General features: G+C 64.1%; 2 pseudogenes; both read left to right on the forward strand.

The window, feature by feature from the left end:
• Positions 1 to 30,440: 30,440 nt before the first annotated feature.
• LOC137450061 (uncharacterized) lies at positions 30,441 to 31,049 on the forward strand (annotated as a pseudogene).
• Positions 31,050 to 39,951: 8,902 nt separating this feature from the next.
• Positions 39,952 to 113,443, forward strand: LOC137450032 (hydrocephalus-inducing protein homolog; annotated as a pseudogene).
• Positions 113,444 to 121,896: the final 8,453 nt, after the last annotated feature.

Consider the following 121,896-nt stretch of genomic DNA (forward strand, 5'->3'; position numbering starts at 1 on the left):
CCTACCCCAGCCCCTGCCCTGCCCCAGCCCAGCCCCAGCCCCTGCCCCAGTCTGCCCCCAGCCCAGCCCCAGCCCCAGCCCCAGCCCAGCCCCAGCCCGGCCCCAGCCCCAGCCCCAGCCCCGGCCCCAGCTCAGCACTAGCCCAGTCCTGCCACCAGTCCTGCCCCAGCCCAGCCCCAGCCACAGCCCAGCACCAGCCCTGGACCCAGCCCCAGCCCCAGTCCAGCCCCAGACCCAGCCCAGCCCCAGCCCTGTCCGCAGCCCCAGCCCCAGCCTCAGCCCCAACCTCGGCCCCAGCCCCGGCCCCAGCCCTAACCCAGCCCCATGCCTGCCCCCAGCCCAGCCCCAGCCACAACCCCACCCCCAGCCCCACACTCAGCACCAGCCCAGCCCCAACCCCAGCCCCAAACTTGGCCCCAGCCCAGCCCCAGTTCCAGCCCTGCCCCAGCACTGCCCTAACCCCGGCCCCAGCCCCGGCCCCAGACTCGGCCCCAGCCCAGCCCCAGCCCCAGCCGTAGCCCTGCCAAAATCCCTGACCCAGCCCTACCCCAGCCCAGCCCCGCTCCCAGCCCAGCACCAGCCCTACCCCAGCCCCTGCCCTGCCCCAGCCCAAGCCCCAGCCCCATCCTCACCCCCAGCCCAGCCCAGCCCCAGCCCCAGCCCTGCCCCCAGCCCAGCCCCAGTTCCAGCCCAGCCCCAGCCCGGCCCCAGCCCCAGCCCCAGCCCCGGCCTCAGCTCAGCATTAGCCCACTCCTGCCACCTGCCCTGTCGCAGCCCAAGCCCCAGACCCAGCCCAGCACCAGCCCTGCCCCAGCCGCAGCCCCAGCCCAGCCCCAGCCCCAGCCCCAGCCCCAACCCAGCCCCAGCCCCGGCCCCAACCTCAGTCCCAGCCCTGCTCCCAGCCCCGGCCCCAATCTTGGCCCCAGCACTGCCCCAGCCCCAGCCCTAGCCCATCCCTGCCATCAGCCCAGCCCCAGCCTGGCCCAAGCCCTGTCCGCAGCCCCAGCCCCAGCCCCAGCCCCACCCTCGGCCCCAGCCCAGCCCCAGCCCCAGCCCAGCCCCAGCCCTACCCCAGCCCAGCCCCAGCCCCAGCCCTGCCCCAGCCCAGCCACAGCCACAGCCCAGCCCCAGCCCAGGACCCAGCCGCAGCCCCACCCCCAGCCCCATCCCCGGGACCAGCCCAGCCCTAGCCCAGCCCTTCCCCAGCCCCAGCCTTAGCCCAGCCATGCCCTCAGCCCAGCCCCAGGCCTGGACCCAGCCCCAGCCCTGCCCGGAACCCAGCCCTAGCCTGGCCCCAGCCCTGCCCCAGCCCAAGCCCCAGTCCCTGCCCCAGCCCCAGCCCCAGCCCTAGCCCTGCCCCAGCCCTACCCCAGCCCCTGCCCTGCCCCAGCCCAAGCCCCAGCCCCATCCTCACCCCCAGCCCAGCCCAGCCCCAGCCCCAGCCCTGCCCCCAGCCCAGCCCCAGCCCCAGCCCAGCCCCAGCCCGGCCCCAGCCCCAGCCCCAGCCCCAGCCCCGGCCCCAGCTCAGCACTAGCCCACTCCTGCCACCTGCCCTGCCGCAGCCCAAGCCCCAGACCCAGCCCAGCACCAGCCCTGCCCCCAGCCCTAGCCCAGCCATGCCCCAGCCCAGCCCTATCCCAGCCCTGCCCTCTGCCCAGCCCCAGGCCTGGACCCAGCCCCAGCCCAGCCCCAGCCTTTCCCCAGCCCATACCCCAGCCCCAGCCCCACCCCAGGCCTTGCCCTGTCCCAGGCCCAGCCCAGACCGCGGCCCCAGACCTGCCCCAGCCCCAGCCCTGTCCGCAGCCCCAGCCCCAGCCTCAGCCCCAACCTCGGCCCCAGCCCAGCCCCAGCCCCAGCCCTGCCCCAGCCCAGCCCCAGCCGCAGCTCTGCCCCAGCCCTGGCACCAGCCCTAGGCCCAGCCCACCCTCGGCCCCAGCCCCGGCCCCAGCCCTAACCCAGCCCCATCCCTGCCCCCAGCCCAGCCCCAGCCACAACCCCACCACCAGCCCCACACTCAGCACCAGCCCAGCCCCAACCCCAGCCCCAAACTTGGCCCCAGCCCAGCCCCAGTTCCAGCCGTAGCCCTGCCAAAATCCCTGACCCAGCCCTACCCCAGCCCAGCCCCGGTCCCAGCCCAGCACCAGCCCTACCCCAGCCCCTGCCCTGCCCCAGCCCAAGCCCCAGCCCCATCCTCACCCCCAGCCCAGCCCAGCCCCATCCCCATCCCTGCCCCCAGCCCAGCCCCAGTTCCAGCCCAGCCCCAGCCCGGCCCCAGCCCCAGCCCCAGCCCCGGCCCCAGCTCAGCATTAGCCCACTCCTGCCACCTGCCCTGTCGCAGCCCAAGCCCCAGACCCAGCCCAGCACCAGCCCTGCCCCAGCCGCAGCCCCAGCCCAGCCCCAGCCCCAGCCCCAGCCCCAGCCCTGCCCCCAGCCCTAGCCCAGCCATGCCCCAGCCCAGCCCTATCCCAGCCCTGCCCTCTGCCCAGCCCCAGGCCTGGACCCAGCCCCAGCCCAGCCCCAGCCCCAGCCCTTCCCCAGCCCATACCCCAGCCCCAGCCCCACCCCAGGCCTTGCCCTGTCCCAGGCCCAGCCCAGACCGCGGCCCCAGACCTGCCTCAGCCCCAGCCCTAGCCCCAGCCCCAGCCCTGTCCGCAGCCCCAGCCCCAGCCTCAGCCCCAACCTCGGCCCCAGCCCAGCCCCAGCCCCAGCCCTGCCCCAGCCCAGCCCCAGCCGCAGCCCTGCCCCAGCCCTGGCACCAGCCCCAGGCCCAGCCCACCCTCGGCCCCAGCCCCGGCCCCAGCCCTAACCCAGCCCCATGCCTGCCCCCAGCCCAGCCCCAGCCACAACCCCACCCCCAGCCCCACACTCAGCACCAGCCCAGCCCCAACCCCAGCCCCAAACTTGGCCCCAGCCCAGCTCCAGTTCCAGCCCTGCCCCAGCACTGCCCTAACCCCAGCCCCAGCCCCGGCCCCAGACTCGGCCCCAGCCCCGGCCCCAGCCCAGCCCCAGCCCTAGCCCTGCCCCAGTCTGTGCCCCAGCCCAAGCCCCAGCCCCAGCCCTAGCCCAGCCCTGCCATCAGCCCAGCCCCAGCCGGCCCCAGCTCTGACCCCAGCCCAGTCCCAGCCCAGCCCCAGCCCTAGCCCAGCCCAGTCCCAGTCCGAGTCCTGCCCCATCCCAGTCCCCATCCCCAGCCCTGCCCTCAGCCCAGCCCCAGCCCCAGCCCCAGCTCGGCCCCAGTCCAGCCCCAGCCCTAGCCCTGCCCCAGTCCGTGCCCCATCCCAAGCCCCAGCCCCAGCCCTAGCCCAGCCCTACCATCAGCCCAGCCCCAGCCGGCCCCAGCTCTGACCCCAGCCGAGCCCCAGCCCCAGCCCAGCCCAGTCCCTGTCCTAGTCCTGCCCCATCCCAGCCCCCATCCCCAGCCCTGCCCTCAGCCCAGCCCCAGCCCCAGCCCCAGCCCGGTCCCAGCCCTGCCCCAACCCTGTCCCCAGCCACAGCCCAGCCCCAGCCGTGTCCTAGTCCCCGACCCAGCCCCAGCCCCAGCTCCAAGCCCCAGCCCCAGCCCTGCCCAAGCCTTGTCCTGCTTCAGCCCTGGCCCCAATCCACCCCCAGCCCTACCCCTACCTCAGCCCTAGCCCCAGCCCTGTCCGCAGCCCCAGCCCCAGCCGCAGCCCCAGCCCCGCCCTCAACACCAGCCCAGCCCCAGCCACAGCCCCAACCTTGGCCCCAGCCCAGCCCAAGTTCCAGCCCTGCCGAGCCCTGCCCTAGCCCCACACCCAGCCCCGGCCCCAGACTCGGCCCCAGACCAGCCTCAGCCCTAGCCCTGCCCCAGTCCCCGCCCCAGCCCCAGCCCCAGTCCCCGCCCCAGCCCCAGCCCCAGCCCTGCCCCTGCCCTACCCCAGCCCAGCCCAGCCCAGCCCAGCCCAGCCCCAGCCCTGCCCGAGCCCAAGCCACAGCCCCATCCCCGCCCCCAGCCAAGCCCCAGCCCCGTCCCGAGCTCAGCGCTAGCCCAGTCCTGCCCCCAGTCCGTGCCCCAGCCCAAGCCCCAGCCCCAGCCCGGCCCCAGCCGTGCCCCAGCTACAGTCCTGCCCCAGCCCCGGCCTCAACCCTAGCCCCAGCCCAAGCCCCAGCCCCATCCTCACCCCCAGCCCAGCCCAGCCCCAGCCCCAGCCCTGCCCCCAGCCCAGCCCCAGCCCCAGCCCAGCCCCAGCCCGGCCCCAGCCCCAGCCCCAGCCCCAGCTCAGCACTAGCCCCTTCCTGCCACCAGTCCTGCCCCAGACCCAGCCCAGACCCAGCCCTGCCCTAGCCCTACCCCAGCCCCAGCCCAGCCCCAGCCCCTGCCCCAGTCTGCCCCCAGCCCAGCCCCAGCCCCAGCCCCAGCCCAGCCCCAGCCCCGGCCCCAGCCCTAACCCAGCCCCATGCCTGCCCCCAGCCCAGCCCCAGCCACAACCCCACCCCCAGCCCCACACTCAGCACCAGCCCAGCCCCAACCCCAGCCCCAAACTTGGCCCCAGCCCAGCCCCAGTTCCAGCCCTGCCCCAGCACTGCCCTAACCCCGGCCCCAGCCCCGGCCCCAGACTCGGCCCCAGCCCAGCCCCAGCCCCAGCCGTAGCCCTGCCAAAATCCCTGACCCAGCCCTACCCCAGCCCAGCCCCGGTCCCAGCCCAGCACCAGCCCTACCCCAGCCCCTGCCCTGCCCCAGCCCAAGCCCCAGCCCCATCCTCACCCCCAGCCCAGCCCAGCCCCAGCCCCAGCCCTGCCCCCAGCCCAGCCCCAGTTCCAGCCCAGCCCCAGCCCGGCCCCAGCCCCAGCCCCAGCCCCGGCCTCAGCTCAGCATTAGCCCACTCCTGCCACCTGCCCTGTCCCAGCCCCAGCCCCAGACCCAGCCCAGCACCAGCCCTGCCCCAGCCGCAGCCCCAGCCCAGCCCCAGCCCCAGCCCCAGCCCCAACCCAGCCCCAGCCCCGGCCCCAACCTCAGTCCCAGCCCTGCTCCCAGCCCCGGCCCCACTCTTGGCCCCAGCCCTGCCCCAGCCCCAGCCCTAGCCCATCCCTGCCATCAGCCCAGCCCCAGCCCGGCCCAAGCCCTGTCCGCAGCCCCAGCCCCAGCCCCAGCCCCACCCTCGGCCCCAGCCCAGCCCCAGCCCCAGCCCAGCCCCAGCCCTACCCCAGCCCAGCCCCAACCCCAGCCCTGCCCCAGCCCAGCCACAGCCACAGCCCAGCCCCAGCCCAGGACCCAGCCCCAGCCCCACCCCCAGCCCCAGCCCCATCCCCGGGACCAGCCCAGCCCTAGCCCAGCCCTTCCCCAGCCCCAGCCTTAGCCCAGCCATGCCCTCAGCCCAGCCCCCGGCCTGGACCCAGCCCCAGCCCTGCCCGGAACCCAGCCCTAGCCTGGCCCCAGCCCTGCCCCAGCCCAAGCCCCAGTCCCTGCCCCAGCCCCAGCCCCAGCCCTAGCCCTGCCCCAGCCCTACCCCAGCCCCTGCCCTGCCCCAGCCCAAGCCCCAGCCCCATCCTCACCCCCAGCCCAGCCCAGCCCCAGCCCCAGCCCTGCCCCCAGCCCAGCCCCAGCCCCAGCCCAGCCCCAGCCCGGCCCCAGCCCCAGCCCCAGCCCCAGCCCCGGCCCCAGCTCAGCACTAGCCCACTCCTGCCACCTGCCCTGCCGCAGCCCAAGCCCCAGACCCAGCCCAGCACCAGCCCTAGCCCAGCCATGCCCCAGCCCAGCCCTATCCCAGCCCTAGCCCAGCCCCAGGCCTGGACCCAGCCCCAGCCCAGCCCCAGCCTTTCCCCAGCCCATACCCCAGCCCCAGCCCCACCCCAGGCCTTGCCCTGTCCCAGGCCCAGCCCAGACCGCGGCCCCAGACCTGCCCCAGCCCCAGCCCTGTCCGCAGCCCCAGCCCCAGCCTCAGCCCCAACCTCGGCCCCAGCCCAGCCCCAGCCCCAGCCCTGCCCCAGCCCAGCCCCAGCCGCAGCTCTGCCCCAGCCCTGGCACCAGCCCTAGGCCCAGCCCACCCTCGGCCCCAGCCCCGGCCCCAGCCCTAACCTAGCCCCATCCCTGCCCCCAGCCCAGCCCCAGCCACAACCCCACCACCAGCCCCACACTCAGCACCAGCCCAGCCCCAACCCCAGCCCCAAACTTGGCCCCAGCCCAGCCCCAGTTCCAGCCGTAGCCCTGCCAAAATCCCTGACCCAGCCCTACCCCAGCCCAGCCCCGGTCCCAGCCCAGCACCAGCCCTACCCCAGCCCCTGCCCTGCCCCAGCCCAAGCCCCAGCCCCATCCTCACCCCCAGCCCAGCCCAGCCCCATCCCCATCCCTGCCCCCAGCCCAGCCCCAGTTCCAGCCCAGCCCCAGCCCAGCCCCAGCCCCAGCCCCAGCCCCGGCCCCAGCTCAGCATTAGCCCACTCCTGCCACCTGCCCTGTCGCAGCCCAAGCCCCAGACCCAGCCCAGCACCAGCCCTGCCCCAGCCGCAGCCCCAGCCCAGCCCCAGCCCCAGCCCCAGCCCCAGCCCTGCCCCCAGCCCTAGCCCAGCCATGCCCCAGCCCAGCCCTATCCCAGCCCTGCCCTCTGCCCAGCCCCAGGCCTGGACCCAGCCCCAGCCCAGCCCCAGCCCCAGCCCTTCCCCAGCCCATACCCCAGCCCCAGCCCCACCCCAGGCCTTGCCCTGTCCCAGGCCCAGCCCAGACCGCGGCCCCAGACCTGCCTCAGCCCCAGCCCTAGCCCCAGCCCCAGCCCTGTCCGCAGCCCCAGCCCCAGCCTCAGCCCCAACCTCGGCCCCAGCCCAGCCCCAGCCCCAGCCCTGCCCCAGCCCAGCCCCAGCCGCAGCCCTGCCCCAGCCCTGGCACCAGCCCCAGGCCCAGCCCACCCTCAGCCCCAGCCCCGGCCCCAGCCCTAACCCAGCCCCATGCCTGCCCCCAGCCCAGCCCCAGCCACAACCCCACCCCCAGCCCCACACTCAGCACCAGCCCAGCCCCAACCCCAGCCCCAAACTTGGCCCCAGCCCAGCCCCAGTTCCAGCCCTGCCCCAGCACTGCCCTAACCCCAGCCCCAGCCCCGGCCCCAGACTCAGCCCCAGCCCCGGCCCCAGCCCAGCCCCAGCCCTAGCCCTGCCCCAGTCTGTGCCCCAGCCCAAGCCCCAGCCCCAGCCCTAGCCCAGCCCTGCCATCAGCCCAGCCCCAGCCGGCCCCAGCTCTGACCCCAGCCGAGCCCCAGCCCCAGCCCAGCCCAGTCCCTGTCCTAGTCCTGCCCCATCCCAGCCCCCATCCCCAGCCCTGCCCTCAGCCCAGTCCCAGCCCCAGCCCCAGCCCGGTCCCAGCCCTGCCCCAACCCTGTCCCCAGCCACAGCCCAGCCCCAGCCGTGTCCTAGTCCCCGACCCAGCCCCAGCCCCAGCTCCAAGCCCCAGCCCCAGCCCTGCCCAAGCCTTGTCCTGCTTCAGCCCTGGCCCCAATCCACCCCCAGCCCTACCCCTACCTCAGCCCTAGCCCCAGCCCTGTCCGCAGCCCCAGCCCCAGCCGCAGCCCCAGCCCCGCCCTCAACACCAGCCCAGCCCCAGCCACAGCCCCAACCTTGGCCCCAGCCCAGCCCAAGTTCCAGCCCTGCCGAGCCCTGCCCTAGCCCCACACCCAGCCCCGGCCCCAGACTCGGCCCCAGACCAGCCTCAGCCCTAGCCCTGCCCCAGTCCCCGCCCCAGCCCCAGCCCCAGTCCCCGCCCCAGCCCCAGCCCCAGCCCTGCCCCTGCCCTACCCCAGCCCAGCCCAGCCCAGCCCAGCCCAGCCCCAGCCCTGCCCGAGCCCAAGCCACAGCCCCATCCCCGCCCCCAGCCAAGCCCCAGCCCCGTCCCGAGCTCAGCGCTAGCCCAGTCCTGCCCCCAGTTCGTGCCCCAGCCCAAGCCCCAGCCCCAGCCCGGCCCCAGCCGTGCCCCAGCTACAGTCCTGCCCCAGCCCCGGCCTCAACCCTAGCCCCAGCCCAAGCCCCAGCCCCATCCTCACCCCCCAGCCCAGCCCAGCCCCAGCCCCAGCCCTGCCCCCAGCCCAGCCCCAGCCCCAGCCCAGCCCCAGCCCGGCCCCAGCCCCAGCCCCAGCCCCAGCTCAGCACTAGCCCCTTCCTGCCACCAGTCCTGCCCCAGACCCAGCCCAGACCCAGCCCTGCCCTAGCCCTACCCCAGCCCCTGCCCTGCCCCAGCCCAGCCCCAGCCCCTGCCCCAGTCTGCCCCCAGCCCAGCCCCAGCCCCAGCCCCAGCCCAGCCCCAGCCCGGCCCCAGCCCCAGCCCCAGCCCCGGCCCCAGCTCAGCACTAGCCCAGTCCTGCCACCAGTCCTGCCCCAGCCCAGCCCCAGCCACAGCCCAGCACCAGCCCTGGACCCAGCCCCAGCCCCAGCACCAACCTCAGCCCCAGCCCCAGCCACAGACCAGCCCCAGCCGTGTCCTAGTCCCCGACCCAGCCCCAGACCCAGCCCAGCCCCAGCCCTGTCCGCAGCCCCAGCCCCAGCCTCAGCCCCAACCTCGGCCCCAGCCCAGCCCCAGCCGCAGCCCAGCCCCAGCCCTGGCACCAGCCCCAGCCCCAGCACCAACCTCAGCCCCAGCCCCAGCCACAGACCAGCCCCAGCCGTGTCCTAGTCCCCGACCCAGCCCCAGCCCCAGCCCAGCCCCAGCCTGGCCCCAGCCCCAGCCCCAACCTGGCCCCAGGCCCAGCCCCAGGCCCGGCCCCACCCTGCCCCAGCCCTGGCTCCTGCCCCAGCCCCAGCTCCAGCCCCAGCCCCAGCCCTGCCCAAGCCTTGGTTCCAGCCCCGGCCCCAGCCCAAGGCGCAGCCTCAAGCCTAGTCCTGCCCCAGCCCTGGCCCCAATCCAGCCCCAGCCCTACCCCTACCTCAGCCCTAGCCCCAGCCCTGTCCGCAGCCCCAGCCCCAGCTGCAGCCCCAGCCCCGCCCTCAACACCAGCCCAGCCCCAGCCACAGCCCCAACCTTGGCCCCAGCCCAGCCCCAGTTCCAGCCCTGCCGAGCCCTGCCCTAGCCCCACACCCAGCCCCGGCCCCAGACTCGGCCCCAGACCAGCCTCAGCCCTAGCCCTGTCCCAGTCCCCGCCCCAGCCCCAGCCCCAGCCCTGCCCCAGCCCTACCCCAGCCCAGCCCCAGTCCCAGCCCAGCCCCAGCCCTGCCCCCAGCCCTAGCCCAGCCGTGTCCCAGCCCAGCCCTATCCCAGCCCTGCCCTCTGCCCAGCCCCAGGCCTGGACCCATCCCCAACCCTGTCCCGAACACAGCACCAGCCCGGCCCCAACCCTGCCCTCAACCCAGCCCCAGCCCCAGCCCAGCCCCAGCCCCAGTCCGCAGCTCCAGCCCCAGCCTCAGCCCTGCCACAGCACTGCCCTAACCCCGGCCCCAGCCCCGGCCCCAGACTCGGCCCCAGCCCAGCCCCTCCCCCAGCCACAGCCCTGCCCCAGTCTCCGCCCCAGCCTCAGCCCCAGCCCAGCACCAGCCCTACCCCAGCCCAAGCCCTAGCCCCATCCCTGCCCCCAGCCCAGCCCAGCCCCATGCCCATCCATGCCCACAGCCCAGCCCCAGCCCCAGCCCAGCCCCGGCCCTGCCCAGAACCCAGCCTCAGCCCTGCCCCAGCCCAAGCCCCAGCCAGATCCTCACCCTCAGCCCAGCCCGAGCCTCAGCCCTGCCCCAGCCCAAGCCCCAGCCCCATCCTCACCCTCAGCCCAAGCCCCAGCCCCAGCCCCATTCCTGTCCCAGCCCAGCTTCAGCCCGATTCCAGCCCCAGCCAAAGCCCCGGCCCCAGCTCAGCGCTAGCCCAGCCCTGCCGCAGGCCCAGCACCAACCTCAGCCCCAGCCCCAGCCACAGACCAGCCCCAGCCGTGTCCTAGTCCCCGACCCAGCCCCAGCCCCAGCCCAGCCCCAGCCTGGCCCCAGCCCCTGTCCCAGGCCCAGCCCAGACCCCAGCCCAGCGTGAGCCGCGGCCCCAGCCCTGCCATCAGCCCAGCCCCAGCCCGGCCCCAGCCCTGTCAGCAGACCCAGCCCCAGCCCCAGCCACAACCTCAGCCCCAGCCCAGCCCCAGCCGAAGCCCTGCCCCAGCCCTGTCCGCAGCCCCAGCCCCAGCCCCAGCCCCACCCTCAGCCCCAGCCCAGCCCCAGCCACAACCCCACCCCCAGCCCCACACTCAGCACCAGCCCAGCCCCAACCCCAGCCAGAAACTTGGCCCCAGCCCAGCCCCAGTTCCAGCCCTGCCCCAGCACTGCCCTAACCCCGGCCCCAGCCCCGGCCCCAGACTCGGCCCCAGCCCAGCCCCAGCCCCAGCCGTAGCCCTGCCAAAATCCCTGACCCAGCCCTACCCCAGCCCAGCCCCGGTCCCAGCCCAGCACCAGCCCTACCCCAGCCCCTGCCCTGCCCCAGCCCAAGCCCCAGCCCCATCCTCACCCCCAGCCCAGCCCAGCCCCAGCCCCAGCCCTGCCCCCAGCCCAGCCCCAGTTCCAGCCCAGCCCCAGCCCGGCCCCAGCCCCAGCCCCAGCCCCGGCCCCAGCTCAGCACTAGCCCACTCCTGCCACCTGCCCTGTCGCAGCCCAAGCCCCAGACCCAGCCCAGCACCAGCCCTGCCCCAGCCGCAGCCCCAGCCCAGCCCCAGCCCCAGCCCCAGCCCAGCACCAGCCCTGCCCCCAGCCCTAGCCCAGCCATGCCCCAGCCCAGCCCTATCCCAGCCCTGCCCTCTGCCCAGCCCCAGGCCTGGACCCAGCCCCAGCCCAGCCCCAGCCCCAGCCCTTCCCCAGACCATACCCCAGCCCCAGCCCCACCCCAGGCCTTGCCCTGTCCCAGGCCCAGCCCAGACCGCGGCCCTACACCTGCCTCAGGCCCAGCCCCAGCCCCAGCCCCAGCCCTGTCCGCAGCCCCAGCCCCAGCCTCAGCCCCAACCTCGGCCCCAGCCCAGCCCCAGCCCCAGCCCTGCCCCAGCCCAGCCCCAGCCGCAGCCCTGCCCCAGCCCTGGCACCAGCCCCAGGCCCAGCCCACCCTTGGCCCCAGCCCCAGCCCCAGCCCTAACCCAGCCCCATGCCTGCCCCCAGCCCAGCCCCAGCCACAACCCCACCCCCAGCCCCACACTCAGCACCAGCCCAGCCCCAACCCCAGCCCCAAACTTGGCCCCAGCCCAGCCCCAGTTCCAGCCCTGCCCCAGCACTGCCCTAACCCCGGCCCCAGCCCCGGCCCCAGACTCGGCCCCGGCCCCAGCCCAGCCCCAGCCGTAGCCCTGCCAAAATCCCTGACCCAGCCCTACCCCAGCCCAGCCCCGGTCCCAGCCCAGCACCAGCCCTACCCCAGCCCAAGACCTAGCCCCAACCCTGCCCCCAGCCCAGCCCAGCCCCATCCCCATCCCTGCCCACAGCCCAGCCCCAGCCCCAGCCCTGTCCCCAGCCGCAGCCAAAGCCACAGCCCTGCCCCAGCCCTAGCCCCAGCCCCAGCCCTGCCGCAGCCCTACCCCAGCCCAGCCCGGGTCCCAGCCCCGCCCCAGCCCTGCCCTAGCCCCGGCCCCAACCCCGGCCCCAGCCCAGCCCCAGGCCTAGCCCTGCCCCAGTCCGTGCCCCAGCCCCAGCCCCAGCCCCGGCCCCAGCTCAGCACTAGCCCACTCCTGCCACCTGCCCTGCCGCAGCCCAAGCCCCAGCCCCAGCCCTAGCCCAGCCCTGCCATCAGCCCAGCCCCTGCCGGCCCCAGCTCTGGCCCCATCCCAGTCCCAGCCCAGCCCCAGCCCCAGCCCTAGCCCAGCCCAGTCCCAGTCCTAGTCCTGTCCCATCCCAGCCCCCATCCCAGCCCTCATCCCCGGCCCTGCCCCAGCCCCAGCCACAGCTCCAGCCCAGTCCTAGCCCTGCCCCACCCTGCCCCAGCCCTGGCTCCTGCCCCAGCCCCAGCTCCAGCCCCAGCCCCAGCCCTGCCCAAGCCTTGGTTCCAGCCCCGGCCCCAGCCCAAGGCGCAGCCTCAAGCCTAGTCCTGCCCCAGCCCTGGCCCCAATCCAGCCCCAGCCCTACCCCTACCTCAGCCCTAGCCCCAGCCCTGTCCGCAGCCCCAGCCCCAGCTGCAGCCCCAGCCCCGCCCTCAACACCAGCCCAGCCCCAGCCACAGCCCCAACCTTGGCCCCAGCCCAGCCCCAGTTCCAGCCCTGCCGAGCCCTGCCCTAGCCCCACACCCAGCCCCGGCCCCAGACTCGGCCCCAGACCAGCCTCAGCCCTAGCCCTGCCCCAGCCCCACCCCAGCCCAGCCCCGCCCCAGTCCCAGCCCAGCCCCAGCCCTGCCCGAGCCCAAGCCACAGCCCCATCCCCGCCCCTAGCCCAGCCCCAGCCCCGTCCCGAGCTCAGCGCTAGCCCAGTCCAGTCCCCAGCCCTGCCCCAGCCCTGGCCCCAGCCGTGCCCCAGCTCCAGTCCTGCCCCAGCCCCGGCCTCAACCCTAGCTCCAGCCCTGCCCAAGACTTGGATCCAGCCCCAGCCCCAGCCCTGCCCCCAGCCCAGCCCTGCCCCAGCCCAAGGCCCAGCCTCCAGCCTAGTCTTGCCCCAGCCCCAGCCCCAACCCAGCCCCAGCCCCGGCCCCAACCTCAGTCCCAGCCCTGCTCCCAGCCCCGGCTCCACTCTTGGCTCCAGCCCTGCCCCAGCCCAGCCGCAGCCCCGTCCCCAGCCCTGCCCCACCCCCAGCCCTAGCCCATCCCTGCCATCTGCCCAGCCCCAGCCCGGCCCAAGCCCTGTCCGCAGCCCCAGCCCCAGCCCCAGCCCCACCCTTGGCCCCAGCCCAGCTCCAGCCCCAGCCCAGCCCCAGCCCTACCCCAGCCCAGCCCCAGCCCCAGCCCTGCCCCAGCCCAGCCACAGCCACAGCCCAGCCCCAGCCCTAGCCCAGCCCTGTCCCAGCCCCAGCCCTAGCCCAGCCCTGCCCTCAGCCCAGCCCCAGGCCTGGACCCAGCCCCAGCCCTGCCCGGAACCCAGCCCTAGCCTGGCCCCAGCCCTGACCCATCCCAAGCCCCAGTCCCTGCCCCAGCCCCAGCCCCAGCCCCAGCCCTGCCCCAGCCCTACCCCAGCCCCTGCCCTGCCCCAGCCCAAGCCCCAGCCCCATCCTCACCCCCAGCCCAGCCCCAGACCCAGCCCTGCCCCAGCACTACCCCAGCCCAGTCCCGGTCCCAGCCCAGCACCAGCCTGGCCCCAGCCCCAGCCCCAGCCTCATCCCCATCCCTGCACCCAGCCCAGCCCTGCCCCATCCCCATCCTTGCCCCCAGCCCAGCCCCAGCCCCACCCCCAGCCCCATCCCCGGGACCAGCCCAGCCCTAGCCCAGCCCTTCCCCAGCCCCAGCCTTAGCCCAGCCATGCCCTCAGCCCAGCCCCAGGCCTGGACCCAGCCCCAGCCCTGCCCGGAACCCAGCCCTAGCCTGGCCCCAGCCCTGCCCCAGCCCAAGCCCCAGTCCCTGCCCCAGCCCCAGCCCCAGCCCTAGCCCTGCCCCAGCCCTACCCCAGCCCCTGCCCTGCCCCAGCCCAAGCCCCAGCCCCATCCTCACCCCCAGCCCAGCCCAGCCCCAGCCCCAGCCCTGCCCCCAGCCCAGCCCCAGCCCCAGCCCAGCCCCAGCCCCGGCCCCAGCCCCAGCCCCAGCCCCAGCCCCGGCCCCAGCTCAGCACTAGCCCACTCCTGCCACCTGCCCTGCCGCAGCCCAAGCCCCAGACCCAGCCCAGCACCAGCCCTGCCCCCAGCCCTAGCCCAGCCATGCCCCAGCCCAGCCCTATCCCAGCCCTGCCCTCTGCCCAGCCCCAGGCCTGGACCCAGCCCCAGCCCAGCCCCAGCCTTTCCCCAGCCCATACCCCAGCCCCAGCCCCACCCCAGGCCTTGCCCTGTCCCAGGCCCAGCCCAGACCGCGGCCCCAGACCTGCCCCAGCCCCAGCCCTGTCCGCAGCCCCAGCCCCAGCCTCAGCCCCAACCTCGGCCCCAGCCCAGCCCCAGCCCCAGCCCTGCCCCAGCCCAGCCCCAGCCGCAGCTCTGCCCCAGCCCTGGCACCAGCCCTAGGCCCAGCCCACCCTCGGCCCCAGCCCCGGCCCCAGCCCTAACCCAGCCCCATCCCTGCCCCCAGCCCAGCCCCAGCCACAACCCCACCACCAGCCCCACACTCAGCACCAGCCCAGCCCCAACCCCAGCCCCAAACTTGGCCCCAGCCCAGCCCCAGTTCCAGCCGTAGCCCTGCCAAAATCCCTGACCCAGCCCTACCCCAGCCCAGCCCCGGTCCCAGCCCAGCACCAGCCCTACCCCAGCCCCTGCCCTGCCCCAGCCCAAGCCCCAGCCCCATCCTCACCCCCAGCCCAGCCCAGCCCCAGCCCCATCCCTGCCCCCAGCCCAGCCCCAGTTCCAGCCCAGCCCCAGCCCGGCCCCAGCCCCAGCCCCAGCCCCGGCCCCAGCTCAGCATTAGCCCACTCCTGCCACCTGCCCTGTCGCAGCCCAAGCCCCAGACCCAGCCCAGCACCAGCCCTGCCCCAGCCGCAGCCCCAGCCCAGCCCCAGCCCCAGCCCCAGCCCCAGCCCTGCCCCCAGCCCTAGCCCAGCCATGCCCCAGCCCAGCCCTATCCCAGCCCTGCCCTCTGCCCAGCCCCAGGCCTGGACCCAGCCCCAGCCCAGCCCCAGCCCCAGCCCTTCCCCAGCCCATACCCCAGCCCCAGCCCCACCCCAGGCCTTGCCCTGTCCCAGGCCCAGCCCAGACCGCGGCCCCAGACCTGCCTCAGCCCCAGCCCTAGCCCCAGCCCCAGCCCTGTCCGCAGCCCCAGCCCCAGCCTCAGCCCCAACCTCGGCCCCAGCCCAGCCCCAGCCCCAGCCCTGCCCCAGCCCAGCCCCAGCCGCAGCCCTGCCCCAGCCCTGGCACCAGCCCCAGGCCCAGCCCACCCTCGGCCCCAGCCCCGGCCCCAGCCCTAACCCAGCCCCATGCCTGCCCCCAGCCCAGCCCCAGCCACAACCCCACCCCCAGCCCCACACTCAGCACCAGCCCAGCCCCAACCCCAGCCCCAAACTTGGCCCCAGCCCAGCCCCAGTTCCAGCCCTGCCCCAGCACTGCCCTAACCCCAGCCCCAGCCCCGGCCCCAGACTCGGCCCCAGCCCCGGCCCCAGCCCAGCCCCAGCCCTAGCCCTGCCCCAGTCTGTGCCCCAGCCCAAGCCCCAGCCCCAGCCCTAGCCCAGCCCTGCCATCAGCCCAGCCCCAGCCGGCCCCAGCTCTGACCCCAGCCCAGTCCCAGCCCAGCCCCAGCCCTAGCCCAGCCCAGTCCCAGTCCGAGTCCTGCCCCATCCCAGTCCCCATCCCCAGCCCTGCCCTCAGCCCAGCCCCAGCCCCAGCCCCAGCTCGGCCCCAGTCCAGCCCCAGCCCTAGCCCTGCCCCAGTCCGTGCCCCATCCCAAGCCCCAGCCCCAGCCCTAGCCCAGCCCTACCATCAGCCCAGCCCCAGCCGGCCCCAGCTCTGACCCCAGCCGAGCCCCAGCCCCAGCCCAGCCCAGTCCCTGTCCTAGTCCTGCCCCATCCCAGCCCCCATCCCCAGCCCTGCCCTCAGCCCAGCCCCAGCCCCAGCCCCAGCCCGGTCCCAGCCCTGCCCCAACCCTGTCCCCAGCCACAGCCCAGCCCCAGCCGTGTCCTAGTCCCCGACCCAGCCCCAGCCCCAGCTCCAAGCCCCAGCCCCAGCCCTGCCCAAGCCTTGTCCTGCTTCAGCCCTGGCCCCAATCCACCCCCAGCCCTACCCCTACCTCAGCCCTAGCCCCAGCCCTGTCCGCAGCCCCAGCCCCAGCTGCAGCCCCAGCCCCGCCCTCAACACCAGCCCAGCCCCAGCCACAGCCCCAACCTTGGCCCCAGCCCAGCCCAAGTTCCAGCCCTGCCGAGCCCTGCCCTAGCCCCACACCCAGCCCCGGCCCCAGACTCGGCCCCAGACCAGCCTCAGCCCTAGCCCTGTCCCAGTCCCCGCCCCAGCCCCAGCCCCAGTCCCCGCCCCAGCCCCAGCCCCAGCCCTGCCCCTGCCCTACCCCAGCCCAGCCCAGCCCCAGCCCAGCCCAGCCCCAGCCCTGCCCGAGCCCAAGCCACAGCCCCATCCCCGCCCCCAGCCAAGCCCCAGCCCCGTCCCGAGCTCAGCGCTAGCCCAGTCCTGCCCCCAGTCCGTGCCCCAGCCCAAGCCCCAGCCCCAGCCCGGCCCCAGCCGTGCCCCAGCTACAGTCCTGCCCCAGCCCCGGCCTCAACCCTTGCCCCAGCCCAAGCCCCAGCCCCATCCTCACCCCCAGCCCAGCCCAGCCCCAGCCCCAGCCCTGCCCCCAGCCCAGCCCCAGCCCCAGCCCAGCCCCAGCCCGGCCCCAGCCCCAGCCCCAGCCCCAGCTCAGCACTAGCCCCTTCCTGCCACCAGTCCTGCCCCAGACCCAGCCCAGACCCAGCCCTGCCCTAGCCCTACCCCAGCCCCAGCCCAGCCCCAGCCCCAGCCCCAGCCCAGCCCCAGCCCCGGCCCCAGCCCTAACCCAGCCCCATGCCTGCCCCCAGCCCAGCCCCAGCCACAACCCCACCCCCAGCCCCACACTCAGCACCAGCCCAGCCCCAACCCCAGCCCCAAACTTGGCCCCAGCCCAGCCCCAGTTCCAGCCCTGCCCCAGCACTGCCCTAACCCCGGCCCCAGCCCCGGCCCCAGACTCGGCCCCAGCCCAGCCCCAGCCCCAGCCGTAGCCCTGCCAAAATCCCTGACCCAGCCCTACCCCAGCCCAGCCCCGGTCCCAGCCCAGCACCAGCCCTACCCCAGCCCCTGCCCTGCCTCAGCCCAAGCCCCAGCCCCATCCTCACCCCCAGCCCAGCCCAGCCCCAGCCCCATCCCTGCCCCCAGCCCAGCCCCAGTTCCAGCCCAGCCCCAGCCCGGCCCCAGCCCCAGCCCCAGCCCCGGCCTCAGCTCAGCATTAGCCCACTCCTGCCACCTGCCCTGTCCCAGCCCCAGCCCCAGACCCAGCCCAGCACCAGCCCTGCCCCAGCCGCAGCCCCAGCCCAGCCCCAGCCCCAGCCCCAGCCCCAACCCAGCCCCAGCCCCGGCCCCAACCTCAGTCCCAGCCCTGCTCCCAGCCCCGGCCCCACTCTTGGCCCCAGCCCTGCCCCAGCCCCAGCCCTAGCCCATCCCTGCCATCAGCCCAGCCCCAGCCCGGCCCAAGCCCTGTCCGCAGCCCCAGCCCCAGCCCCAGCCCCACCCTCGGCCCCAGCCCAGCCCCAGCCCCAGCCCAGCCCCAGCCCTACCCCAGCCCAGCCCCAGCCCCAGCCCTGCCCCAGCCCAGCCACAGCCACAGCCCAGCCCCAGCCCAGGACCCAGCCCCAGCCCCAGCCCCAGCCCCATCCCCGGGACCAGCCCAGCCCTAGCCCAGCCCTTCCCCAGCCCCAGCCTTAGCCCAGCCATGCCCTCAGCCCAGCCCCAGGCCTGGACCCAGCCCCAGCCCTGCCCGGAACCCAGCCCTAGCCTGGCCCCAGCCCTGCCCCAGCCCAAGCCCCAGTCCCTGCCCCAGCCCCAGCCCCAGCCCTAGCCCTGCCCCAGCCCTACCCCAGCCCCTGCCCTGCCCCAGCCCAAGCCCCAGCCCCATCCTCACCCCCAGCCCAGCCCAGCCCCAGCCCCAGCCCTGCCCCCAGCCCAGCCCCAGCCCCAGCCCAGCCCCAGCCCGGACCCAGCCCCAGCCCCAGCCCCAGCCCCGGCCCCAGCTCAGCACTAGCCCACTCCTGCCACCTGCCCTGCCGCAGCCCAAGCCCCAGACCCAGCCCAGCACCAGCCCTAGCCCAGCCATGCCCCAGCCCAGCCCTATCCCAGCCCTGCCCTCTGCCCAGCCCCAGGCCTGGACCCAGCCCCAGCCCAGCCCCAGCCTTTCCCCAGCCCATACCCCAGCCCCAGCCCCACCCCAGGCCTTGCCCTGTCCCAGGCCCAGCCCAGACCGCGGCCCCAGACCTGCCCCAGCCCCAGCCCTGTCCGCAGCCCCAGCCCCAGCCTCAGCCCCAACCTCGGCCCCAGCCCAGCCCCAGCCCCAGCCCTGCCCCAGCCCAGCCCCAGCCGCAGCTCTGCCCCAGCCCTGGCACCAGCCCTAGGCCCAGCCCACCCTCGGCCCCAGCCCCGGCCCCAGCCCTAACCTAGCCCCATCCCTGCCCCCAGCCCAGCCCCAGCCACAACCCCACCACCAGCCCCACACTCAGCACCAGCCCAGCCCCAACCCCATCCCCAAACTTGGCCCCAGCCCAGCCCCAGTTCCAGCCGTAGCCCTGCCAAAATCCCTGACCCAGCCCTACCCCAGCCCAGCCCCGGTCCCAGCCCAGCACCAGCCCTACCCCAGCCCCTGCCCTGCCCCAGCCCAAGCCCCAGCCCCATCCTCACCCCCAGCCCAGCCCAGCCCCAGCCCCATCCCTGCCCCCAGCCCAGCCCCAGTTCCAGCCCAGCCCCAGCCCGGCCCCAGCCCCAGCCCCAGCCCCGGCCCCAGCTCAGCATTAGCCCACTCCTGCCACCTGCCCTGTCGCAGCCCAAGCCCCAGACCCAGCCCAGCACCAGCCCTGCCCCAGCCGCAGCCCCAGCCCAGCCCCAGCCCCAGCCCCAGCCCCAGCCCTGCCCCCAGCCCTAGCCCAGCCATGCCCCAGCCCAGCCCTATCCCAGCCCTGCCCTCTGCCCAGCCCCAGGCCTGGACCCAGCCCCAGCCCAGCCCCAGCCCCAGCCCTTCCCCAGCCCATACCCCAGCCCCAGCCCCACCCCAGGCCTTGCCCTGTCCCAGGCCCAGCCCAGACCGCGGCCCCAGACCTGCCTCAGCCCTAGCCCTAGCCCCAGCCCCAGCCCTGTCCGCAGCCCCAGCCCCAGCCTCAGCCCCAACCTCGGCCCCAGCCCAGCCCCAGCCCCAGCCCTGCCCCAGCCCAGCCCCAGCCGCAGCCCTGCCCCAGCCCTGGCACCAGCCCCAGGCCCAGCCCACCCTCGGCCCCAGCCCCGGCCCCAGCCCTAACCCAGCCCCATGCCTGCCCCCAGCCCAGCCCCAGCCACAACCCCACCCCCAGCCCCACACTCAACACCAGCCCAGCCCCAACCCCAGCCCCAAACTTGGCCCCAGCCCAGCCCCAGTTCCAGCCCTGCCCCAGCACTGCCCTAACCCCAGCCCCAGCCCCGGCCCCAGACTCGGCCCCAGCCCCGGCCCCAGCCCAGCCCCAGCCCTAGCCCTGCCCCAGTCTGTGCCCCAGCCCAAGCCCCAGCCCCAGCCCTAGCCCAGCCCTGCCATCAGCCCAGCCCCAGCCGGCCCCAGCTCTGACCCCAGCCGAGCCCCAGCCCCAGCCCAGCCCAGTCCCTGTCCTAGTCCTGCCCCATCCCAGCCCCCATCCCCAGCCCTGCCCTCAGCCCAGCCCCAGCCCCAGCCCCAGCCCGGTCCCAGCCCTGCCCCAACCCTGTCCCCAGCCACAGCCCAGCCCCAGCCGTGTCCTAGTCCCCGACCCAGCCCCAGCCCCAGCTCCAAGCCCCAGCCCCAGCCCTGCCCAAGCCTTGTCCTGCTTCAGCCCTGGCCCCAATCCACCCCCAGCCCTACCCCTACCTCAGCCCTAGCCCCAGCCCTGTCCGCAGCCCCAGCCCCAGCCGCAGCCCCAGCCCCGCCCTCAACACCAGCCCAGCCCCAGCCACAGCCCCAACCTTGGCCCCAGCCCAGCCCAAGTTCCAGCCCTGCCGAGCCCTGCCCTAGCCCCACACCCAGCCCCGGCCCCAGACTCGGCCCCAGACCAGCCTCAGCCCTAGCCCTGCCCCAGTCCCCGCCCCAGCCCCAGCCCCAGTCCCCGCCCCAGCCCCAGCCCCAGCCCTGCCCCTGCCCTACCCCAGCCCAGCCCAGCCCAGCCCAGCCCAGCCCCAGCCCTGCCCGAGCCCAAGCCACAGCCCCATCCCCGCCCCCAGCCAAGCCCCAGCCCCGTCCCGAGCTCAGCGCTAGCCCAGTCCTGCCCCCAGTTCGTGCCCCAGCCCAAGCCCCAGCCCCAGCCCGGCCCCAGCCGTGCCCCAGCTACAGTCCTGCCCCAGCCCCGGCCTCAACCCTAGCCCCAGCCCAAGCCCCAGCCCCATCCTCACCCCCAGCCCAGCCCAGCCCCAGCCCCAGCCCTGCCCCCAGCCCAGCCCCAGCCCCAGCCCAGCCCCAGCCCGGCCCCAGCCCCAGCCCCAGCCCCAGCTCAGCACTAGCCCCTTCCTGCCACCAGTCCTGCCCCAGACCCAGCCCAGACCCAGCCCTGCCCTAGCCCTACCCCAGCCCCTGCCCTGCCCCAGCCCAGCCCCAGCCCCTGCCCCAGTCTGCCCCCAGCCCAGCCCCAGCCCCAGCCCCAGCCCAGCCCCAGCCCGGCCCCAGCCCCAGCCCCAGCCCCGGCCCCAGCTCAGCACTAGCCCAGTCCTGCCACCAGTCCTGCCCCAGCCCAGCCCCAGCCACAGCCCAGCACCAGCCCTGGACCCAGCCCCAGCCCCAGCACCAACCTCAGCCCCAGCCCCAGCCACAGACCAGCCCCAGCCGTGTCCTAGTCCCCGACCCAGCCCCAGACCCAGCCCAGCCCCAGCCCTGTCCGCAGCCCCAGCCCCAGCCTCAGCCCCAACCTCGGCCCCAGCCCAGCCCCAGCCGCAGCCCAGCCCCAGCCCTGGCACCAGCCCCAGCCCCAGCACCAACCTCAGCCCCAGCCCCAGCCACAGACCAGCCCCAGCCGTGTCCTAGTCCCCGACCCAGCCCCAGCCCCAGCCCAGCCCCAGCCTGGCCCCAGCCCCAGCCCCAACCTGGCCCCAGGCCCAGCCCCAGGCCCGGCCCCACCCTGCCCCAGCCCTGGCTCCTGCCCCAGCCCCAGCTCCAGCCCCAGCCCCAGCCCTGCCCAAGCCTTGGTTCCAGCCCCGGCCCCAGCCCAAGGCGCAGCCTCAAGCCTAGTCCTGCCCCAGCCCTGGCCCCAATCCAGCCCCAGCCCTACCCCTACCTCAGCCCTAGCCCCAGCCCTGTCCGCAGCCCCAGCCCCAGCTGCAGCCCCAGCCCCGCCCTCAACACCAGCCCAGCCCCAGCCACAGCCCCAACCTTGGCCCCAGCCCAGCCCCAGTTCCAGCCCTGCCGAGCCCTGCCCTAGCCCCACACCCAGCCCCGGCCCCAGACTCGGCCCCAGACCAGCCTCAGCCCTAGCCCTGTCCCAGTCCCCGCCCCAGCCCCAGCCCCAGCCCTGCCCCAGCCCTACCCCAGCCCAGCCCCAGTCCCAGCCCAGCCCCAGCCCTGCCCCCAGCCCTAGCCCAGCCGTGTCCCAGCCCAGCCCTATCCCAGCCCTGCCCTCTGCCCAGCCCCAGGCCTGGACCCATCCCCAACCCTGTCCCGAACACAGCACCAGCCCGGCCCCAACCCTGCCCTCAACCCAGCCCCAGCCCCAGCCCAGCCCCAGCCCCAGTCCGCAGCTCCAGCCCCAGCCTCAGCCCTGCCACAGCACTGCCCTAACCCCGGCCCCAGCCCCGGCCCCAGACTCGGCCCCAGCCCAGCCCCTCCCCCAGCCGCAGCCCTGCCCCAGTCTCCGCCCCAGCCTCAGCCCCAGCCCAGCACCAGCCCTACCCCAGCCCAAGCCCTAGCCCCATCCCTGCCCCCAGCCCAGCCCAGCCCCATGCCCATCCATGCCCACAGCCCAGCCCCAGCCCCAGCCCAGCCCCGGCCCTGCCCAGAACCCAGCCTCAGCCCTGCCCCAGCCCAAGCCCCAGCCAGATCCTCACCCTCAGCCCAGCCCGAGCCTCAGCCCTGCCCCAGCCCCAGCCCCAGCCCCATTCCTGTCCCAGCCCAGCTTCAGCCCGATTCCAGCCCCAGCCAAAGCCCCGGCCCCAGCTCAGCGCTAGCCCAGCCCTGCCGCAGGCCCAGCACCAACCTCAGCCCCAGCCCCAGCCACAGACCAGCCCCAGCCGTGTCCTAGTCCCCGACCCAGCCCCAGCCCCAGCCCAGCCCCAGCCTGGCCCCAGCCCCTGTCCCAGGCCCAGCCCAGACCCCAGCCCAGCGTGAGCCGCGGCCCCAGCCCTGCCATCAGCCCAGCCCCAGCCCGGCCCCAGCCCTGTCAGCAGACCCAGCCCCAGCCCCAGCCACAACCTCAGCCCCAGCCCAGCCCCAGCCGAAGCCCTGCCCCAGCCCTGGCACCAGCCCCAGCCCCAGCCCCAGCCCCACCCTCAGCCCCAGCCCAGCCCCAGCCACAACCCCACCCCCAGCCCCACACTCAGCACCAGCCCAGCCCCAACCCCAGCCAGAAACTTGGCCCCAGCCCAGCCCCAGTTCCAGCCCTGCCCCAGCACTGCCCTAACCCCGGCCCCAGCCCCGGCCCCAGACTCGGCCCCAGCCCAGCCCCAGCCCCAGCCGTAGCCCTGCCAAAATCCCTGACCCAGCCCTACCCCAGCCCAGCCCCGGTCCCAGCCCAGCACCAGCCCTACCCCAGCCCCTGCCCTGCCCCAGCCCAAGCCCCAGCCCCATCCTCACCCCCAGCCCAGCCCAGCCCCAGCCCCATCCCTGCCCCCAGCCCAGCCCCAGTTCCAGCCCAGCCCCAGCCCGGCCCCAGCCCCAGCCCCAGCCCCGGCCCCAGCTCAGCATTAGCCCACTCCTGCCACCTGCCCTGTCGCAGCCCAAGCCCCAGACCCAGCCCAGCACCAGCCCTGCCCCAGCCGCAGCCCCAGCCCAGCCCCAGCCCCAGCCCCAGCCCAGCACCAGCCCTGCCCCCAGCCCTAGCCCAGCCATGCCCCAGCCCAGCCCTATCCCAGCCCTGCCCTCTGCCCAGCCCCAGGCCTGGACCCAGCCCCAGCCCAGCCCCAGCCCCAGCCCTTCCCCAGCCCATACCCCAGCCCCAGCCCCACCCCAGGCCTTGCCCTGTCCCAGGCCCAGCCCAGACCGCGGCCCTACACCTGCCTCAGCCCCAGCCCCAGCCCCAGCCCCAGCCCTGTCCGCAGCCCCAGCCCCAGCCTCAGCCCCAACCTCGGCCCCAGCCCAGCCCCAGCCCCAGCCCTGCCCCAGCCCAGCCCCAGCCGCAGCCCTGCCCCAGCCCTGGCACCAGCCCCAGGCCCAGCCCACCCTTGGCCCCAGCCCCAGCCCCAGCCCTAACCCAGCCCCATGCCTGCCCCCAGCCCAGCCCCAGCCACAACCCCACCCCCAGCCCCACACTCAGCACCAGCCCAGCCCCAACCCCAGCCCCAAACTTGGCCCCAGCCCAGCCCCAGTTCCAGCCCTGCCCCAGCACTGCCCTAACCCCGGCCCCAGCCCCGGCCCCAGACTCGGCCCCGGCCCCAGCCCAGCCCCAGCCGTAGCCCTGCCAAAATCCCTGACCCAGCCCTACCCCAGCCCAGCCCCGGTCCCAGCCCAGCACCAGCCCTACCCCAGCCCAAGACCTAGCCCCAACCCTGCCCCCAGCCCAGCCCAGCCCCATCCCCATCCCTGCCCACAGCCCAGCCCCAGCCCCAGCCCTGTCCCCAGCCGCAGCCAAAGCCACAGCCCTGCCCCAGCCCTAGCCCCAGCCCCAGCCCTGCCGCAGCCCTACCCCAGCCCAGCCCGGGTCCCAGCCCCGCCCCAGCCCTGCCCTAGCCCCGGCCCCAGCCCCGGCCCCAGCCCAGCCCCAGGCCTAGCCCTGCCCCAGTCCGTGCCCCAGCCCCAGCCCCAGCCCCAGCCCCGGCCCCAGCTCAGCACTAGCCCACTCCTGCCACCTGCCCTGCCGCAGCCCAAGCCCCAGCCCCAGCCCTAGCCCAGCCCTGCCATCAGCCCAGCCCCAGCCGGCCCCAGCTCTGGCCCCATCCCAGTCCCAGCCCAGCCCCAGCCCCAGCCCTAGCCCAGCCCAGTCCCAGTCCTAGTCCTGTCCCATCCCAGCCCCCATCCCAGCCCTCATCCCCGGCCCTGCCCCAGCCCCAGCCACAGCTCCAGCCCAGTCCTAGCCCTGCCCCACCCTGCCCCAGCCCTGGCTCCTGCCCCAGCCCCAGCTCCAGCCCCAGCCCCAGCCCTGCCCAAGCCTTGGTTCCAGCCCCGGCCCCAGCCCAAGGCGCAGCCTCAAGCCTAGTCCTGCCCCAGCCCTGGCCCCAATCCAGCCCCAGCCCTACCCCTACCTCAGCCCTAGCCCCAGCCCTGTCCGCAGCCCCAGCCCCAGCTGCAGCCCCAGCCCCGCCCTCAACACCAGCCCAGCCCCAGCCACAGCCCCAACCTTGGCCCCAGCCCAGCCCCAGTTCCAGCCCTGCCGAGCCCTGCCCTAGCCCCACACCCAGCCCCGGCCCCAGACTCGGCCCCAGACCAGCCTCAGCCCTAGCCCTGTCCCAGTCCCCGCCCCAGCCCCAGCCCCAGCCCTGCCCCAGCCCCACCCCAGCCCAGCCCCGCCCCAGTCCCAGCCCAGCCCCAGCCCTGCCCGAGCCCAAGCCACAGCCCCATCCCTGCCCCTAGCCCAGCCCCAGCCCCGTCCCGAGCTCAGCGCTAGCCCAGTCCAGTCCCCAGCCCTGCCCCAGCCCTGGCCCCAGCCGTGCCCCAGCTCCAGTCCTGCCCCAGCCCCGGCCTCAACCCTAGCTCCAGCCCTGCCCAAGACTTGGATCCAGCCCCAGCCCCAGCCCTGCCCCCAGCCCAGCCCTGCCCCAGCCCAAGGCCCAGCCTCCAGCCTAGTCTTGCCCCAGCCCCAGCCCCAACCCAGCCCCAGCCCCGGCCCCAACCTCAGTCCCAGCCCTGCTCCCAGCCCCGGCTCCACTCTTGGCTCCAGCCCTGCCCCAGCCCAGCCACAGCCCCGTCCCCAGCCCTGCCCCACCCCCAGCCCTAGCCCATCCCTGCCATCTGCCCAGCCCCAGCCCGGCCCAAGCCCTGTCCGCAGACCCAGCCCCAGCCCCAGCCCCACCCTTGGCCCCAGCCCAGCTCCAGCCCCAGCCCAGCCCCAGCCCTACCCCAGCCCAGCCCCAGCCCCAGCCCTGCCCCAGCCCAGCCACAGCCACAGCCCAGCCCCAGCCCTAGCCCAGCCCTGTCCCAGCCCCAGCCCTAGCCCAGCCCTGCCCTCAGCCCAGCCCCAGGCCTGGACCCAGCCCCAGCCCTGCCCGGAACCCAGCCCTAGCCTGGCCCCAGCCCTGACCCATCCCAAGCCCCAGTCCCTGCCCCAGCCCCAGCCCCAGCCCTGCCCCAGCCCTACCCCAGCCCCTGCCCTGCCCCAGCCCAAGCCCCAGCCCCATCCTCACCCCCAGCCCAGCCCCAGACCCAGCCCTGCCCCAGCACTACCCCAGCCCAGTCCCGGTCCCAGCCCAGCACCAGCCTGGCCCCAGCCCCAGCCCCAGCCTCATCCCCATCCCTGCACCCAGCCCAGCCCTGCCCCATCCCCATCCTTGCCCCCAGCCCAGCCCCAGCCCCAGCCCAGCACCAGCCCTGGACCCAGCCCCAGTCCCAGCCCTGCCCTCAGCCCAGCCCCAGCCTTGCCCCAGCCGCAGTCCTGCCCCAGCCCTGGCCCCAGCCCCAGCCCAAGCCCTGCCCCCAGCCCAGCCCCAGCCCAAGGCCCAGCCCTGCCCCAGCCCAGCCCCAGCCACCACCCAACCCCAGCCCATCCCCAGACCAATCTCAGCCCAAGCCCTGCCCCAGTCCCAGCCTCAGTCGCAGCCCCCGCCCCGGCCCCAGGCCAGCCCTAACCTAGCCCTGCCACAGCCCCAGGCCTAGCCCAGCCCTGCCCTCAGCCCAGCCCCAGCCCTGGATCCAGCCCCAGCTCTGCCCCAGCTCCAGCCCTAGCCGCGTCCCCAGCCCCAGTCCTGCCCTCAGCCCCAGTCCTGCCCCATCCCAGCCCCCATCCCCAGCCCTGCCCCAGCCCAGCCCCAGCCCCGTCCCAAGCTCAGCGCTAGCCCAGTCCAGTCCCCAGCCCTGCCCCAGCCCTGGCCCCAGCCGTGCCCCAGCTCCAGTCCTGCCCCAGCCCCGGCCTCAACCCTAGCTCCAGCCCTGCCCAAGACTTGGATCCAGCCCCAGCCCCAGCCCTGCCCCCAGCCCAGCCCTGCCCCAGCCCAAGCCCCAGCCTCCAGCCTAGTCTTGCCCCAGCCCTAGCCCCAACCCTGCCGCCAGCCCAGCCCCAGCCACAGCCCCACCCCCAGCCCCACACTCAGCACCATCCCAGACCCAGCCCCAGCCCCAGCCAGAAACTTGGCCCCAGCCCAGCCCCAGTTCCAGCCCTGCCACAGCACTGCCCTAACCCCGGCCCCAGCCCCGGCCCCAGACTCGGCCCCCGCCCAGCCCCTCCCCCAGCCGCAGCCCTGCCCCAGTCTCCGCCCCAGCCTCAGCCCCAGCCCAGCACCAGCCCTACCCCAGCCCAAGCCCTAGCCCCATCCCTGCCCCCAGCCCAGCCCCATGCCCATCCCTGCCCACAGCCCAGCCCTAGCCCCAGCCCAGCCCCAGCCCTGCCCGGAACCCAGCCCTAGCCTGGCCCCAGCCCTGACCCAGCCCCAACCTCCGCCCTGCCCCAGCCCTACCCCAGCCCCTGCCCTGCCCCAGCCCAAGCCCCAGCCCCATCCTCACCCTCAGCCCTGCCCCAGCCCCAGCCCTGCCCCAGCACTACCCCAACGCAGTCCCGGTCCCAGCCCAGCACCAGCCCTGCCCCAGCCCAAGCCCCAGCCCCAGCCCCATTCCTGTCCCAGCCCAGCTTCAGCCCGATTCCAGCCCCAGCCACAGCCCCGGCCCCAGCTCAGCGCTAGCCCTGCCCTGCCGCAGGCCCAGCACCAACCTCAGCCCCAGCCCCAGCCACAGACCAGCCCCAGCCCAGCCCCAGCCGCAGCCCTGCCCCAGCCCTGGCACCAGCCCCAGGCCCAGCCCACCCTCGGCCCCAGCCCCAGCCCCAGCCCTAACCCAGCCCCATGCCTGCCCCCAGCCCAGCCCCAGCCACAACCCCACCCCCAGCCCCACACTCAGCACCAGCCCAGCCCCAACCCCAGCCCCAAACTTGGCCCCAGCCCAGCCCCAGTTCCAGCCCTGCCCCAGCACTGCCCTAACCCCGGCCCCAGCCCCGGCCCCAGACTCGGCCCCGGCCCCAGCCCAGCCCCAGCCGTAGCCCTGCCAAAATCCCTGACCCAGCCCTACCCCAGCCCAGCCCCGGTCCCAGCCCAGCACCAGCCCTACCCCAGCCCAAGACCTAGCCCCAACCCTGCCCCCAGCCCAGCCCAGCCCCATCCCCATCCCTGCCCACAGCCCAGCCCCAGCCCCAGCCCTGTCCCCAGCCGCAGCCAAAGCCACAGCCCTGCCCCAGCCCTAGCCCCAGCCCCAGCCCTGCCGCAGCCCTACCCCAGCCCAGCCCGGGTCCCAGCCCCGCCCCAGCCCTGCCCTAGCCCCGGCCCCAACCCCGGCCCCAGCCCAGCCCCAGGCCTAGCCCTGCCCCAGTCCGTGCCCCAGCCCCAGCCCCAGCCCCGGCCCCAGCTCAGCACTAGCCCACTCCTGCCACCTGCCCTGCCGCAGCCCAAGCCCCAGCCCCAGCCCTAGCCCAGCCCTGCCATCAGCCCAGCCCCAGCCGGCCCCAGCTCTGGCCCCATCCCAGTCCCAGCCCAGCCCCAGCCCCAGCCCTAGCCCAGCCCAGTCCCAGTCCTAGTCCTGTCCCATCCCAGCCCCCATCCCAGCCCTCATCCCCGGCCCTGCCCCAGCCCCAGCCACAGCTCCAGCCCAGTCCTAGCCCTGCCCCACCCTGCCCCAGCCCTGGCTCCTGCCCCAGCCCCAGCTCCAGCCCCAGCCCCAGCCCTGCCCAAGCCTTGGTTCCAGCCCCGGCCCCAGCCCAAGGCGCAGCCTCAAGCCTAGTCCTGCCCCAGCCCTGGCCCCAATCCAGCCCCAGCCCTACCCCTACCTCAGCCCTAGCCCCAGCCCTGTCCGCAGCCCCAGCCCCAGCTGCAGCCCCAGCCCCGCCCTCAACACCAGCCCAGCCCCAGCCACAGCCCCAACCTTGGCCCCAGCCCAGCCCCAGTTCCAGCCCTGCCGAGCCCTGCCCTAGCCCCACACCCAGCCCCGGCCCCAGACTCGGCCCCAGACCAGCCTCAGCCCTAGCCCTGTCCCAGTCCCCGCCCCAGCCCCAGCCCCAGCCCTGCCCCAGCCCCACCCCAGCCCAGCCCCGCCCCAGTCCCAGCCCAGCCCCAGCCCTGCCCGAGCCCAAGCCACAGCCCCATCCCCGCCCCTAGCCCAGCCCCAGCCCCGTCCCGAGCTCAGCGCTAGCCCAGTCCAGTCCCCAGCCCTGCCCCAGCCCTGGCCCCAGCCGTGCCCCAGCTCCAGTCCTGCCCCAGCCCCGGCCTCAACCCTAGCTCCAGCCCTGCCCAAGACTTGGATCCAGCCCCAGCCCCAGCCCTGCCCCCAGCCCAGCCCTGCCCCAGCCCCAACCCAGCCCCAGCCCCGGCCCCAACCTCAGTCCCAGCCCTGCTCCCAGCCCCGGCTCCACTCTTGGCTCCAGCCCTGCCCCAGCCCAGCCGCAGCCCCGTCCCCAGCCCTGCCCCACCCCCAGCCCTAGCCCATCCCTGCCATCAGCCCAGCCCCAGCCCGGCCCAAGCCCTGTCCGCAGCCCCAGCCTCAGCCCCAGCCCCACCCTCGGCCCCAGCCCAGCTCCAGCCCCAGCCCAGCCCCAGCCCTACCCCAGCCCAGCCCCAGCCCCAGCCCTGCCCCAGCCCAGCCACAGCCACAGCCCAGCCCTAGCCCTAGCCCAGCCCTGTCCCAGCCCCAGCCCTAGCCCAGCCCTGCCCTCAGCCCAGCCCCAGGCCTGGACCCAGCCCCAGCCCTGCCCGGAACCCAGCCCTAGCCTGGCCCCAGCCCTGACCCATCCCAAGCCCCAGTCCCTGCCCCAGCCCCAGCCCCAGCCCCAGCCCTGCCCCAGCCCTACCCCAGCCCCTGCCCTGCCCCAGCCCAAGCCCCAGCCCCATCCTCACCCCCAGCCCAGCCCCAGACCCAGCCCTGCCCCAGCACTACCCCAGCCCAGTCCCGGTCCCAGCCCAGCACCAGCCTGGCCCCAGCCCCAGCCCCAGCCTCATCCCCATCCCTGCACCCAGCCCAGCCCTGCCCCATCCCCATCCTTGCCCCCAGCCCAGCCCCAGCCCCAGCCCAGCACCAGCCCTGGACCCAGCCCCAGTCCCAGCCCTGCCCTCAGCCCAGCCCCAGCCTTGCCCCAGCCGCAGTCCTGCCCCAGCCCTGGCCCCAGCCCCAGCCCAAGCCCTGCCCCCAGCCCAGCCCCAGCCCAAGGCCCAGCCCTGCCCCAGCCCAGCCCCAGCCACCACCCAACCCCAGCCCATCCCCAGACCAATCTCAGCCCAAGCCCTGCCCCAGTCCCAGCCTCAGTCGCAGCCCCCGCCCCGGCCCCAGGCCAGCCCTAACCTAGCCCTGCCACAGCCCCAGGCCTAGCCCAGCCCTGCCCTCAGCCCAGCCCCAGCCCTGGATCCAGCCCCAGCTCTGCCCCAGCTCCAGCCCTAGCCGCGTCCCCAGCCCCAGTCCTGCCCTCAGCCCCAGTCCTGCCCCATCCCAGCCCCCATCCCCAGCCCTGCCCCAGCCCAGCCCCAGCCCCGTCCCAAGCTCAGCGCTAGCCCAGTCCAGTCCCCAGCCCTGCCCCAGCCCTGGCCCCAGCCGTGCCCCAGCTCCAGTCCTGCCCCAGCCCTGGCCTCAACCCTAGCTCCAGCCCTGCCCAAGACTTGGATCCAGCCCCAGCCCCAGCCCTGCCCCCAGCCCAGCCCTGCCCCAGCCCAAGCCCCAGCCTCAAGCCTAGTCCTGCCCCAGCCCTGGCCCCAATCCAGCCCCAGCCCTACCCCTACCTCAGCCCTAGCCCCAGCCCTGTCCGCAGCCCCAGCCCCAGCTGCAGCCCCAGCCCCGCCCTCAACACCAGCCCAGCCCCAGCCACAGACACAACCTTGGCACCAGCCCAGCCCCAGTTCCAGCCCTGCCGAGCCCTGCCCTAGCCCCACACCCAGCCCCGGCCTCAGACTCGGCTCCAGACCAGCCTCAGCCCTAGCCCTGCCCCAGTCCCCGCCCCAGCCCCAGCCCCAGCCCTGCCCCAGCCCTACCCCAGCCCAGCCCCAGTCCCAGCCCAGCCCCAGCCCTGCCCGAGCCCAAGCCACAGCCCTATCCCCGCCCCCAGCCCAGCCCAGCCCCGTCCCGAGCTCAGCGCTAGCCCAGTCCGGCCCCCAGCCCTGCCCCAGCCCTGGCCCCAGCCCCGGCCCCCGCTCCAGTCCTGCCCCAGCCCCGGCCTCAACCCTAGCTCCAGCCCTGCCCAAGACTTGGATCCAGCCCCAGCCCCAGCCCTGCCCCCAGCCCAGCCCCAGCCCAAGGCCCAGCCTCCAGCCTAGTCTTGCCCCAGCCCCAGCCCCAACCCAGCCCCAGCCCCGGCCCCAACCTCAGTCCCAGCCCTGCTCCCAGCCCCGGCCCCACTTTTGGCTCCAGCCCTGCCCCAGCCCAGCCGCAGCCCCGGCCCCAGCCGTGCCCCACCCCCAGCCCTAGCCCATCCCTGCCATCAGCCCAGCCCCAGCCCGGCCCAAGACCTGTCCGCAGCCCCAGCCCCACCCTCGGCCCCAGCCCAGCCCCAGCCCCAGCCCTGGCCCAGCCCAGCCCCAGCCACAGCCCAGCCCCAGCCCTACCCCAGCCCAGCCCCAGCCCTAGCCCCATCCCCGGCCCCATCCCCGGCCCCTGCCCAGCCCTAGCCCAGCCCTGCCCCAGCCCCAGCCCTAGCCCAGCCCTGCCCTCAGCCCAGCCCCAGGCCTGGAGCCAGCCCCAGCCCTGCCCGGAACCCAGCCCTAGCCTGGCCCCAGCCCTGACCCATCCCAAGCCCCAGTCCCTGCCCCAGCCCCAGCCCCAGCCCCAGCCCTGCCCCAGCCCTGCCCCAGCCCTACCCCAGCCCCTGCCCTGCCCCAGCCCAAGCCCCAGCCCCATCCTCACCCCCAGCCCAGCCCCAGACCCAGCCCTGCCCCAGCACTACCCCAGCCCAGTCCCGGTCCCAGCCCAGCACCAGCCCGGCCCCAGCCCCAGCCCCAGCCTCATCCCCATCCCTGCACCCAGCCCAGCCCTGCCCCATCCCCATCCTTGCCCCCAGCCCAGCCCCAGCCCCAGCCCAGCACCAGCCCTGGACCCAGCCCCAGTCCCAGCCCAGCCCCAGCCCTGCCCCAGCCGCAGTCCTGCCCCAGCCCTGGCCCCAGCCCCAGCCCAAGCCCTGCCCCCAGCCCAGCCCCAGCCCAAGGCCCAGCCCTGCCCCAGCCCAGCCCCAGCCACCACCCAGCCCCAGCCCATCCCCAGACCAATCTCAGCCCAAGCCCTGCCCCAGTCCCAGCCCCAGTCGCAGCCCCCACCCCGGCCCCAGGCCAGCCCTAACCTAGCCCTGCCACAGCCCCAGGCCTAGCCCAGCCCTGCCCTCAGCCCAGCCCCAGCCCTGGATCCAGCCCCAGCTCTGCCCCAGCTCCAGCCCTAGCCGCATCCCCAGCCCCAGTCCTGCCCTCAGCCCCAGTCCTGCCCCATCCCAGCCCCCATCCCCAGCCCTGCCCCAGCCCAGCCCTAGCCACAGCCCAGCACCAGCCCTGGACCCAGCCCCAGCCCCAGTCCAGCCCCAGACACAGGCTAGCCCCAGCCCTGCCCCACCCCTGGCCCCATCCCTGTTCCCAGCCCAGCCCTAGCCCAGCCCCAGCCCTATCCTACTGCAAGAAGGGGGCCGCTTATTCGACCAATGTGATCAGCGGATTCCAACTTTATTGAGCATCAGACACATCTTCTATACCGTTTGCTATAATTATGCCCACTTGGCAACATACTATTGGTTGCTCTCTAAATGGTTACATCATTGTTTTCACAACTCTGTGGAATTCTTCTATCCGGCCTAATTGCTCTCTTTCCCAGATCTCGCCTCCTCCTTATCTTGCTTGCCTCCCATCTCAGGGGCAGCTGGACTTCAGCATACCAAGCAATCAGCACTTTCTCACATCTCCTACTCTGCCACTATATTATCAACAGAGAATTCTTCAAGGCCTGAATTGCACAGGTGTTCCTGGGACCCATGTCCCCTCTTGCTCAAGACAAACCCCAACAACAATTCCCCCGTTTTTCTTTTGTGCAAGTAAGGCCTTGGAGGTTGTCCTTTGAACACTTTGCATAATACAATTATAAACAAGTTTAACAATAATCAAAATGAGTACAATAATGCCTAAGGACCTTAAAACTTACTACTATAATTAACAAACATATTTACATTAAGTCTGGGTGTCCCTATCAGACACGTCTGAAAAAGTTCAATCAATTCATTATTACCTGTTATGTTGCACCTTTATTTTCTCTAGGATGGTCAAAAATCATAATTTGTTTAATGGTAGCAAGATTTCTTTAATCTGTAAAGGTAGATCTGGCCAGGCTCTAGCTTCACAGACAGAAAACTTGCAGGCAATCAGCAAGAGCAAAAGAGCTTCATTGCTTTGCCCAATATAAAATTACCCATAATAATGTGTTTTTGCTCATCCTAGTAATACTGATCTCTTATTGGTACCATTTGTTGATGTTTTCAATCGAAAATGAAAATGCATGTTGTGTTGTTATGAATTTTGATTTTCCCTCTAGGTGTGTAAAATTATAGCGAACTGGTGAGATAACATATAAATCCCTTCTCCCTACATTCAGTGTGGTAAGGGTCAAAGCATCCACTTTCACACATGCCCAATTGTGCAGGCTTCTTATCTGAAGAAAACAAATTCCTAGTTCTGAATGTTTATCTTTAAGACAGCTCCTTCTCAGCCGTGGTGTCTCCAATTAACCAGACAGTGTCCTTGCAAGTCTGCAAGATAGGTTTCTTTCCCTTTACCCTCTAAACAGGCCTCACATGATCCCGACCCCCAATCCCAGTGCACTCTAAGTCTTACAATTTTGACACAAATCACCAGTATATTCATCACAATCCCCCCCCCTTTTTTTTTTTTGTCACCAATGATTTGTGTTAAAATTTCCAGATATTTCAGAACCTTCTTAATTGGATCATAATTAAGTTCATCTGTTCTGATCACATTCTGATCATAATTCTCTACTTGTAACTCATTGACATGAGCAATCTTACTTAAAGGTCTTAGTATTTTGCAACAACAATTGCAGAGTATTATGCATAGCAATATTACAGTTATTCCAACAATATTACAAACAAATGTTTAAGCCAATTTAGATCTGGTAACCAGAAAGTTAATTTATCCCATATTTCTTTAAATCCACAAGAAGTATCATCTAAAGAAATCTGATGTAATATCTGATTGTGGTTTACAATCGCCTGTAAATCTGTTTCCACTCGTTTATCTAGATTAACATAACTACAACAACTTACATTTATGACTACACATACACCCCCTTCCTTAACATATAAAAAATCCAAAGCTAATCTATTCTGAGTAGACATTTTCGAGAGACTATTGATTTCAATTTGCTGCACTTTTATTGCATCTATGCTTGCATTTATTATGATTTCAACTGTAGCAGAAAAATTTACCATTGCTTTTTCAAGTTCAAGTCTTTTCTCTCCGGTCTGATCAAGATTCCACACATGGGAACGTGGTTTTTGATTTCGATTGGACTCCTTATGTGCAAATAGGGTTAGGATCAAAATTAGGCTCCACCAATATATGTGAACTCTGCCTCCTCGGCCTGCTGGGGTGCAACCAGCAGCCGGGTGTATTTTCTTCTCGGCAGCAGTTACATTCTTCAGGAGCCCTACAGATTTTTTAACTCCTTAACCCACTTCAAAATTCCATTTGGAGTCTCTTCTCTACTTCCTTGGTTAGTTTGTTTACCATTTCCCATTGTGCTTTTGTTATTTCAATTCCTCTTCCTTCAAAATCTTATGTCTCTTACTTTTCCTTTTACTAATCCTTTTAATTATTCCTGAGATTTCCCAACTAAAATTTCTCTAGTCTTTATTTCCCACTTATGCCAATCCCTTTCAATAATTTTCCATGGGGATTTAAATCCTTTTTCTCACCACAAAATAGGTTTTCTGTATTTACCAGCCCAAACTGCCTATTTTCAAATTCATCATTCAGGACAAAATATTTTTTTGATTGATGCTTTTGACCCCAGATTATCATAACAGTTATTGTGATCGATGTTCGACTTCATGGGAAATGCTGTTTCCTCTTAGTCTTGATTCTTCTGCACATTTGTGAAGGAATAGTTGTTAAAATTAATACCTATTTACTACAAACCTTAACTTATGCTAATACCAAAAAATCCTTAAAACCTTAAAAAACTATGTTAAAATTAATCCATCAAATCAGTGTCTAAAAAAAAAAAAATTGTTACATTAACTAAAAAACACTTTCCAAAATTAAAAGCTGTTTATACATTCCTTAACTATATTACATGGAGCTCCTTTGAAATGCCTAGGCAGACAACTAAGAAGGTTCGAACCAAAAGAAAATCTTACAATTTGAACTCTTAACTAAGTGCATACACCTTACTGCAATTACTATGTACTAAGTACTTATAAATACCAAATGCTTACTTATTCATTATGCTTATTAGAAAAACTTAACAAAACTCTAAATAACAAATCTCTGAAAGACGTTACAATCAGAAATGACAAAATGAGTACTGTTGCTTTAAATCAAAAGAGAGTAGTGCGGCTAAAGCCGCTGCGGGGGAAAGGGGTGGGGGCTGCTGCCGTGGCAGCTGCTCCGCTGCTACTGTCGGTGCTGTCGGTGTGGGTGGTGCGTCAGCCGGTACCCGCCTTGGTCGGAGCCGTCGGTATCCGCGGGGGCCGGCAGGGCTCGCGGGAGGAGTGCGGTGGCAGGAACGCTGTAACCGCGAGCCTCCAAGCGCTCCATTTTTTCTAAGAGGGGCCGTAAAGCAAAGTTGGCGCTGTTTGAATTCCTCGCTGCCGGTGTTATCTTCCGAATCCGAGCCGTCGCTGGCGATGTCAGAGGAAGGTGTTGATAAAAAGGGGTCGAACACACTGAACTGCCTTTTTCCGGCTTTTTCCCCCGCTGTGTGCAAACGGCAGTGGTGACGGCTGGTAAACGCGGTGTGGTCGCCGCAAGATGTATCGGGGGAGGCCCCGGTCGATCGGTCGACAGTTCTCAGACACATCTTTCAGCTGCAACTCAGATACACCTGGCGCTGCATCTCGTCCTGACAAAGTTGCTCTAACTGCAGCAGCCATTCGCTGTTTCAGTTCGTAGGTTTTAACACAGTTCATGCATTCTCGCCACGACTCTTGCAGCTTTATAGCAGTTTTATCACCATCTATAACCAAGTCCCACAACTTGTTCCTGTATTCCCTCCAACAAGCTTCATCAAAATAACTATCTCCACTAGGGAAATGCCCTAAAGCGGATCTATGGGCCAAAAGTCCGGGCATTACTTTAGACGATATCTCCGCCTTACGCTTTTCGATGACACTGTATTTCGTCTGATGACTGCTTATAGGGTCGGCCTTGCCCTTTCGAGTTTGTGCGCAAAGGTACTAAGGCTGCCATAACCTGTTGACTATGCTCAAGCTGTTTTGTCATTGTCATTGACAACACCTCAGCCTGTTGTTGTAATCCCTTATCAATCACCTCCGTCAACATGGCCATCGGATTGCTTGGCAAGTCCTAAGCCCTCTGCAACAATTTGGCTACCGTCCATCTAGGATCTGCTGATGTAATAAGCTGTTGCGTCTGCTGGTTGCCATTCTGCATTAAACACTGCCTTAAAATTGCCTCTCGGATACCTTCTCCTATGCTTGCTGCTCTAAGTGCGGCAAGCAACTTATCTACAAATTCACCAAGAGGTTCCTGTCTACCTTGCTTAATTCCCATATAGTGAGGATTTGCATTTCCATCCTTCTGCTTTTCAAAAGCCATCCTTACTATCTGGGCTGATGCTTGCAAAACAGGTGGCTGTAAAAGTGCCTGTAACTCTGGTCTCTCATACTGTCCCGTTCCACACAACTGATCTACTGTTACACCAAATAATGGATTGTTTTGCTGTCTTTGTACTCCAGCTGATTGTCTAGCTAGGTGTTCCCACTCATTCAAAAATGTCATAAATTGAGATGCTGTTAGGATCAGCTTCATAACATTATAAGAATCTCTAGGTAACATATTATAGTTCATGTAAATAAAATCAATCATCTGTCTAGCTGGTTCAGATTGAACCCCAAATTGACTCGCAGTCTGTCTTAATTGAGATAACAATTTCCATGGCAATTGGGTTACATCAGCCTGAACAACATTTTGCTCCCCAGGGACCTGTGTATACATCACTGGAAAAGCTTGATGTGAAGCAGCCAGCCGGCTAAGCCCTTCCTGATCTCCTTCGGCATTTAAGTGTTCTGCAACCTTTCGCCAATACTCTGTGTGCTTTCTTACATGATCTTTAACGCCACCTCCAGGATCTACCGCCCTGTTTGTCTCCTCTCCCTCACCTACTTTCTTCTCCTGTACAATTTGCTCAGCTAAAAGAGACGGGGAAGGCTCCTCAGCAGAGTCCTGTGCTACAGATTGTAATTCGACTCTGCCACCTAACCCTTTTACACACGCAGCCTTCTCCTTTCTTAAATAATCCTGAACCTCTTCTGACAAAGGCAACCCAGCATGTGTAACACTTGCTCCATTTGGGTCCGTATAATCTAATCGTACCCTGGCTTGATAAGCTGCCATTTGCTCAGCACGATGCTGATCCAATGCTGTCATAACCATCTTCCACCATTTTCCACACTCCTTTGCTCGTTTTTCATCATCTAAGCCATGCAGCCACAAGTCTTGTCCAGACTTTTTCCACTGCAATCTTTCAAACACCTCATTTGGGTCCTTAAAATATCCTAACTCTCCTGCATAGCTTAACAGCGGCACCAACTCCTTTGTAAAATTTAACTTACACTGTCGCTTTTCTAAAAAGCATATAAATAAATCATACGCTGCCTGCCTATCCATGTCCGTATTTAAACGTTAATACCTGTGCGCACAGTCCTCGTTTAAGCAGTTCCCGGCTCTACAGCGTCTTCGGCTTCAAGGCTGTCTTCCCTTTTCTTGCAGCCTCCGGTACTGCTATCCCGGGCCGGCCTTCTTCTTGCCTCCCGGCTTACTGCGAATCTCCCAAGTCCCGAAGAACTTCTTAAACCCTAACCTTTGTCTTCATTAGGGTCCCGTGTTCGAGCGCCACTTACTGCAAGAAGGGGGCCGCTTTAACGACCAATTTGATCAGCGGATTCCAACTTTATTGAGCATCAGACACATCTTATATACAGTTTGCTATAATTATGCCCACTTGGCAACATACTATTGGTTGCTCTCTAAAAGGTTACATCATTGTTTTCACAACTCTGTGGAATTCTTCTATCCGGCCTAATTGCTCTCTTTCCCAGATCTCGCCTCCTCCTTATCTTGCTTGCCTCCCATCTCAGGGGCAGCTGGGTTTCAGCATACCAAGCAATCAGCACTTTCTCACATCTCCTACTCCGCCAGTATATTATCAACAGAGAATTCTTCAAGGCCTGAATTGCACAGGTGTTCCTGGAACCTATGTCCCCTCTTGCTCAAAACAAACCCCAACAACACCCCAGCCTAGCCCCGGCCCTGCCCCAGCCCTGGCTACTGCCCCAGCCCTGGCTCCAGCTCCAGCCCCAGCCCCAGCCCCAGCCCAAGGCCCAGCCTCAAGCCTAGTCCTGCCCCAGCCCTGGCCCCAATCCAGCCCCAGCCCTACCCCTACCTCAGCACTAGCCCCAGCCCTGACCGCAGCCCCAGCCCCAGCCCCAGCCCCACCCTTGCCACCAGCCCAGCCCCAGCCCTAACCTTGGCCCCAGCCCAGCCCCAGCGCCAGCCCTGCCCCAGCCCAGCCCCAGCAACCGCCCAGCTCCAGCCCCAGCCCCAGCCCCAGCCCCAGTACCTGCCCCAGCCCAGTCCTGGTCCCAGCCCAGCCCCAGCCCTGGACCCAGCCCCGGCCCCACCCCAGTCTCATCCCCAGCCCAGGCCCAGCCCTGCCCCAGCCGCAGCCATGCACCGAACCCAGCCCCAGCCTGGTCCCAGCCCTGCCCCAGCTCTGGCCCCAGCCCTGTCCACAGCCCCGGTCCCTGCCCTCAGCCCCAGCCCCAGCCCCACCCTCGGCCCCAGTTCCAGCCCTGCCCCAGCCCTGCCCCTGCCCCGGCCCCAGCCCTGGCCGCAGACTCAGCACCAGCCCAGCCCCAGGCCTAGCCCTGCCCCAACCTGGACCCAGCCCCAGCCACAGCCCAGCCCCAGCCCTGCCCCAGCCTAGCCCCAGCCCCAGCCACACCCTGGACCCAGCCCCAGCCCCAGCCCTGCCCCAGCCTAGACCCAGCCCCAGCTCAGCCCCACCCTGGAGCCAGCCCCAGCCCCAGGCCAGCCCCAGCCCTGCCCCAGCCTAGCCCCAGCCCCAGCCCAGCCCCACCCTGGACCCAGCCCCAGCCCCAGCCCAGCCCCAGCCCTGCCCCAGACTAGCCCCAGCCCCAGCCCATCCCCTGCCCTGGACCCAGCCCCGGCCCCACCCCAGCCTCATCCCCAGCCCAGCCCCAGCCCTGCCCTAGACCAAGCCCTAGCCCCAGCCCCAGCCCCATCCGTTCCCCCAGCCCAGCCCAGCCTCATCCCCATCTCTGCCCCCAGCCCAGCCCCAGCCCCAGCCCTGGACCCAGCCCAGCCCCAGCCACCGCCCAGCCCCAGCCCCAGCCCCACCCCCGCCCCATCCCCGGCCCCAGCCCAGCCCTATCCCAGCCCTGACCCAGCCCCAGCCCTAGCCCAGCCCTGCCCTCAGCCCAGCCCCAGGCCCGGACACAGCCCCGGCCTCAGCCCAGCCCTAACCTAGCCCTGCCCCAGCCCCAGGCCTAGCCCAGCCGTGCCCTCAGCCCAGCCCCAACCCTGGACCAAGCCCCACCCCAGAGCCGAACCCAGCCCCAGCCTGGCCCCAGCCCTACCCTAGCTCCAGCCCTAGCCCTGTCCCCAGCCTCAGCCCGTGCCCCTGCCCCAGTCCCAGTCCTGCCCCATCCCAGTCCCAGCCCCAGCCCTGCCCTCAGCCCAACCCTGCCCCCAGCCCAGCCCCAGACCCAGGCTGGCCCCAGCCCTGTCCCTAGCCCCAGCCCCAGCCCCAGCCCCACGTCGCTACCAGCCCAGCCCCAGCCCCAACCTTGGCCCCAGCCCAGCCCCAGTTCCAGCCCTGCCCCAGTCCCCGCCCCAGACCCAGCCACAGCCCCACCCTGTGCCAGCCTTGCCCCAGCCCAGCCCCGGTCCCAGCCCAGCCCAAGCCCTGGCCCAGCCCCAGCCCCAGCCCCATCCTTGCCCCCAGCCCAGCCCAAGCCCGGCCCCAGCCCCAGCCCCAGCCCTGCCCCAGTTCAGCCCTAGCCCAGCCCTGCCCCAGCCCCCGACCTGCCCCAGCCCCAGCTCTGCACCGAACGCAGCCCCAGCCCGGCCCCAGCCCTGCCCCAGCCCTAGCCCCAGCCCTGCCCCCAGCCCCTGCCCCTGTCCCAGCCCTGCCCCAGCGCTAGCCCAGCCCTGCCCTCAGCCCCAGCCCCACACTCGGCCCCAGACCAGCCCCTGCCCCAGACCAGCCCCTACCCTGGACCCAGCCCCAGCCCAGCCCCAGCCCAGCCCCACCCTCAACCCCAGCCCAGCTCCAGCCACAGCCCAACCACAGCCCTGGACCCAGCCCCAGCCCAGCCCCAGCCCCACCCCTGCCCCAGCCCCAGCCGGGCCCCAGTTCTGCTCCAGACCCAGACCCAGCCCAACCCTGGACCCAGCACCAGCCCCAACCCAGCCCGAGCCCCAGCCCTGCCCCAGCCTAGCCCCAGCCCCAGTCCAGACCCTGCCCTGGACCCAGTCCCAGCCCCAGCCCAGCCCCAGCATAGCCCCAGCCCAGCCCCAGCCACCACCCAGCCCCAGCCCTGCCCCCAGCCCAGCCCCAGCCCCACCCTGGACCCGGCCCCAGCCCCAGCCCTGCCCCAGCCCTTCCCCAGCCTAGCCCCAGTCCCAGCCCAGCCCCTGCCCTGGACCCAGCCCCAGCCCCAACCCAGCCTCATCCCCAGCCACAGCCCTGCCCCAGCCCCAGCCCTGCCCCGGCCCAGCCCCAGCCCTGCCCTACCATCGTCCCCAGCACAGCCCCTGCCCCAGCCCTACCCCTGCCCAGTCCCGGTCCATGCCCAGCCCCAGCTCTGCCCAGCCCCAGCCCCAGCCCCAGCCCTGCCCAAGACTTGGTTCCAGCCCCTGCCCCAGTCCTGCCCCAGCCCCGCCCTCGGCCCCAGCCCAGCCCCAGCCCCAGCCCAAGCCCTGCCCTGGACCCAGCCCCAGCCCCACCCAGCCTCATCCCCTGCCCAGCCCTAGCCCTGCCCCAGCCCAAGCCCCAGCCCCAGCCCCAGCCCAATCCCCATCCCTGCCCCCAGCCCAGCCCCAGCCCCAGCCCAAGCCCTGCCCCAGTCCCTGCCCCAGCCCAGTCCTGGTCCCAGCCCAGCCACAGCCCAGCCCCAGCACTGCCCCAGGCCAGCCCCAGCCCCAGTCCAGACCCTGCCCTGGACCCAGTCCCAGCCCCAGCCCAGCCCCAGCCCAGCCCCAGCCCAGCCCCAGCCACCACCCAGCCCCAGCCCAGCCCCTGCCCTGGACCCAGTCCCAGCCCCAACCCAGCCTCATCCCCAGCCACAGCCCTGCCCCAGCCCCAGCCCTGCCCCGGCCCAGCCCCAGCCCTGCCCTACCCTTGTCCCCAGCACAGCCCCTGCCCCAGCCCTACCCCTGCCCAGTCCCGGTCCATGCCCAGCCCCAGCTCTGCCCAGCCCCAGCCCCGCCCAACCCCAGCCCCAGCCCCAGCCCTGCCCAAGACTTGGTTCCAGCCCCAGCCCCAGTCCTGCCCCGGCCCCCCCCTCGGCCCCAGCCCAGCCCCAGCCCCAGCCCAAGCCCTGCCCTGGACCCAGCCCCAGCCCCACCCAGCCTCATCCCCTGCCCAGCCCTAGCCCTGCCCCAGCCCAAGCCCCAGCCCCAGCCCCAGCCCAATCCCCATCCCTGCCCCCAGCCCAGCCCCAGCCCCAGCCCCAGCCCAAGCCCTGCCCCAGTCCCTGCCCCAGCCCAGTCCTGGTCCCAGCCCAGCCACAGCCCAGCCCCAGCACTGACCCAGGCCAGCCCCAGCCCCAGCCCCAGCCCAGCCCCAGCCCTGGACCCAGCCCTGCCCTCAGCCCCAGCCCCAGCCCCAGCCCCACCCTCGGCCCCAGCCCAGCCCCTGCCCCAGGGCTGCCCCGGCCCAGCCCCAGACCCAGCCCAGCCCCTGCCCTAGACCCAGTCCCAGCCCAGCCCCAGCCACAGCCCCATCCCAGCCCCCAGCCCCAGCCCTGCCCTCAGCCCAACCCTGCCCTCAGCCCAGCCCCAGACCCAGCCTGGCCCCAGCCCTGTCCCTAGCCCCAGCCCCAGCCCCAGCCCCACGTCGCCACCAGCCCAGCCCCAGCCCCAACCTTGGCCCCAGCCCAGCCCCAGTTCCAGCCCTGCCCCAGTCCCCGCCCCAGACCCAGCCACAGCCCCAGCCCTGTGCCAGCCTTGCCCCAGCCCAGCCCCGGTCCCAGCCCAGCCCAAGCCCTGGCCCAGCCCCAGCCCCAGCCCCATCCTTGCCCCCAGCCCAGCCCTAGCCCGGCCCCAGCTCCAGCCCCAGTCCCTGCCCCAGCCCAGTCCTGGTCGCAGCCCAGCCCCAGCCCAGCCCCAACCCTGCCCCAACCTAGGCCCATCCCCAGCCCAGCCCCATCCTCAGCCCAGCCCCAGCCCTGGACCCAGCCACAGCCCCACTCCAGCCTCATCCCCAGCCCAGGTCCAGCCCTGCCCCAGCCCCAGACCCAGACCCAGCCCCATCCCTGCCCCCAGCCCAGCCCCAGCCCCAGCCCTGCCCCAGTTCAGCCCTAGCCCAGCCCTGCCCCAGCCCCCGACCTGCCCCAGCCCCAGCTCTGCACCGAACGCAGCCCCAGCCCGGCCCCAGCCCTGCCCCAGCCCTAGCCCAGCCCTGCCCTCAGCCCCAGCCCCACACTCAGCCCCAGCCCAGCCCCTGCCCCAGCCCTGCCCCGGCCCAGCCCCAGCCCCAGCCCAGCCCCTACCCTGGACCCAGCCCCAGCCCAGCCCCAGCCCAGCCCCACCCTCAACCCCAGCCCAGCTCCAGCCACAGCCCAGCCACAGCCCTGGACCCAGCCCCAGCCCTGCCCCAGCCCTGCCCTCAGCCCAGCCCCAGCCCCAGCCCGGCCCCAGTTCTGCCCCAGACCCAGACCCAGCCCAACCCTGGACCCAGCCCCAGCCCCAGCCCAGCCCCAGCCCCAGCCCTGCCCCAGCCTAGCCCCAGCCCCAGTCCAGACCCTGCCCTGGACCCAGTCCCAGCCCCAGCCCCAGCCCCAGCCCCAGCCCTGCCCCCAGCCCAGCCCCAGCCCCACCCTGGACCCAGCCCCAGCCCCAGCCCTGCCCCAGCCCTGCCCCAGCCTAGCCCCAGCCCCAGCCCAGCCCCTGCCCTGGACCCAGCCCCAGCCCCAACCCAGCCTTATCCCCAGCCACAGCCCTGCCCTAGCCCCAGCCCTGCCCCGGCCCAGCCACAGCCCTAACCCACCCTCGTCCCCAGCACAGCCCCTGCCCCAGCCCTACCCCTGCCCAGTCCCGCTCCATGCCCAGCCCCAGCCCTGCCCAGCCCCAGCCCCGCCCAGCCCCAGCCCCATCCCCAGCCCTGCCCAAGACATGGTTCCAGCCCCAGCCCCAGTCCTGCCCCAGCCCCGCCCTCGACCCCAGCCCAGCCCCAGCCCCAGCCCAAGCCCTGCCCTGGACCCAGCCCCAGCCCCACCCAGCCTCATCCCCTGCCCAGCCCTAGCCCTGCCCCAGCCCAAGCCCCAGCCCCAGCCCCAGCCCCATCCCCATCCCTGCCCCCAGCCCAGCCCCAGCCCCAGCCCCAGCCCAAGCCCTGCCCCAGTCCCTGCCCCAGCCCAGTCCTGGTCCCAGCCCAGACACAGCCCAGCCCCAGCACTGCCCCAGGCCAGCCCCAGCCCCAGCCCAGCCCCAGCCCTGGACCCAGCCTTGCCCTCAGCCCCAGCCCCAGCCCCACCCTCGGCCCCAGCCCAGCCCCTGCCCCAGGGCTGCCCCGGCCCAGCCCCAGACCCAGCCCAGCCCCTGCCCTGGACCCAGCCACAGCCCAGCCACAGCCACAGCCCCAGCCCCAGCCCCAGCCCAGCCCCAGCCCAGCCCCAGTGTGGTGGGTGGAAGGGTAAGGCCAAGAAGCCTCCTCCCTTCCCCCTTGTAACGTAAAGGGAAAGAAAAATTGAAGGGAAAGGAAAAAAAAACTCACAAGCTGAATTAGCAAGGCAGTGGAGCTATATTTACAAAGCAATGTAGGGTATGCAGGGGAATATTTACAAATTGACAATATCTACAATATATACAAAGATATACAACAGAGTAACACAGAAATGAGAGTGACCCCCCTCGGACAGAGAGGGGTTCCCCACCTCCGCTCTCCCCTCTCTCCCCCCCCCTTTCCACAGAATGGGATAGAAAGAGATAGAAAAGAGAGGAAAAAAGTTTAGAAGCAGTTCGTGTTAATTGGAAGGGAGTTAATACAGGCTTTTATCTGGTCTTCAAGGCCGAGGCCTTGGCAGAAAGCCCAGCACAAAACAGAGCTGCTGCACGAAGAAGAGGCGGAAGCAAGACTGAAAATAAAGTGCTGGAAAAACCCAGTATGCCCTCCTGCTGTCCCAGTTCAGAAGGTGCTTCCTCCCACTCTTCCAATGAAATTAGTTTAGATTATTCCTTCCGTTTACCAACTTCCGTCCACCATATTCCCTTTCTTAAGGAGGCAACGTCAACCGGCCACACCCAGTCGCAGCCCCGGCCCCAGCCCCAGCCCCAGCCCAACCCCAGGCCCAGCCCTGCCCCAGCCCAACCCCAGCCCCAGCCCAGCCCCCAGCCCCGGCCCTACCCCTGCCCAGTCCCAGTCCATGCCCAGCCCCAGCCCTGCCCAGTCCCAACCCCAGCCCCATCCCTGCCCAAGACTTGGTTCCAGCCCCAGCCATGCCCCAGCCCCAGCCCAGCCCCAGCCCTGCCCCAGCCCCAGCCCAGCCCCAGCCCCACCCTCAGCACCAGCCCAGCTCCAGCCATAGCCCAGCCACAGCCCTGGACCTAGCCCCAGCCCAGCCCCAGCCCCAGCCACAGCCCTTCCCCAGCCCTGGACCCAGCCCCAGCCCTAGCCCAGCCCCAGACCCAGCCCCAGCCCAACCCCAGCCCCAGCCCTGCCCTCAGCCCAACCCTGCCCAAGGCCCAGCCCCAGACCCAGCCTGGCCCCAGCCCTGTCCCTAGCCCCAGCCACAGCCCTAGCCGCAGCCCTGTCCGCAGCCCCAGCCCCAGCCCCAGCCCCACCCTCGCCACCAGCCCAGCCCCAGCCCCAACCTTGGCCCCAGCCCAGCCCCAGTTCCAGCCCTGCCCCAGCCCCCGCCCCAGACCCAGCCACAGCCCCAGCCCTGTGCCAGCCCTACCCCAGCCCAGCCCCAGTTCCAGCCCTGCCCCAGCCTAGGCCCATCCCCAGCCCAGCCCCATCCCCAGCCCAGCCCCTGCCCTGGACCCAGCCCCAGCCCCACTCCAGCCTCATCCCCAGCCCAGGTCCAGCCCTGCCCCAGCCCCCGCCCTGCCCCAGCCCCAGCTCTGCACTGAACGCAGCCCCAGCCCGGACCCAGACCTGCCCCAGCTCTAGCCCCAGCCCTGCCCCCAGCCCTGGCCCCTGCCCCAGCCCTGCCCCAGCCCTAGCCCAGCCCTGCCCTCAGCCCCACCCCCAGCCCCACACTCAGCTTCAGCCCAGCCCCTGCCCCAGCCCAAGCACTGGCCCAACCCCAGCCCCAGCCCCATCCTTGCCCCCAGCCCAGCCCTAGCCCGGCCCCAGCTCCAGCCCCAGCCCCAGCCCCAGCCCCAGCCCAGCCCTATCCCAGCCTTAGCCCAGCCCCAGCCCCACCCTCAGCCCCAGCCCAGCTCCAGCCCCGGCCGCAGCCCAGCCCTAGTCCAGCCCCAGCCCCAGCCCAGCCCCAGCCCCAGCCCCAGCCCAAGCCCTGCCCCAGCCCTGGCTCCTGCCCCAACCCTGGCTCCAGCCCTAGCCCCAGCCCTGTCCGCAGCCCCAGCCCCAGCCCCACCCCCACCCTGGCTCCAGCCCTAGCCCCAGCCCTGTCCGCAGCCCCAGCCCCAGCCCCACCCCCACCCTGGACCCAGCCCCAGCCCCAGCCCTGCCCCAGCCCCAGCCCTGCACCGAATTCAGCCCCAGCCTGGCCCCAGCCCTGCCCTCGGCCCCAGCCCAGCCCCAGCCCCAGCCCTAGCCCAGCCCTGCCCTCAGCTTCAGCCCCAGCCTCTGCCCAGCCTTGCCCTGGCCCAGCCCCAGCCCCAGCCCAGCCCCTGCCCTGGACCCAGCCACAGCCCCAGCCCAGCCCCAGCCCCAACCCCAGCCCTGCCCCAGCCCAGCCCCAGCCACAGCCCTGCCCCAGCCCTGGACCCAGCCCCCGGCGCAGCCCCGGCCGCAGCCCAGCCCTAGTCCAGCCCCAGCCCAGCCCCAGCCCCAGCCCAAGCCCTGCCCCAGTCCCTGCCCCAGCCCAGTCCTGGTCCCAGCCCAGTCACAGCCCAGCCCCAGCACTGCCCCAGCCCAGGCCCAGCCCCAGCCCAGCCCCAGCTCCGGACCCAGCCCTGCCCTCAGCCCCAGCCCCAGCCCCGGCCCCTGCCCCAGCCCCAGCCCCAGCCCAGAGGGGCAGCAGCCTGGAGGGGAAGCTGCCCCCAATCCCCACCCAGAGGGGCAGCAGCCTGGAGGGGAAGCTGCCCCCAGTCTCCCCCCAGAGGGGCAGCAGCCTGGAGGGGAAGCTGCCCCCAATCCCCACCCAGAGGGGCAGCAGCCTGGAGGGGAAGCTGCCCCCAATCTGCACCCAGAGGGGCAGCAGCCTGGAGGGGAAGCTGCACCCTGTTACCAGGAGGGGCAAGCCTGAGGCCAGGACCCTGCCCCTGATTGCCCAGCTTGCAGACTCCAGTGAGGCCTCCTGCCCAAAGGTAAGCTTTTCCTGCCCTTTCCTTGCTGTTTGGGGAGGCATTTGGAGAGGAGCCTGCTCGTGGCAGGCCTGCCTCCAGCTTAGCTCTAACTGGCTGGCCAGGTCCTGTTGTGCTGTGCAGCTGCTGGCAGTGCTGAGTTCCTCCTGCCAGGAGAAAGCTCAGACCTTGCTCCCTGCTGAGCTGTTCAAGTCCTGAGCTGTGCTGCAGAAGCTCTGCTGCAGCTGGGGGGGGTTCCTGGAGCTGAGCCCCTGGCACTCAAGCCCCATGCAGGGGGCAGGCTGGGGCAGGACACAAGGGCAGGAGCTTGCCATTTGCCATCCTCCTGCTGCCACAGGCAGCTGCTGCTTGGGGTGGTCGCTGCCAAGTGCCTGGGGCTGGGACTCCTTCGCTGCTGGCAGCCTTGGCCTTGGGGGGCTGAAGGCCTGCAGGAGTTGCTCAGCACTGAGCACACTCAGCTGCAGTGGTGCTTTGGGGTGGAGCAGCAGGTTGGGGCCCTCCCAGGGGGCTGGCTTTGCAGGCTGCAGGCTCCTGCCAGCTGCAGAGGGGCCTCAGCCCCTGGCTGTGCCTTGTCTGGCTCAGTGTTTGCTGCAGCTGTGCCTCAAGCTGCTTTGCTGCAGAGCTGCTGGCCAGAGCACACAGCCCCGAGGGCAGAGCAGGGAGGGAGGCTGCTGAGCAGCAATTGCCAGCAGCAAACCTGTGACATACTGGTTGTGGGTTGCCCTGGCCAGCCCAGCAGGTTGGGAAGCCCTCAGCTGGGCACACAGAGAACTGGCAGCATGCTGCAGCTGCTGGCTTCAGCCTGGCCATGGCTTGTGTGGAGCAGCAGGAGAGCTGCCTGGGTCTGGTGAGTGGGAGCAGCACAGCTGGGAGAGGGGAGGCAAAGCAGGGAGGAACTTTCTCCTAGCAGTGCCTCTGCTCTGCCAGCATTTGCTGCTTGTGTGCATTGCCAGGCTGCTGCTGCAGTGGAGTGGAACAAAAGCAGCAGCACCAGAGCAGGACCAAAGAGCCACTGAAAGCTCCTGGCAGAAGGAGCTGCCAAGTCCAGTCCTCCTCCAGCTGCCCAGTGCTGCAGAGAAAGGAGCTGAACCTCGCCAGCACTCAGCTCTCCTTGTCCTGCCTTCCCTCCTCTGCTGCTGTTCTCTCCTTAGCAGCTCCCAGGCTTTACACTGGCAAAGCTCTTTGGGGCTGTGTGGGCCTCGGCCTCCCTGCCTCAGAGCAAAGATCATCCCCAGAGTGTTTCCCCTGGAGCCTCCTGTCCATTGCTGGCCCTCAGCTGCTCCATGAGTGCTGGCAGCACTGTCAGGGAGTGCTCTGGTGCTGTGTGACCACAGCAGCACAGGGCTTTGCCCTGTGTTTGGGAGAGGGAACCTGGAGAGACAGCCCAAGAGCTGCTTAGCCTGAGCCTGCTCAGCACAGCCCAGCTCCTCTTGAGCCACCCAGGAGCCAGGTGGGAGAGCTTCTGCTTGCCCAGGCTGAGCTGGGCAGAGGGACTCGCCAGGAGACTGGGCTGGACTGGAGAGCAGTGTAGGGTTGTCACTCATGAGTCCTGCTGCCAGCAGCTGAACCTCTCCCTGCTCTCTGTGCACCCCCAGCTGCCAGCTGCCCTGCAGCAGAGCTGCTTTGAGCCTCTCCCAGCAGAGGTGGTCTTCCAGAACTACCTCCCCCACCAGGTCTACGAAGCGACGCTGGTTCTGCGCAACAAGGGCAGGGTAAGTGCTGGGGGGTGGGAGGAACCTGCCCTCTCTGGGCATGCTGTCTCTGACACTGCCATGTGCTGCTGGGAGCTAGCCCAGAAGAGCTTGCCTAGAGAGCAGCCTTGCCTCTGAAAGCCCTGGCTTGCTGAGAATGTTGAGGGCTCTGCAGCTGTTCTCTCGTCTCACGCTCTGCCTCAGGTGTGCAGCGCATCCTGATGGCTCCTTGGTTAGTCTTGCCCTTGGGGAGGGCCTCTCTGCCTCTCACAGCCTGCTTAGCTGCTTCAATCCCCTGACAAAGCTCAGGGGTCGTCTTCTCTGCTTGAGGCTGGAATAAGTCCTAGGGAGTGGCACTGAAACTCCAGGAGAGGTGTTTGGAAAGAGCAGTGGAACAGACTGATGGAGCAGCAGCAAGGGGAGGCCTTTAGGCACGACCTGGGGGTCCTGCTACGCTTCATTCAGCCCTGCTGGGGCTTTCCTGGAGCTCTGCTTTCCCTTTGGAACACCACAGCACATCCAGAGCCATCTCCTCCTGAAGGTCTCCACCTGTGCTTGGAAAGAATTGGTGGTGCTGAGGAGATTCCCCAAAGAAGTGGAGCAGGGAAAGGCTGCCAAATGCCAGCAGTTTTGTTCCTGTGGAAAGAGGAAGATTTGAGACCCTTTGAATTTGAGCTGGGGAAACATTTGCTGGAGTGAGGCAGGTGCCCAGAGCAAGCTGGTGAGAAGAGACAGGAGGGAGGAGTGGGGCTGGGTTCAAAGGTGCTCCAGGAGAGAACCCTGTGCACACAGGGGCTTCTCTTGCCAGGCAGCAGGCAGTGTGCTGGAGGCAGAGAAGGGTCAGCAAAGGAAGTGTCCTGGAAGCTGCTGCTCTGCAGTGGGGAGCAAGATGTGAAGGGGAGAGGAGAGCAGCTGGGAAGGCAGAAGCAGCCTGCATGAGAGCAGGGGAAGGAGCTCCCCCCCACACACCTCCCTCCTGGGGGAAACAAGGGGACAACAAAAGCTGTGGGGGAAGAGCAAGAGCAGTCCAAGTGTGTCCTGAGAGAAGAGGCTTTGCCAGGGCTGTGGCTGGAAAGAGAAGCCCCTTTGGCAAGGAAGGCTGCAAAGTGTGGTCCCTCTCAGTTCCTGCTGGGGAGAACAGAGCCATTCCTGCTCTGGTGCCTGGCTTGGGAGTGTTGGCAAGAGGCCCCTGGGACATTGGTGTGCTCCACACTGACCCCAGACACTGTGCTGCTCTTTCCCCTTTCCTCGTTAAAATGGGCCTCAGTTTCTCCTTTCCTCTGGCTCTGCTTCACAGCAGGGCTTGGGCCTGCAGCCCATGTCCCAGAGCTCCTTTGCCCAGGCAGCAGGAACTTGGCTCCAGCCTTGTCCTCTGTGCTGGAAGTGCCTTGGGAAGGAAGGATGGCAGCTGGCCATGGCCAGGTTTCTTCTCACAGTGCCACAGGTGGCAAAATCCCAGTTGTGTCTTCCCTGCAGGTTCCTCAGTGGGTGAAGGTCATCCTGGAGACCTCTCCTTACTTCAAGTTGGTTGGCCCCAAGGATGTGTGCCAGAAGGTAGCACCTGGCATGGCTGCTACTTACTGCATCCTCTTCACCCCTGAGGAGAACAAGGTGAGGCTGCAGGTCTCAAGAGGTTGCTGCCTGCAGTGGTAGGAGGAGCCAGGGAATTCCAGGCCTGTCAGCCTGACCTGAGTGCCAGGCAAGGTTATGGAACAGGTCATCTTGAGTGCAATCACACAGCCCTTACAGGGTGGCCAAGGGCTCAGGCCCAGCCAGCATGGATTTAGGAAGGGCAGGTCCTGCCTGACCAACCTGATCTCCTTCCATGCCCAGGTGACTGCCTGGTGGCTGTGGGGAGCTGGGAGCCACTGCTGATGGTGATGTGGCAAAGGCCTTTGGGCAATGTGCCTGAGCATCCCTGCCAAGCTTCCAGGAGGTGCCTGCATTGCTGGGACTGCACTTGGCACCGTGGCACAGCTGGGTGCCTTTCCCAGGCTTCAGTGGCTCTGGGGGGCTGGCACCCCTGAGGTGGAGTCACTCTGGGCTGCCTCAGCATCCAAGCATCAGAGAATCTGCTTTGGTGCTGCTGGCCTGCTGAGAGAGCAGGTGGGGCAGAGGGGCTGGCTCAGCTCTGATCCTTCCCAGCCCTGTGCCAGTTGTGCTGCAGGAGAGAAGGGTGCCCAGGGGCTGCTGCATCTCTGCCTGCAGCTGGCAGTGAGACAAAGCCCAGCAGCTTCCCTTCTGCCCTGGGGCTGGCACTGCCTGCAGCCTGCTGAGGCTGTTCCTTTCCCTGCAGGATTACTGTCACCAGCTGCTCTGTGTCACCCAGAGGGAGGAGTTCACTGTGCCCATCCGGGCTGTAGGTGCCCAGGCTGTGCTGGACTTCCCCCAGCAGCTAAACTTCTCCATCTGCCCAGTCAAGTACAGCACCCAGAGGACTCTGCTGCTCCGCAACGTGGGCGAGCGGGAGGCTCACTACAGCCTCAGCACTCAGAGGTGAGGAGCTCAGCATCCTGCTCTGCTCTTCAGGCCAGGCTTTGCTTGTCCCTGCCTCTGCTTTCTAGGCTGGGATCTCCTGGGCCAGGAGTTGCCTTGCCATTTGCAGCTCTTCAGGTGAGGTTTCTGGGTGGCAGGGAGCCAGGGGGAAGCTCTGAGTGCCAGCAGCCCTTCCAGCCCTGTGCTCTCCAGCAGCCCTTCCAGCCCTGTGCTCTCCAGCAGCTCTTCCAGCCCTGTGCTCTCCAGCAGCCCTTCCAGCCCTGTGCTCTCCAGCAGCCCTTCCAGCCCTGTGCTCTCCAGCAGCCCTTCCAGCCCTGTGCTCTCCAGCAGCCCTTCCAGCCCTGTGCTCTCCAGCAGCCCTTCCAGCCCTGTGCTCTCCAGCAGCCCTTCCAGCCCTGTGCTCTCCAGCAGCCCTTCCAGCCCTGTGCTCTCCAGCAGCCCTTCCAGCCCTGTGCTCTCCAGCAGCCCTGCTCTGGTGGCATTGCCAGCAGCTGGGCTCTGCAGCCTCACTGCAGGGAGCTGGATGCAGTGTATGGGGCACCTGCTGTCCTTCTCTACTCTAGGCCCTTCTGAGGGCTGAATCTCCTCAGCACTGAGCCAGGAGCTCTCTTTCTGATCCCCTGGGGGGTTGGTTTTCCTTCTGCTGTCTGCAGTGAAGGGAGCTAACTCCACTTGGTGTCTGGTCCCCAGTGGTGGTCCCCAGGGCTCAGTGCTGGGGCCAGCTCTCCTGAACACTTGCTCAATGCCCTGGGTGAGGACATTGAGGCTCCCTCAGTCAGTTTGCAGACAGGCCCAACTGGGCAGCAGTGCTGAGCTGCCTGTTAACCTACAGAGGCACCTGGCCAGGCTGGATCAAAGGCCAAGCCAATGGCATGAGGTTGATCAAGGCCAAGTGGCAGGGCCAGTACCTGGGTCACAGCAACCCCCTGCAGCACTGCAGGCTGGGGGAAGAGTGGCTGGAAAGATGCCCAGCAAAGACCTGGGGTGCTGCTCAACAGAGGCTGCAGATGAGCCAGCCGGTGGCCAGGTGGCTGAGCAGGCCAACAGCATCCTGGCCTGGGTCAGCCATGGTGTGGCCAACAGGAGCAGGGCAGTGTAGCCTGCACTGGGCACTGGATGCACAGCCTGAGTACTGCATTGACTTTTGGCCCCCTCACTGCAGGGAGCACACTGAGGTGCTGGGGTGGCTCCAGGAGGGACTACAAAGCTGGTGAAGGGTCTAGAGCAAAAGTCTTGTGAGGAGAGGCTGAGGGCACTGGGGATGTTTAGCCTGGAGGAGGCTGAGGGCAGATCTTCTGTCTCTCTTCAGCTCCCTGACAGGAGGCTGGAGCCAGGCAGGGCTTGGTCTCTGCTCCCAAGGAACAAGTGCTAGGCCACGAGGAAATGCCCTCAGTTGTGTGTGGCCTGGGACATGAGGAACAATTTCTTGCCCTTGAGGGTTGTCAAGGCCTGGTCCAGGTGGCCTGGGGCAGTGGTGGAGTCCCCATCCCTGGGGGGTTGGTGTGGTGCTGAGGGCCATGGTTTGGGGGTGCCCTAGCAATGGGAGCATGGTTGGACTGGAGCTGAAAGATCTCTTCCAGCCAAAAAGGTTCTCTGCTTCTGCTGCTTGGGGCTGCTTTGCTCCTTGCTTGCAGAAGGCAGCTGCAGAGCAGTGGCCTGCAGCAGGGCTGTGGTGCCCAGGTCTCTGCAGCAGCCCTGCTGTGTCTCTCTCTTGCAGCCCATTCTCTGCTGAGCCCTGTGTGGGAGCTCTGGGGGTCGGTGCTGCTGTGCAGGTGGCTGTGGAGTTCCTGCCGCTGCGGACCGGGGAGCACCGCGGGGTCCTGAGCCTGCACTGGGACTCAGGTCAGTGCTGGGCACTGCCTGCCTGCACTCTGTGTCCCTGGCTGCCCACTGCAGAGCCTGAGCTTTGGTTCCCAGCCAGTGCTGGGCCTGAGGGCTGACAGGAGGAGGGCAGGGCTCTGTCAGACGCTGTGGTGCCCAGGGCCTCTGGCACTCCTCTGTCCCCTGCTCTGCTTCTCCCTTGCCTTGCCTCAGAGCCTTTTGCTGCACTCTCCTCTCCCCATCTCCATCCCACAGCTCCCAGCTTCAGGACTAAAAGGCTCTTGGGCTCGGGCAGGAAGTGCTCACTGCCTCCTTGGAGAGGTGTCAAACTCCTCCTGGGGTGGGAGAAGCCAAGAGCAGGCCCCAGGAGAAGTGTCAGCCTCAGCAGGCCCTTGAGGAGGAAGTGGGGAGCGGAGCTGGGACCTCCAAATGCTGCCCACAGGCTTGGCTCAGCAGAGCTGATGCTGAAGCAGAGCCTTGCTCACAGGTGCCCTCGGGGTGTGTTGTCTCTGCCTGCAGCAGAGCTTTGCTTTGTCCCTGTTGCTGCCCCTGGCTCCTGGGCAGCCTGATGTGCTCCCTGGGTGCTGCTGTGGTGCTGCAGCCCTGCAGTGAGCACTGGAGCTCTCTGGGGCTGGCAGAAAGGATCCAAATGCTGCTGTAGCTTGCAAGTGAGATGAGCAAGACTCCCCTCTGCTTTCCTGCAGGAGAAGATATTCACAGCAGCCTCAGTGGCACAGCTGTGGATGTGAACATCAGGCTGGACAGGAGCTCCTTGAGCATGGAGCAGACCTACCTGTCGCTGAGCAGCCGCAGCACCCTGCTCATCCACAACAGCAGCAGTGTGAGAGCTCACTTCCAGTGGAAGGCTGCTGCTAGTCAGGAGGAGGAGGAGCAGCAGCAGAGGTGGGTTGGAAAGCTGCACTGCAGGCAGATCCCTCTCCAAGGGTGACACTCAAGTGTGGCCTCCAGGGCTCTGGGTGCTTTGCAGTGGTTGAGGCCAGGAAAGCCCCCACAGCACCAAGGCCTGGATCCCTGGGCTTTGGGGTACTGGAGCTCAGCACTTCCCTTCCCAGCTGCATCCACACTCCAGCTGAGGATGGTGTCTTGGGGAGGAACTGCAGGGCCTGGATTTCCTCAGAGAGCAAACTGACTTGTGGGGGCCACAAAGCACTGAGGCCCAGAGATCTCTGGGCTCCAGAGGGACCATGAGGCTGAGGCAAGGCTCAGTGCTGGGCTGCACTGAGTAGCAGCACTGAGCACAGCTGCATGCAGCACAACTCTGCTGCTACTCGCTGCAGCTTCTCCTGCTGCAGCTGGCACAAGCTGGCAGGCTCCTTTCCCAGCCCTGTGCAGGGCAGAGTGCTTCAGGGGCCCAGAAGGTTGAGGCTATCCTGCTGCAGGCTGTTAACTGCCTGCTGGTGTCCCAGTTTCCAGCACCAGGAGCTATTTCCACCCTGCCTTGGAGGCTGAGCAGAGCTGGGAGGTGGAGGGTTCTGCAGGGAGGGTGGAGCAAGGCAGGACTTAGAAGTCCAGTTGAGTTTCAGCACCTGTGTCTTTGTGGTGGTGGGAGATGGGGCAGGCTCTCCAAAGGCTGCCTGTGGTGAAGCTTGGAAATTGCCACCTCAGGCAGCAGAGGAAGAGCTGGAGCCCAGGGGCTGAGCTGGAAAGCACACTGCAAAGCCTGGGGGATCCCGGGAAGCCTTGGGTGACTTTCCAGCCCCAGGTGCATGGAGGGATCTGGAGTTAGTCTGAAGCCACAGCTGGGGAGGAAAGTGCCTTCAGCTGGAGTGCTCTTCAGGGGCTTCTGAGCAAGTCAAGTTCAGTGTGGTTGGGCCAGGCAGGCCCTAGAGGCCAGCCCCAGGTTCCCCTCGCTCAGTGCTTTTCCTTGCCCAGTGTGTGGCTGCTGTGCAAGCTCAGGCTGTGCAAAGAGCAGCCCTGAGCAGCTCCAGGGGAGGAAGAGCCACTCGAGGCTGTTGTTGGAGCCTCCATCAGCTGTGGCAGTGGCTGTGAAGCAGGAAGGCTCCCGGGGGGCTGCTGCCTTTCACAAAGCTCTTCCGAGCTTGCAAGCAGGGAGTGCGAGTGGCCAGGGAAGAGGCAGGGATCGTGGGCTGGGAGCCGGGGGCTCGGGGGCAGCCCCTTGCTGTGCCGCTGCTGTGCCTCCCCGAGCGCTTCTGCCAGAGCCTCTGCAGAGCTGCTGGTGATGCCCTTGTCTGCTGGGCTTTGTCTCTGGGCTGCAGGCTGTGGGGGCAGTTCAAGCCGCGTCCCCCCCTGGAGCCCAGGAAGCAGCCTGCGCCCCAGGGACGCCGTTCCCGGCTCCCCCGCATCTTCCAGCAGCAGAGGGCGAAGGCGCAAGGAGAGTCCCTGCTGTGCCGCTCTGAGGAGATCTTCACCATCGAGCCGCTGGTGAGCCGCAGCTGAGAGCCCTCCTTCCTCCTCCTCCTCCTCCTCCTCCTCCTCCTCCCTGGGGAGGTCCCTTGGCAGATCCTGCCCCCAGCTCCCGCAGAGGGAGTGGAGCTGGCAGGGCTTGGTGCACAAAGCCTTGGTGAGCTGCAGGGCCCTGGCAGGCAGCGAGAGCCTGCTGGCAGCTGAGCAAAAGAAGGGCACTGCCTCGGTGTCCTTCCAGCCCTCAGAGGGCTCTGCGGTGTTAGCTGCAAGGACATCCCCTCCGTGTGGCTCGGGGGCTGCCCAGAGGCTGTTAGAGCACTGCAGGTCCCAAACCACCTGAAGAAGGGAAGGAGAGGAGGCAAAGGGCAGCTGAGTTATGGCAATAGCAATCCCCTCCTGGAAGCCGGGCTTCCACCAGCTCTGAGTCTCCCTGCCAGTGTCACCTGTGAGCCTGGGCCCCAGGCTGGCAGGTTGAAAGGGGCTCTGGGAGTTGTGGTGCCCCTAGGTACAGAGAAGGGCTTGCTGCTGGTTCTGGGAGCCCAAGGCCACATCCTGCCACCAACCAGAGCCCTGACTCGGAGGGAGAGCATGGTCTGAGCTGGAGAATGCTGCTGTCTGAGCAGCATCTCATCTGGGAGTAAAGCCTGCAGGAATCCCAACCTCTTCTTTCTATGCAGAGAGGTGAAATGAGTGTGAAGGAAGGGCTCAGCTGCTCTTGCTGCTTCCTCCTGGAGCCCATGGAAGGCTGAGAGCCAGCAGCAGCAGCACCACTGCGCTGTCCCAGCACAGCAGCTGGCAGCAGCAGGATGGGAGCAGGAGGTTGTGGCAGAGCAGTAGGGATGTTGGAGGCAGTGGGAGGTGAGCAGCATCCTGTGGTGTGTCAGAGCTGCTTTGGGAGTGTGTTGGGGGCTCCTGCTTGGTGACAGCTGCACTGTGTCTCCACAAGCAGCTGAACCTGCTCTCCAGCTTGTGAGGGGCAGCAGTCTGGCTGCCCACAGCACTGAGTCCTGGTGCTCCTGGTAATGATGGAGGGACACCAAGTGCAGCCTGGCCTCAAGCCTTGGGAGTGGAAACCTTTCCTCACTGGCTCTGGGGATGTGCCACACTGTGCTCTAGGACTGACTTAGAAGTGGGCTGCTCCATGGCTCTCTGCCCTTCTGCCCTGTCCAGCCTTCTCAGTCTCTTGGTTTCCCAGGCTTCCCTCCCCTCTGGAGCAGGTTCCCTTGCAGAGCTCTGCCTGTGCCTGTCTCTCCTCCCCCAGCCCAGCACGTGTGGTGCTTGCTCCTCGCTCTCCCTTGGTGCTCTGAAGAAGGGCTGCAGGGCTGTGGCTGCAAACATGAGCTGGAAGCTTTGGTGATCAATGGTTTGCTGCCATCCTCTCTTCTAGGAGGGAGAGGTGTGGCCAAACTCCTCAGCTGAGATCCAGGTGACCTTTAAGCCCCAGGCAGCCAGAGTCTATGAAGCCAAGTTCTACTGTGACATCTCAGGTACAGCTCCATTCTGCTGCTCTCTGCCCCAGGCTGCAGGCCAGGCACAAGCAACCTTCCAGCCCCCTGGCTCCTGCTCGAGTTGCTAGGAAGGGTCAGTGGCCAACAGGACCCGTGCCTGCTGTCCCTGTGGCTCCCAGCTGCTCTGCTGTCCAAGGCCAGGGCTCAGGACACTGCCTCTGGACCACTGAGTCCAGAACATGTGAGGCAGGGAAGGGCTCAGGTTTCCTGCCATGGGTTTGCCAGCCTTTGCTCTGCTGGGAGGTGTCTGTGAAGGCCAAGGAGCTACAGAACACAGCAGCCCCTAAGCCCCTCTAGCCTGTTTCCCTCCAAGAGGAGTCCTCATAGCCTGGAGGCATCCTGGGGCTCCTGAGGTGGTAGGAGCTGAGTTCCAGAGTGCTGCCAGCCCCTGGATCTCCTCCCACTGGTCAGCTACTGCCAGCGCTTAGGTGGGGAACCCTGCTGAATGCAGGGTGCCCTCCAAAGGAGCATCTCTGGCCAGCAGGTGCTTCTCCCTGCCTGGGAAGTGTCTCCTGGCAGCTCTGAGGCTGTGCTTCCCCTGGGTGGCGTTGCTCAGGGCTTGCTCTGCTCAGCAGGAGGTCTCTCCCTGGCAAGCTGAGCCCCAGCAGCCTGCTGGATGAGCTCTGTGCCGCTGCTGTCTCCCTGCAGGGTGCTCAGGCTGTTGGTGGCAGCAGCCAGCACTGCCCCCTGAGTGACACCAGCTCTGCCCTTCCAGAGGTGGTGGCTGTGCTGTGCTAGCCCAGGGCAGGGAGTGCTTGTAGCCAGGTTCAGGCTTCCTTGTCCTTCCTCTCCATCTCTGCAGGGTGCTGCTCAGGCTGTGTCTCAAGGGTGGGAGCTCGCTGCCAGGCTTTCTCCACGGAATCTGATGGGTGTCCTCACCTCCAGAGCTCATGGAGGTCCAGCAGCCCAGCTCCCACTCTTGGAGGGTGCTGAAAGCACCAACCCTGCTCTGCTGCTTTGTTGATTTCCTTCCTGCCCCAAGCCAAGGGACACAGATGCCAGGGAACAGCTTTTGACTTGCCCAGGAATTGGGCCTGGTTCCCTTGGCCAGTGCCACCTCCAGTGTGAGCCCAGGGCTTGTGTTCCCAAAATGTCTTCCTGCCCCAGCTGCACTTGTCAGAGCTGGGCAAGGCAATTCTTGCTTCACAAAGTTGCCAGTGCTGAGCTGCTGGCTCTGGGCTTTCTGCTCTGCTGAGGGAGATGTCCATCCCTCTACAGCAGGGGTGGATCTCCAGGGCTTGTGCCAGGAGAGGTTTTGCATTGCAGAGCAATAAGAGAGCTACTTGCACACAGCCCTTGAGCTGCTCTGGGGCTCCAGGAGGCAGAGCTGAGCAAATGCTCTGTCTTGGGAGAGAGAAGCCTGCTCTTGACAGACCCTGCTGGGCCTTCAGGAGAGCTTCACTTCTTGCAGCCATTCTGTGGCAGATGAGCATTCCAAAGCAGCGGGTCCCCTGTGCTGCCAGGGTGGAAACTGTCCCAGAATCAAGGTCCCTGTGAGTTGAAAGAAACCAAGGAGTCAATTAATTTTGCTCCTTGATTCCTCCAAGCCCCTTGGCTGACCTCCTCAGACCTTGAGCATGTTTGACACTGAGGGTGGTGAGAGCCTGGCCCCAGTTGCCCAGGGAGGGGTAGGTGCCCCACTCCTGGAACCCCTTCAGGTCAGGTTGCTTGGGGCTCAGAGCCAGCTGCTGTGCCTGCAGCTGTTCTGCTGAGTGCTGCTGCTTGGGCTGGCTGCCCTTGGAAGGTCCCTTCCCACCTCAAGGCCTCAAGGAGTCATCCAATGGAACTCTCTCCCCAGGCCGTGAGGCCAGGCTGCCTCTGCACATCCAAGGGGAAGGCCGAGGGCCCTGGCTCTGCTTCAGCCTTGAGCAGCTGGACCTTGGGCAGGTGTTGGTTGGCTCCAGCAGCAAGTCTGAGGTGAGCAGCAGGGGCTGGCAGGGCTTGGGGGGAAGTCCTACTATGGAGACAGGCTGTGGGAGCTGGGGCTGTTCAGGCTGGGGAAGAGAAGGCTCCAGGGAGAGCTCAGAGCAGCCTTCCAGGAGCTGAAGTAGCTCCAGGAGAGCTGGGGAGGGACTTTGGCCAAGGGCTGGGGGAGAGGAGGAGAGGGAATGGGGTGAAGCTTGGGGAGGGCAGCTTGAGACTGGAAACTAGGAAGATTCTTTAGAGTGAGAGGAGGGAGAGCCTGGCACAGGCTGCCCAGGGAGGCTGTGGCTGCCCCCTCCCTGGAAGTGTTCAGGAGCAGGCTGGATGAGGCCTGGAGCAGCCTGGGCTGGTGGGAGGGGTCTCTGCCTATGGGGGGGGTTGGAACTGGATGAGCTGGAAGGTCCCTTCCAACCAAGCCATTCCAGGATCCATTCTATGGAGTCCTGGCTGCTTGGCATCAAACCCCCAAAGGCTGAACTTCCCTTTGGCTTCTGCCAAGCAGCAGCAGGCAGCATCCTCTGCCTTTGCCAGCTGTCAGCTTGTGCTGCTCTGGGCTGGACCTGCAGGCCAAAAGCCCAAATGGAAACCGATTGAGATTCCCTCCCCCTTTCCCTTTCCTGGTAAGGTAAAGCAAATCAGGCAGGAGAAAGGAGAGGTAAGATCAGGGAAAAAATGGTCTGGAATCTGTTTGGGAGTGAAAAAAGGTAACTTTATCTATCTCTATGTATCAGTAACAGGGCAGGTTCCAAAGGGATAGGGTGAAGGGCAGGGGGCAAAGCATCCAAAGGCAGCCCCAGCTGGCACTGGATTCCCTTGGTGCCAGTGGCTGCAGCTCTTCAGGAGGTGTGGATGCAGCAGGGAGCAGCAGGGGGGGATGCAGCAGCCCTGGGGAGCCTTCTGTGCAGCAGTGGCTGTGCAGGGGAAAGAGAGAGCAGGAGCAGAGCTCTGCCCTGCCTAGCAAGGCTTGCTGGGCAGGGAGGGGCAGTGGCATAGAGCCCCTTGGAGCCAGGGGACCCCTCCTCCTGGGAGGGGGAAAGCCAAGTCTCTCTCTGCCCAGCCAGAGCAGCTGGGGCTGGGCTCTTTTCAGCCCCCATCAAGGGGGGTGTAACCCTGCAGGGAGGTGCTTGGGCAGGACACAAATCAGCCTCCTGGAAGGAAAGAAAGTTCCTTAGGGGTTTCCATTGGCTGTCTTGCAGGTGATCCTGCACAACAAAGGAGCCATCCATGCCTCCTTCAGCTTGGTCCCTCCAACTACAGCTCTGGGCCCCTGCTTCAGCTTCTCCCCCTGTCAGGGCCTTCTCTTGCCAGATGAGTTCCAAGTCATCCAGGTCTGCTTCTGTCCCCCTGTCCTGGGGCACTTCACAGAGGAATTCAGGTTCAGTGTGGAAGGATCCCCTGAGCCTGTGACCTTGACTGTCAGGTGAGAGGCTGAGTGCAGCCCCCTGTGCTGTGAGAGCAGCTTTGCAGCCTGCCAGCAGCAGTGCAAGCTGCAGGCTCTGCAGTGCTCTGCAGCCAAGCCAAGGCCTCCTCTGCTGTGTCCCCCCAGGGGCTGTGTCTCTGCACCCCCTCTGCGCTTCGATGTCCCTTGCCTGCGCTTCGGGGACGTCTCCTATGGTGAGTGTGGCCTGGCCTTGGAGCACAGCCCGAGGGCTCTGCAGCCCCAGAGTGCAGCCTCAGAGCCTCCAGCACTGGTGGCCCTCCAGAGCAGCCTTCAGGAGGTTCAAGCAGGGCTGCAGGCTGCCTGGGCAGGGCTTTGCCATCCTGAGGGCACAGAGGCCCAAAGGACTGGCAGAGCAGGGTCTTGTGGGGTCCCTGATGCTCTGATCAGCCCCAGGCTGCCAGTCCTTGGCAGCAGGATGGCTGTGAGAGCCCCAGCAGGGCCCAGGGGCTGGGACTGCAGGAGGAGGGAGTTGAAGCTCTGGCCCAGCCCATAGCTGCTGTGGGTCAATGTTGCCAGGCCTGGAGACCATTTCCCCCCTGCGCTGCAGGGTGAGATGTTGCTTGGTGCTGGGAGGGCCACTGGTTGTCAGTGCCAGGGAATGTGGCCAAGAAACAGCTCTGCCTCAGGCCCTGGTGTGCTCAGAGCCCTGGGCTCCTTCTCCTTGCCCAGCAGAGGCCCAGCTCTGCTGCCTGAGCACTGAGCTGCAGGTTCTGCTGCTTCAGCTCAGGCTCCCAGAAGGCTTTTCCCTGAGGGGCTCTCAGCTCTGCCTGGGAAGCCAGTTCTGGGCTGACTGAAGAGCTGTGCTCAGCCTGGCCAGGATGCCTCTCTGTTTTCCTCCTGCTGAGGGACTTGGCTAAGAGAAGTGCTGGCCTTTGCTGAGCTGCAGCCTCCCCTCCCTCCATCCCTGCCCTGTCTCTTGGCTTCCTTGTGAGCAGACAAAGCCAGAGGGCTGCCAGCAGGCAGCAGCCTGGGATCCAAGAGGAGAAGAGTCCTCTCCAGCTGCTGGCCTGGAGAAGGCCTTTGCAGCTGCAGGCTCCTGGTGCTTGCTGTGCCCTGCTGGCCACCCTCTGCTGAGAGCAGCCTTGGCCTTCTTGGCCAGGAGGGCCCCTGGCTGCCCCATGGGGAACTTGTTGTCCCCCAGCAGTGCCAGCACAGAGCTGCTTGGCTTCCGCGGCAGCTGCAGCTCAGAGGGAAGAGAGCCAGAGGCCAAGGGCAGCCTGAGCATGTCAGGAGATTGCCTGCAGGAGGCAGAGGAGCTGTGTGCAGAGGTGCAGAGCTGTGTCCTTTCTCCTAGGCTTCCCTCACAGCCTGTTCTGTCGCCTGACCAACACCTCCCTGGTGCCTGTGGCCTTCACCCTCCGTGTGCCCGGGGACGGTGTGGCAGAGCCCAGCGTGCCCAGCACTGCCCAGGTGCTGGACAACTCTCTGCCCTCCTGGAAGAAGAGAGCCAGGAGGTGCCTCAGGCCCTGTGAGTTCACCATCAGCCCTGGCAGAGGCACCATCCCTGCCCTGAGCTTCCAGGACATCCAGGTAGGGAGCAGTGGGGCCAGAGGGGCTTCAGCAGCTGGGGCTGAGGCTGCCCTGCTCTGGGAGAGGGCTTCAGTGCTGCTGGCTGGGAGGGGGAGGCCAGGCAGAGCCCTGCAGCAGGGCTGGGCTGTTGGGAGCTGTGCTGCTCTGGGACTTGCCTTTGGAGCAGCCTTTGGAGCCTGCAGGCAGAAGCTGCAGCTCCTGCCCCCCAGGCTCCAGGCCAGAAGCCACTGCTGAGGCTTTCAGAGCTGCTTAGGCTGATTCCTTGGCCTGCAGCTGGGCAGAGGAAGGCTGAGGGCAGCAGGAGGCTGTTGCAGGGAGAGATGTGGCTGGAGGAAGCAGTTAGCTTCTCTGCCTGCTCTTCTTCCTCCTGTGCTGTGGGCAGGATGAGTTGGATTCCCTGCAGTGCTCTGCAGGGGGACTGCAGAAGCTGTGGTGGCTGTGAGCTGAGCAGGTTCTGCTGGGCCAAGCTTCTGCAGCAGCTTCCCCCTGCACAGCTGCAGTGGTTCTGCTGGAGGCAGCAGCTCTGCCCTGCACTGCTGCTGTTCCCTGGCCATGCAGTGCTGAGTGGCAGCTGGCCCTGCTGGGGCCTGCATTCCTCTCACCCATGGCCTGGGAGCTGCCACAGGCACTTCTGCAAGCAGCTCTTGCCAGCAGCCTTGTGGTGCTGCCAGGGCCTGTGCTCTGCAGATGGAGCAGCACCAGGGCCAAGGCCTCCCTTGCTTCCCATGGCCTGGGAATGGAAAGGCAGCAGCTGTGGGGGTGCTGAAGTGTTTGGGGCTTTGCTCTCCCCCCAGGTCACCCTGTGCTCCAACACCCAGGGCTTGTATGAGCTGGCTCTGGTGGTGGATGTGGATGGTGTGGGCCAGGAGCTGCTGTCACTGCCCCTCACAGCCAGGTACCAGCACTTTCCTTGCAGGGTCTCTTGGTGCATCCAGCCCCTTGCATGTGGTTTGCTGGCTCCAGCTCCACAGGAGGAGCCTTGCATCATGAGCTGGTTCTGCCCAGGCAGAGCTGGGAGCAGCAGGGCTTGCAGGCAGCCCCCTGGAGGAGCATCATCCCAGAATGGCCAGGCCTGGCCCTGAGCCTTTTCCTAAAGGACACAGCAATTCTATGGCTGCTTGGCACTGCCCCTCCCCTGGCACAGCCTGGGGCCATTTCTCTTGTGCTGTCACTCGTTCCTGGGGAGCAGAGCCCAAGCCCCAGCTGGCTCCAGCCTCCTTTCAGGGACATGTGGAGAGCCAGGAGGGCTCTGCTCTGCCTCCTTTGCTGCAGGCTAAACGCCGCCAGTTGCTCCCAGCAGCTCTGCTCCTGCCCAGCCCTGTTCTCCAGACCCTTCCCCAGCTGTGTTGCCCTTCTCTGGACCCGCTCCAGCCCCTCAAGGCCCTTCTTGGAGGGGCCCTAAACTGCTGCCAGGATGTGAGGGGTGGCCTCAGCAGTGCTGAGCCCAGGGGGCCGATCCCTGCCCTGCTCCTGCTGGCCACGGGGTTGCTGATCCAGGCCAGGCTGCTGGTGGCAATTTGCAGCCACTCTGCGCTAGGCAGCTGTGTTCTGCTCCCTTCCATGCCCCCTGAGGGGTCAAGCAGCCTCTCCTCTGCCAGTGTCTCCATTGCCTCTGGCCCTCTCTCTGCCCAGGTGTGTGGTTCCTGCTCTGCGAGTGCCCAAGCCCGTGGTGACCTTCGGCCGCTGCTACCTGCAGCTCCCTGCCCAGCAGCTGCTGCCCCTGGTGAACGACAGCGACCTGCCAGGCTGCTATGCACTGCTGCCTCAGGTTGGCATCACCCCCACCCACCTCCTGCCCCCAGGGCTCAGCCAGGCTGTGCTGGGGAGAAAAGGCCTTTGGGAGAGAGAGACCTTGATGCTTTCCAGTCCATCCTACAGGTTTGCTGGGAACAGGAACCCACTGTCTTGGTCTGGAGAGGGAAAGAGCCTCAGTTCTTGTGAATATTCCTGTGTTAGGAAATTAGAGGCACAGAGGAGGCCAAAATAGCAACAGCTAGGCTATGTAGTACACAAATAAAGTGGATGGATCAGAAGGGGAGAGAGAGAGAAAATAGGGAGAGAGAGAAGAGGAATTCTATTGGCACCCCCTCACCCCCCAAGACAGTTTGGGTCTGTGGAGGAAGGGTGCTGCAGCTTTGGCTGTAGAGGAGAGGTCATTGCTGTCCTCTGAGCAGCCTCTTCAGCTCCATGAGTTGTAGCAGGCACAACTTAGGACATGGAGAGAGGGTTCCTTTTGGTCTGCTTCTTCCAGGGTCTCTGTCATTTTCCCTCTCCTGGTATGCTCTCCGTTTTCCTTCAGAGCAGCATTGTCCTGCCTGCTGCCTTGGCCTCCTCCTGCCTTGGCTCCTCCTGCCTTGGCCTTCCCCTCTCTTGGCCTCCTCCTGCCTTGGCCTCCTCCTGCCTTGGCCTCCTCCTGCCTTGGCCTCCTCCTGCCTTGGCCTCCTCCTGTCTTGGCCTCCTCCTGCCTTGGCCTCCTCCTGCCTTGGCCTCCTCCTGCCTTGGCCTCCTCCTGCCTTGGCTCCTCCTGCCTTGGCCTCCTCCTGCCTTGGCCTCCTCCTGCCTTGGCCTCCTCCTGCCTTGGCCTCCTCCTGCCTTGGCCTTCTCCTGAGCCAGTAGTTGCTCAGATCTGTTGCACAGCTTTTCAGAGGTGTGTGTTCCAGAGAGCAGGGATAGCAGTGGCCTCTGCCCGTTTCCAGGACAGCTGCAGTCTGCTTATCTCTGCACCTTCCTGAGAGGCATCCCAGTGGCTGCTCCCAATACACATCAGCTATTGCCTGGGCAAGCAGCAAAGGTGATTTTACCTTTGTTGAGTCCCATCAAGAGAGCCAAGATTCAGTCTCTCTCAGCTGCCCAAATGTAAGCTCAGGAAGCAGGGAAATGGGAACCTTCCTGAGGATCAACTTTAGGCAGCAATTGAGACAAATGTAGGCAGCTCTTTGGGAAGCAGTTTGCGCTCTGGCTCTGGGGTGCTGTCATGCAGGAGAACTCAGAGGGTGGTGAGAAGCTGCTCTGCCAGCCCAAGCAGGGAGAGTTGTGAGTGCAGCAGCTTTGGGACCCCCTGAGGATGCTGAGGCCATCTAAGCCTTGCCTTTCATTCTGTGCCTTCCTGCCAGGGATTTCAAACTCTTTGTGAGTTGCTGCTGTGGACACCTTAAGGGTTGACATTTCTCTACAAGTTCCCTCTGCAGTAACCTTTGATTGCCAGGATCAACCCAGGCTGGAGAGCAGCCCTATGGAGAAGCCCCTGAGGATACTGAGGGCTGCCAAGCTGCTCCTGAGCTGGCATTGTGCAGTACCAGCCCAGAGCCAGCTGTGCCCTGGGCTGGTCCCCAGCAGTGGGCAGCAGGGGCAGGGAGGAGGTTCTGCCCCTCTGCTGAGACCCCCCCCTGCAGTGCTGGGGCAGCTCTGGAGTCCTCAGCACATTCAGGGACCGGCTGGAGGAGGCCACAGCAATGCTGGGAGGCCTGGAAGCCCTCTGCTGTGAGGCCAGGCTGGGAGAGTTGGGGCTGTTGAGCCTGGAGAGGAGAAGGCTCCAGGGAGAGCTTCTGGTGGCTTTTCAGAGCCTGTTGGGAGAGGGGATGGCTTGAACTAAGAGAGGGAGATGGAGACTGGATAAGAGGAAGACATTTTTTCACTCTGAAGGGGGTGAGAGCCTGCCCAGGGTGCCCAGGGAGGTGAGAGATGCCCCTCCCTGGAACCTTTCCAGGCCAGGCTCTCAGGGGTGCGGAGCAGTCTGCTCCAGTTGCAGCTGTCCCTGCTCAGTGCAGGGGGCTTGGACTGGAGGAGCTTGAAAGATCCCTTTCAGCCCAGCCCCTTCTGTGCCCCTGCCCCTTCCAGAAGCACCAGGAGGATGCTGCTGTGCTGTACTCCAGCCCCGTGCCCTGTGGGATCATTCAGCCTCACAGCTCCGTGGAGGTGCCACTGACCCTGGAGGCCCAGGTGCCAGGAGAGCAGCACACTCCTGCCCGTGTGGCCGTCTTTGGGCGTGCAGGACACCCCCTGGTGAGTGCTGGAGGGGCCTGCTCCGTGCCACAGGGCTTGCTGGAGCCTGAGGTGTACAAGGCTTCTTGCAGGGCAAAGGGGGCTTGTACCACAGGGATCCCTGGCACTGGGTGAGGGGGAGAGGAGAGGCAGCGTGGTGCCCTCTGGGAGGGTGATCAGAGTGTGTGCCACAGCAGTGCACTGGGGACAGGGCAGATGGGGGAAGGAGCCAGCACTGTCCCTGCCTCTCCTCCTCTGCTCTTAGGAGAGGAGCAGCAACTGCTGCTGCCTTGGGGGTCTTGGGGAGGAGCAGCCAGGGACAGCCCAGAGTGCTGCTGAAGCAAAGGCTGGCTCTGGAATGAGTGAGAAGGTGCTGCAGCAAAGGCATCCAGCTGCCACCTCCAGTGCTCTTTGCTGCTTCTGCAAGAACACTGCTTTGGCTCAAGAGACCAAAAGGCTGCTGGAGTGCTGCCATCAGCTCTGTTCCTCAGGTGGTGCCAGGATTACCCCAGAGCACAAAGCAGAGCAGCAGCTTCCATGATCTCTCCTCTGCAGAGCCAGCTTGGTGCCAGCTAGGGCTGCTGGTCAAGGGGTAGCTTTGGGAGTGTTCCAAAAGCTGCTGCCCAAGCCTGGCTGTGCAGCAGCAGAAGCCAGGGAGAGTGGTTTGGGGCAAGGCTGAGCAGCAGCAGGGCTGGGAGCAGGCACAGGGCAGAGGAAGGAGAGCTGCTGGAGAGACTGCAGCCTGGGCAGGCTGCTTTCTTTCCCCCTGACAACAGCAGCTTGTGGCTTTCAGCTGGGGTCCCTCCAGAGCCCACCCTTGCTGCAGGCCTCCTGCTTCAGGCTTCCAACACTGCCAACTTCCAGCAGGCAGAGCTCTCCCCCATCCAGGAGCAGCCTCAGAGCTGTCTGACCCTTGCCAGCTTTCCCCATGGTGTTTTTCCTCTCTCCTCCCTGGAGCAGAAGGTCTCTTTGGTGAGCACTGGAGAGGGCCCAGTTGTCTCTGTGCAGCCCAGCCAGCTCGATTTTGGCAGCATCCAAGTTCTGCAGGAGGCCTCCCGGTGTCTGCAGCTCTGCAATCAGAGCCCCATCCCTGCAGCCTTCCAGGCAGAGGTGGTGAGTATCTGGAGAGGCTTCCAGTGGCAATGGCTGCTCTGTGGCCACCCGGGGCTCAGTTCTCCTCTGGAGCCTTTCCAGCTGGCTGCCTGAGAGAGCAAGCAAGATCTTCCACCCCCAGGTGGCCAGAGGAGCCTGGCTGTGGGGGCAGGTTCAGCTGGGGCAGCCCTCAGGAGCCCAGAGCTTGAGGAGATGTTTGAGCAGCAGTGAGCCTGGAGCCTGTTTCCAAGCTCCCCCTTTCCTTTGTGGAAGGTCTCTGGCTGTGAGAGTCATGGGTTTGGAGCTCTGGGATCACAGAATGCCTTGGGGTGGAAAAGACCTTTCAGATCCTCCAGGCCAAGCCTCAGCCCAGCACTGCCAGCTCAGCACTGAACCGTGGCCCTCAGCACCACAGCTCCAAGGCTTTGAAATCCCTCCAGGGATGGGGACTCTACCCCTGCCTAGGGCAGCCTGGGCCAGGCCTTGGCAGCCCTCAAGGGAAGGAATTGTTGCTCATGGCCACCCTCAACCTGCCCTGCTGCAACTGGAGGCCATTGCCTCTTGTCCTATCGCTTGTACCTGGGAGGAGAGACTGAACCCCACCTGGCTCCAGCCTCCTTTCAGGGAGGTGTAGAGAGCCAGAAGGTCTCCCCTCAGCCTCCTTTTCTCCAGGCTGAGCAATGCCAGGTCCTTCAGCTTTGAACTGAGGACAGGGCTTTGAGCAAGCTGCTTTAGTTGAAGCTGTCCCTGCCCAGGTCAGGGGCTTGGAACTAGTTGAAGGTCCCTTCCATGCCAAAGCATTCTGTGACTCTCTGATCTTCTCCCTGGGATTTGCTGGAGGAAAGTCAACTTCTTGCAGCTTGTCAGTGCTTAAAGAGGCCTCTAAGAAAGCTGGGGACAGACTGTTGACTAGGACTTGTAGTGAGAGGCCAAGAGGGCTAGTTGGAAACTCCAAGAGGGAGATTTCTAGCAGCTGTCCTGTGAGAGCTCAGTGCTGCCAGGCTGGAAACTCCAGCTGCCTTCCCCTGGCTCCTGCCCAATGCAATGTACTTGGCTCGTGCCCAGCCTGCCAGCACCTTGCTGCCTCCTGTTCCAAAGGGCAAAACCTCTCCAGGGATGCTGCAGGGTTTGGGCTGAGCAGGGCCTGTTGTCCCAAGCACAGCCCTGAAATGTGGAGCATGTCCCACTGCCCCCACGCTGGAGCCTTGGGAGCTGCAGATCTGCATGCCAGTGCATGTCCTGCTGGCCAGGGAGCACTCCCTGCAAGGAGGCTGGAGGAGGAAACAACCTTCTCTTGAGGCCGAGTGTCTCTGGGGCTGGTGAGGTGGTGGCTAATGAGGGGAGTCTGTGAGAGGAGGGTGGCACAGGGGGGGTGTCAGCTCCTGCAGAGGTGCTGCTTGCAGCCCCCCTAGCTCAGCTGCAGGCAAAGGAAGCCCTTCTGGTTTGTTGCCCTCACATCCTTGCTCCTCCAGCCCACAAGAGACCGAGGGCTGTGGCTCCTGGCCTCAGCTGGGCTCTGCCTTGTCTTGCAGGCTGGCAGAGGCTGGTGCTGGAGGGTTGAGCCCAGCCGAGGAGCGATCCCCCCCGAGGGCCAGGTGTCTGTGTCTGTCACAGCCCAGCTGGACGACACGGGGCAGTTCCAGGCCGAGGTGCAGCTGCTGGTGGAGCACAGCCGTGGCTCCGGCATCCCCGTGCGGGCGCTCGGCGTCGGCAGCACCATCGTCCTCGACAGGCCCTTGGCTCCGCAGCTCAGCCTGGGCACTCGCTTCAGGTAGGTGTCCCTCAGCTCCTGCTGCTGCCGGGGGCTCAGCCAGGAGAAGCTCCTGGCTCTTCCAGGGCAGCCCCAGGGCTTCTTCAGGCTGAAGCCCAGCAGGAGCAGGGCAGGGCTTGTGCCCTGTGCTGGGCACCGCTGAGGATACAGTCGGAGCCCTGGGCTCAGGTTTGGGCTCCTCGCTCCAGGAAGGGCAGTGAGGGGCTGGAGCGTGTCCAGGGAAGGGCAAGAAAGCTGGGGAAGGCTCTGGAGAACAGGGCTGGGGAGGAGCAGCTGAGGGAGCTGGGGGTGAAGAGGAGGCTGAGGGGAGACCTCAGTGCTGTCTACAAGAGCCTGGAAGGAGGCTGGAGCCAGGTGGGGGTTGGGCTCTTCTCCCAAGGAACAAGGGATAGGAGGAGAGAAGATGGCCTCAGGTTGCTCCAGGGGAGGTTTAGGTTGGACATGAGGAACAAATTCTTCCCCTAAGGGACAAGGCCTGGCCCAGGCTGCCCAGGGCAGTGCTGGAGTCCCCATCCCTGGAGGGGTTTCCTGGAGCAAAGGGTGGCCATGTCTGCCCAGCTGCACTTGGGCTTTCTTTCCAGGAAGGAACTTCCATTCCCATGGGACATTCCCTTGGGTTTCTGTCTGGCTCTGGTTGTTCATCTCTGGCTGTGGCTCTGTTTCCTCAGCAGCCAGAGCTGGGCTGGCTGCCCTGCTCCTCTCAGCCACACTCCTGCTGATCCATGTTCTTAGGCTCAGTGCTCTGTCTCAAACACAAGCCCAGCTGCTCTGGTCAGCAGAGGCTGATGAGGGCTGGATGCTTCCTAAAGGATGGAGGCATGAAAGGGATGCCAGGGCCCCCCACCAGTGAAGCCAGTGGTGCCCTGACCACCAGATAGGATCCTAGAATGGTTTGGTTTGGAAGGGATCATCTGGTTCCAACCCTCCTGCCACGGGCGGGCCCTGAGGAGTCCACACCCTGCAGCTCCCCGCTGGCATCTGCAGAGGAAGCCAACTGAGGCAGCAGCTGCCCAGGGGAAGCTGCAGTGGCCTGGAGCTGTTCCTCCATCTGCTTAGTGTCACAGGATCAGTCAGGGTTGGAAAGGACCACAGGGATCAGCCAGTTCCAACCCCCCTGCCATGGGCAGGGACACCCCACACTAGATCAGCCTGGCCAGAGCCTCATCCAGCCTGGCCTTAAACACCTCCAGGGACAGGGCCCCAACCACCTCCCTGCACAACCCATTCCAGGGCTTCACCACTCTCATGGGGAAGAACTTCCTCCTCCCCTCCAGCCTGAATCTCCCCACCTCCAGCTTCATTCCATTCCCCCTAGTCCTAGCACTGCCTGAGATCCTGAGCAGTCCCTCCCCAGCCTTCCTGTAGCCCCTTTCAGATCCTGGAAGGCCACAATGAGGTCACCTGGGAGCCTTCTCTTCTGCAGACTGAACAGCCCCAACTCCTTCAGTCTGTCCCCATAGGAGAGGTGCTCCAGCCCTCTGCTCATCCTCGTGGCCCTTCCCTGGACACCTTCCAGCACCTCCAGATCCCTCTTGTCATAGGGGCTTGCAGCCAGGTCAGGCCAGCTCAGGGTCTGATCCAGCCTGACCCTCAGGCAGCCCTTTGCTAAAACTCTGCTGAGTGTGAAGCAGCAGGGGCTGGTGCTGCTCTGCCCACAGCAGCTGAGAGGATGTGCTTCAGGAAGCTTTCCCTGGCTGGGCACAACCAGAGCTGCTGCTGGGTGGGGAGAAGCTCAGGGGTAGGCAAGGGCTGGCTCCCGCTGAAGGTTTGAGCTAGGTCAGCAGTTCAGAGGTGGTTCCATTGCCAGCTGTGTGGTCAGACAGCAGCAGCAGCAGCTGGGTGAGTGCTGGGCAGTAGCAGCTCTCCTGATCTTTTCCATCTCTGCTCCTCTTGCAGCCTGGCTCCCTGCTGTTACAGCTTCAGGGTCACCAACCGAGGCCGCCGCACCCAGCGGCTCCGCTGGACCGTGGGAGGTTGCTCCCCGCCTGGCCAGCGCCGTTGGCTGCCTTCCCTCAGCAGCACCAAGGGCAAAGCTTCCTCCCAGGGCCCCCCTGCTGCCTGCCCTGTGTTTCAGCTTCGGCCCAAGAGGATGGAGCTGAGGCCAGGCCAAACGATGGAGGTGATGCTGGAAGGCTTCTCCAGCACTCCCCAGGTGAGGTCCCTCACAAGGGCTGAGCCTTCCCCATCAGATCACCTCCCCTGGGACTTGTCCTGCAGCCCCCTGGCACTGGCCTGAGAATGTGAGCAAGAGAGTGTTTGAAGGCCACAGGTTCCCCCTGGCAGAGTCCTCTGCTTTCCTTGCTGGCCACCATCAGTGGCTGGGGCTGCTCTGTGTTCCATCCTGCAGCACTTGCTGCTACCAAAGCAGGGGCTGAAGGCAGCTGCTGCTGTGGCAGGTGCCAAGGTGCCAGGTGCTGAGGCAGGAGGGAAGGGCAGAGAGAAGAAGTGACTCACAGCCTGGGAGCAGAGGCAGAAAGGAAGGCAGGAGGGCAGGTTTCCTGTGTCTGGGGGAAGCCAGCAGGGCAGGCAGTGGCTGGAGCTGCAGCATTTCTCCTCTGCAGACAAAGATGGGCAGAGGCCTTGTCTGGCACCAAGTGCTGGAGGAGAGGAAGGAGCCCAGTGCCAGCTCTGCTGATCAGGGATGTTCATCCCCATGGCACCACTGCAACTGGCAGCTTAACTTGCTTTCCTGGGAACAGTGACACTTGCCCCAGGCTCCCAGCCAGCCCTGCTGTGCCAAGGGCAGCCAGGTCTTGCCAGCACCCTTGGATGGGTGGCTGGGCCTCCTCCTGCCTGGAGCCTTCTGCCAGGGGAATGCAGCTCTGCAGAGGAGCTGCAGCCTGATGTGCACTGCTGAGCTCCAGCAGCACAGAGGTTGAAGTGGAGAGGGCTTGGACTGGATGACCTTGAATGGTCCCTGCCAAGCCAAGGCAAGCCATGAGATGATTCTCTGTGGAACAGCTCTAGAGGAAGCTCCTGCTGATGTTCATGTTTTGAAGGGTGTTCTAAAGGCTTGCCTCAAGAGTGGCTTGAAGAAGACTTCGTTGCTCACCTGGGTGGCTGTATTGGGGCTGTCCCCATGCAGTTCTGAGCCCAAAGGTTTTGCTGAGGAGGAGCAAAAGGCACCAAGCTGTTGAGTGCAGTGGTGAGAATGTCTCCCTGGAAAGCTGGCAGGGGCTCTGTGCAGCCAGCTGTGCCTGCCTGGCCCTGCAGTCAGAGCCAAGAGCTCTGGGAGGAGTTGGGTTGTGGTGCTGTAGCAGAGGAAAGAGCGAGCAGTGGAGAAGTGATCCCAGGAGCTGTCCAGAGCAAGGCTTGGCTGTGAGCCCATCCAGCTTGAGAGAGGACTTTGCTGGGACATGCAAGGCAGCTCTGTCCTGGGGAGGTCTCTTTTCAAAGCAGCTCTGGGAAGGAGGGCAGGAGGCATCCTAGTGGGGAGTGATCCCTCCTTGACCTGAAGGCATCTGCCTGTGGGGGGGTTCCTGTGGGTCACAGAATCCCAGCATGGGGGAGGTTGGAAGGGACCTCTGGGGATCATCCAGCCCAATCCCCCTGCTACAGCAGGGGCACCCACAGCAGGTTGGCCAGGTGCCTCCATCCTCTTGCCCCTCACCCTTTAGCTCTTGCTGAGCATGAAGAAGATCTGCTCTGGGGCTGCTCTTCTTTTTGAGGGGGTTGGACTAGAAGACCTTTGGAGGTCCCTTCCAGCTCAGAGCCTTCTGTGCTTCTGTGTGATTCTGTGATGCTCCAGGCTCAGCAGCTCCAGCTCTCAGCCTTTCCTCCTCAGAGAGGTGCTCCAGGCTCCTCAGCATCTTTGTAGTCTTCGCTGGGCTCTCTTCAGTAGTTCCCTGACTACTTTGAACTGGGCAGCCCCAAACTGGACCCAGCTGTGGCCTCAGCAGGGCAGGATGGAGGGGGAGGAGAGCCTGCTGGCCACAGTCTCCTTCAGGAATCCTCTTGGCCTTCTTGGACACAAGGGCAGCTTGCTGGCTCGTGGGCAACTTGCTCTCCAGCAGCACTCCCAGGTCCCTGTCTGCAGAGCTGCAAGCTCCCAGCAGGCCAAGGCCTCAGCTGTGCTGGGGCAGGGGTTGTTCCTCCTCAGGAATCATTTCCACTGAGCTTCCAAGGCAGAGCTGACTGCCCTTGGCCTTTCTGTCTCCTGTTTTTCTGCCCAGTTCCATCTCCATCTTCATTCCATCAGCTCCTCCAGCTTTCTGTAGCACTGTGCTCAGCACTGGGGCACATCAAAGGAAGAACCCTTTGGGGCAGGGATTGTCCCTGGCAGCACAAGCCTCCCCAGAGCTGTTTGTGGCTGTTGGCTGCAGCCTGATGGCCACTGGAGTGCAGGAGAAAGGGGATGCAGCACAAGCTGTGGAGGGCAAGGGGAAACCAGCAGTGAGGGGGGCAGTGGCAGGGCCGTGGCTGGTGGCTGGCAGATGCAGGCTGTCCTCTGGCCACCCTGCTGGCAGCCCCCATGTGCCCTGTGGCTTCTCCTGCAGGCGGTGAGGGAGCAGCTGCTGTGCCAGGCCGCGGTGGGCAGCGAGGCCAGGAGCACCCAGATCCTGCAGGTGGAGCTCAGCTGCCAATTCATTGCTCCTGCCCTGCAGATGTCCTCCACAGCAATCACTTTCCAGGTGGAGAAGGTGAGTGTCTGGCTGGCATCCTGGCCCTGGACCTGCTGGCTGGAAGCTGTGGCTGTGCTTGGCTTCAAAGGAGGAGGGAAGAGAGCTGCTCTGAGTCCCCAGGGCTTTGGCTGTTGACTGCAGCAGGACCAAGCTTTTGCTGTTAGCACTGAGCTCATTCTTTGCTGCCCTGGGGCTGGCAACAGCCTCAGCAGCACTGCTTTGCTCTTGTTGGTGTGGCACCACTGAGGAGAGTGGCCCCAAGCTCTTGTCCCCCACCCTTTAACTCTTGCTGAGCACTGATCAGATGCCCTCTGGGGCTGCTCTTCTCCAGGATCAAGAGCCCCAGGGCTCTCAGCTCCTCCCAGAGCTGCTCCAGGCCCCTGAGCATCTTGGCACTGTAGCAGGGGCAGCAGGAGCCTGGAGGTTGCTGGCTGGCTGTGCATACTCAAAGCCAGCCTTAGGCTCCTGCAGGCTCTCTGCTGCATCCTGCTTGCTTGTCTCCTCTGCCCAGCACCCCTGGCCTTAGGAGGCTCCTAGAGGCATGAGTGTAGGTGACTGGAACTCCTCTTGTGCTGCTGTCCCCAGGAGAGGACAGGCCACTGCAATCAGATGGGCTGGATCTCTTAGCAGCAGCTGCCTCCTCTCAGGGGCCTGTTCCCTGCACATTCCTGAGGCTGTTCCCCCTGGGCAATGCTGTGGTTTGCAGCCAGCAGCAGCATCTGCTGTGCTTGGAGAAAGCCCTTCCAGAAGGGGAGAAACCTATCCAAAGAGTCCAGAGGAGCTGTTGGGAGCTCTGGGGGCTGAAGGGTTTGGAAAGGCAGCGGGTGGGGAAGGAGGGCCCTGGGCACTTGGGGGTGAGTGATGCTTCTCTCCTGTGCTTGCAGCAAGCAGGGGATGTCCTAACTCCTCTGGCCCAGCCTCTGTCTCTGAAGAACATCTGCCCCCTGCCCCTCAGCATGGTCCTGGCCTTAGGGCAGCCCTTCTCTCTCTGTGATGTGGAGCAGCAGCCCCTGCCTGCAGATGCTCAGGTGAGCAGCCCTGGGCCTTGCTGCTGCTGGAGTGTGAAGAGGGAGCAGTGTGGTGGTGTGCTCCTGCTGGGAGGGCCTCCAGGAGAGAAGCTTCTGCAGAGCCAGCAGTGAGCCTGAGCTGAACCAGCTTGGAAATGAGTTGCTGGAGGAAACAAGGCATCATCTGGCTTGGGAAGAGAGCCATGGGATGGTTTGGGCTGGAAGAGACCTTTCAGATCATCAAGGCCAACTGTGAACTTCTCACTGCCAGCTCACTGCTAGATCATGGCCCTCAGCAGCAGATCTCCATGCCTTTGCACTCCCTCCAGGGATGGGGACTCACCACTGCCCTGGGCAGGCCTGGGCTAGGCCTTGACAGCCCTTGTGAGGAAGAAATTGTTCCTCATGTCCAACCTAAACCTCCCCAGGGGCAGCTTGAGGCCCTTTCCTCTTGCCCTGTGGCTTGTTCTTTGCTTGCTCCTTGCTCCAACCTCCTTCAGAGTCCTGGCTCTAGGAGATGAAGAGAAGGGATCAAACAACTTGTGGGCAAGCCATCTAGTGAAGCTGTCTCCTGGAAGCCATCCCAGCAGCCCTCCTCAGCTGTCTGTCTGCTCCTCAGGAGCAGCTTGCTGCCTTCAAGGGCAGCCCTGCCTTTGAGAAGGCTGAGGGTGCTCCTCCAGCCAGTGCCTGCCCCCTGTGCCAGCGGCAGGTGCTGGGCACAGGCTCTGCCAGGCACGTGGTGATGTGGGCATGGGCACCACTCCTGTGCAGCCCTGGCAGGGGGCTTGGACTGATGACCTTTTGAGGCCCCTTCCAAGTCCTAACCTTCTGTGCTTCTGTGCCGGTGCTCAGCCCTGCCAGGCCCAGGCTGCAGTGCTGGGAGGAGCAGAGAGTGCAAACGGCCTTGGCCTGCCAGGGTGCTGCTCTGGGGGGGGCTTTGGTGCCTCTGCAGAAGCCTGAGCTGGGCTGGGCCAGCAGTGGGGTGGGGCTGGCACAGGCAGGCCCTGCTGGAGCCACACTTGGGGCACTGCCATGGTTGTGAGCCCTGGGGATGGCCTCCCACGGGTGCTGGATGCTCTTCCTCTCCTTGCAGCCCATGAAGCTGGAGGCAGGGCAGGAGCTTCCCCTCTGCATCAGCTTTAACCCTGCTCATGAAGAGGGTTTGCACTCCTGGCAAGTGGAGCAGGCTCTGAGGATCCAGTTCCTGGAGCACCCTCATGAGGAGCAGGTCCTGCTGCGGGGAGAAGTCTGCTGCCCCAGCCTGCACTTCCAGAGCATGGCTGTGGACTTTGGCTGCATCCTGAATGACACTGGAGCTGTGCAGAGCCTGGAGATGACCAACTGCAGCCAGCTGCCTGTCTCCTACTGCTGGCAGCTGCTGCCAGCCAGCCAGGGCAGCCAGCTGAGGTATGGCCACCTCTGCCCTCTCCTTGCAGCTCTTCTGCTTCCTGCTGTCCTGCTTGTGCTTTGCAGAGACCAAGGTGGTTTCCCTGGGCTCTGGCCAACTGCTTTCCCCTTGGCCTGGCAGGAACAAGCCCTCCAGCTGTGGCCAGGCTGGGTGCTCAGCTGTCCTCCAGCACTCTGGGGATGGGCAGGGGACTGTTCTGCAGCCCAGCCAAGACTAGAAGACATTGCCAACACTTTTCCTGCAGCCCATGACCTCGGAGTCCTGCTTTGTCCCTGGAGCTCCAAAGCCCTGCTTGGGCCCTGGGACAAGCAGATACAAGTTGGGAGCTCTCTGCCTTCCCTGCCAGCCCCAGTTGTTGTCAGTTCAGTACTAAGAACCTCCACTGCCCCCACAACAGTGTGTCCAGTGCTGGCTCCCCAGCTCAGGAGAGCCAGGGACCTACTGCAGAGAGTCCCAGGGAGGCTCCAAAGATGCTGGAGGGGGCCTGGAGCAGCTCTCTGAGGAGGAAAGGCTGAGAGCCCTGGGGCTGAGAGCCTGGAGAAGAGCAGCCCCAGAGGATCTGATCAATGCTCAGCAAGAGATACAAGGTTGGGGGCAAGAGGATGGGGCAAGAGGATGGTGCTGGGCTCTTAGTAGTGGTGTCCAGTGACAGGACAAGGGCCTGCTGAAGCCTGGAGCTTCCATCTGAGCTGGAGGAGAAACTTCCTTGATGGGAAGGTGCTGGATTGGCACCTCAGAGGTGAAGCCTGCCTGGCAGCCAGCCCCTGCTCCAAGAGCCTCCCCCTTCAGGCAAGCAGAGGCCACTCCTCTGTCCCCCCAAGCACAGCTGCTCTGCTGCTGCCAAAGCACAGGTGTCCTCTTGCCCCCCAGCCTTTAGCTCTGGCTGAGTGTTGAGCAGATCCCCTCTGGGGCTGCCCTGCCCCAGGCTCCACAGCCCCAGGGCTCTCAGCCCCTGCTCTCACCTTGCCTCTTTAGAGACAAAGCCCCAGCTCCCAGGGCTGCTGCAGGGACAGGTTGAGGGCTCAGGCAGTTCCTGATTGCAAGCTGCCTGGTAGCTTCTTTTTGTTCCACCTTCACCTGCCCTGGAGTGGTGCCAGGGATGGGGCATCTGCCCCCTCCTCAGGCAGCCTGGGCCAGTGGCTCACTGTTCTCAGCACCACAAATGTCTTCCTTCCATCTGCTCTGACTCTCTCTCTTTGAGTTCTGCTGCTGGGGCAGAGCCCTTGCTGAGCTCAGAGCAGCAGAGCCCAGGGGGGAGCTGCTGGGGCAGTCTCCCCTGCCTGCCCCTGCAGTCCCTGCTCACAGGGCTGTTCTGTTCCAGATGCAGCCTCCCAGCCCAGGCAGTGCAGGAGGAGGGAGCCTGCTGGCAGCCTTGGGCCTCTGCAGGGAGCAGCTCCAGGGCTGGGGGTGTGGAGGAGCCAGCCCAGGCCCTGGGAGCAGCTGGGGATCCTGCCCAGGAGCCAGCAGATGCCAAGGACTCCCTGGAGGCAGAGGTAGATTTTCTGGGACACCTGCTGCTCCTCCTGCCTCCCAGTTTGCCAGCAGAGCCCTGCTGCTGCCACCCTCCCTTCTCACAGCCCTGCAGCCACTGCCCTGAGAGCAGGAGGGGCAGCAGCTGGCAGCTGGACACAGGGCTCCTGCCTTTGGGCTGCTCTGCAGGGTGGAATGAGGCTTGCTGCTGGGAAGGCTTTGAGCTTCCTTCTGTGCCAAGCCAAGCCCTCAGCCCCATGGGCCAGCTGCTCAGCCCCACTCCTTTGCCCCTCCCAGCCTCAGCCAAGGGCTGGGATTGCAGAGCCAGCCAGGGAGCTGGCAGGGGGCAGGAGGGGCACTGACACAGAAGACTCAGCCCTGCCTGGTGCTTCATCTCTCAGGGAGATGGAGCTCTGCTTAGGCCCAAGGATGTCCCAGCACCATTCCTGCAGAGCCTGCTGGTGGCCAGGCCCCAGCACCAAGCACTGCAGCTGCCTGAAGCAGCAGAGCCTCTGGAGCTGGAGGAGCAATCCCAGAAGCCTCTCTCAGAAACAGGCCTCAGAAGGCCAGAGCCAAGGCTCCTCTGGCAAGGTGGCACCTCTGAGGTTACAGATGAGCTCCCAACTGCTGCCAGGCAGGAAAGCATCTCAGCTGCCTTCTTCAGGAAGGTGTCCTGGGAATAATGGCCTGGGGGAGATCCTCAGCTCTCCAGCAGCCATGAGTGCACAGGATGAAACCAAAGCACCACTGCAGAGCTGGGCCAAGCACTTCCTCAGTTGTCCTTTGCCTGTTTGGGAGTCTGACTGGCAGCTCTGTTCCTGGTTTGCTCCTGGAGACCCTAAGCTGTCCAGGCAGGAGGCTCTCAACATGTTCTTTGGGCAGGAGGGAGCAGAGCTGGACTGGCAGAAGGGTGCAAAATGCCCCCTCAAAGTTTCTGCCAGGCCTCTCAGCTTGCTCCTGCAGGCTTGGGTGTAGGAAGTGAAGCTGGAGCCCAGGCCTCATCTGTGGCTGGGCTTGGAGCCACACTCAGCAGATGCCATGGGCACAGCCAGACTTGATTTGCTCCCAGCTCCCATCTCAGCTGCCCCTGGCTTGATGAGGTGCTGGAGCCTGCAGCAGAGTGCTCTCCCCCAGAGCAGCCACTTGCTCACTGCAGCCCTTGGGGCTTGCTTTGCAGCTGCTGCTGCTGTCCAGTGCTGTGGAGCTGGGAGGTGCTGTGGAAGCTCTCCCTTTGCCCCAGGGCAGGGCTGCTCTCCTGCCTCCCTCTCCCTGCTCAGCCTCTCCACCTCTCCTCCCTCCCCAGGTGTTCGATGTGCTGCCGCTGCATGGGCTGCTGCAGCCGGGCCAGAGCCAGCAGGTCACCTTCAGCTTCTTTGGCCACCCTAACACTGTGGCCTGTGCCAGGGCTCTCTGCAGGGTGCAGGGAGGCCCCAGCTACGAGCTCAGGCTGCGTGGGGAGGCCTCACTCATCAGCTACCTCCTGGACACCACGGAGCTGGACGTGGGGCTGCAGGTAGCGCAGGCTTCTCCTTGCCTGCAGCCCTGGCTGCTGGGGGCTGCCTGCCTGGGGCTAGGGCCAGCTGCTGTGTTGGCTCCAGGGCTTGGCAGCACCGCCTTGGAGTGCTGCCTCCTGCTGCCAAGCTCCACCCCCACCTCAGCTGGGAAGTCCTCCTCTCCAAGGCACCTGGAGGTGCCTCCTGGGGTGGGCAGGAGGCCAGCGCTGCCCTCCAGAGGGCTGTGTTCTCCAGACAGCAGCTGCTGAGCTGCTGCTCAAGCCTGAGCTGCAGGAAGAGGCTGCTGTAATGCTCTTGGCTCATCAGCAACAGAAAGCCAAGAGGAAGCCCTCTTGGGCTTGCCAGTCCCCATCCTGGGGGGAATGTCCCAGAGTCACCCCCACTGCCCTTTTCAGTTCCCCCCCAGCTGTTTCCAGCTGTTGGCCCTGTGCTTGGTGCTCTGTCTGCCCTGTGTCCCTGCCAGCTCTGCAGGTGCCTTTGCCTCTGCCATGTGTTGATGCCAGCTGCTTTGCTGCAGCCAAGGCTTTGAGGCCCCCTCCAGGTGCAGAGAGCTCAGCTCCTCTCTGCTCCCATGCCTGATCTCTGGGTGCTTGGTGCTGTGCCTCTGCAGGGTGCCCCAAAGCTCAGCTGCTGTGCAGGGCCAAGAGGTCCCTTGGGGCTGGGGGTGCCCAGGTGAAGCTGGGAGCCAAGTGTCCAGCTCTGCTCTGCTGCTCTGCTGCACTGCTTCCCTTGGCTCCTTCCCCAGTGCCAGCTGCAGGAGATGCCCAGTGCCAGGCCTGTCTCTAACTGCCCACTCCTCTCTCCTCTCTGCAGCTGTGGGACGTGGTCACAGAGGTGGAGCTGACCCTGCAGAACTGTGGGAAGCTGCCCTTCCCCTTCGTGGTGCTGAGCCCTGGCACGGGCACTGCCCGCAGCCCCCTGCCCGCTGTGCCCCTGGTGGTGCCCAGCACGGTGAGGATGGGGGCAGCACAAGGGCCTGACCCTGGCCCTGTGCCAGCCTGCCCTGGCTGGGCTTGGAGGGGAAAACCGGGGAGAAAGAGAAGAGCAGGAGGGAACTGTCCCAGCAGCAGGCAGGGCTGGGAGCTGTCTCTGCTGAGGGGATGCAATCACAGGATCCTTTGGCTTGGAAGAGCCCTTTCAGATCCTCAAGGCCAGCTGGGAGCTCAGCACTGCCAGGCCAGCCCCAAACCCTGGCCCTTGGCACCACATCTCCACAGCTTTTCAGTGCCTCCGGGGCTGGGGACTGCCTGCTGCCCTGGGCAGCCTGGGCCAGGCCTTCACAGCCCTTGTGGGGAAGAAATTGTGCCTGATGCCCAACCTCCCCCTCCCCTGGCACAGCCTGAGAGCATTTGCTCTTGTCCTGGGTCACCTCCTGTGGGAGCAGACAGGAACTGCCCTGCCTGCCCCTGCCAGGGCTGCCCAGGAGCCTGCCTGGCTCTTGCCTGGCCATGAAGCTCCTGTGCCAGGAGCTGGAGCAGCCCTTCCCTGCTCCTTCACCCCTCCAGCTCTGCTCCTCTGCAGCAGCTGGGGGGGGCAGTGAGGGGGCCAGGGCTGAGCAGGGCTGGAGCAGTGCAGAGAGGAGTTTGCAGCATCCCAGCAGCCTGCCCTAGCTGCAGCTGTCCCTGCTCACTGCAGGCCTGAAGGAGCTGCTGGCACAGAGGCTGGCTGGAGCTTCTGTAGTGAGTGGTGGTCCCCAGGGGGCAGGAGCTGGTCAGGACCTGAGGGAGCTGCTTGAGAGGGTCCAGCCAAGGGCTCTGAGGGGACTGGAACATCTGTCTGGTGAAGAAAGGCTGAGGGGCTTGGGGCTTTGTAGCCTGGAGAAGACAAGACAGAGGGCAGATCCCCTCAGTGCTTCTGAAGCCTTCAAGGGGACCCAGGGGGCTCTGGCCAAGGCTTTGTCAGTGGTGCCCAGGGAGAGGACAAGGGGCAATGGGCACACACTGCAACAGCCAAGTTCCATCTGACAGCAGGAGGAACTTCTGTGTGTTGAGGGCAGTGGGGCACTGGGGCAGGCTGCCCAGAGAGGCTGTGGAGTCTCCTCTGGAGCCATTCCAAAGCCTCCTGGCTGCACTCCTGTGCAAGCTGCTCTAGGTGACCCTGCTCTGATGATCTCCAGAGGTCCCTTCCAAGCCCTGTGATTCTGTGAGCTTGAAAGGTCCCTTCCCAGCCAAAGCCTTCCAGGATTCTGTGACCTCAGCTCCTGAGCCTTGGGTGGATGTCTCTGGGCTGGAGCAGCATTCCTCTCTCAGGCCCTTGGTGCCATGGGCAAAGGAAGCCAAATGGCTTCCATCTTTCCTCCTGCCTGCCTCCTGCAAGAGGTGCCAGGCTCATGCCCTCTTCCTGCCAGCTTCTGAAGGCACAGCTCTGCTTGGTGCTGCTGTGGCAGCGTGGATGGTGCTGGCAGTGGGGCTGGGCTGGCTCTGGCTGTGTCCTGTGCTGGAGTGGGGGCTCAGGGGGCAGGTCCTGGCCCGCTCCTCAGCTCCTCCCTGCAGCCTGAAGGGGAGCAGGGACCTGCAAGTGCAGCTCTGTGTGCAGTGGGCAGCTGAGGAAGGCTGCAGATGTGTCCTGTCACCCAGAGCCAGGTGCCTCTGGATCTGCTTCCTTTTGCTCTGGCCTGGGACAGCTCTTCTGGAAGCCAGAGACACTTCTGGAAGCCCCAGTGACACTTTCTGTTCTAGATCTTGTCCTAGGCTCTGCTGCTGTGTGGCCAGAGATGTGTTTGCAGCTCACAGAATCACAGGATTGTCAGGCTTGGGAGGGAGCTCAAGGCTCAGCCAGCTCCAACCCCCCTGCCATGGGCAGGGACACCTCACCCCACAGCAGGTTGCTCACAGCCACCTCCAGCCTGGCTGCAAACACCTCCAGGCAGGAGGCTGCCACCACCTCCCTGGGCAGCCTGTGCCAGGCTCTCACCACCCTCATGGGGAAGAACTTCTTCCTAACACCCAACCTGAATCTCCCCCTGTCTAGTTTTGCTCCACCCCCCCAGTCCTGTCCCCCCCTGACACCCTCCAAAGTCCCTCCCCAGCTTTCTTGGAGCTGCCTGCAGAGACCTGAAGGCCACCAGAAGGTCTCCTGGGAGCCTTCTCCTCTCCAGCCTGCACAAGCCCAACTCTCTCAGTCTGTCCTCAGAGCAGAGCAGCTCCAGCCCTCTGCTCCTCCTTGTGGCCTTTCTCTGGAGCTCAGCATGAGCCAGGGCAGGCTCCTGCACCCTGAGTTGAACTGCACAGGCAGGAGGTTTGGTGGGAGTCCCAGGTGGGGCTCAGAGCCCTGGACACCCACCTGCACTCCCAGGATCCCAGGAGGGGGGGTGGTTTGCAAGGGGCCTCTGGGGGTCATCCAGCCCAACCTCCTCCTTCCAGCAGGGCACCCCCAGCAGCGTGCCCAGGGGGGGTTGGAATCTCTCCATAGGAGACTCCACAACTTCTCTGGGCAGCCTGCTCCAGGCCTCCAGCACCCTCACAGCAGAGAATTTTCTCCTCCTGGTCAGCTGGAACTCCCTGGGTTCCAGCTGATGCCCCTTGCCTCTTGTCCTGTCAGTGGGCACCACTGACAAGAGTCCAGCCCCATCCTCTTGTCCCCCACAAGCCCTTTAGCTCTTGCTGAGCTTTGAGCAGAGGCCCTCTCTGGGGCTGCTCTTCTCCAGGCTCAACAGCCCCAGGAGTCTCAGCCTCTGAGCCTCACAAAGATGCTGCAGGCCCTCAGCATGTGTGTAGTCTCCCTTGGACTCTTTCCAGTAGGTCCCTGTCCCTTTTGAGCTGAGGAGCCTAGTGGCCACCACTGAGGTGCTGTGAGAGGAGCTGCTGGCCCTGCAGAGGGCAGGGGCACTTCCCTTGCCTTGCCCAGCACTGCTGCTGGAGCTTTGCTTGGTCAGGCCTGGCTCCTGCTGGCTGAAGGCAAAGCCTGGGAGCAGCAGAGCTGTGCTGGTGCTGAGCAAAGGCCAGGCTGTGCTGAGGGAAGGCCTCCTCCTGCTCTGGAGGGATTCCAGCTCCCCCTGGCCATGCTGCTCTTGGGCAAGCTGCTGGGGGTGCCCTGCTTTAGCAGGGCAGTTGGAGTGATGACCTCCAGAGGTCCTTTCCAGCTCTCCCCACGCTGGCACTCTGGAGGGGACCTGGCAGCCTGGGGCAGGAGACAAGCTCTTGGAAAGCAGACAGCTAGAAGGTGCTGCTGTCTGCTGTCTTCTAGAGGAGAACCTGGCTGAGCATCACCCCCTCCATCAAAGCCTCTTTGGTGCATTCCCTCCCTGCAGGGTAGCCTTGGAGCCGGCCAGCAGCAGGTGCTGAAAGTCTCTTACCTGCCAGAAGCGCCTGGGGCCTTCTGCAAGGCTTTCCAGCTCCAAGTGGGTCACCTGGAGCCGCAAGAAGTCTGCCTGAAAGGAGAGGGAAGCTTTCCCAGGCTCTGCCTGCACCTGCCCAGGAACATCCAAGGTGAGCACTGCCTGGCTGCTCCTCAGGATGCTCCCCTGGGCTTTCCCCCAGGGCCTACCCCCAAGGCTGTCAGAGCAGCACTGGTGGCTTCCCCAGGCTCTGCAAGTCCCTGTGGGCTCTGTCCCAGGAGCCACCCTGCAGAGCTGGGTTTGCACCAGCTGGCTGGGGCTGAGCTGCTCCTCTGGGGGAGGAAGCTGGGCAGGGCTGAAGCTCAGCATGCAGCAGGAGGAGCAGCTCCCACTGCCGGGTGCTGCACTTTGGCCACGGCAGCCCCAGGCAGAGCTCCAGGCTGGGCTCAGAGTGGCTGAGAGCAGCCAGGCAGAGAGGGACCTGGGGGTGCTGACTGACAGCTGCCTGAACATGAGCCAGCAGTGTGCCCAGGTGGCCAGGAAGGCCAAGGGCATCCTGGCCTGCATTAGGAGTGGTGTGGTCAGCAGGAGCAGGGAGGTCATAGTGCCCCTGTGCTCTGCATTGCTTAGGCCACACCTGGAGTCCTGTGTCCAGTTCTGGGCCCCTCAGTTCAAGAAGGACATTGAGAGACTTGAAAGGTGTCCAGAGAAGGGCAACAAGGCTGGGGAGAGGCCTTGAGCACAGCCCTGTGAGGAGAGGCTGAGGGAGCTGGGGTTGTTTAGCCTGGAGAAGAGGAGGCTCAGGGGTGACCTCATTGCCCTCTACAGCTACCTAAAGGGTGGCTGTAGCCAGGAAGGGGTTGGTCTCTCCTCCCAGGCACCCAGCACCAGAACAAGAGGACACAGTCTCAAGCTGTGCCAGGGGAGGTTTAGGCTGGGGGTGGGGAGAAGGTTCTTCACTGAGCGAGTCATTGGTCATTGGGATGTGCTGCCTGGGGAGGTGGTGGAGTCCCCATCCCTGGAGGTGCTCAGGAGGGGATTGGATGTGGCACTTGGTGCCATGGTCTGGCCATGAGGTCTGTGGTGACAGGTTGGGCTGGATGATCCTCGAGGTCTCTTCCAATGCTGTGCCCTGAGCTGCTGGAGGAGTGTTTCTGGGAGAGGTGGTGTGGGGAGGGGGCTGCCCAGCTCAGATGCCCACACTGCACTCTGGGGGGTTTCTGCCTTCAGGAAATGAGAAATATGAGAAGGCCTTCAGGAAGGTGAGAGAAAAGATGGCCAAGGACAGTGAGAGAGATGGAGAAGTTGTCCTGGGGGAGGCTGCAGCCACAGAACCAACCCCAGATGACTTGGCTGCCACGGTGAGAACAGCTGCTGCCCTGTGTGGCAGGAGCCAGCCTCTCCACCTTGTGTCACTGCATCCCCTTGTACCCCACAACAGGCTTCTTGGGGCCCTGCTAGCAGGTGGGACCTCCCTGCCCACACTCAGCCATGACTCTCATCAGCTGAGTGCTGCCCCAGGGGCTGTCCAGCCCTGGAGGTTGTCCCTGCTGGAGCTGGAGGAGCTTCCTGGCAGCTGGCTGAGATCCTGCAGGCCATGCTCATGGGGGTGAATTGATGGGGCCCCATCCCTGGGCTGTTTGTTCCTCCCAGGCCAAGCCCTGCCAGGTTTGCAGAGCTTGAGAGCAGCAGCCTGGGCTGGCCCTGGGACTGTGCTCAGCTCTCATCTGCAAGAGGCAGCAGCTCTCTCCTGGTCTCCTGCTCCAGAGGGCTTTTGTCCAGCTTGCTTCGGCACTCCCTGTGGGCAGGCAAATCCCTGGAGCTCTGAGAAGTTCCTGGCTTGTCCATCTGTGTCTGGCATAGCTTTGAAGGCAGTGTCTGGGCAGGTGAGGGTGCTGGAGCTGGTAGCTCTGGAGAGAAGGTGCTGCCCAAGAGAGCTGGAGGTGTCCCAGGCACTGAGCAGTGAGACGAGGACTCCATCACCCCCTCGAGAAGAGCAGGATGGGATCCTCTTTCAGAGCCAAGCCCATGCCCTGGGAAGGACCTTGGCTAAGCAGCCCCTGTCTTTCCCTGCCTCAGCTGGACACTGGGCTGCAGATGCAGCTGGAGGACATCCTGCTCAAGGAGCACATCCTGGAGCAGCAGGAAGCTGTGGCCTGCAGTGCCCCAGAGGAAGCTGCCTTTAGGCTGCAGGCTCGCCGCAGGCTTCTCAAGTGAGTAGAGACCTCCACAGCCACCTGCAGGTGCTCTGGGGGTGACAGCCAGCAGTGCAGCCCTGCTGCTGAGAGCTGCTGGGCTCTGCAGAGCTGGGCACAGCTGTGGGCAGCACAAAGGCTTTGCTCCTGAGAGCTGTGCCGTGCTGCCTGGGAGCAGCTGAGTGTCCTCACTTCCCTGAGCTTTGGGGGTGCTCAGCTGCCCACAGATGCTGGGCTCTCTTCATGGAGCCAGTGCAGAGCATCAGGCCCTTCCAGACAGCACAGACAGCATTCCTGCTGAGCAGCTCTGAAAGAAGCAGCTCAGAACTGGCCTCCTTTTTTTCCCACCAGACCACACTTGGCCCCAGAGCAGCTTGGCAAAGTCTCAGCTGGGGGCTTGGGGGCTGGGGGGACTGCAGGGCTCTCCTAGGTCGCTTGGTCCTTCCTTCTGCTGCTTCATGCTGAGGAGCAGCTGCAGCAGGCTCCAGCCCAGGCAGAAGATGCTCTGCAGAACAGTGGGATGGCTCTGGACAGGACCTGCCCATGGGTCTTGCAGGTGCTGGTGGCTGTGGTCCCTGGGGCTCTGGGGACAGAGCTGGGTGAAGGTTTCCTGGGGCTCAAATCTGACAAGGCCCTGAAGCAGTTCCAGGCTTGGGCTGCAGGCCAGGCTCAGCAGTTGCACTGAGAGCAGTGGAGCTGCAGGGGGCTTCTCTGCAGTGGCACAGGAGCTGTGGGCAGTGTCCATTGGGAACCAGCTGTGTTTGAAGGTGCCCCTGGGAGCTGCTGGAACCTGGGCCCTGCCTCCCCTGGCACCGGCCAGAGTCTTGTCCCCGGCTGCTCAGGTGTTGGGTGTCAGCAGCTTGAGCTGAGTTTTCCCAGTGGATTTGCACCTCCCATCCTGTGGCAACGTGGCCAGGCTGTGGGTTCAGGAGTGCCCTCCCTCCTCCCTGCAGAGCTGAGCTGCCTGAGCACATCCTGGACTTTGGCTGCGTGGCTCTGGGTGGCATCCACAGGCGCAGCGTGAAGGTCACCAACCCGGGGCACTTCCCTGTGTCCTTCCAAGTCTGTGGGCAGCTCCTGCGTGGCACAGGTAGGCAGTGCTGGGGACCCTTCCTGTGGCCTGCCTGGGACAGCTCAGCCTGAGCCCCTGGCCATGGGGAGTTCTCTTGGAGCACTTGTTTGTAAAGCTTTGTCCTCCTTGGGACCTGCTGCTTTAGAGCCTGAGCTCTCCTGGCCAGCAGTGCCCAGGGGCCTGGCCTGCCTGTGGCTGCCCTAAGTCTGCCCTGCAGGGGCTGGGTGGGTGAGCACCTTGGGCACCTCTCAGCACCTTCTGCACTTGGCTGCCAGCAGCAGCAGCTGAGCTTCTCTGTGCACTCGCTGGCCTTGTGTTGCAAGGAGCTGGAGCCTTGGTGGTGCTGAGCTGCTTGGTGTGAGGCTCACGAGGTCCTGGGGCTTGTGTTCAGCCTCCCCTGGGGGTATCCCAACAGCTTCTGGCATCAGCCCTGAGGCAAGGCTGCAGCACCACCAATCGCTGCCTTGCTGTGCAGAAAGGGTGCTCAGAGGTCTCCTCCCAGCTGCTTGTAGGGAGCACCATGGCATGGGAGTTCTTTGAAGAGCTCTGAGTGTCCTTCCCTGCACTTGCTGGAGCTCCTCAGCTGCAATGTTTTCCTTTCCCCTGTGGCTCCTGGGCTCTGGCTGTGCAAAGCTTTTGCCAAGGGAGAAGGAGCAGCAGCTTTTCTGGAGGTGCAAAAGATCCTTCCCAGAGCTGCTAGCCAGGACACTTAAGGTGCTTGTGAGCCATCTCATGTCCCCTGTGCCTCAGCTGCTTCCTTTCCATCTGTTGAAGGCTTCAGCGTGGACCTGGGGCTCGTGAAGCAGCTGCCCTGCTCCCAGAGCAGAACCTTCACTGTGTGCTTGGAGCCCCAAAGTGCCACCCTGCTGCAGGGCGAGGTGGAGGCACTGCTGCCCATCAAGGTGCCCTCTGCTTCCCCCCCTCCCTGTGCCCACACTGCCTTTTGGGGCAGCTGGCAGGCTGGGATCTCACCTGGATGCTCTGTCCCTCACTAGGTTGCAGGAGGACCCACATGTCGTGTCCTCCTCCGTGCCAAGGTGGCTGTGCCCTCCCTCAGCCTCTCCAGGGCCAGGCTGGAGTTCTCTGCTGTCCAGTGTGGGCAGTGCCAGGAAGAGACCATCCGGCTCTACAATCAGCTCCCACTGCCCTGTCAGTGGTTCCTCAGCAGGGAGGAGCCTGCTCAGAAGGTAAAGCACAGACAGGGTGTGACTTGGAGCCTCTTGGCTGCCTTTCTTTCTCCTCTCTTGTCCTCTCTGCTCCTCTGGCTGCTCGAACGCTTGGGCTCCAGCTGGGCTGAGGAGGCTTTGGAGGGTGCAGAGCAAAGCTGCAGCCCCTGGGCCTGTTCACCAGCTGGTGCTTCACTTTCTGCCATCTTCACCCCTTGCTCCTCTTCTGAGGAGCACCCTCCCCTGCTGCCTCTCCTGCCTCCACATTTTGCCACCAGTTCTAGGCCAGTGCTGGCCACATCTGGTTTGGATGTGTGCTCCTACCCCACGAGTGCCAGCACTGCAGGAAGCCAGCTGTGTCCTGCCAGAGCAAGGAGACCTCACCCCCCTGGTTTTGTGCTCAGGTGGACAAAGCTTTGCCAGCCAGCAGGCGTCAGAAGCTGCTGCAGGAGCTGAAGGCCAAGGCCTCTGTCTTTGAGGTGCTTCCCTCAGCTGGAGTCCTGGACCCTGGGCAGTGGTGCAACCTGCAAGTTAGATTTTCCCCCGTGGAAGAGGTGAGCTGGGTGGATGTCAGCCCCAGGAGGTCTGGCAGGGCAGTGTGGGAAGGAGAGCCCAGGCAGGGAGCAGGAACTGAGCTCTTCCTCGACATGCAGCTTTCTGCAAGCTCAGCTTCCCCTGCTGGAGCCTCTGCAGAGGGGGCTTGGAGAGCCAAACACTGAGCAGAGGACACTCCCCTCCCTCCTGTCTGCCTCCTCTGCCCCTCTTCTTCGGCTGCTCTTTGCCCAACACAGCAGTGCCAGGGCACTGGGCAGGATAACCCTGTGGATCTTTCTGCTAAGCACTGCACTGTCCCAGGGAGGGCTCCAGGGATGGGCATCTCCCACCTCTTTGGGCAGCCTGGGCCAGAGGCTCAGCATTCACCTTCCAAAACATCTCCTTTCCTTGGGGTCTGCATCTCCCTTTTTCAGTTCCAAACCATCCCTCCTTGTCCTCTTTTCTGTTCTCCATTCCCCTCAGAGGTGTTGCTACCATCCCTGGCCTTGGGGCATGGGGTGAATTTGAGGCCCTGCCACCTGGCACTTCATGGAGGAGCTTCTGCACTTTTCTCTTTTCAGAAGCCCTACCTGAGCCAGCTGAAGATCAACATTTGCCAGAGCAGCCAGCACCTCCAGCTGCTGGTCTCGGGCAGTGGGCTGGAGCCACGCCTGGAGTTCCAGCCTGAAGTGCTGGAGCTGGGGCCAGTGCTGCCATCCAGCCCCGGGGCACAGGGCACAGTGGTGGTGAAGAACCCTTGTGAGTTCCCCATCGAGTTTTACTCCTTGGAGTTTGACCAGCAGTACCTTGCTGAGGAGCAGGTAAGAGACAAAGTCTGGTCCCCAAGGCCACGTTCCTGGAGCTTCAGGGCACTGCAGCATTCCCAGCCTCGTGCCAGGGAGCTGGAGACAGAAGCCAGGGCAAAGCCTGGTGGTGTTGCAGGGTTAGCTCCTCTGCTGGCAGGCTGTGGAGGGGCTTGGCTAGTCCCTGGTGTTGGGAGGGAGGCCCGAGGGAGAAGATGGCTTGGCTGGGGAGCTGCTCCTGTGCTGGAGCTCCTGTGCTGGAGCTCCAGCAGTGCCTCCCACGAGTGGTTTCCCTTTCCCATGCACAGATCCTGCGGCAGCTGCAAGACTACGACTGCCACAGGACCTTGCTGCTGCCTCCACGTGCCCCAGGGGAGCAGCTGCCTCCAGAGCTGCTAGAGGGCTGTCAGGGCCAGAAGAGGCTGCAGGATGAGCAGGCCAGGTCCAGTCCTCAAGACCCAACAGCCCAGGACAAGGCTGAAGGTTTGACGTTGGTTGTCTCGAGTGGAGGCTCAGCAGGGAGCCCAGCCCCCTTCCCCTGAGCTCTCCTCACTCCCTAGCTTGGTGGAGCAGGTCCAGGGTGAAACTTGTGACAGCCATGAGAGCAAGCAAAGCAAGCTTCTGTCTGCCCTGTCTGGGGAAGAACTCAAAATGTCCCCTTGCAGGAGGGCCAGGGCCAAGGCAGAGGTCTGGGAGTTTTCCTCAGCTTCCCCAAAGGAACATCTTTGCCCCGGGAGCTGCTGGGGTCAGGCTGATGGTGAAGCTGTCCTGGGCAGCTCAGCGCCTTTGCTCTCCTCCCTGGCACTGCAAGCTGAGGTGCTCTGGGTGACCTCCTAAGGGCTGTTCTGGTGAATTCAGAGCCAAGCCACATCTACTGCAGTGACATTTCTAAAGCACCCAGGTGGAGCCTCTCCCTTGGGGCTCTGTCAGATGCCCCTTTCTGCCTGTGCCCTCCTTACTCAGCAGGACCTGGGACCAAGCTCCCATGAGGACCATGTAGACAGTTGATGGAAGGAGATTTCTCTCAGTCCTTTTAGGTGTTGCTGCATGCTCTGCTTTCCTCTTGCTGCCACCCCATTTACTTAGGGGCATGTTCAGCAGCATCAAGGGCAGAGCCTGATCTGCACAAGCTGAAAGGAAGTCCATGGATGTGACATTGGTTTGAGCAGAGTCTCCTCTGCCAGGATCTGAGGGGCTGGAGGGGATGGTGAGGATCACAGGTAGGCAGGAGGCTGACTCCTCTACCCATTTCTGCACAGCTGAGCATCAGCCAAGCTCCACCAGCATCAAGGAGGCCACAGAAGAACTGGAGGCCAGCCCAGTCCGTAGGGCCCTCGCCCGGTACCTCAGCGTCGCTGAAGGAGCCCCACAGCGCAAAGGGATCGTGCTCATCATCCATGGGGCACCCCTGGCAGGTACCTGAGCTGGAGCTCTTGGCTGTGAGGAGGGGGGAAGCAGGAGAGGCATGTCCTGGTGGAGCACGGTGCTGGGTTGAGCAGTTGAAGCGCTGCAGGGGGAGGCACAGCTCTGCTGGGGTGGTCCCAGGCCCTCAGCAGCTGGTGCCAGTGGTGTGGCTCATCTGGTGTCCATGCAGCTGGGCTCTGGTTCCCCCCAGGAGGGTGACCATGTGCCCCTTGCTGCATGGCAGCACGGTGCCTGGTGTCCCTGTTGCCTGTGGAGCAGTGCCGAGCCCGGCCCGAGCCCTAAACTGTGCCCAGCTGCTGCCTGAGGCAACGCCAAGCGGCACAGGCCAGGGGATGGTCTGAGTGGTGGTGGCACAGGGCTCAGAGCAGCGCCCCAGGCCCAGGCTTGAAGTGGCTCCCTAAGGGAGGGATGAAGTCCTCCTCTGTTTGGGGAGCTCGCAGAGCCTGTCCCCGGCAAGCCCTGCGGCCGCAGGGGTCCCCAAGCAGCCTCCCTCTCTCTGCAGGCAAGACGTCGGCAGCGGCCGCCCTGGCCAAGCACTACGGCGCCGCCTGCCTGTCCCTGGACGCTGTGGTGAGCGAGGCCGTGGCGGCCGGGAGCAGCGCGGCAGGGCGGCGAGCCCGGGAGCTGTGCAGCGCCGCCGGCAGCCAGCAGAGCCTCCAGCAGGCACAGGATGGCCGTAAGGAGACAGGCTGGGCCCGGAGCAGCGCTGCTGCAGCCCCCGGGGCTTCCTGCTTCTGCTGGCTCCAGAGCAGTGGCACAGCCCCGGGGGCTCTTGAGGAGCAGGGGTGCAGCACAGAGCAGGGCAGAGCCCTTGCAGAGAGCAGTCCTGGGGACTCAGACGCCAGCCGAAGGGCTCATGCAAGGGCACTCTGCCTGCCCTGCCCTGCCCTTCTCTGCACAGCTTCCTTTGCTAGGGGTGGGGAAGCCCCCAGCATCTTTCTCAGAGCTTTTCCCTTGCCTGCGTGCAATCTCCACCCTGTCCCTCATGGCCATCAGGCAGAACTTCTGCCTGCTTTCAGCAGGCACAGCCCTCTGAAGTGGCTCCTTAGGCATGAGGTGACTGACTTTGTGGCTTCACAAGGCCAAGAGGAAGGGCAGGAGCTCCCAGAGGAGTCTGAGATGAGAGCCATGCTGTAGCTGAGCTCTTTTCTCCCGCGGTTTCCCTGGGGGTGCTGTCAGCTCCTGCAGCTCCTGCACACTGAGTTGTTTTCCACCTGAGTCCAAGCTCTTGGCGGAGCCTTTATGGGGCAGTGGGTAGCCCAGGCTCTGCTGGCTGAGGCCACAGCTTGGCTCTGCTTGGGCTACCTTGGCATTGCTCAGCTTTGAACCTGCCTGGGTTGAAAGCTGGTGGAAGGAAGAAGGGTCTGGGTCCCTGGCAGGGTTGTCTCCCGTGGAGATGGACAGTGGAGGTGGGGCAAGGCATCCAAACCTCTCTGGCTTGTAACTGCAGTGCCAGGTTGGTCTGTCCTGCCACAGGAAGAGGAGAGCAGGGAAGGAGCTGCTTCTGGAGAACAGCGAGTGCAGTGTCCCTGCCAGGGTGCCCACTGGGGTGGAAGGTGCTGGTGTGCTCCTCCCAGCAGCCCCCTGAGCCTTCTGGGCCCTCCGCAGGTGTGAGGGCAGCTGCTGCCCTCTGGCGGCGGCGCAGCACCAAGGCCAGGCCCCGGAGCTCTGTGGACAACGGCAGGCAGCAGCCCCTCAGCTCCCGAGGCCAGCCCAGAGCTGCGGCCGGCAAGGGGCAGGCTTCTGCTGAGAGACAGCTTCCGACGGAGTCCTCAGGCTCCCAGGTGAGGCATGGCCTGCCCTGGCTGATGCCAGGGAACTTTCTGTGAGCTTTGAGCTGTTTTGGTCGGGATAGGACTCCAAGATGATCAAATGCAGCTGCTGACCCAGCACTGCCAGGTCACCACTACACCGTGTCCCTCAGCACCACATCTTTCTGGCTTTTCAGTCCCTCGGGGATGGGGACACCCCCCCTGGCCTGGGCAGCTGAAGATCAGGCTAGTCCAGGAGGCCTGGTCAGCTGCTTGTCCTTCCTGTGCTGTGTGCTGGTGCCAGCGCTGGGGGCTGCTGCTCCAGGGCTGTGCTCTGCAGGGTTGTCCCCCGGAGCCGCTGGCCTGCGCTTTCCTTTCAGTCCCTTGCTAGGGAGAGAGCTCAGCTCCAAGGCCAGCAGCTGGGATTGCCCAGGGGGTGCCAAGGGGGTTTATGTTGTGGTGATGTTCAGTGTGGTGCTGTTCAACACTGCAGGGCTCCTCCGGCTCTCCTCTCATCTCTGCCCCTCCTGCGCAGCCCTGGCTGAGCCCCAGCGGCAGCACGGTGGCAGAGCTGGGCCCGGTGAGCTGCGTGCTGCCCGAAGAGCTGCTGGTGGCCATCCTCTCTGAAAGGCTGCAGGTGCGTGGCCAGGGGGCAAAGGACACCTTCCTGCTGGAGAGGCACAACTGGGAGAGCAGGAGGAGTCCTGCTGTTGGAGGGGTCCTGGGCTCCTTGGGGGAAGCTGCAGATGCCAGCAGCTGGCAGGGCCGTGGGGACAGCTCAGAGCTTGGCACAGCTGCTTGGTGACCTTTGTCACTGAGTGGCCCAGAGCTGCAGCATGGCACAGCTGATTTTCTCTTGGCCTTTCTTCACAGCTGAGGGACTGCTCCCAGGGAGTGGTGTTTGATGGCCTGCAGAGCCTCTTTGCAGGCAGCACAGTGTCTGCTCTTCTCTGCCTGCTCAAAGCTGTTGGAAACCAACCTCACATCTATTTTGTCAACCTGCTGCAGGATTTTGCCTCTTGGCAAGCCAGGCAGGCAGCTGCAGAGGAGCAGGAAGGTGAGAATCCTCATCTCCCTGCCTCCCAAGGCTTCTCTCCAGAGCCCTCAGCCCTGTCCACATGTGTCTGGTTCAGCAGCAGAGCTGGTGAGAGGTAGTTTCAGGAAGCCTTTGACTTCCTGCCTTGGTGCAGCTCACTGTTGCTTAGAACACAGCAGAGCTGAGGCTGGGAGACTTCTCTCAGTCTCCAGCACTGAAGCTTGGGCCCAGGTGCAAGCTGCTGGGGCTCAATGTCTGAGCAGCAGCCGGCTATGCACCATGCCTCTGTGCCAGACTGGTGCTGGTTTGGGGGTTCTTTGGAGCTGGGAGCAGGGCTGTGAGCTGCCTGCTGGCTCCTGGCAGGGCTGGGCCAGAGCTGTGGCTCCTCGCAGCTCCCCCAGCACAGCTCTGCTCTGTCTCCCCTCTGGTGCCTGCTGAAGGCCGGCAGCGGGAAGAAGCGGCCAGGAGGGAGGAAGCAGAGCTCTGGGAGCTGGGGGAGGAGGAGTTTGATGCCCTCACGGAAGAGCAGAAAGCTCAGCTGGAGAGCAGGATCCGACAGCTCCAGAGGGAGAGGAGGCAGAGGTCTGTAAGCCTTCTGTGGGGAGCTGCCCAGCACAGTGTCCCTGCAAGGTGTCCCTGCTCTGGGGCCCTTGGTTGGGCTTGGGGAGGTTCCAGAGAAGAGGCCAAAAGTGTCCCTGCCGAGCGGCACAGGGATGCTGCCTTCCCCCTGCCTGGCTGCCAGCAGAGGAGAGACCTTCCTGCAGGGAGCTGAGAACATCTCCTCCTGCTGCTAGTGCTGAGGCCTCGGGCTCAGAGCCTGCTGCAGGCAGCTGGGCTCTGTGCTGGCCTTGCCCTTATGCTTCTGAGGGTCTCTAATTTCATGATGTTAATTCCCATCCCCTTCAGCCCTTCCTCACCTCAGCAGAGGGGCTGTGGTGTGGGTCTGTGTGAGGCACATCTCCCAGGACAGACAGCACAGGTTTCCCACAGTCCCAGCTGGCTTCCAGCAGGAATCCTGTTTGTTCAGAGCCTGTTTTGCAGGAGGGGAGCTGCTGCAGCCTTTGTTTTCTGACTGCTGTGGCTGTCCTCCATAAGGAGCAGGCCATGCCCATGGAGAAGGGCTGGACAAGCTGAGCAGAGTTGGCATCAGTGAGCATCTTGGGTGGGATCAGCAATAGTGTGGTCAGCAGGAGCAGGGAAGGGATTGTCCCCCTGTCCTGGGCACTGGGGAGGCCATAGCTCCACGCCTAGATTCAGTTTTGGAAGGACACTGAAGGGCTGGAGTGTGTCCAGAGAAGGGCAATGAAGGTGGGGAAGGCTCTGGAGAACAGGGCTGGTGAGGAGCAGCTTAGGGAGCTGGCATTGCTTAGCCTGGAGAAGAGGAGGCTGAGGGGAGACCTGCTGGCTCTCTACAGCTCCCTGAAAAGAGGTTGGAGCCAGGGGCAGGGTTTGGTCTCTTTTCCCAAGGACCAAGCGATAGGACAAGAGGAAATGGCCTCAAGCTGCATTGGGGAGGTTTAGGTTGGACATGAGGAAGAGTTTCTTCACCACAAAAGGGTTATCAAGGCCTGGCCAGGCTGCTCAGGCCAGTAGTGGAGTCCCCTGGAGAGACTGCCAAACCCCTGTGGGGGTGGTGCTGAGGAGCATGGGTTAGTGGGCAGCTGGCAGTGCTGGGCTCCTGGTTGGACTTGATGATCTGAAAGATTTCTCCCATCCAAAGGGATTCTGTGAGTCTCTGATTCTGAGCACTGGTGCAGGGAGAACTAGGGGTAAGTGCTTGGTCAGCTGCTTTACTCGGGGAAATCAAGAGAGAGCTTCAGGCATCAGTGTGGAGTGATGGTGGAGCAGCCTTTGGCCGGTGCCTGGGGGGACCTTACTGGAGCAGCAGCAGGATTTAGCCCTTCCAACAGCAAAGCCTCACTGGGGCTGGCCTTGCAGACCCCCTCCCCCCTTTCCTCCCTTGGAATGTTCCCAGCCTCCCCAGCTTGAGGGAGATCCCTGGAGAGGTTGTAAGGGCTCTGCATGGGCTCAGGGTCAGTGGCTGAAGTGCAGGAGCCCAGGGCTCTGGTGGGGACTCTCAGAGCTGTTTTCCTTTTGCCTTGCTGCAGGGCGCTGCAGCGGCTGGCTGAAGAGCTTGAGCAGCAGCAGGAGCTGCAGCACTGGAAGGAGGCAGAGGAGCTGAGGAAGTGGAAGCAGAGCAAGAAAGAGCAGAAAAGGCAGCCTCTGGTCAGGGAGGTGGGTGGCTGTGTGAGCAAGAGCCCTGGGGATCTTCCCGCTGAGCTGCAGCCCTGTTGAGAATGCAGCAGCCCCAGGCCGTGCTGGGCAGCCTGCTCCTGGCTGGGGCTGTGCTGGGAAACAACAGCTGGTGCCTGATGGTGCTGCTGCTTCACCAGGGGCTTTGCCACAGCTCTGGGGGTGAGCTGCTCTTTTGGGATCAGGCTGCCTTGGAGTCCTGGCTCCACACGACTCCAGACATGCCCTGGGAAGTCCTGGGTGGCTTTGGTCCAGCATTCCTCCCCACCCTGCTTGTGCCCTGCAGCTCTGAGCCAGGGCCTGCCTGGGAAGTGGGGTCTGCTCCTGCCTGCCTGGCAGGAGAGAGCAGCAGGACCCAGGTGTTTGTGAGCAGCCAGGCTTCCTAAAGAGTCAGGGGTACTCAGCATCCCCAGAAACGAGCCCCAAGGAGTGCTCAGGAGGAAGGAGGGCTCTGGAGTTTCCTGCTGGGCTTGGGGCAGCTCCTATGTTGCTGACTGCTTGTGGGTCTGGCACTGAGGGCTTTGGTTTCAGTTGAGCTCACCTGGGTACCAGCTGTGTTCTGGCCTGGGACTTGTAGAGCACCTGGCACAGATGATGCCTGGGCTGCTGTTGTAAAGATCATCAGTGTCCTGCAGCATTTGAGTCCTGCTTTGAAATGCTGATGGCTTTCTCCTGCTCCTCCTGCCCAGAGCATCAACACATCCAGCAGCAGCACCAAGCAGCTGAGTGTCAGTGAGCAGGCAGGCAAGAAGGGCTCTGCCAAGGAGGGCCCAGACTCTGCTGCAGCTGGCAAGGAAGATGAGAAGAAGCAGAGCAAGCTTGCCCCGGCAGACACCTGCTCAGAGCTAGAAGCCCAAGAGCAAGGCCAGGCTGACAGCAAGAACTTGGCCCTGAGCTTTAAGGCCTATGAGGCATCACAGAAAGATGTGGCACGTGTTTTGTCATGCTGGGACAGGGTGCAGGGTGTCCTGCTGTCCCCTTCAAAGCAGGAAGCTCAGCAGCAAGCAGAAGATCAGCAGCAGCATTTATCCAGGCCCAGAAGGCAGAAGGCTAAAAAGAAGGAGCGTCAGGAGAGGCAGGAGAAAGAGCTCCTGGAGAAACTGAAGCCTCCTGAGGCCCCCAAGTTGTCTCAGCTGGAAGGGGGAGGTGCAGCAGGGTCAGCCAGTGGCCAAGAAGTCGGCGTGCCCTGCTTGGACATCGAGGTGCTGAGCTCTGCAGATGTGCTGAGCACCATCCTGGAGAGCAGGAAGCTGCCAGGGGCAGAGCAGGTAGGGCCCCACAATGCTCAGGTGCTGAGCCTGCCCCGTGGGGGCCCTGGGGCCTTGTGTCCCAGCGGGTGCCAAGGGCACAGAGCCTTCTCCAGGCTGCTGCTGCTGTCCCTCAGCAGCCTTGTGCTTTGGCTGGGGGCAGAGGGAGTGCTCTCTGTGCAGGCCTCCTGCCTGTCAGCTGCTCTGCCAGTCTGGGGAGAAAGGGGGTGCCAGGGCAGCCCCTGGGCTTTGCTCCCTTCAGCTGAGTCACTTGGGGCAGAGATTCCTCTGCAGGTGCCACCTGTAGTCCTGGCCCTGCTCTGGAGCCTGCTCCCCACCCTGGGCAGAGCAAGGGCTGTGCTCCACCTCAGTCAATCAGAGCTCCCTAACAGCTCAGTGTCTTTCAGGAGGTGTGAGGATAGAGGCCACAGGAGCATGACCAAGGTTTGCTCTTCTGCTTTAGGTGCTGGATGAGCTGGGCCTGGGTCCCTCAGGGCCCCCCATTCCTCCCCCTGCTGTCTACTCTGTGGTTCACTGCCCAGCCAAGCGGGAGGTGCCTGCAGAAGTCCTCCAGCACTTTGTGCTCCTGCCAGCAGCTGCCACAGGGCCAGAAGAGGAGGAGGCTCCTGAAAGTGTTGTGGATGTCCCCACTGTGCCCACAGTGAAGGTGCCAGGACAGGGACCAGGCTGGATGGGGGCAAAGGGGCAGGTGGGATGGAAAAGGGTGAGAGTGGCAGGGCAGTGCAGATGTGACAGGGCCCAAGCCTGCAGAGATCCCTTCTGGCTGTCCAGAAGAAAGAGCTCTGCTTGAAACACAGGGCCAGTCTGAGAGGAGAGGCAAAGCCTCAGCAGCAAAGCCTGCTCTGCCCCTCAAACCTTCAGCTGGGAGGTGCAAAGATGGAGAGGAGCTGGCACTGAGTGCTGAAAGCCCTATCCTGGGCTGATCCCCAGCAATGTGGGCAGCAGGTCAAAGGAGAGGCTTTTGCCCCTGTGCTGTGCTCTGCTCTGCTGAGAGCTCCCCTGCAGTGCTGGCTCTCAGGGCAGGTCTCAGCTGTCTTTCCCTTTGCTCTCTCCCTTTGGGGTGAAGACCTCAGAGGAGCAGGGCACCCCAGCCAGAGGCCATTGGAGAAGGGAGAAAGGCAGCAGCAGCCAGGAGGCTGTGAGGGGAAAGCAGAGCTCTGGCTGTGGCAGGAGAGATCTCCAGGGACCAGCCACAGGACCCCCCAGCCGTTCCTCTGAGGGGGACCAAAGGCACGTGGACACCCTGCCCCCCCCAGAGAGCTGTGCCAGGTGAGCTGTGAGGGAGGAGGGATCCCTCTGCTTCAGGGCCAGCTTGCCAAGGAGGTTTCCCACCCCAGCTCCACCATGGCTCCTCCTGCTCTCCTTTGCTCCTCAGCAGTGCCTGAAGGTTCCTCTTTCCCTGCCAGGCTCAGCAGCTACCGCTGGGTAGTGCCTGCCCAGGGCCAGGTGGTGCTGCAGGTCCACTTCAGCTCCGCGCTGCTGGGCAGCTTTGAGCAGAGGCTGCACTTCGAGCTGCTGGGCACCAAGCGCCCCTACCAGCTGCACTGCAGGGGCACCTGCCTGTACCCCAGCATCAGCCAGGAGCCACGGTAAGGCTGGCCCCTGGGGCCGTCCCGCTCTGCTGCCCCTGAGCTCAGAGCTGAGACTCTGCCCCTTGTGCCCCTGGGACCTGCCTGAGCCCCCCAGCATCTCTTGCCGTGCTTGGAGCTGGGCAGCGGTGCTGTGCCTCAGCCAGCACTAAGAGTTCAGCCTTTGGGAGCAGGTTTTGTGCTCAGAGAATCTCACAACTCTTCCTTCTCTCTGTGCCAGGGAGGTGTTTCCTCGCTGCAGGCAGAGCAAGGCAGCTGATGCCATCATCTCCAAGCAGTATGTCCTGAGCACGGGGATGTTCCACTTCGGGCCGCTGCTGTGTGCCAAGGCAAGAGACAGGTAGGTGCTGCCCAGCCCCCAGCTGTGCTGCTTGCAGGACCTTGTGCTTCCAGGAACATGCACCCAGGGGCACGATTCAGGGCAGGCCCGGGCAGAGAGCTGGGAGTTTGGTGGCTTCGAAGGAGCACAGCTGTGGCAACTTGAGCACCTAGCAGGCACAGGAGTGCTGGGGGGGATGGAGCTGATCTTCCTGCCCCCTGGGGGCTTTGGTGGCCAGAGCCAGGTGCTGCTTGCGGCCTGAAAGCAGCTTGGGGTCACTTGTCAGCCCCCATCTCAGCTTCAGCAGCTTTGTGCTGTTTGTTTCAAGTGCTGGGAGCTCTGTGGGTCAGCCTGAAGGAGCAAAGGAAGTTTTTCTGCTGAGGGACTGGAAACCCTCCGTGAAATCTGCAGTGTCAGCAAGACTTGATGGTTGGAGCTGCTGTTGGGGGACAAGCACCTGCAGGGCAGGGCAAAGGGGATTTCCATTTTCCTGATCCTCACTGCTGGATAGAGTCTGGCCTTAAAATAATGTCCCTGTAGCTGCTGGCATCTTTCTGGTTTTCACTTCCCTCTTCTTTCAGCATTAGAAATGGAGGTTTGTCTGCAGGGGAGCTCTGGAGAGCTGGTGGCATTCTGACACCCCAGGGAGGTTAAATCAAAAGAGTTTAAAACCCAAAAGAGGATTTGGCCAGGCTGAGGCATTGCCTTTTTTTGACCTTTTCCCACCAACCTCTGTCCCACACCTGAACCAGGAGGTGTTTGTGAACTCTGGGATTCCTCTTGGGAAGGAATCCTTTTGCTTTCCCGCCCTCAGCCTCAGGCTCACCCAGGAGCTGGGCCCAGGCAGTCTCCTGGCTGCTTTGGAAGAGAGAAGCTGAGCTCTTGCCACACTTTCCTGGGAAGCCTGCAGGGAGGGAAAGCCAGCAGAGGAGGGGAGGAATCCAGGTGCCTGCTGTGCTTCTGTTTTGCCAGGCACCTTTGAGGTCCTGGTTTGTAGAAGGCCTCTTGAAGTGGCCTGTGCACACCTCTGGGATGGAGACACCAAGTGTGGGCTGGGCATCCAAGGAAGCAGGGAATGAACACAGGCAGCATGCAAGGTGTCCCACATGAGCCTTTCTCTCAGGCTGCTTGACAGAGCTCCCCTGCAGCCTTTGCCCTTTCTGTGGCCAGGTCCAAGGCTGTGCTGCAGGATGACAACTGCGAGCAGCTCTCCATCTGCAATGTCAGCCCCTGGGAGGCAGAGGTGCACTTCTCCTTTGAGCGGGGTGGCAGTGGGGGCACCTTCCTCTTGGAGCCTGCCAGCATGCAGCTGGGACCTAAGGAGAAGCAGGTAGGAGACAGGCAGGTGGGACAGGGAGCAGCAGCAGAGCCCAGGAGCTGCCCCTCCTGCTCACTGAATGTTCTTCTGTGCTTCTCTTTGTGGGGCTGGGGCCAGGAGCTGAGCATCTGGGCATACCCCACTTCACCTGGCCTGGTGGAAGACAGCCTCATCTGCTGCATCAAGGGCAACCCAGAGCCAGTGGTCTTCCACCTGTGCTGCCAAGGGGTGCAGGTGAAGCTGGGGGTCAGCCCCAAGCAGCTGCATTTCAACAGGGTGCTTCTGCACAGGTCAGTCAGGCCAGGGGCACTCTGCTGGGGGTGGCTCTGCTGCAGCTTCCCTTTCCTCAGCTTGGAGGCTGGGCCAGCAGCCCTCTTGCTCCCAGCACTTGCCAGCCTCTTGCTCACCGTTCCTTGCTGGCTGGGATGTCCCATGACAGTCCCCAGCTCTAGCCCCCCAGCAGTGGGTGCCCTGATGCATTTGCTTCTCCTCTGCTGGTGCAGAGAGAGTGGCTCTGGCTCTGGCTCTGCCTGCTGTTGGATCCCCTTCTGCCACCAAGCTCTCCCTAGGGGCCTCCCCTCTCAGGCTTGTGGCAAAGAGCAAAACCTGCAGGGTGGTTTCAGCCCCATGGGGAGGGCTGCTGCCAGCGGCAGGGCTGCCGCTGTGCCCCTCAGCAGCTGGCACTGAGCCTTGGTGTCTCCGCAGCGAGCACAGCAGGAGCCTGCTGCTGCGGAACAGCTGCCCCCTGCCGGTGGCCTGGAGGCTCAGCGGGCTGGAGAGCCTCGGCGAGGGCTTCTCGGTGTCGCAGAGGCAGGGCACGGTCGGGCCCCGCTCGGAGCTGGCCGTGCAGCTGTGCTTCAGGAGCAGCAAGGCTCTCGGCGTGGAGAAGAAGCTCCGCTTGGAGGTGAGGGCACAGGGCCCTGCCTGGCAGAGCTGGGCAGAGTGCTGTGGGCCCTGGGGGATGGAGGCTGTGTCTGAAGGCAAAGAGGGCCAAAGGATGAGCCCTGAGGAGATTCCTTTGAGCCCACATTGTCTGGGCCCTTAGCACCAAGGGACCCTCACTGAAGGATGCTGCTTAGGAATACCTCAGTGCTGAGCAAGAGCTGAGGGTGGGGGGCAAGAAGCTGGAGCCAGGCAGTGGTGCCAGCACAGAACAAGGGGGAAGAGGCAGGAACTGGAAGCCAGGAGGCTCCAACATCTTTGGTGTGAGGGTGCTGGAGCCCTGGAGCAGGTTGCCCAGAGAGGTTGTGGAGTCTCCTCCTCTGGCTATTAAGGCTTTGCTCCCTGGGGTTTAGAGGCTGCATTGCAGTGAGGCTGCTGCCTGCTAAGAGAGAGTTGGCTGTCATTGCCACCTGCTCTGGGACACCTCAGGACTCTTGTGGGTGTTTGTACATCACACTGCCTCCCAGGCTGGGTAAAGACAGCTGCTAGAGACAAGGACTCCTCTTGTTTAGCAGGAACACTGAGGAGAATGACTTTAGGGTTTGCTTCTTGCTGCCTCAGGTTTCAGATGCAGAGAATGTCCAGGGTGTTGTTCAGGTGGAGAACATTGAAGTTGTGGCTGAGGCCTACGAAGTTGCTCTGAACATCACCCTGCCTGAAGGTCAGTGGCTGGCCCCAGAGCAAAGGAGTTCAGCTGCATTGCACTGCTGGGGCAAGTGGGGGATGGGATGGGGTGGGATGGGGTGGGATGGGATGGGATGGGATGGGATGGGGTGGGGTGGGGTGGGGTGGGGTGGGATTGGGTGGGATGGGATGGGATGGGATGGGGTGGGACAGCAATGCAGGCCTGGCATGGATCCATGGCACAGGTCTCTTGCCAGCTGTGTGGAGTAAAGCACTGTCAGGTCACACAGTGCCTTGCCTCTCTCACACCTTGAAGTGTGCCCCTTTGAAACACCAGGGGTGGGAACAAGCAGCTGGCAGTTCCTGAAGGCTCAGTACAGCACATCAAGTGGTTGATCTGTGCTTGGAAGCAAGGAGGTAGAGGCTGAGCTCCTTGGCTGCTAAGCCCTACAGATCCTCTCTGAGTAAGAAGAGCAAAGGGCAGCAAAGCAGGCAGAGAAACCTTGCAAGGCTGGAGACTTGCTGAGCAGAGCTTTGTCCCAGCTGAGCTCTCCCAGTCTCTGTCTCCTGACTGGGTGCAGCCTGCAGCAGCTCCAGCATCCTCCCCATCCCTTCCCTCGCTCTGGGGGTGTCCTGCAGGTGCAGATGGCTGTGTGAACTTTGGAGTCCTGGAGGTCCTGGGGAGTGCCAAGCAAGTGCTGACCCTGAGGAACCAAGGGCAGTGCAAGCTTGCATACAGGTTGGTCCAGCTGCCTGCTCTGGGAGTGCCTGGGGCCAGCACCTGCCCAGGCCTGCAGTCTGCTCCTGTGGCTAGAAGCTGTTCCCATGCTGGCTGCCTCATGGTGTGTGTGACCACTGGGACTGTCCTGAGCTCCAGGCTCCATTTGCATGGAGAATCCAGCCCCAGCCCAGCAGTTCTGCACAGCTCAGCAGGCACCACAAGGAGAGCCCCTGGGCTCTGGGGTGCAGTAAGAAGAGTGTGGCCAGCAGGTCAGGGGACATTCTCCTCTGCCTGTCCTCTGCCCTAGGGAGACCACCTCTGGAGTCCTGGCTCCAGCTCTGGGCTCCTCAGTGCAAGAGGGAACCACTGGAGAGAGTCCAGCAGAAACTAGAAAGGTGCTGAGGGGCCTGGAGCAGCTCTGTGAGGAGCAAAGGCTGAGAGCCCTGGGGCTGCTGAGCCTAGAGAAGGGCAGCCCCAGAGGGGAGCTGAGCAATGCTCAGCAGCAGATAAAGGACCTGTGGCAGGCAAGAGGTTGGAGCCAGACTCCTGACAGTGGTGTCCAGGGACAGGCCAAGGGGCAGTGGGCACAAACTGGAACCCAGGAAGTTCCATCTGAGCAGGAGGAGAAACTTTGCTGTGAGGGTGCTGGAGGCCTGGAGCAGGCTGCCCAGAGAGGTTGTGGAGTCTCCTTCTCTGCAGAGATTCCAACCCCCCCTGGCCCTTGTGCTCCTGGGCAAGCTGCTGTGGGTGCCCTACTTTAGCAGGGGGCTTGCACCAGATGATCCCCAGAGGTCCTTTCCAAACCCTCCCATGCTGGGGGTCTGGGATTTTGTGCCCCTGAAGTTGAGGCCAGTCCCTGCTGAGCTCTGTTGCTGTCCTTCCAGGGCTAAGTCCTTTCTCTTCAGGAGACTCTTTAGAGGAGGAATGAAAACGCTGGGGGTGGAGGGGAGCTGCCAGCACTCAGCACTGCCTGGCTCTGCCAGGGCCTGGGGCTCCTAAGCACAGCAGAATTCTTTGGTTGGTTTTTACTGGTCCCATGCCAGGTCCTGGCTGTGCTGCTGGCCCCTGGGCTGTTCACTGCAGAGATCTTCTTCTCCTTCCCTCCCCAGGTTCAGGCTGCGCCCCACAGACCCCGGAAGCCGTGACCTGGCCTCCCACCTCACTGTGCAGCCCCAGCAGGGCCTGCTGCCTGCCTCTGAGCGTCCTGTCCGTGTCCAGCTGCTCTTCCACCCCCAGAGGGAGATCAGCATTGAGGACAAAGCCATCCTGCTGTGCCAGGTGAGCTGCCTGGGGCAGGCAGGGTGAGCACAGCTGGGCTGAGGGGGTCAGGAGGACATGGCTGTGCTGGAAAGCAAGCTTTAGCTGGGGAACCTTCTGTTATTTGCACACAGCAAAGGCTTTCAGAAGCCAGCTCTGGCCCTTCCAGTGCTGGAGGGGGCCAATCCAAAAGCTGGGGAGAGACTTTGGATCAGGGCCTGCTGGGACAGGACAAGGGGTGATGGTTTGAAACTAAAAGAGGAAGATTCAGCCTGGATAGGAGGAAGAAATGTCTGACACTGAGGGTGGTGCCAGCCTGGCCCAGCTTGGCCAGGGAGGTGGTCATTGCCCCATCACTGGAAGCACTGCAGGTCAGGTTGTTTGGAGCTCTGAAGCACCTGCTCTGCCCTCAGGTGTTCCTGCTGACTGCAGGAAAATGGAAGCAATGACTCCTCCAAGCCAACCCATTCCATGATTCTAAGAGGGGCTGAAAATGCAGTTCTGGAGAAGGACTTCAGAGCAGGGGGATGAGCTGATGGGCACCTGGGCTGTGGCCACAGGCCAGAGCCAGAGGTTGGGCTCTGCTGGATTTACCAAGGCCTGCCCTGGTTGCAGGTGCTGGAGCCCAAGCTGAGGGCAGGAGGGGAGCCCATGGCCAGCATCCCAGTGAGGCTCTCAGCCAGAGCTGTCTTCAGCCAGTACAGCATCAGCCCTGCGGCGCTGCTCGACTGCGGGGCCATGGCCAGCGGCACCAGGAGGGCCTGCAGCTTCCTGCTGCAGAACAGAGGCCTCCTGCCCTTCCAGTTCCTCATCTGCAGAGCAGAGCAGGCTGCAGCTGAGCCCACAAAGAAAAGGTGAGAAGGCCTGCAGCAACCTTCCTGCTGGAGGAGGCCCCACAGCAGGGCTGGCGTGTGGCAGGCAGCCAGGACACACAAGCAGGCTGCACTGTGAGTCCTGGGGCCAGGTTTGGGCCCCTTACTCCAAGAGCATTGAGGTGCAGGAAGGTGGCCAGGGAAGGACAACAAAGCTGGGGAAGGGTCTGGAGCACATGGGCTGTGAGGAGCAGCTGAGGCACCTAGCATTGTTTAGCCTGGAGAAGAGGAGGCTGAGGGAAGCCCTTCTGGCTCTCTACAACTCCCTGAAGGGAGGCTGGAGCCAGGTGAGGTTAGTCTTTTCTCCCAAGGAACAACTGCTAGGACAAGAGGACACAGCCTCAAGTTGTGCCAGGGGAGGGTTAGGCTGCACATGAAGAACAATTTCTTCCCCTTGAGGCTTGTCAAGGCCTGGCCCAGACTGCCCAGGGCAGTGGTGGAGTGCCTGCTCCTGGAGGGGTTTCAGAGCTGTGGAGAGGTTGGTGCTGGTCTCCTCTCACAGGTAATTAGTGACAGGGAAAGAGGGAATAGCCTCAAGCTGTGACTGGGTAGGTTCAGACTGGGCATTAGGAAAAACTGTGTCCCAGCAAGAGTGGTCAGGACAGGAATGTGCTGCCCAGGGAGGTGGTGGAGTCACCAAGCCTGGCTGTGTTTGAAGGTCGTTTAGATGTGGTGCTTGGTCTGTTCCAGCCCCAACACCTCTGTGACTCTGTGAGGTGTGGTGCTGAGGGCCATGGCTTAGTGGTGACCTGTAGTGCTGGGGTCAGTCTTGGCCTTGCTGACCTTAAAGGTCTCTCCCAACTAAACAAGGCCATGTTCTGTGAGCCCTGGGTTATTGTCTGCCTGTGCAGTTGGCTTGTGAGCAGGGAGGAGAGAGATGCCAGAGAATCCTCCTGCTCATCCTCATGCAGCTGCTGCTGGAGCCCATCTGCCCATCAGCTACAGCCACAGGTGGTGCAGGGGGCTGTGAAGAGCAGGAGGACTTTCTTCCCTGGGGAGGAAGGGTTGGCTGTGGAGAAGGGCAGGAGGAGCTCAGCCTGAGGGATGTTCTCTGCTCTCTCCTCTGGGTGCACATCAAAGGAAGTTCTCCGACTCCCACAAGCAGGGGAGCTCCAGTGGAAGGTCTGCTGCAGCCAAGCAGAGCAAGCCCTTGCTGCCCAAGGAAACCAAGCCCTCCGTGAAGGTGGGTGGCTCCTGCTCCCCAGGACAGGCTCCTCCACTGCTGTGCCCAGGCTGGGGGCTTGTGCCCACGGCATGGGACAGGGGCTGCATGGGGGAGACCCATCCTCTGCCAGCCCTGAGCAGAGGAAGGAGCTGCTCAATGCTGTGCTCTTGCTCAGCCCTGGAGCTGTGGGGCCAAGGGGAAGGGATCTGTACCTGGGAGCTGCTGGCCAAAATAAGGCTGAGTGCCACAGCTGTGGAGTGTCCCTGCTGAACTCCCAGTCCAGGGACAGGAGATGACCTTGCCTTGCCTTCTGCCCAGTCTGCTCTCCTCTCTGATGGTTTCTCACAGTTCTCTCTGCTCTCCTGTTTCACATTGGAGGCTGAAGGACCCCAGCTCCCACCTTCACCCTTTACAGCCCAACTCCTTTCTCTAAGCCACTCAGGCTAGGCCTGCACATCTCCTTAGCTTGTTCCTCTCATCCTGGGTTGTGCTCTGGGCCGTGGTGTCATCCCTGCCTGCCCTGGGCCCAGCTGGAGGCCAAGGCCCAGGGTCCTCCTTGCTGGGATGCTCAGAGTGAGGCTGTTTGCCATCAGCCTCTGCTGGGACTCTTTCTGCAGGCTCGCCTCACCCTGGGCATGTTCACAGTGTCCCCTGCCTTTGGCTCCATCCTTCCTGGGGAGCAGCAGCTGGTGACAGTAGATTGTGCTGCGGAGCTGCCAGGGCCGTGCCAGGAGCAGCTGCTCATCGACATCAGCAACAGAGACCCCAGGGACAACCCTCTTGGCATCCCCTACACCCTGCTGGCCGAGTCCTGCCTTCCAGGTGAGTGCTGCCCACGGGTTCCTGTGGCCAGGCTGCTGCTGCTCGGCACCCAGCCTCAGTCCTGGGACAGAGCAGACAGCCTGAGCCTGACGTTGCATCTCTCTGCCAATCCTCAGAGGTTCTTGCCAAGCCCACCAGTGGGAGAGGCTGGGAGGGATGCATGGAAGGATCAAAAGAAACCCTTTCAGACTGAGGGTGCCTGAGCTCCATCCTCACAGGCAGCTCCCCCACCCAAGGCTGGGGTTTGCAGCTCCCTGGGCAGAAAGAGCTTCTCAGAGGCCAGCAGGGGCAGGGCAGGTCAGCAGGAAGGATTCTCCATCCTCAGCCCTCCCTCTGCTCTGCTCACAGCATTCGTGGCTGATGACCTTGAGGCCATCTTTGAGGGGCATCAGATCTGCAGCAGCAGCAACCTCTGCCAGGTCCTCCAGACAGTGCAGGAGCAGCAGGGGGTGTTCCTCACAGATGAGAACAAGTTCATCTTCACCAAGCTCCTGGTTGGGCACCAGGCCACGGCACGCTTCAGGATCTGCAATGTGAACAGAATCCCCTGCCATGTGCTCCTCTCCATCAAACCCAGCCCCAGCAAGGTAAGAACAGGAGGCCTTGGGGAGTCTCTGAAGGCTGTGTGGCATCTGCCTTGTTCTCCAGCTTCCTTGCTTCCTTTTGCCCAGCCTAGTGCAGCTCAGGGCAGGTGAGAGCTGGGCTGCATTCAGTGTGTCTCAGGCAAGGTTTTAGCTCCAGGCCCCTGGGGCTTTGGAGTGAGACCTGAGCCCTTCTGAACATCTCTTGGAAGCACAGGCAGAGGAGGAGCTTTTCCTCAGCTTTGAGCCAGGGCTCCAAGCAGACCCTTTTGGGGTGGGCTTGGTCTCCTCTCAAAAGGAATAAGTGCTAGGACAAGAGGACATGGCCTCAGGTTGTGCCAGGGGAGGGTTAGGTTGGACATGAGGAGCAATTTCTTTCCCTTGAGGGTTGTCAAGGCCTGGCCCAGGCTGCCCAGGGCAGAGGTGGAGCCCCATCTCTAGAGGGATTTCAGAGCTGTGGAGCTGTGGTGCTGAGGGCCATGGTTTGGTGGTGACCTGGCAGTGCTGGGCTTAGAGTTGGACTTGATGATCCTAAAGGTCTCTTCCAACCAAAGCCATTCTCTGCTTTCCTTAGGTTCCCTGCTCTTTGCCCCTTCTCTTTAAAGGCCAGGGGCAGGTTCTTTGCAGGGTTCTCCATGCAGTCCCCACTTCCCATGTGTGCTGGAGGTCTGAGCAGCGCTGAAAGCAAGCTTTGCACTCCTGGGCTTGATGGCAGCCCCCTGGGGCAGCACTGCTTTGGATTCCCCCCCGAGACAGATGGAGCCTGTCTAGGGAAGCCAGAAGGGGGCCACACTGTCTGGGGCTGTTCCTCATGATCCTTGTATGGGTGAGACAGCAGCACATGGAGAAAAGTTGCCTCCTAACAGCCTTCTCTGGGCTTCCCCAAGCTGAAGAGCCACTCTGGCCAGGTGTTTGAGGTGGATCCTGTCCGGCTGTCCGTGCCCAGCTGCTCCCAGGCCTTTGCCACGGTCACCTTCACTCCACGGAAGGTGCAGAGCTACCATTGCACTTTTGAGGCCTCCCTCGATGTCCACACAAGGTAACTCACCTCAGGAGAGCTTGGGAGGGGACCTTCCTGAGAGCTTCTAGCTCTTTGAGTAGCCTTGGGTAGAGTACTCAGCGTTACAGCATCCCAGCAGGGAGGGGCTTGGAAGGGAGCTCTAGGGATCATCCAGCCCCACCCCCTGCCTGAGCAGGGCACCCACAGCAGCTTGCCCAGGATCCCCATGGCCAGGGGACTGTGGAATCTCTGCAGAGAAGACTCCCCAAGCTCTCTGGGCAGCCTGCTCCAGGGCTCCAGCACCCTCACCTCCAGGATCCCCTCTGGGGCTGCTCTTCTCCAGGCTCAGCAGCCCCAGGGCTCTCAGCCTCTCCTGCTGACAGAGATGCTGCAGAGAACTCAGAAGCTGTAGCTGCCAGATCCAGCAGAGCCGGGGAGTCAGTGCCCTGCTGTAGCCTGCAGCAGTGCCTGTGAGGGCAGTGGGACACTGACACTGGCCCAGGGTGCCCAGAGAGGTGGGGAATGCCCCATGCTTGGAACCATGCCAGGTCAAGTTGGCTGGGGCTCTGAGCAAACTGCTGGAGTTGCCAAGGGCCCTGCTGCCTGCAGGGGGCTTGGACTGGATGAGCTTCCAAGGTCCCTTCCAAGCCAAAGCATTCCAGGATTCTCTGATGCCAAGAAGCCAACAGGGAGTGGATGAATCAGGAAGCAATGGAGCTGTGTGCAGCTTCAGCTGAGCTGGAGAATGCCAAGGACAGAGGATTGTTTCCATGCCCTGAGCCAGCTGCCCTTGTTGCCTCCTTGTTCCTGTGCTCAGGAGGTGATCTGGTGGATCTCCTGGGGTGCATGAAGATCTTTGATGCTAAAGGAGCCATTGGATCCCCTCTAAAAGACCCCAGCTCTTCTGCCCTAGGCCCTGTGTGTGTCCTGGGCCTGCCTTGCCCTTGCCCAGCCCTTTAGTAGCTGAGCTGGGACTGGATCCATCAGTCTGCTGCCCTAAGGAGCAATTCCTGCTCTGAGCCTCTGTGGAGATCACCTTCCCTGCTGGGGTCACTGATTTGCCCCTTCTGCCTTGGACACCTTTTCCATGCTCTGCTCATGCTCCTTGCTTCTGTCTCACCTCAGCACAGCCAGGGAACCTGCCCCATGGCCTCTGTCACCTCCTCATGTCTCTGCTGCCCTGCAGGGCTCCTCTGAGTGAAATGGTTTGAACTGGTGCTCTGGGAGGCTCTGGCTCTGCAGAGCAGATTCCTCTTGGATGGGACTGGGAGGAGAGGGGCAAGGGGGAGCTGTGTCCTGGGGGCCAGGAGCCCCAGGCAGGGGAAATGCAGCAGGTGGCCCTGGCTCCACTGCTTGCCAAGTGAGCAGTGGCTCTGCTGCCCCTCTCCTGCAGCCCTGCAGCAGTGAGAGCACAGAGCCTGAGCTTTGAGATCAGCGGCGAGGGGAAGCTGCCGGAGGTGAGGGTCCTGCGCCCGGCGCTGAAGGACAGGAGAGGGAACCCCCTGCTGCTCTTCAGGAGGCTCCTGCTGGGGGCCTGGGAGAAGCTGCCCCTGGTCCTGCAGAACTCTGGCCCTGTCCCTGCCCAGGTGAGCAGCTGCTGAGGGAGCTCTGCTCTGGGAACAAGGCTGCTGCTGGGCAGGAGAGGGCCCAGCGCAGCCGGTGAGGGTGGGCAGGGGCCCCACTGCTCTGCAGGTGCCCTTGGAGCCCAAAGGAAAGCCTTGGCTTGTGCTCAGAGCCCCTCTGTGGCAGGAGGACGACCTCCTGAGCTTCTGCTGTGGCAAAGCAGTGGGCAGAGGCTCGTGCCTCAGCAGCCCTTCACTTTTGCCTCCACCTCCTTTGCAAGCTCTGCTGCTGTCCTTGCCAGCCTTGAGCCAGCCCTGGGCTTTGTGTTTTCCCTGCCTCAGGGAACAGCCTGGGAAGGGGCCTCAGAAAGTCTGTTGGAAGCCCCTGGCTGACTTCTGCTTGCCAGGAAGGGAGTTCCTCTGGGAAAGGGGATTTTGGGACCTTCTCAGGGAAACACAACTCAGAGAGTCAGGCTGGAGCCTTCCTGTCCTGCCTGCTTCTGTTTCCATCCCCTCCCAGTGTCTCTGGATGCCTGGCTTTGGGCTGGTTTCGCTCCAGCCTTGTGCTCAGAGCTGTGTTGGAAGGGGGGCAGCGTGCTGGGCTGCCCGTGGTGGAACAGCAGCAGTGTGGGCTCAGGCCCTGGGCCATGCTGTGCCCACCCCAGTCTGGTCCTGCTCTTTTCCCAGGTGCTGCTGGACCTGCTGGATGAAGAGGGAGTTTTCTTCTTGAAAGCCAGGCCCAGCACCAAATGCCTCTACCAAGCTGTGGGCATGAAGGACTCTGCTGGGGAAGGTGAATTCATCCCCCATGAAATGTGGTCACTCCCAGAGGGAAAACTTGTGTCCTGCTGCTGGCTTGGCCAAGCAGCAAGCAGCTGTTGGCCAGAGCTTGTGTCCTGGGGCTCTCTGGGGCTTTTGCACATGGACTCTTTGCAGGGTTGATTTCTACCTGGCAAGCTCTAGGAAGCTTTTCCATTCTTATGGAGGTGGTGGGTTGAGTCCTGGGGGGGGTAACACCACTTCAGTGGAGCATCTGAGGTCTGTGCTGCATATGGGGAGTCCCCAGCCTGAAGGGAGGCTGCCCCTGAGCTCACAGCCAGCCAGCAAAAGCCCAAAGCACTCTGACTCAGCTCTGCTTAAGGCAGGAGCTATCTGGCTGCAGTTTGAGCCAGGGCTGAGCACTGAGCTGAGCTTAAGACAACTAACAGGGATGGCCCTGGTAGTGTCACAGCTTTGTGACCATGGGAGGAGGGTCTGGAAGCACTGGTGAGCCAGGCTGTGCTTAGAGACAGCTGGTTTTCAAGCTCCTGTTCCTTTTCTGGAGCATGGAAATGTTTGCAGTGCCTCACCTGTCCCTGGTGTCCATCTCTGTGCAGAGAGGAAGCCCCACACTGCTTCCCTGCTCCTGCAGCGTGGGCAGACAGCAGAGTTTGAGGTGGTTTTCAAGCCCACCCTGGCCCAACGCCTGGAAGGGAAGCTCCACCTGTCCGTGCTGGACAACCCCTCTGAGACCACCATCAGGCTGCTGGGGGAAGGCTATGGAGATGACTTCACCCTGGACAACATGCAGGGACTAGTGGCAGACAGGGAGGAGCAGAAGCTCCCTGAGAGCAGCCTGGAGGAGGACAGCCTGGAGGGTAAGAGGAGAGGCTGCCAGGGTGTAGCAAGGAACCTCCAGGGCTGGGCACACCTTGTGGCAGCACAGGGCTGGCCCAGATTTAGCAGCCAGCTGCTGTCACCTTTTGTAGCCTGCAGAGCAGCCTTGCTTGGGAGCCCCAGGGCAGGTGCCCTGTCAAGGGAGAAGTTTGCAGGCCAGCAGGGAGGGCTCAAAGGAAGCAGCTTTTGATTGAGGAGCTCTAAAAGGAGGTCTGCCAGCCCATGGGGTGCTGTGAAGAGCACATCTGATCATTTGTGTCCTCTCTGGGTGGACTGCTTGGTGGCTAAGGAATTGGTTGGATAGTCACAGCCAGAGGATAGTGATCAACAGCTCAATGTCCAGATGGAGACTGGTGTCCCTCAGGGGTCCATGCTGGGCCCAGAGCAGCCCTGCAGAGAAGGACTTGGGGGTGCTGGAAGGTGCAGATCTGGAGGTGAGCTGGCGCTGTGATCTCAGCCCAGGCCCAGACATGTCCTGGGCTGCATGTCCCAGGGGAAGGAAGGCTTGGAGAAGGTAGAGCTGGAGTCCTGTGTGTCTGTGGGGGGCAGAGGGCTCTCCCCTCATGCTGAGAGCTCTCTCTCTCATTGCCAACAGCTGACCCAGGGGATCACATCCAGTTTGGGTTCTGTCCCGTTGGCACCCCCTGCACCGTGACCTTCACCATCGCCAACCGCAGCAGGGGGCAGGCCCTGCGCTTCCAGTGGCTGCCTGAGCCTCCCTTCCACTTCTGCCCCCAGGTGAGCTTGGTTGTCTCTGCTTTTCCCTGCTGCTCAGACCCTGCCTGGCAGCTTTCTGGGAGCCACCATGGAGCAGTGAGAACCCCTTTCAGTGCCACCTAGGAGATGCCATCCCTGGCTTTGCTGGGGCCAGAAGAGCTCCGTGTTGTGGGACATGGCATCTTTTGGTGGTGTTCTTCTCCATCAAAACCCAGATAAATCCTCAGTAAGATGCAGTTTGACACAATCCCAGCATGGTGGGAGTTGGAAGGGACCTCTGGGAGTCATCTAGTGCAACCCCCCTGCCAAAGCAGGGCACCCACAGCAGCTTGCCCAGGATCACAATGGCCGGGGGGGTGTGTTTGAATCTCTGCAGAGAAGGAGACTCCACAACCTCTTTGGGCAGCCTGCTCCAGGGCTCCAGCACCCTCACTGCAAGGAATTTTCTCCTCTGGCTCAGATGGAACCTCCTTGGTTCCAGTTTGTGCCCCTTGCCCTGTCCCTGGGCACCACTGAGAGGAGTCTGGCCCCATCCTCTTGTGCCCCACCTTCTAGCTCTTGATAAGCTTTGAGAGATTGTCTCTCAGGCTGCTCTTCCCCAGGCTCTCAGCCTCTCCTCACAGAGGTGTTGCTGGCACAGCTGCTCCCCACGCCCACAGCCTGTGATCCCTTGCCAGTGATCCCAGGTTGGTCTTGGCTCTCTGCTTCTCCCTAGGTGGGACACCTCCATGCTGGCTGTGTGAAGGACATCACAGTGACTTTGCAATCAGAAGTTGAGGTCACCTTTAAAAAGCACCCAGTGAAGTGTCAGGTGTCCAGGATCTCCTTCCAGCTGCCACCAGAGGAGGTCCCTGACTGGGATGACAGCCTGCATGCCATCAAGTGGGTGGATACCACAAGGGCCCCAGGTGCCACCTGGCCTGTCAAGAAGAAGGTGAGAAGCACAGCAGCAAAAGCTCCCTGAGCTGCCACAGGAAGGTCTGCTGATGGCAGCAGATCTCCATCTCTGCTGGCTGAGCTGCTCCTCCTGACAGTGAATCCATCCCTGAATGGGAACCAGCAGGATGTGTTAGAGGAAAGGATGCTGCTGAGGGATCTGAGGGCTCAGACAAGATGGGGAAGTCTCTTGGACAAGAGAGGCCAACCCTAAACCAAGAGCTGAAGTGTTGCAGTCTGTGTTGGATGGGAGCTCACAGTTTTGAACCCACTTGCACGGCATGGTGGGGGTTGGAAGGGACCTCTGGAGGTCATCCAGTCTCAACGCCCTGCTAAAGCAGGGACACCCCCAGCAGCTTGCCCAGGGTCACAATAACCAGGGGGGGTTGAGATCTCTGCAGAGAAGGAGACTCCACAGCCTCTCTGGGCAGCCTGCTCCAGGCCTCCAGCACCCTCACAGTAAAGAATCTTCTCCTCCTGGTCAGATGGAACCTCCTGGGCTCCAGTTTGTGCCCCTTGCTTCTTGTCCTGTCACTGGGCATGACTGAGAAAAGAGTCTGGCCTCATCCTCTTGCCCCCCAACCTCCTGCCCCCCACTTTAGCTGTTGGTCAGCACTGAGCAGGTCTCCATTCCCTGGAGTTCAGATCTGGTTTAGATTCAGTGCCTTTGAACTCCCAAGGAGTTGAATCCCCTGCTTCTTGTTTTGGCTGCAGAGCAGCAGTAGCAGCACTCTGCTGTGTGTGCTGCGGAGCCCCCCAGCACCCTGGGGCTGAGCTTTGAGCGTTGTCTGCACTGAGCAAGGCAGCAAAGCTGGCCAAGGGTCTGGAGAGCAGGGCTGATGGTTGGACTCGACAATCATCCAGGTCTTTTCCAACTCCAACACCCTCTGCTGTTGGCTGTGGGGATCTCAGCAGCAGCTTCTGCTTTGACTTTCCTTGCCCAACACACTTCTCTTGGGTGATGGCTCTGCCCCAGCTGCTGAACCATTGCAAGACCTGGAACCCAAATCGTTTTGCCTAGCAGAGGCAGAGCAGTCAGAGACTTTCCAAATGAGTTCACTCCCAGCCCCGAATGCCCCTTCCCAGCCCCCAGCAGTGTGGTGGCTGCCCCACACCAGACATCTCTCCGGAAAGTCCTTTGTCCTAAAAAGAGTTTCCGGAGCTGTTCATTCTTGGGGTTCTCCACCCACAGCCTCCAGGAGGGAAACTGCAGGCCGCTAGGTTTATAGGGGCCAGGAAAAGCAAGGTCAGGCACTGGTACCCAGTGGCAGTTCCCACGTGTGTGCTTGCAGTGCTGGCGCTGCTGGCTTTGGTCAGCAGGTGACACACAGCCTACAGCAGAAGGGTCTCCTGCTGCCGTCTTCATGGGATGAGCCATGGGAATGTCCTTCCTAGCCCCTCTGTGTGGCTGCTGTTGGAGGCTCCCTGATCAGCCTGGCACTCAGGGCCCTGCTCAGTGACTCTTCTCTTCTCTTTGCAGGTGCTGGAGCCAGAGGCAGAACCAGCTCACACTGTCTTGGAGAGCAGCAGCCGTGAGGTGCACATTTTCCTCAGCGCTGTTGTCACTGGCTCAGAGTGTGATGAAGAGGTTATTAATTAATATGAAACACAGAAATATTAATTGTATTAATTATTAAAATAATTAATAACCACTATTTGATGTACATATTCTAGTGCACAGCTGTGCAATACATCCCAGAAGTGGTTTAGTATTTATCATTTGGACTCCATTGGAATATTTACAGAGTTAATTTCTATGAATCTAAAGAAGGGTGCAATTCCACTGCTTGTCCACCAGATGGCGGGTTGATGGGACATTGGCAGCTGCCTAACTCTAGAGAGAGACATTACAATGCATCAGAGGTGACTTTGCTAGACGCGGGTGCTTTGAACCAAATGTTAATGAGTAAGTGGAAAGCACGGGGGAAGATTCACTGTGTCCTTTGTTGTAGCAGTCTGCTGTCACCGGGCTGGCTCCTGACTGGTCCAGATGGTGACAGTGGGGGGCAGCCTTCTCCCTCCCACGGCAGCAGAGAAGAGATGGAATGGAGGCTAGCTGGCAGGCAGGTTCCCTTGGCAGGACTGTGGCGGCTCCCTTCAGATGGCAGGGAGCGGTCCTGTGGGATCGGCCTGGCAGGGCCGGCAGGGCTGGTCCCAGGATGGGGTCGGCCCTGTGGCAACGACCTTCGGGGCTGGCGTGGACAGCCCTGGGGAGGAAGTGCGGCTGCATGAAGCAGCGACTTCCCCTTTGCTTGGCTCGAAGGTGTGGACGGGACCCTATCGGAGTGGTCCCAGCTTTGGAGCACAGGGCATGGACTCCTCTTCTCTCCCACAACAGTGGCATCATGCAGGCATGCGATGAAGCACTGGTCCTGCTTGCTGAGCTGACACCCAGGGTTGTGCAGCTTGTTAGTCTGCTGCTTAAGGCTGAGGCAGATGTTTGGACTGCTGGACTCGGCTAGTCTCTTCCCTGGCAACTGGGCAGATCTTACCCTCAGGGGTCCAGTCCTCTTGAAGACATGGCAGGGTCTTCCGGCCTGTGAGACTGGTAATACAAGGCTGTAGCTTCTCAGGCGCTCAGCGTATGTCACTCCTCTGGAGATACTCTCAGGGCCAAGGCTCAACAGGCCTGCCTGGATGCAGGCTTAAGAGCAAGGCTATGGCATGAGGTTAGGCTGGAGCAAGGAGAGAGAGCAAAGTGAAAGAGGGCAACGTATTTACAAGTTGGGGTAATACTTAGAGGTTTCTTGCGGCTAGACTTGGCCAATGGGCATGCCGTAAACAATCGGCTGCAGCCTACAGGAAGCATGAAGCTAGAATGATGCCATACTTGGTATTAGCACCAGCATCCCCTGCCATGGGTGTGTGCGGTGGGCTGTGCTGCCTCGGCCTTTGTTCCCCTCATGAAAGGAGAGGGAACTTGTCCGCATGCTGGGACAGGTTTCAGTATCTGGGCATAATTCTGGGCATAATGTGCCTTCACCACACTGAGCTCCACCCCTTCTAAACAATTCCAGTGGCTGCTAATACTATCCATCTCATCTAAAACAACAGCTACAATGAGTAAATAAAGTTCACAGTCCATTCTGGATACTTTCAGATGGAGATGATTCAGGAGTCCAGAAACCAGGCACCAAGAAAACAGAAAACAGTTTGTCTCTCTGCATTGCAGCAAAGAAAAGGAGCAGGGACTCTCAGGTGACTCAGGGCTCTCAGGGCTCTTAGGGTTCGTGCTCCGTAGATGCCTCATGGATTACTCCTTTGGGCACAAGGTTGTATCTGTACAACACTCTGAATTGAAACTCTCTCAGCTAAAGTTGGATTTCTTTGGGGAATGCACTGAATTTCTCCATTCTCTTGCATTACCCAATAAGTGTGACCAGGACCTTCAGCAGAAACCAGCCCTTAGACAGGTTTGGCCTCTCCTGAAGGAGAAAATATCCAAAGAGTTTTGCCTAACAGATCCTTTTCTCTAACAACAGGAACTCTATCACCTTCTACCTTTCGGGACAAACCTGAGTGTGCAGGTCCAGCTCCATTCACTGAGCCTCTGCTATTTACCAGCCAGGTTGCTGCTGCTAGATGTTTCTCCCAGAGTGGTCTTCAGCAAACTATTGTAGTGCTCAATCTTCCCTGCAGCTGGTGCAGAGTAGGGGATGTGGAATATCCACTCCATGCCTGCTCTGTGGCCCAGTTCTTCACAAGATTGTTTTTGAAGTGAGTTCTGTTGTCTGACTCAATCCTCTCTGGAGTTCCATGTCTGCACAGGATTTGTCTCTCCAGACCAAGAATGGTGTTAGGTGCAGTAGCAGGAGGTATGGGATGAGTTTCCAACCATGCAGTGTTTGGCTCTACCATAGTAAGAGGGGATTGGATGTGGTCTGTCTCCCCCAGCTTCTTGGGGCTCTGACTGAAACCTGTTTTGGGCCTAGTCCTGTCCACCCAGGACATCCTGCCAAGAGGTATTCAGCTGGCACTGCCTGGGCTGTGTTCTCTCAGCTCTGCCTTCAGCTGCCTTCCAGCTTTCTCCTGCTCTCTTTCCACAGGGGTTTCTCTTTGGCTCTCTGGCTTTGTTTCCCAAGTGCCCACAGCAGGCAGGGTTCCTTTGGCTTCTTCCTGCCCCTCCTGGGCTTAAGGGGGAGCAGCCATGGGCTTAGTTTTCCCTTGGACACAAGCTAGGTAAGCCTGGCCTGCTAAAGGCTGCTGCTGGGCCAGCTCTCAGCTGCCAAGGGAGCGCTGATCACTGCCATGCCCTGGTGCCTGGAGCAGGAGAGCTGACTCCAGGGCAGACTTTCCCAGCAGTTTCTGCCTGGCTGCTTTTCCCCCTCTGGTGTTTTTACAACTGGGTTGCACTTCAACTGCTCTGAGCCAAGGCTGACTTCCTCTGGAGGCAGCTGTGCAGCCCCCCCAGACATCCTCTTAGCAACCTCCTCCTGTGTGGCTCAGGAGTGCCCTTGTTCCTGTGCTGCCAGGCCTCGGGGCCTGAGCCAAGCCAGCAGCACTGCTCAGGGAGTTTTGTTCCCAGGTGTGGGTTTGCCTCTGCCCAGGTCAGGAGGGACAGGGATCTGCTGGAGAGAGCCTGGGGTGCTTTCAGGAGCAGGCAGCTTGCTCTGTTGCTGCACAAGGGGCAAGAGAAGGGCTTGGGCTCCCAGAGAGGAGGGGATAGGATGGGGAAGTTGCACTGCAGAGGCTGCTCACAAACTCCACTGCTCCAGGGCTGTAGTGCAGAGCAAATAGACAGAAATCCCTGCTCTGGGCTCCACACAGAAGCTCCTGAAGCCAAAGCTTCACACAGACCTCTCTCTCTACCAGGCCACCCACCCCCAGGCTTCCACGGCCCCCTCCCTGCCACTGCCTCTCTCCCCTCCCTTCCCCCACCGCTTGTGCCGCAGCACAAGATTCAGCCTGGCAGCTCCAGGCCCCAGTTCAGCTGCTCCAGGCCTGCTTGGCAGAAGCACCAATGCTGAGCAGGCCTCAGCTAAGAACCTGCACATCTTCCCAGGAGGAGAGAGGAAGGGAAAAGGGAAGAAAGGAGCTTTGCAGGCAGTGTTCCAGGGGGGCAGGACTCCTGGGCATGGAATCCAGAGGTGACACTTTGTGGGACACCTCCTGGACCTTTCTAGCTGCTGGAGCTTTGCAGTTCTTCAAGGCAAGCAGCCTCAAACTGCCACAGAGCCCAGCAGAGAGCTAGGAGGATGAGGAGGGGACTGGACCATCTCTGTGCTGAAGAAAGACTGAGAGCTCTTTAGTCTGGCAAGGAGAAGGCTGAGAGGGGACCTGCTCACTGTCTATCCATATCTGAGGGCTGGGAGTCAGCTGGAGGTGCCAGGCTCTTCTCAGTGGTGCCCAGGGCTAGGCCAGGGAAGAGGAGGCACCAATTGGAGCACAGGAGCTGCCACCTCCACAGGAGGAGACACTTGTTTGGGGTGAGGGTGCTGGAGGCCTGGAGCAGGCTGCCCAGAGAGGTGGTGGAGTCTCTTTCTCTGGAGCCTTTCCAAAGCCAGCTGGCTGCATTCCTGTGGGACCTGCTCTGGCTGCTGCTGCTCTGGCTGCTGCTGCACTGGCTGCTCTCCAGAGGTCCCTGCCAGCCCCTAGCAGTCTGTGATTCTCTGAGCTCCTGGCCAGCTTTTCCCCTAGCTGCTTGTCTGTCAAGCAGGACATTCTTTGCAGCTGCCATTTTCTTAGGAGCTCTCTTTCCCTCCTGGCCTGCTCTGGCAGTTCAGCAGGGGCAGTGCCAGCAGCTGCAGGCAGTGCTCAGGTACCCCTGGCACAAAGGCACAGGTGGTTGGCTCTGCAGCTCAGCCATCCTGCTTGGTGCCAGCTGGGCCTCACAAGGTGTTCTGCTCTGGGCTGCTCTTTGTTTCTTGACTCAGAGCTGTCCTTATGTTCTGGCAAGGGCAGAAGCTCTTCAGGAGCAGGAGTGAGAGTCACTCAACTGAACTCTGGCACACAAAGCCTCCAGGCAATTCTTAGACCTTCTTGAGCCTGGAGCCTGAGGGCAGGCTGTGAACAGAGTCCTTGGAGCATCTGCTGAGGATTGCTGCTGCAGCACTGAGCAGGAACCAGGCTGTGGGCTTGTGTGACAAGCAAGGCTTGAGAGGTGGTCCCCAGCTTCTCAAGGCAGATCCTAGACCCCAAGCTTTTCAGTCTTCCATTTTTCATCTTCCTTTCTTTACCTTCCCAGCTTGATGCAGGGCAAGCTCCAAGCAGTGCCTGCTCGGGGGCAGGAGTGCCCAGCTGGGCCCCGCTCCAGGCTCCAACCTTCTCCTGAACAGCTCTTTCCTAGGGCTCTAGAGAGGCTCCCACGGGCTCTAGAGACGCTCCCATGGGCTCACTGTGGGCTCCTTAGGCCACAAGAGAGGCTCCCAAGGTCTAGAGAGAGGCTCCCAGGGGGATAGAGTGTCTGCATGAGAGTCTAGAGAGGCTCCATAGGCTTCTAGAGAGGCTCCCAGGGGCTCTACAGAGGCTCCCTTTGGCTCCATATGGACTCCATAGGCCACTAGAGAGGCTCCCAGGGGCTCTACAGAGGCACCATAGGCTTCTGTAGAGGCTGCATAGGCCTGTAGAGAGGCTCCAATGGTCAATAGAGAGGTTCCCTGGGCCTCCACAGAGACTACCAAGGGCTCAACAAAGGGTCCATAGGCCTCTAAAGAGGCAGCCACTGTCAATAGAGAGGCTCCATCAGCCTCAATAAAGACTGCATAGGCCTCTAGAGAGGCTCAGAGCAGGACCACCTGAGAGAAAACCACAAACAAAAATAACCCAGCCCAAAGGAAGGAATCACAGAAGTGTCAGGGCTGGAAGGGACCTCAAGGCTCAGCCAGTTCCAACCCCCCTGCCATGGCCAGGGACACCTCACACCGCAGCAGGTTGCTCACAGCCACCTCCAGCCTGGCTGCAAACACCTCCAGGCAGGAGGCTTCCACCACCTCCCTGGGCAACCTGGGCCAGGCTCTCACCACCCTCATGGCCAACAACTTCTTCCTAACAGCCAGTCTCAATCTCCCCACTTCTAGTTCTGCTCCATCCCCCCCAGTCCTGTCCCTCCCTGACACCCTCAAAAGTCCCTCCCCGGCTTTCTTGGAGCCCCCTGCAGATCCTGCAAGGCCACAATGAGGTCTCCTCAGAGCCTTCTCTCCAGCCTGCACAACCCCAACTCCCTCAGTCTGTCCTCACAGCAGAGCAGCTCCAGCCCTCTGCTCCTCCTCGTGGCCCTTCTCTGGACACCTTCCAGCACCTCCAGATCCTTCCTGGCACAGAGGCTCCAGCACTGGCCCCAGAGCTGCAGCTGTGGTCTCAGCAGAGTGGAGCAGAGGGGCAGAATCCCCTGCCTGGCCCTGCTGCCCACACTTCTCTTGCTGCAGCCCAGGCTCTGCTTGGCTCTCTGGGCTGCAAGTGCTCCCTGCTGGCTCCTCTTGAGCTTCTCCTCCCCCAGCACCCTCAAGGCCTTTTCTTCAGGGCTGCTCTCCAGCCAGTCCCTGCCCAGCCTCTAGCAGTGCCTGGGATTGCCCTGAGCCAGCTGCAGGACCTTGCCCTTGGTTCTGTAAACCCCCAGTCGAAAGGAAGGAAACCCCAAGCCCCAAAGAAGCAAGCCTCAAGCCACAGGAAGCAAACCCCCAGCATACAGTCACCAACCAAAGTGTGACCCAGGAGGACAGCAGGTGGCTGCTCTATAGTTTGGTAAATTCATGTGAAAGTCTGAAACCCTCTGGCAAGTGCTGACAAGTGAAAAGGAAATGCAGCAAGAATTAAGAAGAGGCTTTGTGCATTTGGGGGTTCATAGGAAGGAGGGAAGGGAGCATTTTCCTGGGGTTTACCTTCATCTGTGGTCCTTGAAGGCATACATCATCTAGCCTACACCATAGATGGGCAATGGGGATCTTACTACAAGAATGTAGTTTAGCCTGGAGAAGAGGAGGCTCAGGGGAGACCTCCTTGCTCTCTCCAACTCCCTGCAGGGAGGTTGTAGCCAGGTGGGGGTTGGTCTCTTTTCCCAGGCACCCAGCAGCAGAACAAGAGGACACAGTCTCAAGCTGTGCCAGGGGAGGTTTAGGCTGGAGGTGAGGAGAAAGTTCTTCACTAAGAGAGTCATTCACCATTGGGATGTGCTGCCCAGGGAGGTGGTGGAGTCCCCATCCCTGGAGGTGTTCAAGAGGGGATTGGATGTGGCACTTGGTGCCATGGTCTAGTCATGAGGCCTGTGGTGACAGGTTGGACTTGATGATCTCTGAAGTCTTTTCCAGCCTGGCTGACTCTGTGTTTCTATGAACACCAGAAGAAGCCCGTCCAATCCAACACACTGTCTCTAAGCCATGACTATGGAGGGCTCAGAGGAGATGCAAACATCCTGATGCCATCAGCAGGTGTTGACCCCAAGTGCTAACGTGCCACTGGTGTCTGGAATGCATGCTTAATGACCCAAGCTAGCCTAAAACATTCTGCCTGCTTCAAAGTCTTCATGTTGCCCTGGATGGAGGCACTGTCAGACCACAGAACAGAGAAGCTGAGGTGGAAACAAAACTTTTTCCCCAGATTTATTAGGACCTGAGTGCTTGATGCTCTTCTAGTGCACCCCCATGCCTCCTCAAAAGCCTTCAGTGTCTGCAGTGATGGAAACCAGCCATACAGGAGCACTCAGGTCCAATTTATGGCACTTAGCTGAACAAAAGTCAATCTACTAACCTTGTCCTCCAGTTTCCCCAAATGAAAGCAGAGCTATGTGAGCAAAGAAAGAATCCCTGGGCAGTTTTGGTAATAAGAGCTTTTACTGCTTTGTCAGGGACCAGAAATGTTCTCTAATGAGCTACAGGCTGGGGACAGAGTGGCTGGAGTGCAGACAGGCAGAGAGGGACCTGGGGGTACTGGTGGACAGGAGCTGAACCTGAGTCTGCTGTGTGCCCAAGTGGCCAAGAGGGCCAATGGCATCCTGGCCTGCATCAGGAAGAGTGTGGCCAGCAGGAGCAGGGAGGTCATTGTGCCCTGTGCTCAGCACTGGTTAGGCCACACCTTGAGTCCTGTGTCCAGTTCTGGGCCCCTCAGTTTAAGAAGGACATTGAGAAACTTCACAGTATCACAGCATCAGAGTATCACAGGCTCACAGTATCACCAAGGTTGGAAGAGACCTCAAGAATCATCAAGTCCAACCTGGCACCACAGACCTCATGACTAGACCATGGCACCAAGTGCCACATCCAATCCCCTCCTGAACACCTCCAGGGATGGGGACTCCACCACCTCCCTGGGCAGCACATCCCAAGGGCCAATCTCTCTCTCTATGAAGAACTTCTTCCTAACCTCCAGCCTAAACCTCCCCTGGCACAGCTTGAGACTGTGTCCTCTTGTTCTGGTGCTGCTTGCCTGGGAGAAGAGACCAACCCCCACCTGGCTACAACCTCCCTTCAGGGAGTTGGAGAGAGCAAGGAGGTCTCCCCTGAGCCTCCTCTTCTCCAGGCTAAGCAACCCCAGCTCCCTCAGCCTCTCCTCCCAGGGCTGTGCTCCAGACCCCTCCCTGGCTTCATTGCCCTTCTCTGGACACCTTCAAGTCTCTCAATGTCCTTCTGAAACTGAGGAGCCCAGAACTGGACACAGGACTCAAGGTGTGGCCTAAGCAGTGCTGAGCACAGGGCACAATGACTTCCCTGCTCCTCCTGGCCACACTACTCCTGATGCAGGCCAGGATGCCCTTGGCCCTCTTGGCCCTGTGGGCACACTGCAGGCTCATGTTCAGCTGCTGTGCACCAGCACCCCCAGGTCCCTCTCTGCCTGGCTGCTCTCAGCCACTCTGACCCCAGCCTGTAGCACTGCCTGGGGTTGCTGTGGCCAAGGTGCAGAACCTGGCACTTGGATGTGGTCAATCTCCTGCAGGAATCCTCTAGCTACTAAATTCTTCAGGACATAGCTTCCTCCTCCTTGCTGCTGCAAGACTTATTGTTGGAAACCACCAGTAACTAATTACAGACCAGCTCCTTGTGTCAGGAGCTCCAAAAGAAAGGAAATATTCATTAGAGATGTCTGCTTCCCCTCCAAATGAAATAGCACCCACAAGCAACTCCTTATGGGCCATACCTGAGGGAGTGGAGCCTGCAATGAGCAAGGGCAGGTGTCATGCCAGGGCTGTGGTCACTGAAAGTCCTCCTAAGATGTAATCTGGCAGAGAGAGTGCACAGCAAGCCCTTGAATCATAGAATCATAGGGAAGGCTGCCTGGGGAGGTGGTAGAGTCACATCCCTGGAAGTATCTCAGAGAGCTGTGGATGTGAGTCATGGTCCAGACAGGGGACTGGTGGTGCTTTGTGAGAGTGATCTCAAATGCAACAACTCAGGAGACTACACCAGGGGTTCACTGCCATCAACAGTGAACCTTCACTGTGTCATCACAGAATGCCAGGGGGGGAAGGGACCCCCAGAGCTCATCCAGGCCAACCCCCCTGCCAGAGCAGGAGCACCCAGAGCAGCTCACACAGCAACACAGCCAGGCAGGTCTTGAATAGCTCCACAGAGGGAGACTCCACAACCCCC

The sequence above is a fragment of the Melanerpes formicivorus genome, unplaced genomic scaffold (assembly GCF_026170545.1).
Source record: "Melanerpes formicivorus ecotype bairdi unplaced genomic scaffold, bMelFor1.0.p_v2 SCAF_34, whole genome shotgun sequence".
Classification (NCBI taxonomy): Eukaryota; Metazoa; Chordata; class Aves; order Piciformes; family Picidae; genus Melanerpes; species Melanerpes formicivorus.